General features: G+C 40.7%; 11 protein-coding genes across 16 annotated transcripts in view; 10 read left to right on the top strand and 1 right to left on the bottom strand.

Moving 5' to 3' along the window:
• Positions 1 to 302: 302 nt before the first annotated feature.
• On the top strand, positions 303 to 3,300 carry nkx2.3 (NK2 homeobox 3). The gene is made up of 2 exons (XM_068327646.1): positions 303 to 1,040; positions 1,945 to 3,300. The coding sequence occupies exons 1-2, from the start codon at positions 482 to 484 to the stop codon at positions 2,595 to 2,597; spliced, it is 1,212 nt and encodes a 403-aa protein (XP_068183747.1). The 5' UTR covers positions 303 to 481; the 3' UTR covers positions 2,598 to 3,300.
• A 2,669-nt stretch (positions 3,301 to 5,969) lies between these two features.
• nkx3.3 (NK3 homeobox 3) lies at positions 5,970 to 8,225 on the top strand. The gene is made up of 2 exons (XM_068327892.1): positions 5,970 to 6,571; positions 7,151 to 8,225. The coding sequence occupies exons 1-2, from the start codon at positions 6,298 to 6,300 to the stop codon at positions 7,675 to 7,677; spliced, it is 801 nt and encodes a 266-aa protein (XP_068183993.1). The 5' UTR covers positions 5,970 to 6,297; the 3' UTR covers positions 7,678 to 8,225.
• Positions 8,226 to 21,841: 13,616 nt separating this feature from the next.
• On the bottom strand, positions 21,842 to 27,321 carry slc25a28 (solute carrier family 25 member 28). The gene is made up of 4 exons (XM_068327736.1): positions 26,797 to 27,321; positions 24,705 to 24,933; positions 23,925 to 23,981; positions 21,842 to 23,508 (listed from the first exon to the last, which is right to left on the bottom strand). The coding sequence occupies exons 1-4, from the start codon at positions 27,136 to 27,138 to the stop codon at positions 22,958 to 22,960; spliced, it is 1,179 nt and encodes a 392-aa protein (XP_068183837.1). The 5' UTR covers positions 27,139 to 27,321; the 3' UTR covers positions 21,842 to 22,957.
• A 2,656-nt stretch (positions 27,322 to 29,977) lies between these two features.
• Positions 29,978 to 38,394, top strand: LOC137603897 (pyridine nucleotide-disulfide oxidoreductase domain-containing protein 2-like). The gene is made up of 16 exons (XM_068327735.1): positions 29,978 to 30,098; positions 30,974 to 30,993; positions 31,090 to 31,183; positions 33,581 to 33,654; positions 33,767 to 33,922; positions 34,488 to 34,641; positions 34,766 to 34,827; positions 34,904 to 35,001; positions 35,106 to 35,241; positions 35,726 to 35,860; positions 35,938 to 36,010; positions 36,210 to 36,363; positions 37,056 to 37,207; positions 37,536 to 37,642; positions 37,942 to 38,062; positions 38,324 to 38,394. Exons 1-16 carry the CDS (start codon positions 29,978 to 29,980, stop codon positions 38,392 to 38,394), a joined length of 1,728 nt encoding a protein of 575 aa, XP_068183836.1.
• Positions 38,395 to 39,334: 940 nt separating this feature from the next.
• Positions 39,335 to 53,703, top strand: LOC137603564 (pyridine nucleotide-disulfide oxidoreductase domain-containing protein 2-like). The gene is made up of 16 exons (XM_068327149.1): positions 39,335 to 39,458; positions 40,312 to 40,331; positions 40,782 to 40,875; positions 41,244 to 41,317; positions 43,102 to 43,257; positions 43,470 to 43,623; positions 43,731 to 43,792; positions 43,874 to 43,971; positions 44,068 to 44,209; positions 47,824 to 47,958; positions 48,041 to 48,113; positions 48,622 to 48,775; positions 51,263 to 51,414; positions 51,977 to 52,083; positions 53,289 to 53,409; positions 53,633 to 53,703. Exons 1-16 carry the CDS (start codon positions 39,335 to 39,337, stop codon positions 53,701 to 53,703), a joined length of 1,737 nt encoding a protein of 578 aa, XP_068183250.1.
• A 386-nt stretch (positions 53,704 to 54,089) lies between these two features.
• On the top strand, positions 54,090 to 64,804 carry LOC137603563 (pyridine nucleotide-disulfide oxidoreductase domain-containing protein 2-like). 2 transcript variants are annotated; one of them, XR_011037296.1, is made up of 17 exons: positions 54,090 to 54,213; positions 54,609 to 54,628; positions 54,781 to 54,874; positions 55,872 to 55,945; positions 56,043 to 56,198; positions 56,402 to 56,555; positions 56,664 to 56,725; positions 56,843 to 56,940; positions 57,037 to 57,178; positions 57,329 to 57,463; positions 57,541 to 57,613; positions 58,167 to 58,320; positions 60,228 to 60,379; positions 62,459 to 62,565; positions 63,981 to 64,101; positions 64,264 to 64,575; positions 64,705 to 64,787. XR_011037296.1 is itself a non-coding variant. In XM_068327147.1 (16 exons), exons 1-16 carry the CDS (start codon positions 54,093 to 54,095, stop codon positions 64,332 to 64,334), a joined length of 1,734 nt encoding a protein of 577 aa, XP_068183248.1. In that variant the 5' UTR covers positions 54,090 to 54,092; the 3' UTR covers positions 64,335 to 64,804. The 2 variants fall into 2 exon arrangements, 1 of the variants encoding a protein (XP_068183248.1); XM_068327147.1 differs by having other exon boundaries at positions 64,264 to 64,804.
• A 1,607-nt stretch (positions 64,805 to 66,411) lies between these two features.
• Positions 66,412 to 79,614, top strand: LOC137603652 (pyridine nucleotide-disulfide oxidoreductase domain-containing protein 2-like). The gene is made up of 16 exons (XM_068327311.1): positions 66,412 to 66,535; positions 68,875 to 68,894; positions 69,072 to 69,165; positions 70,409 to 70,482; positions 70,593 to 70,748; positions 70,951 to 71,104; positions 71,221 to 71,282; positions 71,364 to 71,461; positions 73,813 to 73,948; positions 74,100 to 74,234; positions 74,309 to 74,381; positions 75,964 to 76,117; positions 77,539 to 77,690; positions 78,639 to 78,745; positions 79,052 to 79,172; positions 79,431 to 79,614. The coding sequence occupies exons 1-16, from the start codon at positions 66,412 to 66,414 to the stop codon at positions 79,499 to 79,501; spliced, it is 1,731 nt and encodes a 576-aa protein (XP_068183412.1). The 3' UTR covers positions 79,502 to 79,614.
• A 149-nt stretch (positions 79,615 to 79,763) lies between these two features.
• LOC137603653 (pyridine nucleotide-disulfide oxidoreductase domain-containing protein 2-like) lies at positions 79,764 to 92,795 on the top strand. Its single transcript, XM_068327312.1, has 16 exons — positions 79,764 to 80,413; positions 82,015 to 82,034; positions 82,154 to 82,247; positions 83,835 to 83,908; positions 84,019 to 84,174; positions 84,377 to 84,530; positions 84,647 to 84,708; positions 84,790 to 84,887; positions 87,559 to 87,694; positions 87,841 to 87,975; positions 88,051 to 88,123; positions 89,743 to 89,896; positions 90,949 to 91,100; positions 92,001 to 92,107; positions 92,348 to 92,468; positions 92,725 to 92,795. Exons 1-16 carry the CDS (start codon positions 80,293 to 80,295, stop codon positions 92,793 to 92,795), a joined length of 1,728 nt encoding a protein of 575 aa, XP_068183413.1. The 5' UTR covers positions 79,764 to 80,292.
• Positions 92,796 to 95,581: 2,786 nt separating this feature from the next.
• On the top strand, positions 95,582 to 104,511 carry zgc:123010 (uncharacterized protein LOC641500 homolog). 4 transcript variants are annotated; one of them, XM_068327063.1, is made up of 16 exons: positions 95,582 to 95,879; positions 98,640 to 98,722; positions 98,811 to 98,891; positions 98,982 to 99,038; positions 99,130 to 99,336; positions 99,551 to 99,664; positions 99,948 to 99,993; positions 100,183 to 100,273; positions 100,366 to 100,507; positions 100,610 to 100,714; positions 101,316 to 101,409; positions 101,540 to 101,573; positions 101,757 to 101,831; positions 102,017 to 102,119; positions 102,210 to 102,319; positions 102,426 to 104,511. In XM_068327063.1, the coding sequence occupies exons 1-16, from the start codon at positions 95,822 to 95,824 to the stop codon at positions 102,559 to 102,561; spliced, it is 1,536 nt and encodes a 511-aa protein (XP_068183164.1). In that variant the 5' UTR covers positions 95,582 to 95,821; the 3' UTR covers positions 102,562 to 104,511. The 4 variants fall into 4 exon arrangements, with proteins under 4 accessions (XP_068183164.1, XP_068183162.1, XP_068183161.1 ...); XM_068327061.1 differs by having other exon boundaries at positions 95,585 to 95,879; positions 101,754 to 101,831; XM_068327060.1 differs by having other exon boundaries at positions 95,586 to 95,879; positions 100,180 to 100,273.
• A 2,921-nt stretch (positions 104,512 to 107,432) lies between these two features.
• On the top strand, positions 107,433 to 129,920 carry loxl4 (lysyl oxidase-like 4). 2 transcript variants are annotated; one of them, XM_068328217.1, is made up of 15 exons: positions 107,433 to 107,574; positions 108,559 to 108,873; positions 109,999 to 110,300; positions 110,383 to 110,597; positions 115,969 to 116,007; positions 116,307 to 116,520; positions 116,601 to 116,778; positions 121,622 to 121,776; positions 122,244 to 122,411; positions 122,883 to 123,045; positions 123,141 to 123,384; positions 124,302 to 124,417; positions 124,693 to 124,829; positions 127,087 to 127,198; positions 127,290 to 129,920. In XM_068328217.1, the coding sequence occupies exons 2-15, from the start codon at positions 108,564 to 108,566 to the stop codon at positions 127,358 to 127,360; spliced, it is 2,424 nt and encodes an 807-aa protein (XP_068184318.1). In that variant the 5' UTR covers positions 107,433 to 107,574; positions 108,559 to 108,563; the 3' UTR covers positions 127,361 to 129,920. The 2 variants fall into 2 exon arrangements, with proteins under 2 accessions (XP_068184318.1, XP_068184319.1); XM_068328218.1 differs by having other exon boundaries at positions 107,549 to 107,630.
• Positions 129,921 to 140,865: 10,945 nt separating this feature from the next.
• Positions 140,866 to 141,901, top strand: part of crtac1b (cartilage acidic protein 1b) — a 32,263-nt gene continuing 31,227 nt past the window's right edge. Inside the window, exon 1 of the mRNA XM_068328316.1 lies at positions 140,866 to 140,977. The gene's annotated coding sequence lies outside the window, so the exon portion shown is untranslated. The remainder of the gene's footprint in view (positions 140,978 to 141,901) is intronic.

Genomic DNA, 141,901 nt, shown 5'->3' with positions numbered 1-141,901 from the left:
ATGATGGGGGACTATTCAGCAGAGACAAGGAGATAATAAATGCTCTCGGAGTTGTCGGATCAAATCAGTATACAGTTTAAGGTGTTACTCCAAATGAATGGTGTTGCTACATAAACTTCTTATTCATTAAAATTAAAACTGGTTTTTTTTTTGTCTTCAAAACAAACATAATAAAATGTCCTTACCTTTAATGCCTTAAGATGAGGGCAACAGTTATCGTTGGTATCACTTCATAAATTAGGCCTTTATGTCCTCCTGACATACACCATACAGAGAGAGAGAGAGAGAGAAAGAGGGGGGGGGCTCTGTCAATCCCTCCCCCGCCCTAGGACGTCACTGAAAGGGAGAGGACAGCATCTTGGCTGACCCAAATCCTTATAGATAACTGCTTTCAGCCAACCGAATAGGATCGACCTCTCTCCTTTCCTCTGAGTCGTCACGCCAGCGACACACAGCCAAATGAAAGGGATGTCACGGCTGAATGAACGCCAGTCCTCATCGGTCTCCATGTAAAACAAGCAGCTCAAGAATATTCATCACGTTTGCGCACCGGGGAATTTACTTTTTTTCTTTACGCACGATCCGGGGACAAGTCGGCCCGATTTTGCGCCTTGCTGGCTGTTTGTTATCTGTCATCTCTCTGGTTACCATGCTTCCCAGCCCGCTCATAACTTCTTCTACCACACCCTTTTCTGTGAAGGATATTCTCAAATTAGAGTTGCAGCAACAATCTCAGCAGCACCAGCTCCAGTTTATCTCCTGCCTCGGTCTCTCTGGCGCGCTCTCTCAGTCCGGAGCTTTTTCAAACAAACCTTTCAGCTCTTATTCGCCACCTTCGTGTATGTTGGCTGGCAGGGACAGTCCGAGTCCCATCAGCTCCGGTGTCTCGGAGACCGAGGAGAGGATGTCCTACCTGAACTCCATGACGGTGCAGGAGCGACTGGCGGAGACCGGGCTGCCGGCGGAGATGTTCGGCCATTCGGCGCAGAACCATTCAGCAGATCTCCGACTGGAGACCGAGCAAGAGGACCAGGAGAGCAGTGAGTATATCAACAAATATGTCCAACCAGTTTGATTTGTTCCTATTTGAGTTAACAAAGACAGAAAAGACAAAGGCGCAAAGCAGAATCTGTATTGTGTAATATAAGATAATTAAAGAAATCTAAATTGGCATGAAAATATATCGCCAATAAAATAATTATGCGAACCAACATATGATTCATGTGTAGATGAGAATTAACCCTTCACTAAATAAGGACGCTTCACTGGGCTGAATTTCTCTAATTATCAGGCTTCCTTTTCCCTGTGGTTATAATAATTATAATAATCATTATATTGCGAGACATTTTGATGAAGACAAGAAAAGATAATGATACTTCTTGCATATTCAGTAAATGTCATCTGCTAATTCCTGTTACAGATACTTATGTATGTCTTTTATATGCATTTATGTCTAAATATCTAACCGAAACTTACACAACGACACATTTAATGACGGGGGCTCGGTTGTTCTAATTAACGTACATACTTATTGTAAAACAGAAAAATGTCAATAATTGTTTAAATATTGGTTTTGTTTAAAAGTTCAGGGTAAAGAAATCGTTTATAAAAATTTCTTCCACATTTACTCATTCAACAATACTTCTTTGAAAGCAAACTCTGGTTAAGAAACTATTAAATAGGTACTTCAAAATGTCATATTCAGCACATTTTAAATTGCATGTTTAGCTAATGGATAATATTTATTCAATAGATAATATTGTGGTGGAAAGCAAGGATTTAAATAAAACTAATTTATTTGCTAAGCGCAAAATCAGTATCAGCGCTGTAGAGTAAAGGTGAAATGAGATTTGGAAATAAATCAGTTAATGTGGATAAAATATACTATGCAATGGTCACATCTTGCTTTAGTTGTCCTGAATAGTTAAACCTTCTCCTCCTCAGAGAACTGCGGGGTGTTGCGCGGTGAGTGTGAGGATCCTGACGCGGAGAAACCCGCCACCAAGCAGCAGAGGACCAGAAGGAAACCCCGCGTCCTCTTCTCCCAGGCCCAGGTGTTCGAGCTGGAGCGCCGCTTCAAGCAGCAGCGCTACCTGTCCGCCCCGGAGAGAGAGCACCTGGCGAGCTCCCTGAAACTCACCTCCACGCAAGTCAAGATCTGGTTCCAGAACAGGAGGTATAAATGCAAGAGGCAACGGCAAGACAAAACTCTGGAGATGGCAGGTCATCACCATCACCACCACCACCACCACCCGCCGCCACCTCCACCCAGGAGGGTTGCTGTGCCGGTGTTGGTCCGGGATGGGAGGCCTTGTCTCACCGGATCTCAGAACTATAACACTTCTTACGCCGTCGGCTCTCCAAATCCGTACAGCTACAACGGCTATCCTGCCTACACTTACAACAACACGATGTACACTAACACTTACTCCTGTACCTATTCTAGTTTACCTGCTCTACCGCCCAGCAACACCACTACCAATGCTTTTATGAACATGAATTTGGGAAACATTGGAACACAGATGCAAAGCCAGGCGCACCAAGGACCGGTGGTCACACCCTGCCAAGGAACTCTACAGGGCATCCGTGCGTGGTAACGGAGTTTTACGCACAGCTGGGAGAGACTTTTGACTGAATGGATGAGCATGTCATCCAAACCCACAAATGCAATGAAAGCACAATTTGAAGCTGGCGGTCAGTTTTGCTGTTCTATAAGGGCAGGACTGAGAGGAAACACACTGATCCTGACGCCAGGACTGAAACCCGCTGATGTTTACTTGATTCATGAAAGTTGCTCGTCAAAGACAGCGCATCACGTTGCCTTATGTGGTTCAACAAAAATAAAGATCAACTTTGCTGACTTTTTCATATAAACACACGTTTTATGTTCTATGTTTATGTCAAAGTCTTCTAACCCCGAATAAATCTATTGTCTTGATAAGGTTACGGATATAAAACCTGTTAGAAGTAAGTGACAATACGGGCCCCCAACAGCTAAATAGAACAAAATTATAAAGCCTTTTACTTTTTCTTTCAACAGTCTGAATTGTTTGATCTGTGATCTGAATAAAACTTCTCTTGCCTGATAAACCGCTCCAGCTATACGAAAATGACCACTGATGTGTGTGTGTGTGTGTGTGTGTGTGTGTGTGTGTGTGTGTGTGTGTGTGTGTGTGTGTGTGTGTGTAAATGTTGTTAATGTGGTTTGTTGGCTTATTAAAACATTCTGAAACTAAACAAATTCAGTTGATTGATGTATACCTCAGAATGTTTCATTCCCATGCAGGACAACTCTTTGGAAATACGTATTATGTCATTTAAAATATTCTGGGTAGGAACCTCTAATAAACTGATGTTAAGTTTGTCTACTTGTAGTTTCTCATCGTTTCAAATCGTTTCTCACGCACAGTGAAGTTTTTTTAAATTATTTTTTTCCTGTGAGAAAGCATGTGGTGGACTTTGGTCTGAGACGAGAACCAGAAACAGGGAGAATTTAGAGGCGAGCTAATGTCCGGCCAGGATTCAGAGATGGACATAAACCAGACAACCGGCATCCTCCGGGCAGAGCGAGGAAACATGAAGAGCTTTCAGTGAGAAATGTTTCTCTCTCAAAATATACGATCACAAAATTAAAAAAAAGTGCTTTTATGACCCAGATATCACAACTAAAATACTATTTCTTATAATAATAATAATAATAATAATTATTATTATTATTATAATAATAATAATAATAATAATAATAATAATAATACAAGTGTTCCTCACAGGCGCGCACTCATTGGCCGTTGATTGAGTTTGGACTTAAACAGCTTCACCTTTAAGGCATCGAATGCACAGACACTGTTAATGGAGAAGACTGGCAACGTAAACAGAGTGTTTGTCTCCTCTGATGGCCCCACCGGCCACTTCCCCTGACTACCACACTGCCGGTAGGACATACCTGGTGTCAGCACTAAGTGCTGCATCACTAGTGTAAATAGAACTGGCGACAGGACGGCGATGCCTGAGGACGCGGCCTGGACACTGCTGCTCTGACAAGTGCTACGATCGTTATCTTGTGCTTCCAAAGATAGCTGCTCGGCTCATCGCTGCGCTATAGGCGTAGAAGTTTCCCAAAACAAAGTTTCCAATGGCAACCATTCAAGGAGCTCTCACGAGAAGCATCGCAAGAGTTTAGAGAAGAAGTAAACGCTCAGAAGAGCTGGACTGAAGGATTTCAAGGCGCCGAATTATAATTCGGCGCCTTGAAATCCTTCAATCTGACGCCTTTTGAAGGGCGTCAGATTGCTTTATGATAGTCTGGTAAAATATGTCCGGATTAACCCAAACCTTATTTCTCATTCCAATACTATACTATGCAAGGATTAAAATGGATATGCTGTGTTTTATGGACAATTCGCATGTTCTGAAGACCCGAGACAAAATTGTGGTTTTGCGTAATTTTAATACATTTGACTTTACATGATGGTTAAATTCTTTTGAAATGTCGCCTAACCATGATTATTATGAGAAGATAGAAAAATTGTTTGACACAGTTCATCAATAAACCACGTAAAACGATTTCAGAAATTAAATGGGATTATAAACTGATGGAGCATGCTACAGTTCATGAAAAACATGTGGACATAAAGAATGAAATGTTCGAGCGTTTCGAGGCCTAAAGAAGGAACTCCTGAATTCAGCCTTTTTCAGCTGTAGTCAAAAACCTTAACGTTAATCAATATACCATAAATATTAGAAAGCAATGAGACACTTGTCCCTCCTAAATACACTACTGATTGCCCCTGAATGTTTTTGTTAATTATTTAAGAAACTTAAATTTATTGCATATAGTTTATAATTCTATTGACGATAAAATTCAGAACTGAAGCATCTTTATTTTACTCTGACAGATCGTTCTATCATTTCCACGTCTCAAAAAATCTTCTAAATTTTTTTAAAGAACGTAAAAGTTTAATTGAGAGCCATGATCAACACTCCGGTGAGCGAGAGGAGAACAGAAACATTGGTTCGTTAAAACACATCTTATTAAATTTGCTGTCAGTCATCATTAAGAACAATTTATGCTCAGAGTCACTTTGAATTAAGCCTTTTCACGTTTTGGCCGTGGTGTTGACAAGTCGCTGTCTGAACTCATCTGAGTGTGTCAGAGGTTCGATGCCTCCCATCGGGACACGTTTTGACAGCCTGGAGCTGCGATTTCTGGCTGTCTGGGAGATTTCTCTGTTTGGTCAGAGGAAGAAAACAAAACAGCACAGAGGAGGCAGATCACTGCATCTGTCATCACGGCTCATCAATGAAGGGCAGGCCTGCGTGTGCAAGATGATGGGGGTGGGCAGGTGTGTGCACTTCATTTTAAAATTTGGGAACAATGCATCATTACCACACGGCGGCGCTACTCACCTGTTTGAGCAACACTGCAAGACGTCCTATTTAAACTATTAGTGAAATTTTTTTACATTAATTATCCTCACACAATTGATGGTGTTTGAAAAACACACAAATCTCAACTAAGATTGGAAAATGTATAAAGAAAACGCACAATTGTAGCCAAAAAAGATACAAAAAATGTTTAATTTTGTTAAGAACTCATTGGATTGAACAGAATTTAACTCCTGTCTAAATATAAAATCAATAGAATTAAATTAAATAGAATTGTAGAATTTTTGAAACTGAGCCGCGTTTTAAGCACACTGCGAATTTTACCTACGAGATTTTCCAACTATATTTTAAATATGATTGATAATCGGTTGACACACAATGCCTTAGGTGTTCAAGAATAATCTACATCTACAACCGATTCTCTATACTTCGTGTGATATATGATTGAGATGTTCAAGAAGATGTAGATACCAATAATCTCCAAATAAAAAGTATTTAATATATAAGTACACGGAGCTCATTTTATGACGGAGTGTGAGCTAATAAAAAAAGAATCACATTTCTTGAGTTTTTTTTTTTTTTTTTAAGAAATCAGTGCTATTCGTCTAGAATCAGAAGGCAGCGCACTGGGAACAGCATGAAGCTGGGCGGTGCGAAGGAGGGACCAGCACTGACAACAACCCATTAAGTGGAGCTCCTGCTGCTACTGAGAATATCACAAAAGACTTTACAGTTCTTGATGCAGACAATTCATTGGCAAGACCAGACGTAGTTCACCACAATTTAATTACACCAATCAAAAGGGATCCAAGCAGTGAGGACTTCTGCTCTCCAGAGTCAAATCTCTCTCTTGATGCCTCCAAATACATCACACGCTGGAGTGGGGGGACGATCCGTGCGAATATTCTAATCATGACATTACATTTTTCGTCCTTCTCTATCAATGACATTCTCACCAGACGTGATACTCAGGGAAACCACGGTGCCAGGAGGACAGAGGAGCTCTGCGCAACAAACCGCTACATCCCCACCCGAGGTGGGGGCACTGGAGGCACTGACCTGTGCCACAGAGACGCCGATGAGAACTGTTTTCACATGGAGAGACTTCCAGCCGGTCCCGGTCTGCGCGCAACAGACGCCCGATCTGAGGAGCAGATCCCAGCAGAGGAGACCGAGGACAGAGAAGGTGAGCAGGTAGAGAACGAACTGAACTACTTCGGTTGACCTTGTCGAACACACAGATGCATCTTTTATGTGGAGACATTAGTCAGCTGACGGAGAAATAACATATACTAAAAAAAAAAAAAATGCATCGGAAACAATTAATTTGTCTTTTGAACAGACTCACAACAAAACCACGGGTGTGCGTTCTTTTATTCTATGTAATTCCTTCTAAATGGATGCAGTGATTTTTGGAACCTATTTGGTGAATTTTGTTAATTAAATTAATGGTTATTAATGTAATGACAAAAGCACATTAAAAAAAATCAGTACTCACTGCATTCTGACTATGCAGAAAACAAAACTACAAACGCATACCTTTTGATCATAAACATCTGTTTTTGTAAAATATTTATTATATTTAAATATCTATTATTATCGTTAATGAATTTCATCTGTCTTACGTTGACTTACCGAGTGAGAAGGATACAAACTGAAAGCATCATTGGAGAAACTCAGAACCTCGTAGAAGTGGATTTGTTTTTGACAATATCAATCAATCAATCAAAAATCAATCACTTTTTTCTTCTTCTTGGCGCTGCAGACCCGCAGTCACACTTTGAGGAGCGGGGAGATCGAGAGAAGAAGGAGGCGAGTGAGGAAGAGGAGGAGGAGGATGGATGTAACCACTCTGACGAGACGGTCAGTTCAACCGATGAGCAGCACTTGAGCTCCGGTACCAAGAAGCGCTCCAGAGCGGCCTTCTCTCACGCTCAGGTCCACGAGTTGGAGCGCCGCTTCTCCAGACAGCGTTACCTCTCAGGTCCTGAACGGGCCGATCTGGCGGACGCTCTGAAACTCACAGAAACCCAGGTGAAAATCTGGTTCCAAAACAGGAGGTATAAATCCAAACGGCGTCAAATGACGACCGAGCTGGTTGCATGCAGCCCACCCAAAAAAGTAGCAGTGAAAGTGCTGGTGAGGGACAATCAAGTGCAGCGCCGTCAGAGCAGTGACGAACGCCTTCCTGTGACTTTGCCCCTGTACCAGGTCTACCAGTACTATCCCTATCTGCACCACTGCTGCCATACATGGAGCATGAACAACAGGTTTTGTGGAGCGTTGCTCTGAGGTCTCCTTACTAAGAGAGAAAGCATGACTTCAATAAGTGTCAACGCAAGGTGCTGGCAGCTTGTTTGTAAGGACACCCCATTGAGGAGAGTTGGAACCTACAGGTATATCTTGTCTAACTGAAAATATTCAGATTTATCTCCCATAATTGATTTTTGCCTTGTGTTGTTACCATGAGCATAAAAGCAGGACATACTGCATCAAACTTCAAAGATTTTATGAAATACAAATGAGCATTACCGTCTCAATTGGAGATAAGCCCTTTCAGGCAAGTATGAAAACTGTCATGCAGTGAATGGTGTGGATGCACTGAAATTAGATCACAAAGCTTCAACTGATTCTTCATGACTGTATGAAAAGCTGAAGACCTGATGACAACGTTAAAAATGCTTTGGACTTGTTGGTTTTTCTGTCAGCCTGCTTTTCTGTCATCCACCAACCAGTAATTCATTTTCTACTTCATGCACAAACCAAATATAAAAAATGGCAAAGGGATGACAGATAAATAAGAGTTACAACAAGAACAATTACTATTATTATTATTTTTGTTGTTATTTTGTTCTGAAACAGAATGGGTGATAAGTGGTGCAGCTGCTTGTGGTGTCTGAATTGTTCACCTTTTAATCATAATAAAACAAAATGCATGTTTGTAATAAATGTGTTTGTTGTTTAAAACATACTTAAAATCCCAGGTCGATCGCTTTTTACCATTTCGATATTCTAACAAAAAGGAGGATATCAGCACATTGCATGCTTTGTAATTCCTCACAGAATTAACCTTAATATGTTATTTTTACACAATTCAAACAATGTTGAAATAACACTGAGCATACTTTTAAAGACTAGTTTCACCTTTTCAAGTGATATTTTAGAAATTGTTCAAACATGAATTTAATAATGTAAATAGAAATACTGTAGATAAATCAGTTTGTAGTTGACAGCCCCTTCATGTTTGAACATGAACCCATATGATCTAGGTGTTGTTTTTCCCCCCCTCATTGACTGCCAGGAGCAGCCCATTTTAAGCAATAGAGAGAGCAGAAAGGAATCCTGAATTTATACAGAACCAACGAGAGAAAATGGCTTATCTCAGTGTGCAAGATGCATGAAGACACCCTGACAGTTTTAGTAGGTATTTATTTTCTTTATGGGACATCTTTATTGAACGTGAAACTCAACATAACACCTGCAGGAGCACATTCTTTATGTGAGGTTTATGGGTCTTTCGTGAGTGTGTCCAACAGATTAAGAAGCAGTTAGCAGGGGCACAGACAGCATGAAAATATAACTTACTGTATGCTTTTTAAGACAGTGTTTTTTGCAGAAGTACATGCAACACCAATTTAATTCCATTATGAAATGCAGACAGTTTTATGATAACAAAAATGACAATTGCTGTGTGTTTTACATTTTTGCAAAAGAAGTCATGTAGGTCTGTTGGTACATGAGTCAGAGACGGTCAATAGACCGTGGAGATGTTTCACCATCTTGCAAAAGGCGTCACATATTAATCACGCCTTACTCACTGTACCCTCATCACGAACATCATGGACACACTCCACAGAAAAATAAAAGCATAACTCCTAAATGTTTTGACACATATAGAGATAAAAGACGTGGCCAGAAATGTAGAATAAACATATTTATGAAGCATGTTCAGTGACACCACAACAGAGAGGCACCAGCCTCACTGTATTAAATATGATGTAACAATAAATACTTGTGAGGTAAACTAGCTGCTTCCGGTTCACCTTATGCTTTGGCACAGAGAATCACTGTGTGACACACTCTGGTATAAGCCCGAATCTCATTTATCTCTCATATCACAACAACACTTCAGGATATTTTAAGTGGTTGAGAGTAAAGAATAACATATCTCCTTCAGGCTGTCTGCCTGCAAGCTGCCGGGGCATCATTAATGTATCTTTACTCACACTAAGTGAATCTGAAGACTTAGATGCCTCAAACTATGCAACAGTGAAGGTCACAGTGTTGGATTGTTGATCTGAGGCATGCCAGCTTGTGTGTGCTCTGATTATTGACATTGTGCTGGTGAATAGCTCTTCAGTTGTTGCTGCTAACCGCAACCAGATAAGATCTATCTGCAGACAGTTTGTGATGCCATGCTGATGTAAATTCCCACTGAGAACATGTGGCACACTAAAATGTATAAGAATAGACTCAAAAGTAGTATTTCTTTAACTTTAAACTTTTCTGCATCTTGCATTCACTTCCATATAGGACAGGCTAAACTTATGCTGTCTTTAAATGTGGCATAATCGTCGGATATGTTTCTTCTATGCTTCTACAGATTCTTTTATATTGCTTTTAAGTTTCTCCTATGTTTTTACTAAGTCTCTTCTGTGTTTTTCTAAGTGTCCTTTATGTTTCTTCAATGTTTCTTCTAGATTTCTCCTAAGTTTCTTCTGTGTTTTCATCACACAACTGCAGTGCATTCTCAGATCTTGGAAATTGTGTTGTTCCAGGCGGTTCCCTATCAAGACGTGGAGCATGTCCACATGTACAAATATGTGAATCCGGAGTATGTAAACATTATGAGACACGCTGTATTAGCATGCCTTCCTCTGGAAGATAGAGATAGAGGGAGCCAGGCAGGAGAACAGAGAAAAAGGTTAATTTGACTCTTCAAATCAGCCACACAACAAAGCATTAAGTGAGACTCACACATGTGAATGGAAAAGGTAATTCCCTTGTCGTCTTGCGTCGCTGCAGATTTTTCAGCTGTGAGGAATGTGCAGGGTGGGGTTGAGGAGTAGAAGAAAGACCGTCTTCACCTAATCTATGCTTGGATGCATTTTTAAGATACAGATCTACTGTTGGAAAATTCTCACAGGCCTGCTTAGCACTAATTACACCTGGATTTCTGATGTGGTTATTATTCCATCATTTATTTCCTCAAGGGCATTGTTAGTTAAAGGGGTCCTATTCTGAAAAACACATTTTTTCAGGTCTCTACATATACGTAATGATCCTCCCTAACCCTACCAAATCTTAGAATCCGAGAAACAAACACTTCATGCATCAGTAAATATTTGGAATCTTTGGTTATTTTTGCCTGGACAGCATCATAATGATCCATTTGGTCACAGCTCCCGTCTTGATATAACAACGGGAGTGATCGACAGAGTGGGCCTGAGCCACACTGATTGATTGACATGTCCTCTTCCCGGATAAGGACATGGTCATCCCCAAGGTGGAGTTTGTGTTCAGGCTAAAGTGGAAATTACCTGGCTCAGAGCTACACACTGAAAGTTCCTCACAAGCTGTTGAAGTCAGCTAGCATTTGGCTAACTAGTTATGTCTGCTTCAGACAGCTGTATGAGTGTGTGTATTCAAACACAGTGTGTTTTTCTCTACAAGTCGTCCTCAATGTTTACCGCCCGGTCTCAGTTCGATCGGCCATCTTGTGTTTACACAATGGAGCCACGGAGTCATGTTCAGCTGACTGAAAAAGTAGCTCCATGCATTCTGCAGAAAAATTAGATAATGAAAAACAAGAGCGAAAAACATTTTAAAAAATAAGAGGGAAATACGCAGTAATGAAGTTACTGAAGTTTAAACACAGGAAGTTAAGTGGATAGTAGTGCGTGTTCTCGTGACGTATGTAAACACGGGGGCCAGGGGGCTGGTGTTGACAAAGGGAGCCCGCCCATTTGAACGTGGCGTCTGGAACGGAAGTGATTGTATCAATACTCAATCAAAGATATTGAGGACCACGGATCAGTTTGGAACAAGATATTTCAAATACAATGTAGTTGGACATCTGGCTGCTGAATGACATGAATTTACAAAAAGCATAATATGGGACCTTTAAATCAACATCACCTTCACATAATTGCCAACGGAGCTGAAACTGCCAGAGGAACCAGAATTAGAACTCCCATGACAAAAAGAACAGGGAGACGCAACATGATTCATGTAAAGACAATTGTTGATTATACAACCAAAACAAATTACAACAACTAGTAAATGTTTTGTTTGGGGAAATCCATGGAGCGGCGGTTTGTGTGTCTGTGTTCTGTTAATGCGTTGGCCCTCGGCACTCATAGGGCAAGACTCAGGAAGGAGAGGGGTCACTGTCAATACTTCTGTTTAAGGCAGATCTTTTTCCCTTTGACCTGGCATATCTCTCTCTCTGTCTCACTACCTCACACACACACACACACACACACACACACACACACACACACACACACACACACACACACACACACACACACACACACACACACACACACACACACACACACACACACACACATGGCTGATAATCCCACCCAGAGGACTCTTCAGGCTAGTTCCAGAAACTATTAGCAGATAGCATCAGTGCATTTAGGAATGTAAACATTTACAGTGAAGCCATAAGACATGAACTCCCCCGGGAGAAGATGCATCCATCAAACTGCATCACTCAGATGTCCCCCAGGCTTCAGGAGAAGTTGGACAACACACCTTTCTGAATGGATCAAATTGATTCTGTGGTATCAGATGTCATTGTACTGTTGGCAAATGCATTGCTGACAGACGACGGGTAAGAGTTAGTGTTAGGGGTTAGGGTTAGAGTTAGTGGTAGGACTAGGGGGTAGAGTTAGTGTTAGGATTAGGGTTAGAGCTAGGGTTAGGGGTTAGAGTTCAGGTTAGGGGTTATGGTTATGGTTATGTTTATGGTTAGGGTTTGGGTTAGTGTTAAGGTTGGACTAGGGTTACAGTTATGCTTAAATTTACGGTTAAGGATTATGGTTTAGGGTTCGGGGTTAAGATTATGGTTAGAGTAGGGTTAGGGATTAGGGTTTAGGTTAGGTTTAGGGGTTAGGGTTAAGGTTAGGGTGAGAGTCAATGTCAGAGTCAGGGTTAGGGCTCAGGTAGGGTTAGGCTATGGTTGCAGTTAGGGTTAGATAAGAGATATATCATATCTCCTCTGAGAAACATCAGTTTCGTGTTCTTCTCTGCATTTGTTTACACACTTTACAGCGTTTTGGTACAATTCCTAGATTCTATTCAGTAAAAAATGGTTTTAGCACATACAAAGTCAGTCCATCAGTTGTTGAGGATGAGCTTGTGTCCATAGATGGACAATAAGTCTTCCAAGCAGTTGTGCTTCCTTCCTTCAACTGTGCTCTACTCTCATGTCTCCCACACACATGCTCAGACAGACACACACTCCTCCAGAGCGAGCCAGAGGAATCCAAATGTTTTAATTAGCTGTGATAAGCAGAGACAAGGGGAGCATTAAGCAGCTCCGACACATAGACGTCTCCTATCAGCGGGCTGATAAAGGAACTACTCCATCCCACTTACGGCCTCTCAAACCTCCCTCCTCCATCTCTTCTTCCTGGTCTCCCTCCACACCTATAATGAGAGTGTGTCTCATCCCTGCCGTGTGAAAGAGACAATCCAAAGTATCCTAAAGCGTTCGGTGGCCTGACTGTTGTCACCTGCTTGCAGGTTGACTTAACTTAGAAGAAGAGTTAGGGTGCAGACCTGGAGAAATAACCAAGCCCCACCACCAACACTACACACACGCACGCACGCACGCACGCACACACACAAACACACACACACACTTTTTTTTGTGGCATACTAAGTGGACAGACACTCTCTGAAGTCATGGGAAAAACAGGTTTGGGCATGTGTTAAGATTAAATTATCATTTATCACCTGGACTTTGATTTTACAAAGAAAGGCAGAAAGAGTTTCAGATAAGAAATTAAAACAAGAAAAGTCAACATATAAATTGCTGTTGATAAAATCTGTCATTTTCAAGTGTGTAATGATCAGTTTTTGGTGTGAATAAATGACAGGTCCATCAGTTTCATTAGATCTTTTTTTTTTTTTTTTTTTTAGCTGGAAGGCAGGAGTTCCGCTCCTGCCATTTGACAGGAGCGGAACAGCTTTCTTTTCCAGATCAAGTTCAAAGGGCAGGAGGAATGTTCCTTCCTCGGTGTCCCTGACTGCACCTGTGTTGCTTTGGCACTCACATGTGCACTTGTAAGAAAAATCGCCTGTCTCACTGACAGACAACTTCAGTTGGTCTCAGGTTGTATGTGTGACTTGCAAGTGACTTTGTTCTTGCCCACGTGCTTGGATGTGCACCCGAGGGTGTGTGTGTTTGTGTGTGTGTTTGTGTGTGTGTTTGTGTGTGTGTGTGTCTGAAGGGTGTGTCAGAAGATTTTATGACCTCCTTTACCTTTGGGAGGAATTTGTCACAACATTAAGACAGGGAAGGAGAGACGAGAGAAAGTGCTGGACACCTGCAGTCTTCCATAACAATGTTGTAGTTCATCAAACCCTTCCAAGGTTTCACTCCCAAAGGCCCAGGGGATGATAAGTGAGTGAGTGAGTGTGTGTGTGTGTGTGTGTGTGTGTGTGTATCCTCAAAGTGTTTTGAACACGAGTGTTGGTGAGGGTCCCTCTAAGTTGTAACAAAGGCAGTTGAAAATATCACTTTTCACAAAATCAGATTTTTCCCCCAAAAGATGCTTAATACATATTTTCTTTTCTTTATCAATTAATTCTCACCTTTTGGCTCTGTGCTCACATGACAAAATCAGTTTCTCTGCTACTGGAGCGTTCCTCCTCCTCCTTACCTCCCTGCTTCTGCCCACATCTTCAGCAATGACATTTTCCTATAAACACTTAGATTTATTGCAGAGCCTGCTATTCAATGCAAATCTTGCATGTTATTCTTTTATGGGGCAGGAAGCGAGCAAGATCCTGTTGCGAATCACACTCACACTGGAACCACGTCACATCGCATCACGTCACGTCGTGTTACGTCGCGTCACGTCACGTCACGTCACGTCACGTCACGTCACGTCACGTCACGTCATGCAACATCAAATCTCACATACTCAAATATTTGGTTTCTGTGTTTTTCCCAAGTTAAATCAGATACATGTAAATGTCCAGAAATTTTTGGTTCAGTGAAGCGCTGTAAGATTCACCAGCCCAGCTGCTTACGGATGATAGCATGAAGTCTCCCCCACTCCAGATAGCCATGTTGCAGGGTGTCCGGCTGCTCAATGACTGAGGGGGGATGTTTCAGTGGGGAAGTGACATCTCTACATACTGTTAAGCAGTTCCTTCATGCGCATCACTGACGGTACATGAAGTCCCACCACTACCACCTCAGCATCCACCAGGAGGTTCCAGGTGAGGGAATCGAGATGTTTGCTCTTCATTCCGCTCTATAAACAAATTTGCGGGGAGTGAAGAGGTCAGAGTCTAGATTCCAAACTTTAAATCTCCTCTTCCACCGCAGTGAACATTAAATAATTATGAGCTTTCTGGCTGAATGGAAACAGCTGCTTCCTCTTCTGCTTCAGCTTTGACCTGCAATGTGCATTCATACTTGTATGTGTTTGTGCATTAGTTATCATTTGTGTCCTCTGTGGTGGTTGGGGGAGGAATTTCCCTTCCCCAATTCATTCTCTTAAGTGATGACATGAGCTGTTCCTCCCACGCATCCAAAGTCTCTGCAGCACAGCACTGGGAGAAATTCAATCCATAACTGAGACAGTAAGATGATAATCTGTTATTTTGACAGATTGAATCTTATCTCCAATTCATATTTTTCCATGCTTCATATATCAGCCTGAGTCACGTTACATTTAACAGTTAACAAGGTGATCAAGAAATACTGTACATCTAAAAAACTGTCACTTGAAATATATTTTTCACACGTGTGCTCAAAAACAATTTTGACATAGGCATAGTCACAAATGAAGACTAGTTAACCCAAAATTAAAGAGTAAAAAGAAAATATTACTTTAACGCTAGTAATTAATACAGCAACCTCAGAATATAATTTTGCAGGGTTCTTTTTTTTTTTTTTTACATACCCTTCCTTTGCATTTTAACCTTTTTCTTAAGCCCGGGCTTGTGGAGAAATCCATGTTGCACTTGTCCTTCAGTATTTGAAATCATCCAATTTTTATCTTAAGACTTGTGTTTAATCAATTTCTGACCAAACGTAATAAGTCATGGCTGGGTGTCACAGCCCATTTCCTCCACATTTATTCATGGTAATGATTTTACCCTAAAGCTCTGAACTTGTGTTGACATTTGGCCATTTATTACTCGACAATGATATTTTTGGACACTGAACCCTTTAAAGTCGATGTAATCTTTGCCAGCTTAATGTTGCTGGTTGAACAATTAAAAAGTAGCTGCTTTTATGATGATGACAAAACCTAGATTGATGACCTGTTAAGGTTACAGCTTAATTGATGTACATGGACAGAATACTAAACAGAAAACAACAGCAGGTATGGTTCGTGCTGTAGATTCTATCAGTATAAATTTGCTTAGCAAATAAAGGATTTGATTCAATGGTGTTGCACTTGGAACACTACACTGCCCTCTAATGCTGTGGCATGCATACTACAGCATTTCCAATCATTTCAGTGGCACCTTTTGTTAATATTCATTCATTTATCTTCTAAGCTCGCTTCATCCACTGTCGCAGGTTGCGGGGAGCTGGAGCCTATCCCACCCGACTATGGGCGTGAGGCAGGGGAAACTCCGGGTGCGACGCCAGTGCACCACATATATACTATACACACAGACAAACACTGCACACAGACACTCACACCTTTGGGACCAGCCAATCGTCCTGAAGCGCATGTTTTTAGAGGCGGGAGGAAGCCGGAGAACCCAGAGGGAACCCATGCAGACACGGGGAGCTCATGCAAACTCCACACAGACCAGGACTTGAATCCGGAACCGCCTTTCTGCAGCGCTACCTACTGTACCAAACATTCTTAAACTAATTTGTGTTTAGTACTTTGCTAAATTGAATGGTCTAAAAAGCTAATCTACTGCTCAGGACTGGAACCTCCTGCTTTAGACTCTGGTCTCTCCTCATTATCCCCTCCCAAATGCTCCGTATCTTCCCAGAGTGGGAGAGACTGCAGCCAAAGGGATTAGAACAACAGCTCCTTTGTCCAGCAGCAGCCCCAAGGAGCGTGAGATCACAACTGTGTACATCGAAGTGAGTTACACGATGAGCCTGCGATCACACCTCATCCATTAGCTGCTTGCTCGGATGGAATAAGGTGGGCATTATGGCTTAATCCTTTTTCACTCTGTAATTCATGCTGTGTGGCACAGTCATGATTTGGTTTAATATACGGAGAGAGATCTGACATGAGAAGCAACACAAAGGTCTTCAAGGGAGAGCTGTTCAAAAGGACCTCAGTCCTTCAGGCGCTCACATTCCTAAGTACCCTTCAAATGTGTTTGTCTGCATGTGTGTATATGTGCAATTCACCTTTCCACAGGTGCTTGCTGTAAGGGGCTTTGACTGGAGGCTTGAGTTTCCAAAACACCAGATCTACACCAGACCAGACATAAGACAAGCTGTGGCCAGCGGGCCACATCCAGCCCCTTGTGTGTCCCTGTCTTGCCCACGTGAGACCAATCATTAAATGCGTACGCACAAAGTACATAAATTAAACACCACAATTACAAATAGCCTAATATAAATATATTACAGAGTGTTTTATTTTTATCTGTACCAGTTGTTCAAAATATTTAAATTTAGTGCATTCTACAATGGAAGGAAGTTGGGCAGAATTAAGTTCAAGTTATTGTTGGTGTGGTCCTCTGACACAATTCAGGTTTCTCGTGGCCCCTTGTAAAAATTAATTGCCCACCCTTGCCCTATATCAACACACAAGGGAGTGCTAGCTGTTAGTTAGTAGCTTCATAAAGTCATATATAGGTATGTTCCACAAGATAAAGATGTATGCAGCGTGTGCATGTCCAAATAGTTACACACAACCGCTTTAACCTAGTGATAATACTGTAGTAGGTTAAGACGAAAAACAGATCGAAATTTGTCTGATCCACACACAAGCACACACACACATGCACGCACGGACACACACGGAGACATACACACACATACACCACTGTATACCACTGGACCCAGCAGTTATGAAGTTTCAGAGAGAAGAAACACTATATGGTATATGGTGTGCCCTCGTTCTTTGTGGTAACACACGTGTTTAATGAATTCCGCGATAGAGCTGTGAACTATTTATCTTACTATTTACAGCAATTAAAAAATTTATTACCCTCCCCATACTGATATTAAAGGACCTTCTATCTATATAACCTTTTCCCACGCTCTTATTGACTGTTTAAAAGCACTTTTGTGTCTCACGTAAGTCAAAGACTCATGGAACCGAGCGCACTTCTGGATGCCGTCAGCCAATAGAATGCGCATACAGTATCAGTACAGCTTTGATGCGCGAATGTGCGAAGGCGCATGGTATAGTGTTATTATAATGGCAGACCCAAATGGTACGGTGGAGCAGTATATAATACTGTTGCCTCACAGCAAGGTTACAGGTTTGATTCCTTTCTGTGTGGAGTTTGTGAGTTCCAGTGACCCTGGAGAGCAATAACGTCGGGAGCTTGCTCCTGGTAGGGTCATCCATGGCAGGTCGGTCTCCAGGGTAGGTTCCAGACAAACAAAGACCCCAGCGTGTGGGCATGCTGTGAGGTGGCAGCCCCACCAGCCGACTATCCTGCGGATGGCTAACAACCCACCCAGGAGAAACCCTTTGTTATGAAACTGACCAGAAAAAGAAGCCGGACCAGAGAGACTTCCCAGCGACTGGACCAGAGGAGTCATTCTACCCTTCTGGAAGTGTAAGGGTGACAGGCAAGTCTGCAGTAACCACAGAGGCATTACACTTCTCTCCTTCCCCGGCAAGCTCTTCACCAGGATCTTGCTCACCCATGCTCTCCCAGCCATTAGAAGTTGCAGCCGTCTCCAGCAGGCTGACTTCAAGCCTAACCGCTCCACTACTGACCACACCTCCGCCATTCGCCTGCTCATAGAGAAGACCTATGAATTACGCAAAGATCGGCAGCTATACATTGGGTTCATCCATTTGAAGGCTACCTTTGACACCGTCTGCCATGCCTCGCTCTGGAGTATCCTACAGACCCTTGGAGCACCACCTAAGATTGTCGCCCTGCTCAAGCTGCTCTACAGCAATGCAGAGAGCTGTGTCCGTATCAACGGCAGAGACTCCGAGTGGTTTCCCATCTCCAGTAGTGTTCGCCAGGACTGCGTGGCCGCTCCTGACCTTTTTAACTGAATCATTGACCATGACAGACATTGACCATCACAGACCCAGGGTCTGTGAGCGAGTACCCGGGGTGTCCCTCAACAACTACCACCTGACTGACCTGGAGTGTACTGACATGCTGACACCATCCTGAGAGACAACCTGGGAATATATAGAGAAGAGGCACCTCCCCTGAAACTCGGTGATGACACTGTGGAGCCTGTCAAGAGTTTTGTGTATCTGGGGTCCATAGTGACAGACAATGGGGAACTTAAGCCAGAGATTCTTCACAGAAGAGCAGCATCAGCTATGCAGTCTTTCTGAAAGCCACTCTGGCAGCATCAGACCATCTCGCGCAGAACAAAGCTCCGAATGTACAACTCTGCCATACTCTCCATCCCGCTCTATGGCTCGGAGACTTGGACCTTAAACAAGACCCTGGCTGCCAGTATAGATGGCTTTGATAGTAGGGCTCTCAGAACCATCGGATATATCAAGTGGCTCCAGCGGGTTTCCAACAAAATGCTTAGAGCCTGCACTTGCCAGCCCAGAGCATCTTGCCAGGATGCGCAACATCACATCTGCTGGTTTGGTCATGTCCTCCACCATCTCCCTGATCACCCAACAAGAGCCATTCTCCAGTTTGACCCAGTTTGACGACCTTGAGGCAAGCTCCGCACCCGATGGCTCGACGTCATCGCAGCGAACTCCGACAACAGGGAGTCGCTGTGGAGGATGCAGAGCAGCTGGTACAAGACCGCCAGCGTTGGAGAAAACTGGCTTATCTGGTTGGCTCAACGCACAGGGAAGGGACACCTCCCCCCTCACAAGAGCCCTACTGACTGATTGACTGGTCTTGTACAGCCACATAGAGGATGCTCTCACCACACTGCATGACTACAGTGTCAACGCTCTATAAAAACAGGGGACATATCAGTAGGAGAGGATCCTATACACTCTATCCTCGTAGTTGAAGACAAACCACATTGTCCCAAAATATGGAGGGCAGAGCATCAAGCAGAACATCCTATTGGCAAGGATAAGAGGTTTGGGATCCATAGGCCAAAAACTAAAATTGCGGTTGTATTGCATAGCTTCACAGAACAGGATTCCAAAACTCCTGTGTCTTATCTCAATGTATTCATGAGCACTGGGGTACTTTGGGTCAGCAGTGACAAAACTGTGAGAAATCAAACATACAGGTAAATTAGGAGAAAGACTTTTGAGACTTGAATGCTAAATAATGTCTTTCAGTTACCAGATTTTTTAACAATATTGGATTTGTAATATGCATTATTATGAAGGATACATCAAACTTAATATACAAAGGAAGATGAATAACTTTGCTTTCAACTGCAGCATGTAAGTAGAGAAGAGAGGTAAGGAGAGGTCTTTCCTACTGCATATTAGCATTTTAGTCAGACTACACGCACAGACACACACACACACACACGCACCCAGACTAAATTGTTTACTCCTCTCAGACTGCAAAGCTCTGGAGGAGACATGTTCCGTCATTCTCTCCCACACAGACCGAAGGCAGGAAGACACCCAGTGTGGACTGACGTCTCTATATCCTACTACAGCTCATGTACCATTTCACCCCATAACATTCCAGTTGGAATAAACGTCAGTCAACATTCATCCACATATACTTTGTGGGCAAGCTGTAGCTGGCTGAGCAGCAGTCCGGTGAGGAGAGACACAGAAACGCTACGTTCTGTTAGCAAACTATGGCAGGCCACACATACTGTACACACATATGAAGAGACAGTAGGAGAGAGCGCGACAGAGACGCTTCACTGACACTCCCTGTTTGAACAGGTGTATGTCTGACAAGTGTGGGTGTGTGTGATTCTGTGTGAGGCCATCATTCCTCCAATGTGTAAAAACCTGCTAACTGAAACATTTTGATTTTTCTTTCCAGTCTGTTCACCATTATCCCAACTAATATGAGGCAGTAAATTCAATTTGTTCACCAGTGTAATAAAAAAAAAAGTTCATGATCTGGAATTTATGAAAGGGGGTTATTAAGACAGTCAACTATCTGCAAAGACTGAGGGAAGGAAAAGATATTTGATTGCAGCTCAAATGTGAATGCAAGTTTCTAGGACCTGCTGTTAACCGAAAGCATCACTATTGTCAGCTGGACTACACAATAACTACTGAACTGGTTTCCATGACAAGTGGAGCGATTGGCCCCATTTTTCAGGTTGGTATGTATGAGTGCATACAATTTGCTGTGGATCCAAATAAAAATCCAGATCCTCCAGATTTCAATAGTTGGTTGCTACAAAGGTGGTAACATGCAATTATGGTTAGAATTTTGATTTAGGGTACAGCTTCATTGAATTAAAAGTTGGCTTAACTCAGAAAGGAGAGAGATTTGCATCAAGTTTCAGAGATGGCCATTGTTGATTGGGTTGGAATATTGTGTGAGGAGAGAAGGGACGCATTGGATGGAGTGCTATCAGAGGTTTGAGGTCTCTGAACGCTCGTAGAGAAATTTCCATTACAAGGTCATTTTCCCTTATCATGCAAAATGGATCATGTCTGGTGGAGGAGACGGGGGGGTGAAGCATGGGTCAGAAAAGATAAACGAGGAGGGGTGTTTGGCCTTCATGGATATGCTCCACTGAGTGCTATTTGTCTTTCTTTTAACATTGTTCTACATTTGTCCTGACTGCTGCTTGTTACCTGCTATAGTTGGATTTTGTTGACACAGATTCATACAAAGTAGTTCGGCTGAATCACAAAGCACAACGGCTTGCATGTAGACCATGTGCACGCAAGTCTTGAGGGTCAAAGTTGAGATATACACCTGTGTTCAAGACAAAACTATGGTACCTGCCTCAAACTAAAAAACAAAACAAAACCTGAAAACACACATGGAAATTGTCCCTGTGGTTCTAACAGTAGAGCTCTGGGAAGAAACTGCTTTCCATTCATTAAATCCTTGTTTCTCTTCATCAATGAAACAAAGTAATCGCTTTCCCACAAAAAATATTCTAAATGTATTCTGCTGACACTGCAATGAGAAACAGTTCAAGGAGAGCCAGTATCATTTGAGCAACAGGTGGAAACCTGCTGGTCTGTTTTTATTCAACACGTGCAATTCAGTGTTGGAAACAATCAGACATCAATCAGTAAGAACGACAGCTTCAATTTGTGTGTACTCACAGTCAGCATAGAAACATATCCTGCATCTTAAGGACATCCATGATATTCTAAGACAAGTTCTTCTTTTGGGCATGACTATTGATAACCTTTGGTGTTGACCACAATTATCAATCCTTGGTAAAGAAAAAAAAAAACCTAAATGGTAAGAGTGACCGAGGAGATGTCATCTCCCCGTTCTGCTATGCAAAACATATTCACAAGGCAGTAATGGTGAATGTTTGAATTACAACAGTTGATTTAACACATGATCAAGAGCAAAAGGGAAATTTATAATTAATATATTGACAATAAAATACTATTTATGGAATCACAATTAACAAAAATAAAGATATGCGTTGATCTTTGAAAAGAATATTTACACCATTACTCATCAATAACCAAACAAGTTAGTTGGATTAGCAATAATTGTTTTTTCTGGTCAATTTCCTTTTCACTGTTCCTTTTTTAAAATACTTTCAATTTAATTACAGTACATTTTCCTTGAGTACTTAATGCTTGTGGTACTGGAACGTAAAGATAATTTATGAATAAAAGCTATAGGGATTAATGAGAATTCACTTGAACATTATTTCTAAACTTAAAATTTAGTTGGCTGAAAGTTAAACACAAATACTGACAAAATTTCTGAGACTATGTCCTGGTGAAGAGTAACAGTACTGCCCTCTGCTGACTACACCTCCAAATCAAAACTTTGACGTTCACATTTAATGGCAGATTCAGCAATCATAGCAGTCAGCAGGCTTAATACGACCAGGTGAACTAGTTCTATTGATGCAGTTTCACTCCAGAGCTTCACCCACAACTACTCTCAACAGAGGTTAGCAGAAATAAAACCACACAAGGTGTCTTTGAAGATGTTTTTCTTAGATGCTGTGTCTGATAGTGATGGGACAACTGAGGTGTACTTTAGATTCTATGTGCGTATCGACTTTGTCTTCCTCTTGTAGGAGGGAAGAGCAATATTTGACCATATTTAACTGAGGAGACATCTTTAGCTAAGCCTCCATGTGCGCTGGTCTTCTCTTATCATGCTGGTGCTTGGTGAGCCCGTACTTGAAGAACTCGTAGACGGACCAGCTGATGGCTGTGGAGGGCATCTGGTAGATGATCCTCGCCTGGACTCCCTTGAAGAACCCCCGCAGGCCGCCCAGCCTGTAAACCGTCCGAAAGGCATGGGCCAAGCCTGAGATGTGTCTGTGGGCTCCTTGGCCTTTGCCAGAGGAAAGGGAGCTGATGATTAGAGACTCCTGGGTGTTGAGCAGGGTCTTGCAGACGTCGAGAGGCGTGGTGGCAGCGGCCGCGATGGCCCCGGCCAAAGCCCCGGACACCATGTGGGACGAGGGGTTGTATTGTCTATGGGGGTTGAGGAGCTCTTGCAGGTACTCATAGGTCATGAAGTGGAGCGCCTGGAAGGGTATGTTCATGGTGAGCTGGGTAGTGTAGCTGCGGTAAAACGCAGCGAGTCCCTCTTTCCGACACACAGCGTGTACACAGTCCAACACCCCACGGTAGGGTGAATTATACATCTGCATGCGCTGCTTCACAACTAGGGCGATGTGGGTGGATGTGATGGTGGAGGAAAGTTCCAAATATGTCCAGAGATGCCATTATCAAAGTAAGAAAATAAAAGAAATTAGTTACACTGTCTACAATAAACTCTCCTATAAACACATTTAGTTAGAATACATTTAAAGATAGTCATGCCAGCATAGTCTGCTCAGACAGCTGCGTCCTATCTGACAGTTGCATATACGCGCTGACCACAACCTTCTACTGACATGTCCTAGCAGGTGAAAAGTGGCAGCTGTTAATGTCAGGAAGTGACAAGGTTGGGGTCAATATATGACTAGAGTTGGACCGCATGAAGCACCTGCTAGTTTCTTCACTGACATGTGTACTTTAAAAAACATTTTTCTGGTGATATTCTTCCTCTGGTTTTGCTAGACTAAATGCTGCCCTTACCTTCAGCGGGGTTCATGATTGCGTCATGAAGCAGTGTGGCCATGCAACCAGCTATTCCTGCAAACAAACAAGCAAGAAAAGTAGAAGACACTGCAGGAATGAGGCAAGAGACTGAAAAAAAGAAAACATTCAACTTCTAATCTGCCTTCACTGACTCAATCCTAAAAGCTGTGTTGTGCTGAAAATGATATGTCACAACAAAATCAGTGAACATTCTAGATTGCCTGGGCTTCAACAAGCGATTACTCCTGCCCAATCTCGGGAGACCGAGCCTGAGCAAAGAGAGACCCCTAGTGGACAAAGCAGTTCGCTGCTCTCTTCTATGAGACCAAACCAAAAGCAACAGCTTGAACAGACTGGAGGTGAGAGCAGGTAAGACGGGAGAAAGAGGACTTACCGGGCCTCCCACTAAACTGGAAAACAAGGAGGAGAGAAAGTGAGGAGAACAAGGAGTAAGGAAATGCTTAAAAGTTAAGAGCAAAATTTCAAATTTCTGTTTTGTGTACGGTGACTGTCTCAAGACAAATCTGTTCACTGTTCTGAACCTGGTGCTTCCTTAAAATGTACAGCAGTATATATGAAATGCCAATTACATGGACTACCAGGCATTTCAGTTCTGCTCAAGGAGTATCTGTGCTGAATCACACTCGTGCTGCTCAGTATGAGGGTTGAAGGCGGGTCAACCTACGTTACAACCTCAAAGTTAAAACATCCATGCATCACCTGTACAGGTACAAGATATGTCACTGTTTATGTATGTTAACGCATGTTTCCTGGTACCATTAGCCAAATGACTGTTAGCCCCTGGGTGAATGACATCACTTAGAGTCTTTTTGAGTTTCTCATAGCAGGCAAAGTAGAGCGCATGGGCAGGCCCTGCCCCGACTGCCGTTGCATTCAGCCCTCTCATTGGTCGCCAGACGCCTTCTGTGGCTATGATCCGGCAAAGAGCATCCATCACATTCCTGTAACGGGCTGCAGGGTTGGGCTGGAGGCTCTGCATTCGTGTCTGGTTGAGAGGAAGAGGTTGAATGTATCACAGTTCAAGTCAACAAGGCTTTGTTTTTGTTGTATGGCCGATGAATTTGGTTTAAAAATAGAATGTCATGTATCATTAACATCCAGTATGTCTGGTCAGTACAGCGACGAGTCTTTCACACACACACACACACACACACACACACACACACACACACACACACAACACACTAAATAAGGGAAATGAGGTGTTTGTGTACATGCATAATAGAATAGACGGAAGTCTGAAGTTACATGCTCCAAGGTCACAAGAGGACATAAGCCGACTTCCTGTAAGCCTCTTTTCCCACTGACCCTGAAGCACACCTTAACCTCTTCACATGCCAACAGAGGTAAATGACAGATTACATAAACATAATTTAAAATGACAAGTGTACGAGATCGGTGGTTAAGTCAACTGCCAATAGTATTTTTACATGAACACAGTCAGGTGGGGTTGGAGAGTGGGCCTATCTCTAAGGACACATAATCTCCGAAGACCACACATACAGGTGAAAGGTTAAATTTACAACCCGGTGTGTGCATGTAGGCCAGAAACTGCTTCATAGCAGTCTTCACTGCAGCAGTGGAACAAGGAGCTTAACAGCAGTGCAAGTATACGCTTCATGTAACTTCACGTCTACTATGAAAACCCAATGCTTGGCTTCTGACATGATAGAGAAAATAGATTGAAATCTGATATTATTTTTATGAATGGACATTCCATAAAAATGCATGTGCTGCTATTTTGCATTTCTCGTGCAAACATAACCCCCAATGTGTTTATCTTCAGAATGTTTGCATTCAGAAATCAACGACCTTTGTTCTTAACACGAACACTGCTTCATCTGCTTCGTCGTTTTCTTCTAGCTCAGTTACCTTTATGGCCTGTGCCATTTAAAAAACTTACAAATGCGATTTACATTTTTAAAAATCCTTAACCACATCACATAAATCTTTTTTTTTTTTTTTTTTACACAAAAAACTCTAAAGGTGTTAAGAGACATGAGAGAAGCATCGGCTTATGACAGCTTTTCATTGTGACACGGACAGCTGACTATACTAAGCTCATTGTCCCCATCTATTTAACTCTGTGTGTTTGTGTATGTTATACAATAATCACAACTGTAAGGTCATTCTTAACTGAACCTACAGGGGAAACGGATCAGTAGTGGGACAATAAACTAAGACATACAGAAGAAAAAATAAGAGCACATGATAGCAAGAGGCTCAGGAATGAATGACTCACATGTGATCAGGAGACTTTTCACACTGACAGATTTGGTGCATGAGATTGGATGAAACAGTCCCGTTGCTTTGAATTACAAACTGTGTGTTGAAAAGCAGCAACAGATGCTGATGGGGATATATTAATTTCTTCTTTTTTTAAAAAATCAGAATGTCACACTTGAGTTACTTGAAACCACATTCACATCCTTGTAACATGACTTTTGTGCAACGATTGAATTAAGGTTTGGCTACAACACAATTAATTGTGTCGCACCAGATCCGTTTGATGACGCTTTCCAACTAGTGGAACCACAGGAACTTTTGTGCATGATGCTGATAAAAGTTGGAATAGCGCAAAAAGCGACTGACATTGATTGCACTGAACTTAGAATGGCAAGCTAACAAGTTAGCTTGTAAGAATATGGGACGCTAACTTAGCCGACTGACCTTGTCACACATCCTTAAGCCTGGCAGTGTTTGGGTTAGCCAGAGAGGCTAACAGGCTTTGCTGACAAACATGTTTGCTTCTAGAATTTATAGCACACAACACAGACCGTGCTGTGAGAGCACACAACATTCGTGCAAAGCTAATTGGGGCAGCGTGTTAGCCACTGAGCTATGCTACCTTGACGCAATCGATCGGGAACATGAGGCAGTGCTCCATGATCCCGGCCACGGCTCCAGCCAACATGTGGGTGCGAGTGGAGGCTCCCCGGGGCAAACCCTCGTAGTCCGGTTCACAGTCCTCTGTTTGTGCATCTTGTACGTTGCGGTTAAAATCAACAGTCTTTAGCTCAGTTTCCCCTCCAATCCGGGTTGTCAGGGTCCCCACGATACTTTCCGAAACTCCCCAGAACCTTCCTCCCAACCATCGAACTTCTGTCCCAGCAGACGCACCAGCAACACCGGGATCACTGCCTGGAGTCTCTGTCATCCGATGCCTCCTCACAAATCCATCTACTGCCATGAAAAAAAACAGGTAAAGTCTGAAGTGTGGGGGTAAGCAAGCAACTGAACCCACAAAGTTTCACATTCCCCAAAGGGGGGGTTTCACGGGTTCCTGCCAGCAATACTTCCCTGCCCGCCTCTATATTTTCCAGTCAGACGCACGCAACGAAGGCCATGGCGGACGAACACACACGGAGCCCCGCCACAGGCCACGATACGGAAGTGACATCTGATTGGCTACTGAGGCCACGTCCTTCTCACCTCATTGGATAATCGATGTGTCACTCATACCTGATGCGGAAGAGTGCTGTGGCGACCCATGAGTTCCTTATGCTGCTTCGTGAGAGCATCTGTGAAAGCTATCAAAAGACAAACGGGTTACTGCAGGTCATCCTAAAAGATGTCTGAAATGACTGGGATGGAAATGAAAGCGCACAATCCTTGAGTAAATATTGTCCATTCAATTTAGTGTTTTGTACAGGAGTCAAGTTATCACATAAAGGCCTCACTGTCAGGTTGAAAACTTAAGGCTTGTATCTTATGTGATTTATGTGCATTCAGTCAAAGACGTGTTCACAGTCAGAGATGAGATGTTCATCACAAACTGGGACATTTATGAATAACAATGGCATACTGTGCTGTTAATTTATGTATATTGACACTTGCGACTGCCAATATTTGCAGGTATGCTGTTTAATAAATAAATGTGCAGGATAATTATGTGCAGGATAAGGAAAATAAGCTAATTAACTTCTATCAAAGTAGTTAATCAAGATATTCATCTTCTTATCAACTTCTTCCCCCTTGCGCATCACAGGGGTTGCTGGAGCCTGCATGTTTTTGGAGGTTTTGAGGGAGCCGGATTTATCAAGATATATAATTTACATGTCTTTTAGTTCCATTTACACTTGGTAAAATGAAATCTATGTTTGTTAAATTTATTTTACATTTAAAACCAATTCAAATTTCATGAAATGTAAACCCAGACCTACTATGGGAGATTTTCAGTAATACAGTATATTTTTTTACTGACCTGTAGAAAAATTTATGAGTTGCAATGGGACAACTTGCAGTTTATTTGAAATAATGTTTCATAATGAAATATAAGCTACCTTACAACTAAAAGTAACGCTCAGAGCTGTCAGACATATTTCTCTAGGCCTACCATCTTCACCAATCAGCCTTTGCCTGGAGGAAAAGAAGCAATTTTTCCAGAAAATTAGGTAATTGTGTTTTGGTGCGGCACTATAACATAATTGATTTTACTCCTTTATTGCCTGAGAGAGCCTTCAAGGGCTGCAGTGTTGAATTTCTGCCGACCAAGGGCAATGAAGTGTTAATTTCTGCTTACAAGAACAAAATCTCCTGCTTCTGATCTAGTTAAGGTTGATGGCTCATGTCAACAGACACTCCTTAAAGGAAAACCAAGCAGACAGCATATCAGGATAATTTTTCTTCCCTGAAACTAATGCTGCGCTAATACACCAGGGGAGACGTATGTTAGGTCTAGCTGGAAACTCTAGATCACCATCACACATCATTTCATTTCCTTTCCAAAGAGAGTGCACATATATTATCTGCAGGAATTATTTTACACTGTCTAAGCAGAAACATAGTCAAAATCTGCCTTATATAGACAAGATGAGAAGATAACTTGGTTAGATTCTGCTGTGTTTTGTTGTTTTTGAATCAATCAACACCCTTCCATGCTTTAATCTACATAGACCTGGGCAGCTTGAGGCTCACTAATGATCTATGACCTCTTATTTTATTAATGTATGGTAAGTGAACCAGAGGGCCGATGCGACATCTTCAACAGCAGCACTAAGAATCTAGTCCGTCTGAGAGCTCATTAAAACTCTTAAAGTGGATCCTTTCATGAGATGACTGGAAAACACACCCAAATGAGATCAAACAGCATGCTGAAGTTTTTGATTATTAATGACGTTATATGTGTTCTGTGGAACATTTTGTTTTTCCACATATAAACAAGTTGGTCAAATTGTATTCTGACATTATGTGAAAAAATTTACATGGCCTATTTATAAATACTCACCATATATATATATATATATATATATATATATATATATATATATATATATATATATATATATATATATATATATATATATATATATATATATATATATATATATATATAATGTAAACATGAAATTCATAGTCATCAATAAATATGTTGATAAATCTGTAAACCATATTTTAATCCTACTGCTTTTAAGCTGTTATATTAGTGGTTCAGACAAAATAAATCCATTCTCTGGAATAAATAAATTACTACTGTATTGTGATCCTAGAGTTGATGATGTGCCTTTGAGGAAAGTGAAACCATGATGAGTCTGAAGTAAATGGGACAACTGTTCCACCGTGTGGACAGACGGAGGACATCCACACGGACTTATGACTTGGTGTCTGTACGAGGTCCTGTTACTAGTGAGCTAGTAAGGTCCAGAGAGTCTCCAGCTGATCCACAATGTTGATGCATGTGTGTCGACCAGGAACGGCGGGCATCAACAAATATATAACATCTTGTAGCATTGCTTTGCAATGACTCCCCCCCCCCTTCTCCACCTCACTTGGGTCACATTTCCATGAGGTGTGGAGTGGTGGAGCTCTTTTTGGAATAAAACTTTTAATTTCATTCATTGCATGATGCTTCACCCAGGGACCTCTCAAGTAAACAATTGCATCAGTTACATACAATATCTAATTAATTCCATTGATCAGACTTGATCAGACAGAGTCTGCTCCCTGTCGTCAATGATCGGGGGGACCCCGGACCTATTTTAAGCGTTTCTAAATGAGAGGATGGGTTGACCGAACCTCAAACTGCTGCCATGGCTTCACCGGTGTGGACGGAAGGACGGAGGGCTCTGACTGCTCTGGGGCCATTGATTCGATTCTCTTCCAGCTGCAGCGGAATAAAACCTCAGTATGATGCACTGGTGATAGGAGGAGGTGAGTTGCGAGGAGTGTTTTAGGAGAAAAAACAGTGGGAATAACACAATACATGGAATAACAACCTGAACGTTGCCACGGGTTAGTTAAATTTCTGAAAAAATACTACAGTGGTGACATTCTGTTTCAATTCATATGTTCCCTCCTTTGTGGACGTGGCTTTGTGTCTGTTTTATAAAATGTTCTCTTAATTACACTGTTTGATGTCACAGCTTGGGCCTCCTTCAGCTAATTTGAGCTGGTTAACCCTGACATGCACAGAGATCACCACAGTGGGCAGCTGCTGGAAAGCTGTTTTTTTGTAAATTGATGAGTTTTCATAGTATGGTTGCAAAATAATGTTAAGAAAAAAAAGTGAAAGCAAGAGGGCTGACAGACAGGTGAAACCATTAAGTTGCTCATGCAATTAATACTTTTTTCCCAGTATTGATTTTATATTGGGAGGAAATTATGATAACTGATGAACTGTAACTGTACATCACTGTACATGTACATGAATGTATCACTGGCTTTATTTCAACTACAATTAATAGGATGCTGTCAATTCATGTCCAAGGTTTTTTCGGGGTGATGGAAACCATCTGGTTTTTTGAATGTAACTGAAAGATTTCTATTTTGAGAAATGCATAAAATTTGGATTGAATCATATTTTCTTCCAAAGCTTTTTAAAAAAAAATTCCCTAAAGATGTGTAAAAACACTTACCTGGAAAAAAATCCCATTTGAAGGTATCATAATTCCTGGATGAAAGGCCAGTGTGAAATTGTTATAGAATGATGTCTGCATGAATTTATAATTGAGAGTTTATATTTAATTTTATTTATATTTGGAATGAAACTAACATACAATAATTGTTTTTAAATTATTTCATTACAGGGCACAATGGGCTGGTGGCAGTAAGTTCATACATGTTGTAGCACACGCATGAAAATTCTTATGGTTCAGTGAAAGTGCAAAGGTCTGTGTGTGTGTGCGTGGGTGTGTATTTTTAGGCAGCCTATCTTCAGAAAGGAGGACTGAAGACAGCAGTGCTGGAGCGCAGACATGTCCTGGGAGGAGCAGCTGTGACAGAGGAGATCTTCCCGGGTAGGATGAACTCTGACTGAAACATAATACTGACAGAATTCTAAACTCAACCAAAGAAAGTTCCAACCTGCCTGGCAGTTCAAAAACTCAGCATCCTTCAACCAATGTATTCACATGCATATATTTAATACTGGAACTTGGTGAAAAAGTAGGAATAGGTTATCTACAACATAAAAGCACAAGTGATTTGGATAGTTGAAAAACCACTAGGTTGGATAAATTGACTTCAGTGTTGAAGGACAATGAAAGCATCCATCCATCCATCTTCATCCGCTTATCCGGGGCCTAATCCCGGAGGCAACAGTCTCAGCAGGGATGCCCATACTTCCCTCTCCCCAGACACCTCCTTCAGGTCCTCTGGGGGGAGCCCAAGGCGTTCCCTGGCCAGCCGAGAGACATAGTCCCTCCAGCGTGTCCTAGGTCTTCTTCGAGGTCTTCTCCCGGTAGGACATGCCTGGAACACCTCCCCAGTCATGACCCAAACCTCGTGACCATAGGTGAGAGTAAGAACATAGATTGACATGTAAATTGAGAGCTTCGTCCTGCGACTCAGCTCCTTCTTCACCACGACAGACCTATGCAGCGACTGCATCACTGCAGAAGCTGCTCCGATCCGTCTGTCAATCTCATGTTCCATCTTTCCCTCACTCATGAACAAGACCCCAAGATGCTTAAACTCCTCCACTTGGGGCAAAGACTCTCCACCGACCTGAAGAGGGCACACCGCCCTTTTCCGGTCAGCTGCCTCCAGAGTCCCACAACTCAACAAGATTTGATAGGACGCCTTCAGCTTGACAGCATCCCATACTTCCGGTGTCCACCACTGGGTTCGGGGGTTACTGCCGCGACAGGCGCCAGAGACCTTGCGACCACAGCTACGAGCAGCCGCTTTGACAATGGAGTCGGAGAAAATGGTCCACTCTGACTCAATGTCCCCAGCCTCCTGCGGGACCTGGGAGAAGCTCTCCCGGAGGTGGGAGTTGAAGACCTCACTGACAGAGGGTTCTACCAGACGCTCCCAACAGACTCTCAAAACACGTTTGGGCCTGCCGAGTCTGTCCGGCCCCCTGCTCTGCCAGCAGATCCAGCTCACCACCAGGTGGTGATTGGTTGACAGGTCTGCCCCTCTCTTCACCCGAATGTCCAACACGCGCAGTTGGAGGTCTGATGATACGACAACAAAGTCGATCATCGACCTACGGCCTAGGGTGTTCTGGTGCCATGTGCACTTATGGACATCCCTGTGGTTGAACAAGGTGTTTGTTAAGGACAAAATGTGACTAGCACAGAAGTCCAATAACTGAACAGCACTCGTGTTCAGATAGGGGAGGCTGTTCATCCCAATCACCCCTTTCCAGGTCTCACTGTCATTGCCCACGTGAGCGTTTAAGTCCCCAAGGAGAACAATGGAGTCCCCAGTCGGAGCACTATTCAGTACCCCTCTCAGGGACTCCAAGAAGGCCGGGTATTCTGCACTGCCATTTGGCCCGGAGACCGAAAACGACAGTGAGACACCTGTCCCCAACCCAAAGGTGCAGGGACGTGACCCTTGTTCACTGGGGTGTACTCCAACATATGACGGCTGAGCTGTGGGGCTACAAGGAAGCTTACACCAACCTGCCGCCTCTCACCTTGGACAACACCAGAAAAGTGGAGAGTCCAGCCCTTCTCAAGGGTTTGGGTTCCAGAGCCCAACCTGTGGGTGGAGGTGAGCCCGACTATATCTAGTCGGTACCTCTCAATGTCCCTCACAAACTCTGGCTCCTTTCCCCCCAGTGAGGTGACATTCCATGTCCGTAGAGCTAGACTCTTTGTCTGGGGATTAGGTCGTCGAGCCCCAGGATGACAACTGCCACCCAATCCACACTACACCCGTCCCCTACGGTTTCCTCGGCAGGTGGTGAGTCCACCGGAGTTTGGGCCCACGTCGTCCTTTTGGGCTGAGCCTGGCCGGGCCCCGCGGGCAGAGGCCTGGCCACCAGGCGCTCACATACGAGCCCCAACCCCGGGCCTGGCTCCAGGGTGGGGCCCCAGTTGCGCCATACAGGGCGACGTGTTTTTCTTACCATAGAGGCTTTTGTATTTCTCTTTGTCCGGCCCATCACTCAGGACCTGTTTGCCAAGGAGCGTAAGGCCCCTGACATCATAGCTCCTGGGTCATTCGGGCACTCAAACTCCCCAACCACGATAAGGTGGCAGCTCTCGGAGGACCCCAATGAAAGCAAGTGTTATATAATGAATTGAATAAATATGAAATCTATATTATTAGTAGAGGTTGGACAACAATGAGTAAAATATGATTTTTTTTTTAGAAATTTATAGCTTTGTTGATGAATGTTATTAAGTCAAAATGAAAACATCACCCATGTACTGTAAGAGTAACAAAACTCTGTGCAGGTTTCCACTTCTCCAGATGTTCTTATGTGCTCAGTTTATTGAGACCACACATTTATGCAGACTTGGAACTCAAGGTAAAGAAAGAAAAATTGTGAAATATATTAAGAGACATGTTAATATTTTTTTTACAAGAAATAAAGTCATAAATCTTGTTTGAAGGAATTAAGGTTTTGTGTATGTCCTCAGAAACATGGATTGAAGGTATATACGAGGGACCCCCATGCTTTCAACCCTATGTTGGAGGAGGGGGTGAGAGGTGCCCCACCCAGGTCTCTCACCTTGGGCTCAGACCAGTCCATGAACCAGATGGAGATTGGCAAGTTTTCACAAAAGGATGCTAAGGTAATTGAAGCATATGATAGCATGAGTAAATGTTTGTTGTATTGACCAGTAGTGGTCCCAAATCCCCAAGCTGTGAACTGCTACTGGTTCCTGGGTAAATTTGTACCAGGCTACACAGAAAGAGTACATAACTCAAGTTATTTTTGATTTATTTATTGTTTCTGAACAATGTTTTGCTTTGGAAAACTACTGGATTCTTTTCATCACACCTGTCTATGAGTCACTCTTGAGGTGCTTGCCTCTGTCACAAGCCTACCCTCTTAAAGGGTAGGCTTGTGCGTTACCAGTTGCTCTGGTCGAATACATGATAGAATACATGATAGCTAAATTGAAACTACCTACCCTGAAAGTATGTCATGATAAAATTTTGAAATCAGGGGTGTTGCGGGATGTTGCAATTTCTAACTGCCTTCTTCAAAAGTTATTGCAGAAGTACGAAGTGAAGCTGTTCTTCTACCTCTTTTAGTCTTTATTTCTCCACAAGTATAAATTCTGTCTTTTTTCCACACATTTCTACATCCCAATGGTCATCCTCACCTTCACCCAATCTTTGATTTGTACCCAGGCTTACCCAGTTTATATCGCACACCTTAAAAAGCTAGCAGAAGCAATCCATCCCCTTCTGGATGCTCCTCCTGTAGATGTTCCAGGTGTCACATCTGGATCATTGAGGAAGAGGATGGCTGCAGCTAAAACCCTGATGCCAATTGTCAGATGTGGTGCGTAAATGGTTTCAGGCTAAGAAAATAAAACATTTATATTTTTCTCTTTTGCACTGAAAAATGAATAAACATGCAACTGTCTTGTTTTTGTGTTACTTATGTTATGATTGGGAATTTGAAGGTCTGACTCTAGGCAGAAAAATTCCAGATTTTTACGAGATTCTAACGGCACCAATAATGAAGGTGTGTAATGACAAAAACTTTATTAATATCTGTTTCTATCAATGGAATTGTGACCAGCTTGTCTATTGTGTCATAGATCCTAAATCAGTGGTTTGATTCAGATCTCCTGAAAGCAACACTGGCTACTGATGCTGTGATTGGGACCATGACCAGTCCAAGTAATCCTGGCAGTGGGTGAGAAACACTGTGCAACATCAACATTCTGAATTATAGATCTGCCTCCACTGCATTAAATTCTGACTTCTCAGAAAAATTGTTTTCATGGTCTTGCCTTGAAGGTATGTGCTGTTGCACCATGTGATGGGATCAAAGGTGAAGGAAACGTGTGGTTATGTGGAGGGAGGAATGGGAGGCTTGTCTAAAGCTGTTGCTCAGTCTGCTCGATCCCATGGTGTAGACATTTTCACTGAGAAGGTAAGGTTTTCAATAATTACTGTGGTAATGCAATACAATGATTATGTTGATTTGTATCTGTTTTTGGGGGCAGCACAGTGGTGCACTGGGTAGCGCTGTTACCTCACAGCAAGAAAGTCCCGGGTTCAATTCTTTCTAGTCGGAGTTCGCATGTTCTCCCTGTGTCTGTGTGGGTTCACTCCATGTTGTCCGGCTTCCTCCCACATTCAAAAACATGAAACTTGGGTGGAGTGTTTGATCAAAATTGTCTGCATAGGTGTGTGTGTGAGCGTAAATGTTTGTTTAATGTGGCCATGCGATGAGCTGGCGTCTTGTACAGGGGGCCTGTTTCCAGCTGGAATGGGCTCCTGCATAAACCATGATCCGTCTGTTGAACCTGCTGAAGATGATAAAGATTCAAGAAAATGAATGAATATCTGCTTTAGTAATTAACAATAAATATTAACACTTTCACAAAACCTGTATTAATACCTATTCTCTGCAGGATGTGGGACAGGTCCTGGTTGATTCAGATGGTGCTGCAAATGGAGTGGTGCTGAAGGATGGCACAGAGATCCAGAGTAAAGTTGTATTATCAAATGCCACACCATATGTTACCTTCAAAAACCTCACTCCACAGGTAAAAACAGGAAGTAATGACTGTGATCTATGAGACCAGACTGTATTATTTAGTATGGCCTCCTGTTTTCATGGTAGGATGCCCTTTCTCCAGAGTTCATCAAAGCTGTAGATCAGATTGACTACACCTCACCTGTTACAAAGATCAATGGTAAATATCCTCTGATTCTGTCATGGTAAGTACAAATCATGATCTTAAATCATGATATTTAAAGTTTCATTTGTTTAATAAATCAAAGGATGATACTATCAATCATTTCCAAAGGTGCTGATAATGAAAATAATATAAAATACAGAACTGGAAGTGTTTTTGGTTATTGGCGTTGGGGGCAATTTTTTTTTTCTTCTAGTGGCTGTGGACAAGTTGCCAAATTTCCAGGCATGCCCTACGCCAGACGATAAGCCTGGACCCCACCATCAGTGCACTATTCATCTCAACTGTGACAGTGTGGAGGCACAGGAGACAGCATACAAAGAAGCCATAAATGGACATCCCTCTGCAAGGCACAGATCTTCAGATTTTTATTTATGTTGAACCAAACAAACTTAAAAATGCCAAAATTGATATTTGTCAATCTGAGTACAGTTTACATGTTGTCCTTGGTGACTGACCAGATTTGTTTTTTTTTTTTTCAATATGGATCAGTGATAAACGAATGACTCTTGTGTGTACCCTGCATCCTGCCCAAAGGCAGCCGGGATAGACTCCTGCTCCTCCATGAACATACAGTTATAGAAAATTAATGAGTGAAATTTGTAGATGACAAAACATTGGTTGGCTTGATTTATGACAACAATAATTTTTCCTATAGTGAAGATGTGCATCACTTGATGGCATGGCACACTGATAAAAATAGCCCTCAGTGCTGTGAGACCAAAGAGAGCATTGGACACCACACACATGCACACAGGCACACACTCTAGTGCCGTGAACTTCTGTAAATTGCAGTATACATGTATGTATATTCATTCCATTCTGTTTGTTATGCTATTGTTGAGTCTGTCCGTTCTGTAGTCAGTATTGTGATTTACATATAGTACTATTCTAACATAACCTTGTTCTTAAACACGTAACTGTGTGTTTTACTTCCATCTGCATTTTCGTTTAGATGCTGAACTGTAATTTAATTGTCTCAGGTTTGTTTCTCTGTACATGGAAAGTAAAGTAGAATCTATTCTAATGCAATCTACTGTAGACCCATGATAAGGATGCTCATCCCATCTGTCCTGGATCCCACTCTGGCGCCCCCTGGCTGCCATGTGGTGCTTCTTTTTGTGCAGTACACCCCTTACCATATCAACGGCAGGAAATGGACTGACCAAGACAAGGAGGCCTATGCAGACAATGGTAAACCAGAATGATCCAGTTAGTCTGTGTGAACTTTTATTACTCATGTACATAGCTTCTACCATTGACGAATCCTTATGAGAAAAGAAATGTTCTTCAGTTGTATCTTGTTCTAATTTATCTACTTGTGTCTCTTTTTTTACTTTGTTGTACTGCGGAATGACTGGACTAAAAAGCAGTTGTCCCTATGGGGGATTAATAAAGGATTCTGATTCTGATTCTGATTCTGAATGAGATATCCGCTATTTAGAAACCATCATGTTACTGTGGCATGAACTATCCTTTGAAAGTACTCAGATCATTAAATGCTGTTTTTGTCTCTCTTTAGTATTTGACTGGGTGGAACAATATGCCCCAGGGTTCAAACAGTCGGTTGTTGGGAGGGACATTCTGGCACCACCTGACCTGGAGAGGATCTTTGGGCTCACTGGAGGGGTACATACTGTACAGAATGGAACTGGGCATCATGTCAAATGTTAATCTCATTTAACACAAACAACTTTTCACCACTTGAGGTCATATGTGTCTCTGCTTTGTTTGATCTTTCTGTTGAATTGCATTTATAATGGTTATAAACATTTTTACCACCACACACCAGTCAAAATGACAGTTCACCAGCAGTGTTTACTGTCATGAGGTAGACATTAACCACATTAAAAGCTACATTTTTTCATCACAACACAATTCTATCAGGAACTAGGCACAAAATCTGATATTTTGATCTTATTTTATAGAATATCTTCCATGGATCCATGACTCTGGACCAGCTCTACCTTGCAAGACCTTTGCCCTGTGTGTCAGACTACCGCTCCCCAGTTAAAGGGCTGTACCTGTGTGGCAGCGGCTGCCATCCAGGTTTGCTATATATGCTGAACTGTCAGTCAAATATAGAATTGCAAATACGGATATTTGTTGTGCAATTGAGTAGCTTATGTCCAGTCATTCATGTCTCGTTGTCTGAAGTTAGAGGAGAATTAATGAAACTTTGAATTAATCTAACCTTCACAGCTGATGATTAAGATATGAAGTCACACGATGATGTCAGAATGAATTGTTTCTGATGGTTCCAAATGACTTACCGACTCCTGTATCTTTTGATGTGTCATGTATTTGTAGGTGGCGGTGTAATGGGTGCCCCTGGATGGAACGCAGCACTCACTGTCATGGCTGACCTGAAACGTCAATAAAAACAATCTGACAGCATCAGTTTGATCTGCTCACCAGTTTTCAATCTCCTTTGTCTGACTGGACATATTTGATCAGTCTAATTAGCAAGTGTTTTTTTTGTTTTTTTTACAGCAGATGGTTTCATTGTGGTAGGAAAGAATGAATCGGTAATACAGTAAATTGTAAGATTATAATTGAAGTATTTTAAGTGGAAAAAAATGAAGTTTAGGTAAATTGGACAAGCAGGAATAGGTAAGTAAATGTAGACTGAATGTTCCAGATTGTTGTCCAGAATAATGTCATCCAACAATATGACTTAGTTTCATGGCATTATTGTTAATATTGGACCAAATCTTACAAAAATTCACTGATATTTCACATTGCGAGCAAAAAGACAAATGGAAGTGGTGGGGGAAATTTTTTTTGCAGCAAATGTTGCTTGAAAAGTCTATTTTTAACATAAAGTAAACATTGCTTTAAGTTTTCTTTAATGCTTGAAAGGTGGTTTAGGCAAATTTCAAATTTTACATTAAAAAATGAATAGAAATTTAGCATTGATTTAGAATACATTTGTCTTTAAGAGAACCATGTGTTAATTGAGCTGTCTTAGTAACAGGCAGAGCTAGAAATTTAATAAAGCTATAAATTTACCTGAATATCCACTGAAGTTGGCGATTTTTAAGATATAATAATGGAATCACAACAAAGATAGTCATCTAAGAATACGGTATTTTATATTAAAGTTGTATTATTAAATTTTACAAAATAGTTTTTGGAAACATTAGTATATTTCTGCCTGTAGATGTTTGAACGTTTTTAAACGTTACACACAAGAACATCGGTAGGTAATTTTATACCTCCCGGCACCACGTGCAACCAGAAGAGCAAGTTAAAGCAGATCTACAAGCAGATCCTCCTTACCTGAGGAGGGAAGACTGAACCTACTTTTTATCTCCAAGCATGGCTGCAGCAGTTTGGACTAACCAAGGTTGGCGGGCTTTGACCGTTTTGAGGACTATGACCAGATCCACTTCCAGTCACACTGGTTTAAAATCCCAGTATGACGCAGTGGTGATCGGAGGAGGTGAGTTCTCCACCGTTCAGAGAGGGACAGGCAAAACCGGATACTTTTACCATATGGGATAAAGGCTATAATCATCTACTGTTTTGGCTAAATTTACAAAATGTCAATCAGGAAATAAATGAAAGATTAAAAGAAATCTGCTAATCTGAGGCTAGACAACAAGACATCGACTTTGATCTTCTGGGGCAATTAGGATGAGATTCTGGTGAATGATTGTGAACATGAGACAAACCAGGGAAATTAATTCAAATCACATTCTTCATTCTTCAACACTGTATTTAAAATTATATCATTACTATTGTAGCCTATTCAAGCAGCAATAGAAGCTACAAGTGGAAGAAATATTCTCCTGTCACATGGAAATGATTGATTGAACACTTAAGCATAAAGTTATGAATTCTTTGCACCTCGAATGGGGGCAGACTTTTCCATCATTCCACGCTTATGTCTCTGGAACATACCAAATAAAAAAGTGCACTCAGTTTTAGTTACTTGGATAATCTGAATTGCATCAAATCTTTGGAAACTGAAAGACATCTATTTCTTACATAACATGAAACAGCATCAGATTAAAAGATGCTGGCTAGGAATGCATGTGTTTATGTGTTTGTAGACATTGATGTGGTTTAAAATTAAGGGCTAAATATCTTTAAAAATTATTATTTCACTTTATTTTCAATTCTTTCTTGATCATGGAATTTTTGATTTTTTTGCTAATCTACAGTCAATGATGTTACAATATGTTCTATTTTAACAGCTCTTTTGCTTTATATCATATTCAAAAACAACATTTAAACTGTAATAAAAAACTTTTACTATTATATTTATACTACTTTATTTTATTTTATTACAGGACACAATGGACTGGTTGCAGTAAGTTAATACATTTGTTACTCAACACAGTATTACAGTAACATTTCTAAAAATATAACGCAGTTCATTAGGAATTAAGATATTTAATCTGGCTTCCATTTATGCCATTCCAGATAAACAAACTAGGACACTTGGCCCTTGTACCTACAGGAAACGTAATGTCCCAGTCTACATTCATGGAGTTTTTACTATGTTTGCAGCTTTAACAAGGGAGGGAGAGAGATAGAGAATGAGAGAAAAACAGACAGACAGATAGACAGACACATCAGGAACCAGGAACCAGACACATGTACTAACACACTGTTAAACAAATGAATCAACGTATGTACTGCGTGCGTGTGTGTGTGTGTGTGTGTGTGTGTGTGTGTGTGTGTGTGTGTGTGTGTGTGTGTGTGTGTGTGTGTGTGTGTGTGTGTGTGTGTGTGTGTGTGTGTGTGTGCGTGCGTTTAGGCAGCCTACCTTCAGAAGGGAGGACTGAAGACAGCAGTGCTGGAGCGCAGACATGTCCTGGGGGGAGCAGCTGTGACAGAAGAAATCTTCCCTGGTAGGATTTTCCATACAATACTATGTTCTAGAAATGTCTTTCTCCAAGTATATCACTTGGGGGACGTGACTGCAATGCAGATGTGTTGCAAATATTTGCAATTTTTTTTCAGGGCATGATACTGTATTATCGAAGAAAGTAATGAAATCAAATTTTCTGTTATTGCTGACCCTTGGTGCAGAAGAGCCATGGAATGAATGAATTACCTTCATCAGAAGGGTTGTATGTGGATTAGTAAATAAAGACTTTTACCATTTCTAAATTCATGTACTCAGTTGATTAGTTTTGTTGTTGAGTTAAGATTAAAATGATCATATTTAAATTATGTTAAAATTATCAATGTTTGAGTTACAAAACTTTGTGTGCAGGTTTTCACTTTTCCAGGTGTTCCTATTTGCTCAGTTTATTAAGACCTCACATTTATGCGGACTTGGAGCTCAAGGTAAACATTGAACTTTTATAAAATATACTGATTCCTTTCTTAATTATTTTATTTTAACTCTTCTTTTCTTTTATTTATACTTAAAAATTCAAAAAAGGCTGAAAAACAGAGCCCATCGAGACTGGTGGGAATTCAGGCATTTTGCTTGTTGCATGTATTCCAATTTTCTGTGATCAGTCCAAACCAGAAATGGAGGTAGTGCCCCCTCCAGCCAATGCCTCCACACTTCAAGAGCTATCTTCACAGCCAGAAGCTCGCAATCTCCCATATCATGCCTAGACTCTGTAGGACTCAAACAATGTGAGAAAAAGGCACATGGATGCAATATTCCAGAGAACAAAGTTGAGGATTGATTAGGTCTTGAAAAAAGCAACCAAAAACCAGAATGGAGGCATTAAATGGACACTGGTCTCAGTCCTTGCAAATGACCTTGCTCTGCTGTCACCCACTCACATGCATGAGGAACCATTCCATCTTGGTGACTTTGGTAAAAAAATTGGTTTAAAGATCAGCCTAAAAACCTGATCAGGGTAATAACCCTGAACATTTCAAATCCATCCTATACTAAGGTTTATGGAGAAAATCTCCCTCATACTCATGTCCTACATATCTGGGAAGTACTACCAGTTCTGATGGAGTATAATGTCATCTCAACAGAGCAAGAATTGCAATTCTCACACTGAATAACAACTCTGCTGTATGGATCAGAATGTTATAGAATGACAAAGAAATATTATTGCAAACTGTCAGCTCTTTATACCAAAAGTTAATGAAGAATTTTCCATATCATCTGGCCAAACACTATTAAATGAGAAATGGAAATAGATCGGACAAGTGCTGACAAAAAAAAATACTAATGACTTAAGACCACCAGTAGGACACTAGTAGGGAAAAGAAAACAAGGTCGAACTAAGATCACCTGACTGATAAGTGTCAGAAGACTTTCAAGAAAAGCATTTCAACAAAACATGGGACAGCATACAAAGAGCAGCCTGGGACCAAAGGAACTGGAGAGCTCTTGTTTCTGTCCAACATGCCAGGACTTGCATCAACGGCAGTACGTTTCTATTGTTATCCACCCGTAATGCTCAGATTGATGTCATAAATGCCATCCACAAGCTAATGGCTATAGCTTCAGGCACCTATGACTTGGTTATCCTGTTATAAAGTGTTGTGACACCATTACCAGACATTGTGGACAAATTGTGAGGTGCAAAAACAAAGACATTCTTCTTCTCCCAATCATGGTGAGCTCCTCTATATTTAGTCAGTATCTTTCCACCTACGGCACGGTTGCATGGTTATATTTCATGCAGCTCAAGTCAGCTTTAGTAGACGAGGATTGGTTGGCAAGGCCGCCAACTTTGTCTGTCAGACAAAGCACATTGTACTGGTCTCCCATGGTTTCTCCAATGGGTGTTGGGCCCACCAGAAGAAAAATCCATGTTGCACTTTTACGATGAACCTGACCAAGGTTCATCGTAAATGATGAACCCAATCAATGATGGCCCAATCAGCAGGCACTTGCCAACGACCCCATGCTCAAGCCTGTCTCCACAGCATGGAATGTGGAACCAACCTTAGTCTGGCTGTATCACGGACCTCTTATATATTTTGAGTGACACTTCCAGTAGGAAAATTGCTCCTGACATTATAGCTCCTAATATCGTTCAGTCCCTCAAACACCACAACAAAAATAAGGTGGCGAATGATTAAAAAAAATATTTTACTAAATTAAAGTGATAAACCTCCTTAATAGAATCAGTTATTGTGTATGTCCTTAGAAACATGGGCTGAAGGTATACAAGAGGGAACCAAATTCTTTCACTCCTATGTTGGAGGAGGGAGTGAGAGGTTCCCCACCCAGGTCTCTCACTTTGGGCTCAGACGAGTCCATGAACCAGGTGGAGATTGGCAAGTTTTCACAGAAGGATGCTAAGGTAACTATAGCATATGATAACATAAGTAAATGTTTGTTGTATTGACCAGTACAGACATAGGTCAAAAGTTGTCCAATAAGTATAAAGTGAAGCTGTTCTATCTGTTTTAGCCTCTATTTCTCCACCAGTTTGAACATAGTCTTTCTTTTTTCAGACAATCCCACATCCCAGTGCTCACCCTCACCATCACCCAATCTTTGATTTGTACCCAGGTTTATGAAGATTTTCTTGCACACTTAGAAAAGCTAGCAGAAGCTCTCATCCCTCTTCTGGATGCTCCTCCTGTAGATGTTCCAGGTATCACATCTAGATCATTGAGGAAGAAGATGGCTGCAGCTAAAACCCTGATGCCAATTGTCAGATGTGGTGCGTAAACGGATTCAGGCTCAGGAAATAAAACATTTATATGTTTCTCTATCACACTGAGAAATGTTTGAACATGTACCTTCTGTGTTGTGATTTTGAATTTGAAGGTCAGACTTTAGGCAGAAACATTCCAGACTTTTATGAGATTGTAACGGCACCAATAGCAAAGGTTTGTAACAGTTCAAAAACACGTTATTAAAAGTTGTTTTCTGTTGATTGTTTTGTTATCAACTGATGTTATATCCTGTAGATCCTCAACCAGTGGTTTGATTCAGATCTCCTGAAAGCAACACTAGCTACTGACTCTGTCGTTGGATTCATGAATAGTCCAAAGAATCCTGGTAGTGGGTGAGAAACACTGTCACATTAACATTCTGAACTGTACATCTGTCTCCATTAGTACTGATGTCTCAAAAATATTGATTTCATGGTCTTGCCTTGCAGTTATATGCTTTTGCACCATGTGATGGGAGAGATGGAAGAGGAGAAGGGAGCATGGGGTTATGTGGAAGGGGGAATGGGAGGCCTGTCTCAAGCTGTCGCTCAGTCTGCTCGATCCCATGGTGTAGACATTTTCACTGAGAAGGTAATGTAATCAATAATTTCTATAATAATACAATACAATGATTATGTTGATGTGTATCTATTTTTTTTACTGACAATAATTAATTTATTATTTTTATTTATATTTATTTAGTTATTCTTTCCGGGCATGTTATTATGGCAGACTTCAGAGAGTATATAAACTCACCTTCTGTCAAATTAAGTTTTGAGTGATGGCGTCATATAAATTTAATCGAAAAATAAAAAGTCCTGCTTCTTCCGGTGTATATCCTGCCTCTTCCGGTGACTGTCGACCTTTTCTATTGATCATATGATGATGATAAGATGAAAAAAATGTCAGTCTCTGTATGTAGGATGTGTAAAACCTATGAGTTTGTTAACATCCACATGAGAATAATAAGGTATGATGATAAACATATGAGTGTGCACATGGAGGAATGTGTGTTGACGTAATTATGTATAAGATATTGGAAGCGAGGGTCAAAATACACTTTTTCAGCCATTCTCAGCATTCAATGTTTCAGTACACTAAATACTAAAGTAATGCTGTAGGCTTTTTTTTAGCTGTGCAGATTACAGGGAGGAAAAAAGGATGACAGGAGGTGAGCAAAGATGAATAACTGATAGGATTTATTGATATGCAAATACATGTGAACAAAACATAATGCACAACATACAATGCGTGGTAAAGTATAATACACAATACACACGACTTACTCTAGTATAAAGCAGAATACAAAATACAATGCTCACTAAGGTATAATACAGAACAACCAGAGGGTAACCAGAGTCTTAACTTGTTTCTGTTTCAGGTAGGTGTAAATGTATTCTTTAAAGACTGTCAGATTCTTCTTCAAAATGCACATTTCATATGTTTCTGCCAGAATATATCCCTTTCTCTGTCCTTCCATGAGCTCAATACTTAACCATACCCCATCATCTTCATTGTGTTTACATTCAGATGTCTGATTGTTCATGAGTCCGCATAAATGGCATAGCGTGAAAATAAGCTTCCCTTTATCGTTTCTGCTGGGAAGTACAGGGAAACACAGTTTACTTGGGGGATAGACTTTGGCATGGATCAGATCAAAGTAATTTTCAACATCATCAAAATTGTTTATTATTTTTGGATGTACAATAGGAAACTTATAACTGGCTTGCACGTGTGGGTACAATGTTCAGAAGTCAGAATATGAAATTTTTGTAAGTTCCCCCGCAACATGACACAGCCAAATAGCAGCAGTGCACCCCCCATATAGAGGGGGTTCATGTTGTTTCAAGGTGCACAAAACTGTGGAGGTGTACAAAACTGTGGTGAGACCAGCAATGTTGTTTGGTCTAGAGACAGTGTCACTGAGGAAAAGACAGGAGACAGAGCTGGAGGTAGCAGAGATGAAGATGCTGAGGTTCTCTCTGGGAGTGACCAGGAAGGATAGGATCAGGAATGAGTACATCAGAGGGACAGCACATGTTAGAGGTTTTGGAGATAAAGTCAGAGAGGCCAGACTGAGATGGTTTGGACATGTCCAGAGGAGAGATCGTGAATATATTGCTAGAAAGAGGCTCAGTTTTGAACTGCCAGGCAGGAGGCCTAGAGGAAGACCAAAGAGGAGGTTTATGGATGTAGTGAAAGAGGACATGAAGGTAGTTGGTGTGAGAGAAGAGGATGCAGAAGACAGGGCTAGATGGAGGCAACTGATTCGCTGAGGTGACCCCTGAAGGAAAAAACTGAAAGGAAAAGAAAAATTGTTTTCATGATGTCTGAGTACATCTCGCTAAAACGTTCAACTGTGAGAGCAGATTTGTCATGTGGATTAAAACAGCAGTGGTGGGTCGTCAGGGCCTGCAAGGCCTTCTCTGCTGGCCTAAAAATATCTAAATCACAGACTGATGTTATTATATTTTGTCCATGAATACTTATTAAATAATTCCAAATTGTCCATCACCTTCCTTTCATTGCCTTTCCCCTGGTTGCGCTGCTTCCAGACGTGTGTTTTCATATTTATGCATTTAACCAATCACATCTCAGCAATTGTTGCCAGGTCAGAAATCTACCTGGACGCCTTCACAATCCAGTTCAGAGGGCGAGCAGCATAAAATAAGTGTCTGTACGGCTGTTGCTTTAACCAATCAGATTTAGAGTTGGTGCCACCAACGCCTTCTAGAAAGTGTACACAACGTCAGCGTTTTCACACCCTCTGATTGGATAGTGAGAGCGTGTACTAGCCAGAGCTAGAAAACGGCGTCTGTAGCGAGCTGCATAAGCAAATATATGTTGATATGTAGCGTTTTTTCAACCCACAATGGCTGAAGGAGGACAAGAAATGGATTTGTTTGCAGATTTACTGTCAAAGCCATTTTCAAGATGGACTTTTCAAGAAAAGCTAGATATTGTTAAGGAAGGTCGGGCAACTCCGAAGCTAGCAAGCATAACGCAACCGGGAAAAGGATTTGTCCGCCACTTTCAGCCCACTAACTAGGAGCAGTACCCCTGGCTCACAGGCTCCGAGGAACACTGCAAATTGTATTGCTGGGAGTGCTTGTTATTTGCCACTGATCGACATGGTGTTTGGAGCAACACTGGATTTGTAAATTTGACTTGCCTAACCAAGGCAGCAACGCGACACCAAAGCACTGCCGGACACTTACAAGCAGCGGTGGCTCCAAAATTTTTGAGGAAACCAGAGTGGAGCTACAGCTGAGCGAGCAAATGCGCAGGGAAACAGAGCTCCACAATGAAAAAGAGGAGAAAAATAGGGAAATCCGACTGATAGACTGTCATTTTTTTGGGCAAGCAGGAACTTCCATTTCGGGGACACGATGAAAGCGCGGCATCCACAAACAAAGGAAAGTATGTGCAACTTATTTCTCTCATTGCTGAGAGTAACACGGATTTACATTACCACCTGTCCACTAATAAAGTGTTTAGTGGGACGTTGGGCAAAATACAAAAAGACCTGATCACTGCTATTGCTGAAGTGATGGAGGAAGAGATCAGAAGAGAAGTAAATAAAGCACCGTTGGCTTCATTCATACACTGCTATGCGCATCGGCTCAATTTGGTCTTGACTCAGTGGGCCTCAAACCTTAAAGAATGCAAGATCTTTTTCTCCCACCTCAATTGCCTCACTGAATTTTTTTCTAGATCGCCTCAGCGCACGCAGCTACTGGACGAAATCTGCCGGCGGCGTCTCCCTCATGTGGCACCAACATGTGGCAGTACACGTCCAGACTGGTCAATACAATATTTGAGAAGAGAGATGCTCTAAAGGAACTGTTTGATCACATCCCGGAGCATCATGACGAATACGACGAGGAGTCTGTGCGCTGTGCTGATGGATTTAAAGCACGTCTGCATGATTTCGAGCATTCAGACGTGCTACTTTCAATACTACAGGACAAAAAACTGGATGTACAGTTTTGTCTGGCAAGGGGGAAGGTCTTTTGATTGAGAGAGGACCCGATACAAGGAAATCTACGCTGCCACTGAGCACAGCGCAGCGCTCTTTCTCTTGTCATTTTGCAAAGAGTAAGTGAGAGTCAGTATAAGCAACAGTATGAGTTAGAGAGACAGCCAAAACAGTAAGTTGATGTATTGTCTTATGCAAAACCTGTATTAATATCGATTTTCTGCAGGATGTGGGACAGGTCCTGGTTGGTTCAGATGGTATCACACAGGGAGTGGTATTGAAAGACGGCACAGAGATCCACAGTAAAGTTGTTTTGTCAAATGCCACTCCATATGTTACCTTCAAGAACCTCACTCCACAGGTAACAAGAGGAAAAACTCTCATAACAGTGATCTATGGGACCAGACTGTATGATTTACTTAGGCCTACTGTTTTTATTGTAGGGTGTCCTTTCTCCAGAGTTCATCAAAGCTGTAGATCAGATTGACTACACCTCACCTGTTACAAAGATCAATGGTAAAAAAAATTCAGATTTTGTCATGCCCTGCATGCCTACAGGCCCCCTTGTGTGTGTGTGCGTGTGCTACAGGGGCCTGTACAAAAACTAACATGTATGCATGCGATTGAAGTATTTCACTAACTACAGTGTACTCTTAATTTCCCTTTGGGGATCAGAATAGTATATTTTTTTTAAAAAAGTCTTTGGGTTTATTTGACATGAAGCTCAATCTTGAGCACTGAGCCTCACAACAAGTCTTTCTTTTATGATTCAAACAACTTCTTAAAAATACAATTTTTTTAATAAACAATGGTAATCTTAATTTGCAGTCAATCCGTCCATCCATTTTCTCAAAGATGGAACGTAATAGTCTGATGAATGAAAAGATGAATAAAAAAATCAAATGTACAGTATAGTGAACTGAAACTTAAGTTAACATGTTACTCTATCAAAAGTGAAAAACAAAGAAATGTAAATGATTTAAGAGCAAAACCTGATTCCATGCTAATTTATTTCTTTTTATAGTGGCATTGGACAAGCTACCAAATTTTCTGGCAGCTCCCACAGTGGATGGTAAACCTGGACCCCACCATCAGTGCTCCATTCACCTGAACTGTGAAAGTATGGAGCTTCTTGAGCTAGCATACAAAGAAGCCATGAATGGACGTCCCTCAAGAAGGTACATACTGTATCTCCACTCTCTTGTATGAGATAAGATAGGATAGATAAGTAAAGTAGAGTTGGCTTGAACTGACACGACTTAGGATAAGACAGTCCTTTATTAGTCCCACCATGGGGAAATTCATATGAGTGAGTTTGAGAGAAATGTTTGTATTAGAATTTTGGGAGACAGTGTGCCTGTTGGAAATAATTAGTCATTTACAACAGCTCGAGCTGGAGGGTTATTCTTATAATAAGGGGGAGGTTACCAACTCTAGAAGCCATTTTTCAGGAGGTAGTAAAGATAAGAAGAAGATTTTTTGATTTTTGCTTAAACACTTTAATCGCACTTAAACATTTTACAATTTTACATTGGATGAAAACCAAAAAGAAGAAATACATATAAAAATCAGTGCATTATTATCAGGAAATTTGCAAGAGTGAGTTGATCATCAACTAAAGAGCATAGGACATTTTTGTAACACCAGATGTTCCTAAAGTTATTCAGGTCTTTTGTCATTTTGTAAAATCCAAATTCTAGTTTTAAGTGACATCTGATATTACAGCAAAAAACAGTAGCTGTAGCCAGTACAAGTTTAAACTAACAATTTTTATTTAAACTTCAGTGAGAAAGGAAGCCAACATAACAAAATAGAATCGAAATTAACCCTTACCTTCCCACTGAAAAGTAATAGTAATTACATGACAAGACAGGGTACACTCTAGATGTACAAACATCAAGACAACTCCTACTGCCTACTCACGGACACACTCACACTTACAGACATTTAGAGTGACCATCCAACCATCCATCCATTTTCACAGAACTGGATGCGTCACCAGTGCATTGCAAATCCAAATGAAATACAGACAACAACTCACTCCCACCTCAAACATTATGTTTGAGGTGGGAGGAAGCCGAAGAACCCAGAGACAACCCATGCAGCCACAGGGAGAACATACAAAACTCACACAGAAAGGTGTCAACCTTCTGTGTGGAACCTGGAACCTTCTTGTTGTGTTGTCAACTGTGCACCATGCCACCTTCTCAATCGATCGAAACAAATACAGGTAGTCCTCAAATACGAACACAATTGGTTCCGCGAGGTTTTCCATAAGTTGAATTGTTTGTAAGTTATTTATTAAATTTCAATCTATTTTATTTCCCCCGAGGATCAATAAAGTATGTGTCAATGTAGCACTTTACTCATACCCATAAGCAACTATACATAAGATAAAAACATGCCGTGTGTGTGTATTTGGTATAACGCTGAGGACACACCAAACGCATACACGGTCGTACACACATAGGCCATTTCCACAAACACAGATCAAAGTGTACCTAACTCCTTAGCCAAACACAAGCTGACTTTACTTATGGTCACAAGGACATGCAAATAATAGAAAAAAATGTGGTGTTTGTCGTGAGCGAGGACATTGTCACACACTGCTACCTTAGCCTGAATAGGAACTTCACCTGAGGGACAAACCCTACCCCTAACCCTTATCCTGGGGGAGGGGGGTGTTCTTGTGCAGACGGGCTTAGGATAAGTGAATCATTCCCGTTGTTACATCACAACGGGTGCTGATCTGAAACAAACCATTTTTTTGGACTTTTGGACAACTTTCAGCTGTACAGTTGATACAGGACCCATTTGTTTTACGGATTCTAGGAGTTGGTAGAGTTAGGGAGGACCACTATATCTATGTAGAGACAAAAAAAAAAGTTTTCCATAATATGACCCCTTTAAGCGCATTCAACGACAACACACAGAGCCAGCTGTTGATGTTGAACATCCACTGTACCATACATTAGCATGTAGCATGTAGCTTACCTTTAGAGTGAAGGAAGAGGAGGAGGTCTTTGCTTTATCATCCATGATAAACAGTAATGTATCCAAGGTACGAAACTGGGCGTTCTGAGATGCTCATAGAGATGACAACATATTAGGACAAGAGGGGAAAGAAGTGTTGGAGATGCACCTATGCAGTGGCAGAAAGGGAAACTGCAGCACAATAGTCAGATATTGCGGCACATGTTTGTTCGTATCTCTAAATGTTCGTAAGTCGAATGTCCCTTTTTTGAGGACTACCTGTGTAAGTCTTTATTTATTGATGGTGCTGGCCAACTTTAATCTCTGCTTATCATGTAAATGTAAGAATTATGTATTTTTTGTTGTTGTAAACATTGTTTAACCAATCTCAAGTCAAACACAGTGCATTAGGATGTCCACATTTTTTTCTTGTGGATAACACTTTTCCTGCTGAATGTGTTATGTATCTTAGTCTGTGCGTCCGACTGTTTGCAGACCTTGCAATCCTGAACCAAAAAAATCAGATGTAACTTGTGTGAAATCTTACTCCGTTTAATTCCTTAGCTTTCTTTATGTTATAAGACATAAAAATAACTATCACATATTTTATTTTTATCATCCTCATTATCTCAATTCCTTCATTCTTTTCACTCTCAGCAGTTTTGTCCCATCATGCCTCTGTGTTCTTTTAGACCCATGATGGAGATGACCATCCCCTCTGTGTTGGACCCTACTCTGGCTCCCCCTGGCTGCCACGTGGTTTCATTATACACCCAATTCACCCCCTACTATATAGAAGGAAGAGAATGGACTGACAAGGACAGGGAGGCCTATGCAGACAATGGTAAAACACAGTGACATAGTACTTTGTATAGTTTCACATTTCAAATTTTATAAGCAACTACTTTATTGTTTGTCACATAACTTGTAATATAGGCCAACAAGAAAGGAAAATGTTTATTCCTAGACGTCATATCCTCCTTTTGAAAACAGGAGTAAATTTATTCCAGTGCGCCCTTGTTCCTCGTGGTAATGCGTTCCAGGAACCACACGCGAATAACCAATAGAACGACAAACTATTTATCTTATTATCTTAATTTAAACATTTATGAATCCTCCCCATACTGATATTAAACCACCTTCTATCTGTATTACCTTTTCCCACACTCTTATCGACTGCTTTAAACACTTTTGTGTCTCACGTATGTCCGAGACTCACGGAACATAGCGCACTTCCGGATGCCGTCAGCCAATAGAATGCGTGTAACGGTATCACATGACTGCCTACCAAAAATCCGCGATGAGGTGAAGTCACGAGCGTTGATGCACCATTGCGCGAGGGCGCACTGTATAGTATAAACTGTCCTTTTGATTTGACACTAACTATGAAAAGTTTTTCTCTATAGTATTTGACTGGGTGGAACAATACGCCCCAGGCTTCAAACAATCTGTTGTGGGCAGGGACATCTTGACTCCACCTGACCTGGAGAGGATCTTTGGGCTCACTGGAGGGGTAAGTACTGTACACTGTAGAAATGATTATCATTTTGAAAATCAATAAAGACAGGATGTGGTTTTATTGGTGACAATCTGGATTAGATGACCGCGGTGCACTGGCGTTGCGCCCAGAGTGTCCCCCGCCTCACGCCCTATGTCAGCTGGGATAGGCTCTGGCTCCCCGTGACCCGCTACGGCGGATACAGCGGCAGTACATGACAATGAATGAATGAATGGATTAGATGGTATATGCTAATGGTTCTGTAAGACAGGCAAACAATTACCATATTGTGTACAATAAACAATAGCTTCAGACATGAAATTATTTAAATGCATGATTAAATTAAAATTAGTCAAACTCCAACTTAAATGCACACATCATACATGTAACCAGGTGGTAAAACTGTATTTAAAGATACTCAGGGAACAAAAACCAATGTCATTGTAATATACTGTATTGTCAGCTTTAGTAGTCCTGCTGTAGGAATTAACTTTGGACAGCAGGGAGCAGAGCGTCGGTCTCTGGGAGACGCGCGCTGTCTGGGAAAATACCGGAAGTAAACCGTATTGCGCCAGTTTTTTTAATGGAGTTGAGTCACCTGTGCCGACTGCGAGACGATTTTCGGACAATAACAGATGCCAAATCTAGGATTGCAGATGCTGTCGGATCACATTAACATGTGTGCTACCGAAGCTGAGTGTGCTTAAGCTAGCCAGATGAGCCACTGTCGTATTTTTTTATGTACTTTTATGTCCGTTAACGTATTTTTATATAAACAATTGTGGAAAACAGTACAAGAATAATTTTTATGCAAACAATATAATTGTTTTGGTAACTTGACAAATTGATTCAAAACAACCTTAAATTTCATTCATTATTCTTTCCAATATTCTATATTGATTTGGGGAACACAATAAAGACCCACAAAAATTGGATTTGAAGTCTGTGTGTTCCTTATCCCGGCTTCACATCACCAGCTTCCAGCAGCATGTGTTTGATGACAAAGAAGTCCTGCCTATTCATGCCTGTTTTTATAGGGGAGGCAATGATAGACGGACAACTTCCACCACCTTGTGGAGGGGGAATGTAGTCTATGGTTTTTTTTTGTCATTTCTAACAATGAGGCAGTCCTTAAACAAATTACAGTCTATTTTTATTAGAATAACACAATTCTATTTGGAAACAGCAAGGAAGCTAAATATTTTGGTATTGATTTTTAGAATGTCTTCCATGGGTCGATGACCCTGGACCAGCTCTACCTTGCACGACCTTTACCCTGTGTGTCAGACTACCGCTCCCCAGTTAAAGGCCTGTACCTATGTGGCAGTGGCTCTCATCCAGGTTTGCTATGAATACACTTTTGTCAGCTGAGTACTAAATTGCAAATGTGACTACTTGTTGTGTATTAGAGTAGCATATGTACAATCATTCACGTCATTAAATCTAGGCTTCACAGCTAATGATTAAGATATGAAGTCACTTGACGGTGTCAGAGTTAATTGTTTCTGATGGTTCCACAGGACTTACTTAATCCTGTATCTTTTGATGTGTCATGTATTTGTAGGTGGTGGTGTCATGGGTGCCCCTGGCTGGAACGCAGCCCTCACTGTCATGGCTGACCTGAAACGTCAATAAAAACAATCTGACCTCATCAGAGTGTGGTCCCCTCCTCAGTTTTCAATCTCCTTTGTCTAATTGGACAATTTTGATTAGTCTTATTATCAAGTTTTTCACAGCAGATGGTAGGAAATGGTAGGAAAGAATGAATTGATAATACAGTAAATTGTAAGATTATAATTACAGTATTTTCTGTGAAAAAAAAGAAAGAAATGTAGGTACATTGGACAAGCAGGAATAGGCAAGTGAATGTTTGAATCACCGGGATATTTTTTCCACGGTTTTAACTCCCGTCTATTCTGTTTTAACACGTGGAGGGGGGGGGGGGGGGGGGAAGAAAAAGTTTTTAAAACTTATACCAGGCTACGTGTGAGGAGGCGGGACTGATCGAAGCTCAAACTGCTGCCATGGCTTCACCGGTGTGGACGGACGGACGGAGGGCTCTGACTGCTCTGGGGGCAGCGATTCGATCCTCTTCCAGCTGCAGCGGAATAAAACCTCAGTATGACGCACTGGTGATAGGAGGAGGTGAGATCCGTGGAGTGTTTTAGGAGAAAACAGGAAAAAAAGAAACAAACAAACAAACAAACAACCCAATGGGAATAACACGATCTGTAGAAATACCCAACATCAGATAATTATGGAATTAAAAAATTGAGATACTTGGTTTCCCTGCGTCTCAACTCAGATTTAATCTGAATGAACGCGGTTTTGTGTCTCTGTTTATAAATGGTTCTGTTCATACAAGTGTTTGCTGTCACAGCTGTTGGACTTTGGCCGCATTCAGTTCATTTGAGCTGCTTAAACGAGCGCCTGAGTTGGATAGTAACACGACCAATGCATGAATTTATCAGTGAGAATTTACTTTTCAGAAAAGAAACTCGCTTGCAATAATTGTTGTTTTTATATTTATGTCATTACAGGACATAATGGACTGGTGGCAGTAAGTTCATTTATTTTCTACAACAGCACACAATATCAGATAATAGAAGGGTAAAGGTGTGTGCGTGTGTGTGTGTGTGTGCGTGCGTGCGTGCGTGCGTGCGTGCGTGCGTGTGTGTGTGTGTGTGTGTGTGTGTGTGTGTGTGTGTGAAGGCTGCCTATCTTCAGAAAGGAGGACTGAAGACAGCAGTGCTGGAGCGCAGACATGTCCTGGGAGGAGCAGCTGTGACAGAGGAGATTTTCCCTGGTAGGTGTTTTGAAGAAAAAACATGCAACCAAATAACCACTAAGATAAATAATAAAACATAAAAGTACAAGTTAATAGTTGAATCACCACTAATTTGGATAAATTGTTGAAAGACACTGAAAGCAAATGTTCTATAATGAATTTAACTACATCCTGCTTCAAAGCGGTGATGTACTGTAATTGTCAGTGTCCACTTTGACCTTGAGAAAACTAGGTCAAGGTTGAATTTCAACTTTTGTACACTCAGGAACTGGATAAGATAGAAAGATGAGGGAGAAGGCCAGTGTGAGTAAGACCATAGATCAAAGCTAGTGCTTTGATCAGTGACAGTAGGTGAGAGCACTAGCTTTGATCTTTGACCTATGTAAGTAGGTCAGGATAAAATTTTGAATTCAGGAGCGGAAGGTGGAGGATTTTAAGGGGTCAACAGTCCAGAGCAATGGAGAGTGTGGAAAAGAGGTGAAGAAGCGTGTACCGGCAGGATGGAATGGGTCGAAGAAAGTGTCAGGTGTGATGCGTGATAGAAGAGTTTCAGCTAAAATGAAAGGAAAGGTGTACAAAACTGTGGTGAGAACAACGATGTTGTTTTGTCCAGAGACAGGGTCAGATAGAAAGATCAAACAAAAAGCACATTACTCGGGCGGCAAAGGGGATGAAAATGAGATGATGAGGTCAAGGTGAAATTTCAACTTTTGTACACTCAGGAACTGGATACGATAGAAAGACGAGGGAGAAGGTAAGACCATAAATCTAAGGTAGTGCTTTGACCTATGCAAGTAGGTCAGGATAAAATTTTGAATTCAGGGGTGTCGCGGGCTGTTCCAGTCTGTGACTGCCTTGGGTCTTGTTAATGTTAAATTTACATTATAGGTTGGGATAGGACAACTGAATAAATATGACTCTTTCGAAGTTCATTACTTAATGCATTGTTGATGAATGTCATCAAGTCATTAAAATGAAAACATTATCCATGTAAAAGTAACAAAACTCTGTGCAGGTTTCCACTTCTCCAGATGTTCTTATTTGCTCAGTTTATTGAGACCACACATTTATTCAGACTTGGAACTCAAGGTAAACCCAGAAAGAATTGAACTCATACATTAATTACAAGAATTAAACTCATAAATCTTGTTTAGAAGGAATTAAGGTTTTGTGTATGCATGCTCAGAAACATGGGTTGAAGGTATACAGGAGGGACCCCCATGCTTTCACCCCTATGTTGGAGGAGGGGGTGAGAGGTGCCCCACCCAGGTCTCTCATCTTGGGCTTAGACGAGTCCATGAACCAGATGGAGATCGGCAAGTTTTCCCTGAAGGATGCTAAGGTAATTGAAGCACATGATACCTTAAGTAAATGTTTCTTGTGTTGACCAGTAGACATAATTCAAAAGTTATTCTAGAAGTATAAAGTGAAGCTGTTCTTCTATCTCTTTTAGCCTTTATTTCGCCACCAGTTTGAACATATCTTTTTTCCACACAATCCCACATCCCGATACTCATCCTCAACCACTCTTTGATTTCTGCCCAGGCTTACCCAGATTTTCTTGCACACCTTGAAAAGCTAGCAGAAGCTATCAACCCTCTTCTGGATGCCCCTCCTGTAGATGTTCCAGGTGTCACATCTGGATCATTGAGGAAGAGGATGGCTGCAGCTAAAACCCTGATGCCAATTGTCAGATGTGGTGCGTAAATGGATTCAGGCTTAGAAAATAAAACATTTATATTTTTCTCTATCACATTGAGAAATGTTTGAACATGTACCTTCTGTGTTATGATTTTCGAATTTGAAGGTCGGACTTTAGGCAGAAACATTCCAGACTTTTATGAGATTGTAACGGCACCAATAACGAAGGTTTGTAACAGTTTACAAAGTATTTGTAATATTGCAATAGTTATTAGTATTATTGTTTAATACTAATATCTGTTTTCTATTGATGGAATTGTGACCAGCTTGTGTTTTCTGTCATAGATCCTCAATCAATGGTTTGATTCAGAACCGTTGAAAGCAACACTGGCTACTGATGCTGTTATTGGAGCCATGACCAGTCCAAGTAATCCCGGCAGTGGGTGAGAAACACTGTGTCACATTAACATTCTGATAGATCTGTTTCCGCTGAATTAAATATGACCTGTCCAAAACATTGGTTTCATGATGCCTTGAAGGTATGTGCTCTTGCACCATGTGATGGGAGAGTTGGAAGAGGAGAAGGGAGCATGGGGTTATGTGGAGGGAGGGATGGGAGGCCTGTCTCAAGCTGTAGCTCATTCTGCTCGGTCCCATGGTGTGGACATTTTTACTGAGAAGGTAATATAATCAATAAATAATATAATAATGCAATACAACGATTATGTTGAATTGTATCTGTTGTTTAGGCAACAATAGCTGATTCATTAATTAAAGTTGCGTCGACATGTTATTTTGTGCAAAACCTGTATTAATACCTATTCTCTGCAGGATGTGGGACAGGTCCTGGTTGGTTCAGATGGTGCAGCAGAGGGAGTGGTGCTGAAGGATGGCACAGAAATCCAGAGTAAAGTTGTTTTATCAAATGCCACTCCATATGTTACCTTCAAAAACCTCACTCCACAGGTAAAAACAGAAAGTAATGACTGTGATCTATGGGACCAGACTGTATGATTTACTCAGGCCTCCTGTTTTCATGGTAGGATGCCCTTTCTCCAGAGTTCATCAAAGCTGTAGATCAGATTGACTACGCCTCGCCTGTTACTAAGATCAATGGTAAAAAAAAAAAAAAGTTTTTTCTCTTGTGATGATGAGTAGTCTAACCATAAAAATAAAGTACCTGTACTTCAGAAGTGGACGTTCGAATTGCGTTATCTTTGTGCACGTATGGTGCAAGCTGCAAAACCCAGCCAAAACTGTGTTTGTTTATATCAATCACAGCTTCCACACATTGTAAGCTGTGAAGAAGTGGGCAGGTATGAGATAATAAAGTCTCGGCAGAATGCAAGACTTAATTTATTGAATCAGGAGAGATTAACAGTTATTTTTTCACTACTGAGTGCTGCGTATTATTATACTGAAAGTTTTGGTCACACAAGTTTCGAGTTTGACAAAATCTTGTGAAGCAGACACAGCTAAGTTCTTCTGCTTCTTGTGTGATGACACTTGTCCCTTCTGCTTGTAAGTACAGTAGTGCCTCTTTAAGCCTTTATGAGGAGGTAGTCTTTACTCCTAAGTGGTCCTTTACATGCAATGCTGATAAATGGAAGTATTGTCAACTGAAAAGAGCAAAATAAATAAATAAATCTGTAATTGTTTCTTTTTATAGTGGCACTTGACAAACTTCCAAATTTTCTGGCGGCTCCCACACCCGATGGTAAGCCTGGACCCCACCATCAGTGCTCCATTCATCTCAACTGTGAGAGTGTGGAGGTACTGGAGACAGCATACAACGAGGCCATGAATGGACATCCCTCAACAAAGTACATGCCATCACACTTCTGCATGGATGAATGAGGCACATAACAGTTTATCATAATCCTTCATTTTCATTCAGCACACAAATAAATCCAGCGGTTTGCTGAGCAAGACATGGATGTAAACATTATTCTAGAGGTATTGATTCATGTTAAACTTTCGAGTCAGACTTAACGAACAGAGTAGGGTTAGGGTGCAGCGTACCACTTAACAGAGGCTTTTCCCTCTGGATATTCTCTTAGGCTCTTGCTGGAAACAGGCACATTCCATCTGAGACCTTGCAGGCTCTTTTAATGGTGTCTCCATACAGATGATTTGCATTGTTGGTTTTAACCCTTCACATTTGTAAGGCTCTATATATTTTATCTCATAATCCCCAAACCTTGCCCAAGTTGTCCTTAGGCTGAATTTCAACATGGGCCCACCTCAATCACATACTTAACTTCCTATCACTGTTGCATGCTGCCATTAGCAAACATCAAACTACTACCAAACACATCTGACAGCAGCCCTCTTTGTTAATTCTGTGTGAATGAGGTCAGTTGAGAAAAAGCAATTTTGAGGACAATGAAAGTGTGGCTAGATTTTGTACTACAGTAGTTTGAAAACAGAGTGTGTTTGTGTTTCTTAGCCATATCAAGGGCTACCTTAGCAGTGTCACCACCCACACAAGGGTTACAGCTTTCCCAAATAACAAGCTGTGAATGAAGAGACAGCTTTACTTACCGGTGACAGCACCTACCAGTTTCAGATTAGCCTGAACAAATATGAATAATAGAGGAGAGACTCATTTCTGACTTCATGTAATCAACATTTTTCGTCTGCTATTTTGTAATTACAGTATATTAACTATAATCCCATCAGTATATTGGCAGGCACATTCCGATGAATTCAGAGTTCTTTACTATCTTCCACAACACTAAACCTGATGTGGTATGTCAAAACGGTCAAACATAGCTTTAAACTGTGGATTTAGACATTCACCCATCCATTTTCTACCGTTTTATGCGCTGTTGCGGGTCACGGGGAGCTGGAGCCTATCCCAGCTGGCTTATGGTGTGAGGCGGGGGTAACTCCAGGCGCGACGCCAGTGCCAGTGGAGCCACACAGAGACACAAACACGCACGCACACACTCATCCACAGCCGATTTACCTGAAGCGCATTTTTTTGGAGGTGGGAGGAAGCCAGAGAACGGGGAGAACCCGCTTTCACTAAATTTGTGCTTCCAAGCAGTCAGTAACATCTGCTTCCTAGATTAAATGAGTGGATTTAATTCATGTTTTGACAGGGGCAGCCATGAAATGACACACAAGGCTGTGGATCCTGTAGACCACCACCCCTTAGACTGTCCCCGACCGATTTGATAGCTTCACTCAGTAACAACAAAGATCATTAGGCCCCGGTCCCAAATGACACCCATGAAGACAGACACAGGTCGAGACCTCTGTGATAGACAGCTGACTGAGGTCCTGACATCAGCAGTCAGGAGCAACTTCAAATTACTAAGCAACTGTCTCCACATCGTGTAAAACCACCTCCATCAAGCAAGTACCCAAAAGCACCACAGTATAAACACAACTGCTCTGTATTGGATGATGCAGCAGAAGGTAATCAAAACAGCCCAAGACATCATCTGTGAGGCACTGATTGAACTCATCCTGTACATATCTCAGTTCAATCATTCTATTCATGTTTTAATGCTACTGTTAATGTAGTCCTTGTAAATACTGTAGAAGAGTGCCCCTCATTATTTACATATCCCATTGTAACCTTGTTCTTATAACATTCACCTAACACTTTTTTTTAAGTGCTGTCTGTATTTCTGTTTAGATGCTGAACTGTATTTTATTGTGTCAGGTCTATTTCTCTGTACATGGACAGTAAAGTGGAATCTATCCTAATGTGATCTAGACCCATGATAGAGATGACCATCCCATCCGTGCTGGATCCTACTCTGGCTCCCCCTGGCTGCCATGTGGTGTCATTTTTCACCCAATTCACCCCCTACCTCATAGAAGGCAAGGAATGGACTGACCAGGACAGAGAGTCCTATGCAGACAATGGTAAAACACAGTGACCCAGTGTTTCCTGTTGTATCACATGTGCTACAGTGTTAATCTGATGTTATTGGTCAGGCACACGTCTTGTAACACATCTTGTGGATCGCTTCAATGGTAAAGCAGGTCATCTTTGTAAATGACAACTGGTTCTGAACTGACCTACCTGGTTGAATTAAGGTAAAAAAACCAACAATCTGAGCAGCAAGAAAATAAAATGTTTATTCTTAAAACGGATACCCAACTTTTGAAAACAGGAGTATATTTATAAAAATCTTTGCAATAAACTGTTCTTTGAAATTATAGAAGGTTACATATTGTGCTTTTTAAATTCATGTCATTCAGCTACCAAATAAACTCCACTGTATTTGAAATGTCTCGCCCCAAAGTTATCCGTTGTCTTCAATATCTCTGATTGAATATGGTTAAAATCACTTCCATTCTGAAACGCTCTGTGTTAATGGGCGTGGCTCCGAGCCCCCTCTATCAACACCTCTCTCCCCCCTCGCGTTCACCTGTTTACATGCGCTACATAAACGCGCTCACTCCCGCTACCGATCATCCATTGTCTGAAACTTTTTTTTAACTCCCAGTAACTTTCTCATGACATACTGTAAGTCGCTCTTCTTCTCGTGTTTTGCGCTCTTGTTTACCATGTTATAACTGTTGATGCTTTTTCAGTCTGCTAAACGTAACTTGTGGCTCATTGTGTAAACACAATGAGAACGGTTGGGGATTGCGGAGATTTTTTGGGAGAAAAACACAGTATTAGCACATGGGATAGAAATCAGTGGAGACCAGAGATGATTACAAACAGGATGTAATAAAAGCTGTCTTTCCCAACAATCGTCACGGACAATGAGAGATGCTTGTTAACAACAGCGGGGTGCTAAGCGAACACAGTATAGCTAAGTGAAGCATATTGAACTGTTGGCTGTGCCCTACCTTATTTCCATTCACTAACCTACGTCGTAGTGATGATGATGAGGAATGTATCAAAATAGCAGTTTACTCATACTCATAAGCAACTGTAAATAACACAAAAACGAGCTCGCTTGTTCTCTCTCACTCTCTCTCTCTATCTCTGTCTCTCTCTCACTGTGTGTGTGTGTGTGTGTGTGTGTGTGTGTGTGTGTGTGTGTGTGTGTGTGTGTGTGTGTGTGTGTGCTTTCGTATCCGCCTCCACCCTTTGTCTCTCACAAGGCTGGGAAAGAATGATAATGAGTGATTTCTGTCTGGATTATTTCTCATGCAGGGTTTAGGTCAGTTGAACGTAACCCTTGACTAGTTAGGCTGTAAATAAAGGCTGAGGCTGTTTGTTAATGGGTGGTGTAGTCGGTGTGGATACATAGAAGAGATAAAGCTGCTGTCATTCACCAAAAAAACAGACAATTGTTCTGAATTAGTAATTAATGTCTGGTAATGTGTTTTCTACACATGTCCACGGACAGACGAACACACACACACACACACACACACACACACACACACACACACACACACACACACACACCTGACTGAAGCAGCACTAACTAGTCAGCCAAACGCTAGCTGACTTCAACAGCCTGTGAGAAACTTAGTGTGTAGCTCTGAGCCAGGTCATTACCAAACACTGCTACCGTAGCCTGAACACGAACCATGCACGCACACACACGGACACACATACACACACACGCACATGCGGCTGAAGTGGACCTAACTAGTTAGTCAAATGCTAGCTGACTTCAACAGCTTGTGAGGAACTTTCAGTGTGTAGCTCTGAGCGAGGCCGTTACCACACACCGTTACTGTAGCCTGAACTAACCCCCCCTCGGGGGATGACCACGCCCGTATCCAGTTGGACAATCAAATATGACTAAGATAAGTCAATTTACTCTATCAATCACCCCGGACATGACGTAGGGTTCGGCGCTGTGGTCAATCTGATCATTTTTGATTCTACATATCTATTGATGCAGGAAGCATTTGTTTTCCACATTCTACGATTTGGTCGCGTGAGGGAGGCCCACTATTTATATGTAGAGAACTGAAAAATGTGTTTTTCATAATAAGACTTCTTTAAATTATGTCTTTGTCTGTCTTTAGTATTTGACTGCGTGGAACAATATGCCCCGGGGTTCAAACAGTCGGTTGTGGGCAGGGACATCTTGGCACCACCTGACCTGGAGAGGATCTTTGGACTCACTGGAGGGGTACATACTGTACACTGTTTAGTAGGACTATAGTAAACTGATTATTCTATTCGTTATTCTAATGATCAAAAAACTGAAAGAGACATATTATATGCTCAGCAACAGTAAGAGAAAAATGTGAAAATGAGACATGACTCTTAAATGAATAAGTAATTGTTTTCTTTTTTGGAGAAGAAACAGTTAAATAAGAATTTTACTGACACTAACAGCAAATTTAATGACACATACCGTATTGGCCCGAATATAAGACGGTGTTTTTTGCATTGAAATAAGACTGAAAAAGTGGGGGGTCGTCTTACATTCTGGGACATTATACCCATTCACAACGCTAGATGGCGCCAGATATCATTAAATCGAATGTTGAATTTCATTCCCCTGGCCAAAGCGAACCCGTCACGAAGAAGAAAAATAAAACTAGCGGTAGCATGTAGAAGAAAAATAAAAAATAGCTGTAAGAAAGAAAAGAGAAGAAAATAGGAGAAGAGATAAACAGAAAATGGAGAAACGTAGCGACAATCTGGAGTTAATATTCTGACATGACAGATCTCAGCTACTCTCAAGTTTAAACCAGTTTGCATTATTTTATTGCAATGTTTTTCCTTATTCATAATTGTTTCAAGACAACAGTTACAGTTAGACTTCACTTTAATGGTTTATGCAGTTATTGCAAATGTACAAATGTAATTGCACTTTAGTTTACATATTTAAATGTTCAGATAATAAGATGTGATAGACAGTTTTTGCATGATTTGAATGAGGCAAAATAACATGCTTTTTCTCTCGAATATATTCTTCTAATCATTTGTTTCAGATGTATTGTAATTATTTTCTATATAAAAATTAAATTTGGTGTTCAAAAAGTCTTTTTTCAAACTTGAGTCTTGAAAAAGATGGGTTAGTCTTATATTCAGGGTTGTCTTATATACAGATTTTCTTAACCACTAACTATATTATAATAATTATATTAACATAATTACCATGCATTCTTTACTAGCCTTGATCTCAACTAGATAGCTCATTAACCTGTATGGAATGACACCTATTATTAAATCTGTCTCAATGATTTTTTTGTAATCTAGGTACTGAAATTATTCAAGAATTATTTCAGTCCTACTATAGAACTGAGCGTTATTTTAAAACACTGATACACATCTGAACATACTGGTTAGAATAAAGTTTTTATGAATGTCTCTGCAGTGTTTGTTTTTTATGTGTTCAGATACAGAACTGCTATACAGTAATTGATGGTTACAAGCATTTTTAGTCAACAAAAGAATATGAATCAAAGTTCATCAGCTGTGTACAGTGGCACCAACTCCATGAATATGTACTTCTGTTTTTAACATCATGAGGTAATCAACATTATTCTCTTAGGAACCAGGCACAAAAGCAGATATTTTGATCCTGTTTTCTAGAATATCTTCCATGGATCGATGACCCTGGACCAGCTCTACCTTGCACGACCTTTGCCCTGTGTGTCAGACTACCGCTCCCCAGTTAAAGGGCTGTACCTGTGTGGCAGTGGCTCTCATCCAGGTTTGCTTTTAATATTCCACTGTACACTCTGCATATTATATAATAATTATAACATAAAAATAAGAATATAATCATAATGATAAAGATGATGAGTCAAGTGTTTTTGGTGGTTACACAGAACTTACCCACTCCTGTGTCTTTTGATGATTCACGTATTTGTAGGTGGTGGTGTCATGGGGGCCCCTGGATGGAACGCAGCACTCACTGTCATGGCTGATTTAAAACGTCGCTGAAAACATCTGACAGCGTGGTCTTCAAGTCTCTTTTGTCTAATTTATGTAAATAAGACAGATTTCCAACCACACAGTCTAACACTGACTGTCTAACAGGCCTTATAGCTTGTTTGCAAAGGAAATATGTCTTTTATTTCATAAAACAAACTTAGAAGACATCTTAAAGACAGGAAAAGCTGGAGAAGTTGTTCAAAATCTGTACTTTCAAGCCACAGAGGAGCATTAAGTCAGTTCACCGGGGGTAGGTGTCAGTCATGAATACAAACATCCATGTTATCCATACATTTTTGCAAGGAAATTCTCTTTCATTTCCACTCAGCCGCTTTAACCCTTGGATGCACAAGTTACCAATACATCCACTCTTCCACAGGTGAAGTCAAACATGACCCCAGAGATTGCTTTTCTTCGACAGTTTCAAAATCAAAAGCAATACATTCATATTCCAGGTATTCCTAATAAAACATGTTTGTGACATGAAACCATTTGCATTACTTATTTGTTTTTTCGTTAACTATAAGAATTTGCAGTTTTGGTACACACACTGACATTCACACAAAAAACAGATCTCCTCTCGCTGTGGGCATCTGACACGAACTACTTGCTTCTGGCTGTGACGGTTGCACACAGAAGTACTGCATTTGACACAGCAATCAGCGGTTTTCTGATCTTTCTTGGACACAACCTATACCTCTTCCGCTGGCGACATGTGTCTATTCCCTGTGGCCGGATTGCAGCAGTCTTTGTCACTCCAACCCTTTCCATTGTTGCTGCAGTGTAGGTTGGTAGGTTTGGGGTACCTTCATCTACCTTCATTCATACTTTCATACAAGCTCCATTGAGAGCTCTGTGAGTAAGTGTCATTGTCCATTGGCGATGCCTGTGTAGACTTCAGGGTGCTGAGCCCTGAAAAGTGTATAGGTATTCAGAGTGGCAAAGTCAATCATTTACACCAGAGCACCATGGGCCATCTCTGGCTCTGGCGTTTGCAGGTGTAGTTCCCAACCATCTGGTCCATTACATCCACTTTCGTCTGATTGTAGAAGAGGATCACTTCTTGTTTTTTCTTTGTGCTGTTTTCATCCACTGTCCTGCTGTGGTGTGTTGTGCTAAGCAGCAGATCAGCCTTTCCTTTCTTTCTTACATCGCTTATCATGGTCATGTTGCCATTGAACCCAAATTCGGTCCTGTGGACCTCTCTGGACTTGGAAGCCTTCATGATTGGAGGAATGTCTGGCTTGTTCTGTCACAACGTTCCCACAATAGTCAGACCCTTCTCTAGGAGATTCTCTGTAAGACGCACCCTGATGAAGAAGTGAGGTGGGATATTTTGACCTGAGTGTCTGAATCCTCTGCACAACTGATGGACAATGTTTTCCCCCAGATTATTTTGGAAATTTTCCTCTGGCAGTCTCCCTAGTACAAAATGTTTTACACCTGTAGATTCTTTTTCTTTTAGAACATTCATCATGATGCTTTAAGTACCTGAGAATTATGGCTATTATGTGACAACCACAAGCATCACAAAAACTGTCAGAACTTAAAATCTTACAGCAACCAAAGCTTCCTCCCGAGTGCTTGATCTTCACTTTAACCCAAAAATGTTGAATGAATGAGGCACTCAGTTTGGAGCGAAAAGAAGCTCGTCATCCTGAAACTAGTGTCATGAAGATCGTCTTTAGAGCACCAAAACACTGACAGGATTAAAATGAATATATTTTAATTACAGTAGGAGACAAACAAGCCTAAGCGCAACTGGGCTTTAAGCCAAAGACATTTGGATAAATATTGACAAATTTGACAAAACTTGTTATATGAGTATTTTTTTCAGAAACTTGATTTCAAAAATATACTCATACTCACTTTAATTATGTTTCTGTTTTTCAGTTTTGCCGATAGATATTTGGAAGCCAAGTGGCGTCACATCTTACGTTATTAAAGATATCACGCACAAATGCAAAACATTTATTGTGTAACTGATGATCATTACCTCCTGCCACCTCGTCCAACCAGCCAAGCAAGGTGACATGGAGTTCTTTAACCTGGCTCCAGGTATGAGGTGACACGCTTAGTTTTAGCCATGACTGCAGCGGTTTGGACTCACCGAGGACAGTGGTCTGTGAGTGTTTTGAGGACAATATCTAGATACGCTTCCAGTCAGACTAGTTTAAAATCCCAGTATGAAGCAGTGGTGATTGGAGGAGGTGAGTTCTGTAGATTGTATTTACAACTTATGATACAGGATTGCAACCATCCTTACCTATTGTTTTTGCAAAAATGCCCATCAGTTATTGAATGAAATTCTAGCAGGAATATAACTCTGTCTCCCGCTGTGTGTGAACACTATTCCCACGACAGCTGTTTATCAGCTGTTTATGTAATGTTCTGCTTAAGAAGCTTTTCATTCAGTTCATGTGATACAGCTATACTCCAATGATAAAAAATAGTGTAAATCTCATAATCAAGCACTCTTGTAAGGTTTCCAAAGTGTCCAGTGTATTATATTTTATACAGCATTATGGTTCAGTGTATGGATAAAATATTCTAGAAATGGCAGTGAGATAAAGAAAGAGACACTGTTGGTGATCCTTATTAAAAAATATTTCTGTAGGAAAGTCAAAGACACAGATGGTGTCTCTCCACAAATAACCAAGATAATAGATATCAGTATGGAATTATCAATAATTTGTTTTTACATGGAAATAATATTTGTAACATAGCAGAGCACACGTCCTGGAACCCATATTATGGGGTATACCATGGTGATCATGTCAATGTACGTATGTAATGTATTATAAAGGTATTCAGCTGCAAAGTCTGCCTGAGGTATGATGACTGCATATCGTAAAATAGTAATAAAAGCAAACTGACAATAAATGACTACATTTGGTGAATATACTATGAATTGTCATAATGAGCAGATACACATCCTAGAAATGTATAATCTCTTACATGGAATTGATTGGATGAGCAATCTTGCAAAAAGTTCTGAAATTGTAGGTACATCAGTGAGACGAACTCAGTATCTCCATACTTGCATCTTCTGGTGGATGAAACACCAAATGTGATAAAAAGTACACTCTCAATTTGGATTTTTTTGGATAATCTGAATATCTGGAAGATAATGATGAGTGAAATAGCATCATGTGAGATGATGCTGGATCGGGCAGCAACAAAAGGATAAACCACAAATGTAAGATAGAGCTGCGTGTACATGTGCATGTGTTTATGTGTAGATACTAGGGATGAGCGAGTACACCTCTATCTGTATCTGTATCTGTTCAACCAACTAGATTATCTGTATTCGTATCGGTACTCAGAATGGGCGGGGCTTAAACCGGAAGTTCGTGTGGTTTGACCGGAAATGGGTGGGGCTTAAATCGCGACATTATTTTAAGTCTAAATTGATATGGATTGATCACAAGTTGCTATATTTATTGTTTATTTTAAAACCATTTACAGAACAGCCTCGAAATTGAGATTCAAGTCAATTTTTTGTTCGAAAAGTTAGACAACTATTTACAGAACAAGTTTTTTATGGAACTGAGTCAGAACATGAATATTCTTAAGTCTATGAATGACTATTTACCCAAGAGCCTCAGAATTGAGACTCAACGCTTCTGATCACTTTAGTAAAGGAACTATAAAAAGAGCGAGTAAACACAAAATGTATTAATGAATTGCATGCAATAGGAAATTATCAACTACGAAGTATGCATGAACAAGAATTGTCATACTTAACAAAACTTCTAATTTTTTTCTTCTTTTTCAGTGTAACTTTTTTTTAACAATTATTTATTTTTAGCACCTAATATTCTTGCCTTTTTTTTCCACATAAAGTTAAACAATGTTGATTTCTTGAGTGAGTGAGTGAGTGTGTGTGTGTGTGTGTGTGTGTGTGTGTGTGTGTGTGTGTGTGTGTGTGTGTGTGTGTGTGTGTGTGTGTGTGTGTGTGTGTGTGTGAGTGTGTGTGTGTGTGTGTGTGTCTGTGTGTGTGTGTGTGTGTGTGTGTGTATGCGCGCTATGTCTCAGTTAAAATATTTATTTAGAATTATTAATTTGAACAGTTTAGAACAAACAAGTAAAAAAGAAGACGAGTGGAGGCGGTGGTTAAATGTAAGTGCAACAAAAATACAACAACAAGAAAGTTCACCAGGTAACTAAACACCGAAATAGAGGCAAGCTGAATTGTATTCGTCAAAAATGCGTTATCCGTACCACCCTAGTAGATACACATGATATTTTTTATTTTTCAATACAATTCAGTTTGTGGAACTTTTTTTTATGTTCACCTCTTAAATGGTCAATGAAATAATATTTTTACTAATCTGTAATTCCACTGTCTTACATATTTATATATGCAATGTATCAGAACTATACATCAACTATACAAACAGTAAATTTTGGAATCAGTCAACTTGACTCAAGCAGCTTTAAAAAATTTAACATGGTTGAATTTTAAAAATATTATTAATACCTATGGATACATTTCATTTTGATGAAAGAAATGAAATGAAAATGATATCATTCTATATTTTTGCAGGACACAATGGACTGGTGGCTGTGAGTTTGTATATTTGTTCCCAAACACACTATGGAATAAAATATATGCTTCAGACAAAGGAGAACAATGTGTGTGTATGTGTATGTGTGTGTGAGTGTGTATATGTGTGTGCGTGTGTGTGTGTGTGTGTGTGTGTGTGTGTGTGTGTGTGTGTGTGTTCTTGTGTGTGTGTTTAGGCTGCCTATCTTCAGAAGGGAGGACTGAAGACAGCAGTGCTGGAGCGCAGACATGTCCTGGGAGGAGCAGCTGTGACAGAGGAGATCTTTCCTGGTACGATGGCGACTGGCTGACCATATCATAAGTCATGATGGTGGTTTAAGCCATCGTCACAAAATGTTATATTATGTTATATTTATGTTATAATTTGTACACTGTGGAAAACTAAGATGCTTGTGTGTGGGGCTACCAATTTTCTTTGTGCTGTGAGTCTTCAATTATAGCCAATGATATTCAAAAGTCCTTGCAATTCCATCTGGCATTGCATTTAGGGGGTACCCTGCCTTTCGCCTGTATCCAGCTGGGAGAGGTAACAGTAACACTTGTTATACACAAAGCAGAAAAACCAGGTGGCGGCACAGTAATGCAGTGGGTAGCTCTGTTGCCTGACGGCAGGAAGGTTCCCCGGTTCAGTTCCCTTCTGTTTAGAGTTTGTATGTACTCCCCGTGTCTGCATGGGGTCACTCCGGGTTTGCCGGGTTCTCTGGCTTCCTCCTATCTCCAAAAGCATGAGGTGAATTGAAAACATCAAGTTGACCGTAGACGTTGGTAGTTACTTGTCTTTTATGCGACCCCTTAATGTGTTGGCGACGTACCCAGGATGCACTCCGCTTCTCACTTGTATCAAGCTGGGAGAGACCCCAACAACAAACGTGACTGCAAGTTGAAAAGACAGCTGAAGGCGAAGCACTTAAAGTCATCTTGTCTTCAAGAAAATGGATGGATGTGTTAACATATAGTGCTCCCTTACTCTGTTCTCTACGATAAAGAGTTGTAGCCCTTGACCCAGGAACACATGCGCAGTGTGATTATTGGCTGTTGGATATTGTGATGGCAGCGATGGTGTGCTCATGTTGGGAGAAAATGAAGTTGTACTACTACAAGTACTAGTGTAGGAGAACACGTCAGCTTCACAAAGGATGCTAACTAAAACAATATCCATGATATTCATTCATTCATCGTCAACCGCTTCATTCGCTGTGGCGGGTCGCGGGGGGCTGGAGCCTATCCCAGCTGACGAGGGGCGTGAGGCGAGGGAAACGCCAGTGTACCACAGAGAGACAAACAAACACACACTTATACCTAAGGTCAATTTGGAACTGGTCAATTCATCTGAAGCACATATTTTTGGAAGTGGGAAAAAGTTGGAGAGCCTGGAGAGAACCCACGCAGACATGGGGATAACGTGCAGACTCCGCACAGAGTTGCGAACCCAGAACCGTCTTGTGGCGACAGTGCTACCCACTGTGCAACCACGCCACCCATATCATTGTTCGCGTAACAAAATTCTGTGCAGGTTTCCACTTCTCCAGGTGTTCCGCTGTACTGAGTTTACTAAGACCCCACATTTATTCAGACTTGGAGCTTAAGGTAAACAAAATTGTGAATTACATAAATTAAATTAATGAAAGCATTGGTAGAAGAATTAAAGTGATAAATCTCGTTTTTTTAAAACTATGGTTTTCCATATAAATGTTTAGAAACATGGGTTAAAGGTATACATGAGGGACCCCCATACTTTCAGCCCTCTGTTGGAGGAGGGGGTCAGAGGTGCCCCACCCAGATCTCTCACCTTGGGCTCAGACCAGTCCATGAACCAGATGGAGATTGGCAAGTTTTCACTGAAGGATGCTAAGGTAATTGAAGCATATGATAGGCTGAGCAAATGTTTGTTGTATTGACCAAAGCAGATAAAATTCCAAAGTTGTTCCAGAAGTATAAAGTGAAGCTGCTCTGTCTCTTTTAGCCTGTATTTATCCACTTATTCAGTCTTTTTTCACACAATGCCACACCCCAATTCTCATCTTTGCCTTCACCCAAACTTTGATTTGTACCCAGGCTTACCCAAATTATGTCGCACACCTTGAAAAGCTATCAGAAGGAATCCACCCTCTTCTGGACGCTCCTCCTGTAGATGTTGCAGGTATCACATCTGGATCATTGAGGAAGAGGATGGCTGCTGTCAAAACCCTGATGCCAATTGTCAGATGTGGTGGGTAAATGAATTCAGGCTTAGGAAATAAAATATTCATATTTTTCTCCATCACACTGAGAAATGATTGAACATGTACCAATCTTGTTTCTGTTACTGTGATTTTGAATTTGAAGGTCTGACTTTAGGCAAAAAAATTCCAGACTTTTATGAGATTGTAACGGCACCAATAATGAAGGTTTGTAATAGTTTTCTAAAACTTCATTGATATATGTTTTCTATTTATGGAATTGTGATTGGCTTGTGTTTTCTGCCATAGATCCTCAATCAGTGGTTTGATTCCGATTTCCTGAAAGCAACACTGGCAACTGATGCTGTTATTGGAGCCATGACCAGTCCAAGTAATCCTGGCAGTGGGTGAGAAACACTGTGCAACATTAACATTCTGAACTATAAATCTGCTGTGCACATTTCAACACAAGGTAATTCAAAGTGCTTTATATAACAATAAAAAACAATTGATTAAAAAAGTGAACACAAATAAAAAAATAAAACCAGAACAAAGTAGTAATGCACTGAGAGGGAGAAAAAGAAAAAGAAGTGAAAGTTAATGTAAAATCAAGAATAATAAATAAGAACAGGAATAAAATTACGGTGTTGTAGTGTAATGTGAGTCATTAAATGCCATTTAGTTTCTTGAAGCTCCCCTGGATTCCATAGAGGTTTGCACAACTGATTTATCGGACAGGTTTCCCTTTCTGATGAATCTAGCAGTGTCACCCTTAAGGCAGAAGAATCTCAAACTCAGCCCCTACATCTGAACTCACCACAAAACGTTACAGTACATTGTCATTAAATTAAGAAAACAATGAAAAAGAGAAAAGTAGTATGGTTAAAAATATAAAAACTGATGACAATAGAATACAGGAAGTAGGTGTTTAATTACATCCCACGAAGCGGTGATGTATTGTAATTGTCAGTGTTTGTGTGTTTGTCCCTCCGTCCATCTGTTCGTCCACCAAATATCTTCACAACCGTTGCAGATAGGAAGATGAAACAAAAAACACATTACTCGGGCAGCAAAGGGGATGAAAATGAGAGGATGACTTTGACCTTGAGAAAACTAGGTCAAGGTCAAATTTCAACTTTTGCACACTCAGGAACCGGATAAGATAGAAAGACGAGGGAGAAGGCCAGTGTAAGACCAAAGATCAAAGCTAGTGCTTTGATCTATGAAAATACTGTCAGTCACGGTAAAATTTTGAATTCAGAGTGTTGTGGGATGTTTAAGTCCCTGACTGCGTTGGTTCTAGTCTATCCTGAGTATTTTTGCACATATCTCAAGAACCCTATAAGATATAAAGATGAAACAAAAGGCATTATATTCAGGGAGGCAAGGGGATGAACATTAGATCACAACTTTGACCTTGAAAAACTAGGTCAAGGTCACATTTTTACTTTTATATCTTTTTAGGTACACATCTCTGAAACGTCATGATAAATAATATACACCAGTTACATGTTGGATCATGGGTCTTTTATTAAATGACCCTGACCTATGACAGTAGGTCAGGGTAAAATTTTGAATTCAGGGGTGGCGCGGGATGTTGCAGTCTCTGATTGCAATGGTTTTAAAAGTATGCTTCAGTAAACAGTAATGTTTTATCCCTGATTTAAAGATCAGCTCTACAGGAAGTCTGTTAACTGAATGCTGCCTCACCTTGTTTGGTTCTTGTTCTTGGAACACACAACGATCCAGTTACAGATTACCTAGGGGTCTGGATGATTCACCTGGGACCATTCAGAGTTTTGTAGACCAGCAGTAAAATATTGTATATCCCTTTACAAACAGGAAATCCATTTATGAATATTTATGATTTAATGGCTGTTGTAATGTAGACCAATTTCTTCGTGGTTGTAAGGCAGCATCATTATGAATAAGCTGCAGCTGCCTGACTGATTTTTTGTTTAGACCTATAAGACGCCGTTGCAATAATCAAATGTACTAAAAATGAATGCATGAATTCTTGTTTAGACAAGCCCTTTAATTCTATTTATTTTTTATTTTTTATATTTTTTTCAGCTGGTAATAGATAGATTTAGTGATTTGTCTATTAATTAACAACTAATCACTTGAGAATTTTGTTTAAGTTCAGGTCTGCATCAATAATTACACCTAGGTTTCTGGCTTGATTTGAAGCTGTAAGTGACAAAGCTGATATTTGCGCTTTCATTTTAGAGCTAAAAATGATTGCATCTGTTTTTTCTGCATTTAGCTGGAGAAAATTCTGGCACTTGCACTTATTGATTTGATAAATACAGTTACTCAATGAGAGTAAGGAACAATAATCAAAACATGACACTGACATATAGAGTTGACTGTCATCGGCTTTTAGTATGATCTAAGATGTTGTGATGTTACATAATCTGAGCTAGGTAAAGCATAAAGGTGTTGAATAGAAATGGTCCAAGAATGGATCCTTGAGGGACCCAACATGTGATCTTAGTTCACTCGGATTCATGTTTTCCAATTGACACAAAAAAGTCCCCATCTTGTGAGTCAAATTTGACCCAATGCAGCAGAGTGCATTGGTTCAAAGTAAGTCACACCCACTCTTCCAATCTGCTGGATAGTATGTTATGATTAACTTTGTCAAATAGAACACTGAGATCCAGATACCAGAACAGAGGATTTTTATACATCCGTGTTCAGATGACCATCATTTATGACTTTGAGTACAGTGATTAAATTCTGGCTTGTCTTGAAGGTATGTTCTCTTGCATCATGTGATGGGATCAAAGGTGAAGGAAACACGTGGTTATGTGGAGGGAGGAATGGGAGGCCTGTCTCAAGCTCTTGCTCAGTCTGCTCGATCCCATGGTGTAGATATTTTCACTGAGAAGGTAATATAATCAATAAATAATATATAATTCAACACAATAATTGTGTTGATTTGGTCATTGTTATGTTCATCCATACTAACTAACTGACTAACTTACTGACTGAGTAACGGAGGGACAAGCGCAATTATAATATACGGTAGATTCTCTGCAGGATGTGGGACAGGTCCTGGTTGATTCAGATGGTGCAGCAGAGGGAGTGGTGCTGAAGGATGGCACAGAGATCCAGAGTAAAGTTGTTTTATCAAATGCCACACCATATGTTACCTTCAAGAACCTCACTCCACAGGTAAAAACAGAAAGTAATGACTGTGATCTATGGGACAGACTACGATTTACTCAGTCCTCCTGTTTTCATGGTAGGGTGTCCTTTCTCCAGAGTTCATCAAAGCTGTAGATCAGATTGACTACACCTCACCATTCACAAAGATAAATGGTAAATATCCTCTATCTGTCATTTTAAGCACCAGTTTGTAGATTGGAAAGATCATTTCCTCTATAGGGGACAGTAAAGTAAAGATAGTTTCATTTCATTTCAAATCATGATCCTAAATCATGATAGTTATGGTTTCATTTATTGGATAAGTCACTACACTCTCTAGTTTTGGGGCATATTCTGTGCATACCCATGGTGTAACTCCAACCCAGTTCTATACGAAGCTGAAACCTCGTTGAAAAGACATTATGTGGTGTTGAATACATTGTAGTTGAATACATATGCAATTTGGAATGGAATATGTGTTTTTGAAGGAAATGTATACCTTGTGCTATAACATTTTTAAGGTTGATACTGTTTTAAAATCTGGTGCTATACTGATTTCAAATCTTGTACTACAGTATACGGTTTATATATCTCGTACTATAAGAATTTCTAATCTGGTACTATATGGTTTTTGATTCGAGTAATGTTTTTGGGTGCCATTCCATTTTTAAATGCCATTAGATTGCTTTTCTACCCTGGAAATAAAGGAATTTTTTCCGGAAGATGGTACTTTGTTAAATTCTGCTGGTTACGGTTTTCAAATCTGACAGAATACACTTTGGAATAGGCATTTAATTTCCATTTCATACATAAAATGAGCGAGGGTCCTCTGCTCTGTAGACTCTTTCAGAGTGACGTACGACACAGCATCTGGACACTGGACCCATTCTAAGTCGCCAGACTATGTGAGTCATCTTTGTTGGGGAGTTGTGCCATGGGTAGATGGTATTGATTATACTCACTTTTCTCTACAAAAAAAAAGGCAAAACACAAACCCCTCCCCCACTGGTGTTCTCCCCAAGTCAATATTAGCGATAATTGACAAAATTACAGTCACCATAACTGCCACTGGCCAATATCTAGTCCAAGTGTCTACAGATTTATTATCTACTCGTGGCATGCATTAATATTGCCATGTATGACCAAGGGTGAACAAAATTTACCTACAAAGATGGGTCACATAGCCTGTGCCCTTGGTACGGGTCCACTATGCTACAGTACAGTAGTCAGATAAGGCGGCACACAGTTGTTTGTATCTACGAATGTTCGTAAGTCAGAAATCCACATCTTGAGGATCTCCTGTACCAAATTATAAATCCGTATAGTACCTGATTTCAAAACCTTTTTGTAACAGATTTTAAAACAGTACTACCTTTAAAAATTGTATACCATTTATGGTATATGATGTCTACATGAGTTCCCGCCGGGGTCTCCCTCCTTCTCCCACCTCAAGAACATGCATTTTCAGTGAACCAGTTCTAAATTGACAGTAGATGTGAATCCAGTGAAAATAGTTGTTTTTCTTTCAATATGTTGACCTTAAATGGACCTGTTGCCAAACTGCAGCTGGCTATCAGCAACCCCCCACCCCCACCCCAAAACTCTGCACAGGAGTAACGGTTACAGAAACTAAATAAATAATTGATACATAAGTGAGAAGACAGTATAAACTGATTATAAGATACTTTCTTTCTTAATATAAGGTAAGGTATACATTTAATGTTGCCCTCTGGTTATAATTCAATTATTTTTCTAGTGGCTGTGGACAAGTTGCCAAATTTCCTGGCATGTCCTACATCAGACGATAAACCTGGACCCCACCATCAGTGCACTATTCATCTTAACTCTGACAGTGTGGAGGTACAGGAGACAGCATACAAAGAAGCCGTGAATGGGTATCCCTCTGCAAGGTACAGATCTTCACAGATTTTATCTACGTTGCACATGAATAAGTCAAACTAGCTTTGTGTACAGAAAAAAAAAATCAAAATTGAAAATGCCAAAACTGATATTTGTTACTGTAAGAAAAGTTTCAAAGTCTCACCACGTGATACCTGTGTGTTTCCTCATAAGTCCTGAATGGCTTGTAGTCATGATGCTAACTACTGCTAACACTAATCTTTCTGTTTTCACCAAATGTGGACTTCTCCATATTTTGTTAGTCCACATTTGGTGGGATATCTCTCTGTTTTGTCCTCAGTTTTTTCTCAGGTGTTCCAAACTGCTGGGTATTTCTGTGGGTCTGAAAGCTAGACGTTAACGGCTAGCACTAGTGAAATGAATGGAGCTGAAATGTTACACTGCTATTGGTAGAATTAGTCCAGCTGGAAAGTTATTCATGACTTCTATTGGCAAAAACAATACACCAAGCTACCCTCCACCACAGCCACTTCTTTTCAGCTTGACAAGGACAGCTTCAAGTTATTGAGACGCACTCGAACAGCTCAGAATCATAAAGCCACCTCTGTCAAGCAAGTGTCCGAATAAGTCACAATGCCCACCTGACAATCATGAAGTGCTGAAGTAGCTAGACCTATTTCATTTAAAAACCTAATATCTATCCACATTGGACCTGTTCCAGACAACATTACCCTCTCTCTCACCTGAACGACAACAACATATTTGTGAGAATTCTGTTAACCGACTTGAGGCCAGTCTTCACCTATATTGTCCGCTCCAAATGAATCATAACTAGATAGTGGACCCTTTGGCCAACAGACTCTAGTCTGTTAGGTAAGACAGCCACAGTATTTAGCAGTCACTCTGGAAAATATCTCAAAAACAGAGTTGTGTGCTGAGCCTTCTGCAGAACTCCCTCCTTACTCACAATGTATCAGCATGATTTCAGTATCATTAGTAAATTTGAAAATGGACAGCACAGTGGCATGGTGGGTCGTGGTCAGGATGTGAACCTGTTCACTGCCAGTTAACACTCCAAACTTTGGACCACACTTTTTAGCCTACAAATAAAAATGCACGTCAACATGAGACCAAGGAGGGCATTGCAGAGTTCACAAGGACCAAATTTGACACACTTCTGTAAATTGCAGTATACAGTACATATGGTGCACTTATACCAGCTGTTTGTCCTATAAATGTCTTTTTTCTTCTTATGTTTCTCATACTACTGTTTGTGCTGAGGCTACTGTTGAGCCTGTCCATGTAGTCAGTGTTGTAGCACATTCAGACCTCTCTCTGTGATTCACACAACCCATTCTAACATAACATTGTTCCCTGGAATTCTGTTTTATGCTGGACTGTAATTTAATTGTCTCAGGTTTGTTTCTCTGTACATGGACAGTAAAGTAGAATCTCTTCTAATGTAATCTAGACCCATGATAAGGATGATCATCCCATCTGTCCTGGATCCTACTCTGGCCCCCCCCGGCAGCCATGTGGTGATTCTTTCTGTCCAGTACACCCCTTACCTTATCAATGGCGAGAAATGGACGGACCAGGACAAGGAGGCCTATTCAGACAATGGTATACCAGAATGATCCAGTCCTTATGTGTCAACTTTTATTACTCATGCAAATAACTTCCTACAATTGAAGAATCCTTGTGTGAACCAAAAATGTTTTACTTGAAGGTCTCATAGTATACTGATACTGGTCCTGAATGTAAGCTGTATAAAAGTCATTGAAATGAGTTCTTCAGAGAACAGGCTTTGAATGCTGTTACACACCCCTGTCACAGAGAGGATGTGGCTACGGTAACTTAGTGTAATGTTTACGGTGGATGTATCACTGTGGCTCGCTATGACACCGAGGACAACCGGACACAAACACACGCACATACACACATAAGCAGGCTACACAGACACACAGCTGAGGGGCAAACGCGCTTTTTGACCCTCACTTTATTGACATGAAACTCGCTTGAAATGCCTCTGCAAAGTGGACTGAAGCAGAACTAACAAGTTAGCCAAACACAAGCAGACTTCACCATACTCATAGGTAACAACAAGACTTACCTGTGGGCCGGATGCAGTTGCTGGCTCCCCTATGGTTGGGAGTTATTTACTTTTGTGCTGACCTACATTGCTGAACCAAGCTGAAATTATGAGGTTCACACAAAAAAAAAACTTGCAGGATAGAAGTAGTTAGTACCTTGATTTATAAAACCAACAACTGAGCAACTTGTGTGTCTAGCTCTGAGCGACAACATTGTGACATGCTGCCACCTTACCGCTGGACACACCGAACTTCTGTCCCTGATCCAGGGACAGGGGAATGTTCTCTCACAGACGGGGCCAGGCTATGGACATCACTTCTTTCTTTGCATCATGAGAGGACCTGAATATGATCAGCATGTTTTAGCAGTGTTTTCACACATTTACAGTCAATAGAAACACATTTAGAAACCATCATACTAATGAGGGGTGAACTATTAAATGATGTTTTTATTAACTGCTGTTTTGTCTCTCTTAAGTATTTGACTGGGTGGAACAATACGCCCCAGGGTTCAAACAGTCGGTTGTGGGCAGGGACATTCTGGCACCACCTGACCTGGAGAGGATCTATGGGCTCACTGGAGGGGTACATACTGTACAGAGTAGAACTGAGCATCATTTCAAATGTTAATCACACTTGATACAACCAACTTTTTATTACTTGAAGCAATATGCGTCTATGCTGTGTTTGCTCTTCATCCCTTTAAATAAATAGCTGTTTGATAGCATTTAATGGCTACAAACATTTTTACCATCACGCATGATTTGAAATCAAAGCTCATCAGCTATATTCAGTGTCATGAGGTAGACATTCAACAAATTAAAGGCTACTTTTTTCATCACAACACAATTCTATTAAGAACCAGCCAAAAATACAGATATTTGTTTCTAGAATATCTTCCATGGATCGATGACTCTGGACCAGCTCTACCTTGGAAGACCTTTGCCCTGTGTGTCAGACTACCGCTCCCCAGTTAAAGGGCTGTACCTGTGTGGCAGCGGCTGCCATCCAGGTTTGCTATTTATGCTGAACTGTCAGTTAAATATAGAATAGCAAATATGGATATTTGTTGTGTAGATTAGCATATGTACTATCATTCATGTCATGTTGTCTGAAGTTAGAGAATAATTAATGAACCTTTTAACTAAATTTAGTCTTCACCTCTGATGATAAAGATATGAAGTCACTGATGATGTCAGAATGAATTGTTTCTGATGGTTCCAAAGGACTTACCCACTCCTGTATCTTTTGATGTGTCATGTATTTGTAGGTGGTGGTGTCATGGGTGCCCCTGGATGGAACGCAGCACTCACTGTCATGGCTGACCTGAAACGTCGCTGAAACATCTGACAGCGTGGTCTTTGAGTGTCTCTTGTCTAATTTATGTACATGAATGGTTTTAACCACACATTCCAACACTGTTTGTTTAGCAGGTATTAATAGCTTGTTTTCAAAGGAATTTTGTCTTTTTTTTTCATTAAAAAAACTTACATGGGATCTTAAAGACAAGAAACTGCAGAAGTTGTTCAAAATCTGTCCATATCAAAATTCTACTTTCAAGCCACAGAGGAGCATTCAGTCAGGTCACCAGTGGGGATGTCAACCATGAATATGAACCATTCATGTTATCAATATATTTTTGCAAAGAAATTCTCTTTAATTTCCACTCATCCACTTTAAGTAAAAACTTTGTGTGTTATCAGGTAACTGAAGACTCCGAAAGAAGCATAGAATCCAACTAAAAAAAAAAAAAAATCCAATTATTTATTTTTTACACCTCAAGATTCCTTTTCTTTTGGTACATTCATCACTTAAAATGATTTTAAGATCTAATAATGGAAATAGGAGAACAAAGATAGCCATCTAAGAATACAGCATTTTATATTAAAAAAGTTGTATTACATGAGTTTTATACGTGCTTATTAAATTTTACAAAATTATTTTTGGAAACAGTAGTATATTTCTGCCTGTAGCTATTTAAACGCTTTTAAATATTCTACCCAAGAACAGCAATTGTTAATTTTATACCTCCCAACACATTGTCCAACCCGAAGAGCGAGTTAATGCAGATCTACATGACACATTTCCTTACCTGAGGAGGTTAGACGGAACCTACCTTTCAAAGCACAACCATGCCAGCGGTTTGGACTCACAGAGGATGGTGGTCTGTGGCTGTTTTGAGGATAATGACTAGATCTGCTTCCAGTCAAACTAGTTTAAAATCTCAGTATGATGCAGTAGTGATCGGTGGAGGTGAGTTCTGTAGATTGTATATACAACTTATTATATGGGATAGCAACTATCATTACCTATTGTTTTAGCTAAATTTCTATCAGGGATTAAATGAAATTCTAGCAGGAGTATGACTATGTCTCCCACTGTGTGTGAACTTGTTACTGCTATGATAGCTATTTATCATATGAGATGTTCAGTTTAAGCATTTCATCCTGTTGATGTAATACAGCTATACTCAAATGATAAAAATAGATTAAATCTTATAATTAAGCTGTCTTGTGATGTTTTCAAAGTGTCTAGTGTTTTATATTACATAGACAGCATCATGGTTCAATGTATGGATAAAATATTATGGAAATGGCGGTGATATAAAGAAATAGACAGTGATCCTTATTAAAAAAATGTATTTCTGTAGGAAGGTCAAAGACACAGATGGTGTCTTTCCACAAATGACCAAGAAAATAGACATCAATATAAATTCATCAATGTTTTGCATTTACATGGAAATAATATATGTAACAAATAACAGAGCAAACATCCTAGAACCCATACTATGGGGTATAAGATGGTGATTGTCAGGTTCAAACAACCTGGAAGATTGAAAACACACACACAAAGAGGAGAAGACAACAGTTGAATTTTTAACTCGCGAGGAGAACGGACAGAGAAATGCTCAGTCACAGATCTCCAACCCGCTCTGAGCATATCCCAGCCAAACCCCTTGTTTTTATTGCCTTAGGGGGTTCTCTGTTTACAATGTGTATTCTTAAAGGTTGTGGGGTAGAAAACAGCAGTATTGCACCACGTGTGGCATGATATCATAACAGAGTAACGGCTTCTTCCTGTTATGGTATTCTCTCCTTACAAACAGGAGGCATGCAAAATCCTTCAGGTGTTCAAGGTTCACGTCTTGATCGAGTCGCCAGCTGGAATCTCTCCGACATTTCCATCGTTAATTTCATCTGCCTGAGACATAACTCAATGCATAGCAAGACACCCACACACACGTACACATTTATATGGTCATGGTATGCAGTACCAAGAATAAAAGAATGTAAATGAGTAAATATGGGATAACTTATGTACATTATTCTAACAGTGATCATGTTATAGCAATAAAGGCATTCAGCTGCAAAGTCTGCCTGAGTTATGATGTCTGCATAAGGTTAAACAGTTTTCCTCTGTTCCTTTCGGCTTTTCCCTTCAGGGGTCGCCACAGCAAATCTTTTGCCTTCATCTAACCCTGTCCTTTGCATCCTCTTCTCTCACACCAACTACCTTCATGTCTTCCCTCATTACATCCATAAACCTCCTCTTTGGTCTTCCTCTAGGCCTCCTGCCTGGCAGTTCAAAACTCAGCATCCTTCTACCAATATATTCACTATCTCTCCTCTGGACATGTCCAAACCATCTCAGTCTGGCCTCTCTGACTTTATCTCCAAAACCTCCACTGTCTTACATATTTGTATATGCCAAACAAATTTTGGAATCAGTCAACTTGACTCAAGCAGCTTTAAAAATTTTAACAGGATTGAATTTTAAAAATTATTATACCTATGGAGACATTTCATTTTGATGAAAGAAATGGCACGTAATGATTTCATTCTATATTTTTGCAGGGCACAATGGACTGGTGGCTGTGAGTTTGTATACCAAACACAGTATGGATAAAATATATGCTTCAGACAAGAACAATGTATAGGTATGTGTGTGTGTGTGTGCGTGTGTGTGTGCGTGTGTGTGTGTGTGTGTGTTTAGGCTGCCTATCTTCAGAAGGGAGGACTGAAGACAGCAGTGCTGGAGCGCAGACATGTCCTGGGGGGAGCAGCTGTGACAGAGGAGATCTTTCCTGGTACGATGGCGACTGGCTGACCACAAGTCATAATGGTGGTTTAAGCCATCGTCACAAACTTTTATGTTATAATTTGTGTTTGTACACTGTTGATGCAAAATATGTCCAAAACTAATATGCTACAGTATGTGGGGCTACCAATTTACTTTGTGCTGTGAGTCTTTAATTATAGCCATTGATATTGAATGCGTCTGGCAGTGTATTTAGAGTGTACCCTGCCTTTCGCCTGTAGCCAGCTGGGAGAGGTAACAGTAACACTTGTGATCCACAAAGCAGAAAAACAAGGAGGCGGCACAGTAACGCAGTGGGTAGCTCTGTCACCTCACAGCAGAAAGGTTCTGTTTGGAGTTTGTATGTTCTCCCCGCATCTGCATGGGGTCACTCTGGGTTTGCTGGGTTCTCTGGCTTCCTCCCATGTACCCAGGATGTACTCCGCCTCTCACCTGTAACAAGCTGGGGTGAGTGTAAAAGGTGAGTGCTGAGCGGGAGTTGAGAGGAGTTCTGGATTGTTACTTGTTAAGGCTGGACGCTGAAAATTAAGCTTGCCAAAAGAAGTCTGTGGTTGTCATCCTTGCCCACATTACACAACACCGGGGGTGTCATGGTATTAGCTAGTTAACGACTGGAAACAAACGGGCAGCAACACATCCACTCACCAAACCAAAGTAAAAAAGAAATGTGTGGGGGTTTTTTTAAGATGGAATGGCTATCAGAGAACATGTAGCTGCAAATAAAAGAACAAGCTGTGAAGCTGTGAGATTTTTTTCTTTTTGAGAAACTTCAAAGGAAGAAGCAGACAAAGCCATTAACCTGGACAAAGTGTACAACCACGTGAAAAATAAGGTACAATTTAAGATTTGTACATATTCTAATGACATTTTTTACCTATGGATATTAATCATTACATAATGTTACTACTGGATAATTTTGGGTTGTAGAAATGCGAATAAAAATGGAGTAATTAGATATTTTAGTTGTAGACATTTACAATGTATCTCAAGCAACAGCACACATCATTAAGCAAAATGTGAATGTTTTAATTGTGAACAAAATGTTATGTCTGGAAGGTGTATACATGTAATTTCTTCCAGAACAGGAGGTGAAGCCAGGCCACAACTCGACCTCACCTTGGCCAAAGCAGCTCTCTTCCCATTGCCAAAACAGGACCCTAACATATAACATACTACACATCTCATGAAGAACAAGATTTTCGTCTTTTTCATTTCAAGTGGGCCAAATGACTTATATTAAAAGTAAAGTAATAAAAATTGCTACTGTAGTTTGATTCTTTTAATAAGCCATGTAACTTGCTATGATTAACGGTTTTGAACAAGTGTGAAACTAGTGTGTGGCTATAGTGTGCGCATCTGATGTTGCTGACAGTGGTTCTCAGTGCGCTCAAGAAGCTTGTGTGTCTGCCCGGACACGTGAAAAATTGGATCGAACATTGGGTGGGAGGAAACCGGAAAACCTGTAGAGAACCCACGCAGACATGGAGAACATGCAAACTCCGCACAGAGCAGGACGCTCAAACCCAGAACAACCGTGCCACCCATATCCATGTTAACGTAACAAAATTCTATGCAGGTTTCCACTTCTCCAGGTGTTCCGCTGTACTGAGTTTACTAAGACCCCACATTTATTCAGACTTGGAGCTTAAGGTAAACAAAATTGTGAATTACATAAATTAAATTAATGAAAGCATTGGTAGAAGAATTAAAGTGATAAATCTTGTTTTTTAAAAAGTATGGTTTTCCATATAAATGTTTAGAAACATGGGTTAAAGGTATACATGAGGGACCCCCATACTTTCAGCCCTCTGTTGGAGGAGGGGGTCAGAGGTGCCCCACCCAGATCTCTCACCTTGGGCTCAGACCAGTCCATGAACCAGATGGAGATTGGCAAGTTTTCACTGAAGGATGCTAAGGTAATTGAAGCATATGATAGGCTGAGCAAATGTTTGTTGTATTGACCAAAGCAGACAAAATTCAAAAGTTGTTCCAGAAGTATAAAGTGAAGCTGCTCTGTCTCTTTTAGCCTGTATTTATCCACTTATTCAGTCTTTTTTCACAAAATGCCACACCCTAATTCTCATCTTTGCCTTCACCCAAACTTTGATTTGTACCCAGGCTTACCCAAATTATGTCGCACACCTTGAAAAGCTAGCAGAAGGAATCCACCCTCTTCTGGATGCTCCTCCTGTAGATGTTGCAGGTATCACATCTGGATCATTGAGGAAGAGGATGGCTGCTGTCAAAACCCTGATGCCAATTGTCAGATGTGGTGGGTAAATGAATTCAGGCTTAGGAAATAAAATATTCATATTTTTCTCCATCACACTGACAAATGATTGAACATGTACCAATCTTGTTTCTGTTACTGTGATTTTGAATTTGAAGGTCTGACTTTAGGCAAAAAAATTCCAGACTTTTATGAGATTGTAACGGCACCAATAATGAAGGTTTGTAATAGTTTTCTAAAACTTCATTGATATATGTTTTCTATTTATGGAATTGTGATTGGCTTGTGTTTTCTGCCATAGATCCTCAATCAGTGGTTTGATTCCGATTTCCTGAAAGCAACACTGGCAACTGATGCTGTTATTGGAGCCATGACCAGTCCAAGTAATCCTGGCAGTGGGTGAGAAACACTGTGCAACATTAACATTCTGAACTATAAATCTGCTGAACACATTTCAACACAAGGTAATTCAAAGTGTTTTATATGAACTTTAAAAGCAGCACAACACAATTGAGAACAATAAAAAACAATTGATTAAAAAGGGGAACATAAATTCAAAAAATAAAACCAGAACAGAGTATTAATGCAGTGAGAGGGAGAAAAAGAAAAAGAAGTGAAAGGTAATATAAAATCAAGAATAATAAATAAGAGCAGGAATACAATTACAGCATTGTAGTGCAATGTGAGTCACGCCATGCTATATACCTAGGTCATTGAAGCTCCCCTGGATTCCACAGCGGTTTCCAAAACCTACCTTGTCTGATACATCTAGCAGTGTCACCCTTAAGGCAGAAGAATCTCAAACCCAGCCCCTACATTTGAACTCAACACAAAACGTTACAGTGCAGTGTCATTAAATTAAGAAAACAATGATATAGAGAAAAGAGGTAAAATAATTCGCAGTAAAAAGCACCATTTTATAGTTAAAGATGTAAATACTAATGGCAATAGAATATAGGAAGTAGGTTACTGTAAACAATGTTTGTAGCCCTGATTTAAAGATCAGATCTACAGGAAGTCTGTTAACTGAATGCTGCCTCACCTTGTTTGGTTCCTGTTATTGGAACACACAGCAATCCAGTTACAGATGACCTAAGGGGTCTGGATGATTCACCTGGAGACCATTCAGAGTTTTGTAGACCAGCAGTAAAATATATCCTTTTACTAATAGGAAGCCCATTTATAAGTATTTATGATTTAATGGCTGGTGTAATGTACACCAATTTCCTTGTGTTTGTAAGGCAGCATCATTTGAATCAGCTGCAGCTACCTGACTGATTGCGAGAGGTCCCCCCCCTACCTAAAAATCGGTCATTTACCCCCTAGCGTAAATGTGCGATTCAATGTGCTCTGGATAGGGTATCATCAATTACATTTTAAAGCCCTTTCTTATAACAAATCTCTACATTGAAGTCTTGAAGCAATAATGACCAGTGCATCAAGCGTTGGTTACTGTTCTGCATCCGGGTCAAAAACACGAGTGGGTTATTGTCAGAATACACGCCTAGACCTGGGGCATAACATTGTTTAGACCTATAAGACGCCATTGCAATAATCAAATGTACTAAATATGAATGCATGTTCATGAGGGGCTCAGAGTAGAGCCACTGCTCCGTCACGTGGAAAGGAGTCAGTTGAGATGGTTTGGGCATCTGGTGCGGATGCCTCCGGGGCGCCTCCCTAGAAAGGTGTTTCTGGCACGTCCAGCTGGGAGGAGACCTCGGGGCAGACCCAGGACCAGGTGGAAGGATTACATCTCATCACTGGCCTGGGAACGCCTTGGGATCCCCCAGTCAGAGCTGGTGGATGTGGCTGGGGAAAGGGCAGTGGCTCAGTGGTAGAGCGTGCGGTAGAAATGATCTGACATCGGCGGTTCGATTCCCGCTCCAGTCCAAAACACCCGGAGGTGAGCTGACAGTGGGAGGTGTCAGCTCACCTCCGGAGCACTGCCGAGGTGCCTTTGAGCGAGGTGCCTTTGAGCAAGGCGCCGTCCCCCTTACAAGTTGCTCATTTGGGGCGCACCAAGCAGGAGCTGCCCGCCACTCTACCTCCTCTGCATGAGTACAGGCCACCTGTGTGTGTGTGTGTGTGTGTTCAGGGCCTGTACGCACTAACTAACATGCATGCGATTTGATTTGGACTAACTAGAGTGTGCCACTAATTTCCCTTCGGGGATTACACAAGTATATAAAATAAAATTTAAAAAAAAAAAAAAATTTTTTAGGATGGTCGAAGATGTTGCACTTATTGATTTGATAAATACAGTCACTCAATGAGAGTAAGGAACAATAATCAAAACATGACACTGACATATAGAGTTGACTGCAGCGCTGCTGCCTCACAACACGGCGGACCCGGGTTCGAGTCCCGCTCTGTGCGGAGTTCGCATGCTCTCCCCGTGTCTGCGTGGGTTCTCTCCGGGTTCTCCGGCTTCCTCCCACCTCCAAAAGCATGCGCTTCAGGTTGATTGGCTGGTCCCAAATTGACCATAGGAGTGTGTGTGTGACTGAGTGTTTGTTTCTATGTGGCTCCGCGGTACACTGGCGTCGTGCCCGGAGTGTCCCCCGCCTCACGCCCTGAGACTGCCAGGATGGGCGCTGGCTACCCCACGACCTGCGTTAGTGGATTAAGCGGGTTGGAAGATAAATGAATGGATGAATGTCATCGGCTTTTAGTATGATCGAAGATGTTGTGATGTTACATAATCTGAGCTAGGTAAAACATAGAGGTGTTGAATAGAAATGGTCCAAGAATGGATCCTTGAGGGACCCAACATGTGATCTTAGTTCACTCGGATTCATGTTTTCCAAAAAAAGTCCCCATCTTGTGAGTCAGATTTGACCCAATGCAGCAGAGTGCATTGGTTAAAAGTAAGTCACACCCACTCTTCCAATCTGCTGGATAGTATGTTATGATTAACTTTGTCAAATAGAACACTGAGATCAAGTAATACCAGAACAGAGGATTTGCATATATCCATGTTCAGATGACTATCATTTATGACTTTGATAAGTATAGCGATTAAATTCTGGCTTCTATGAAACATTGGTTTCATGGTGTTGTCTTAAAGGTATGTGCTCTTGCATCATGTGATGGGATCAAAGGTGAAGGAAACATGTGGTTATGTGGAGGGAGGAATGGGAGGCCTGTCTCAAGCTCTTGCTCAGTCTGCTCGATCCCATGGTGTAAACATTTTCACTGAGAAGGTAATATAATCAATAAATAATATATAATTCAACACAATAATTGTGTTGATTTGGTCATTGTTATGTTCATCCATACTAACTAACTGACTAACTTACTGATTGAGTAACGGAGGGACAAGCACAATTATAATATAGATTCTCTGCAGGATGTGGGACAGGTCCTGGTTGGTTCAGATGGTGCAGCAGAGGGAGTGGTGCTGAAGGATGGCACAGAGATCCAGAGTAAAGTTGTTTTATCAAATGCCACACCATATGTTACCTTCAAGAACCTCACTCCACAGGTAAAAACAGAAAGTAATGACTGTGATCTATGGGACCAGACTATGATTTACTCTGGCCTCCTGTTTTCATGGTAGGGTGTCCTTTCTCCAGAGTTCATCAAAGCTGTAGATCAGATTGACTACACCTCACCATTCACAAAGATAAATGGTAAATATCCTCTGTCTGTCATTTTAAGCACCAGTTTGTAGATTGGAAAGATCATTTCCTCTATAGGGGACAGTAAAGTAAAGATCATTTCATTTCAAATCATGATCCTAAATCATGATAGTTATGGTTTCATTTATTGGATAAGTCACTACACTCTCTAGTTTTGGGGCATATTCTGTGCATATCCATGGTGTAACTCCAACCCAGTTCTATACGAAGCTGAAACCTCGTCAAAAAAAGCGTTTTTGAAGGGAATATACATCTGGTGCTATAACATTTTTAAAGTTGATACTGTTTTAAAATCTGGTGCTATACAGTACTGATTTCAAATCTTGTACTATACGGTTTTTGATTCTAGTATTGTCTTTGAGTGCCATTCCATTTCTAAATGCCGCTAAATTGCTTTTCTACCCTGGAAATGAAGACATTCTGTTCCGGAAGATGGTACTGTGTTAAATTCTGCTGGTTAACGGTTTTCAAATCTGGCACAACACAATTTGGAAGACGCATTCAATTTCCGTTTCATACATAAAATGAGTGAGGGTCCTCTGCTCTGTAGACTCTTTCAGAGTGACATGCAAATTGCACAGAGAAAAATCCCAGGTCTGCAAGTAGATTTGAACACAGGTCCACCTTCCTGTGAGACAAAACCACTATCCACCATGCCTCTGTGCTGTTCATCTTCAAATTTACTCTCCGCACTTAATGATTGTCAGGTGGTCACTGTGACTTGTTCGGACCCTAGCTTGAGGGAGGTGGCTTTATGATAATGAGCTATTCAAGTGTGTCTCTATCCTTAACTTGAAGCTGTGCTTGTCAAGCTGAAAATAAAGCATCTGGACACTGGACCCATTCTTATTCACCAGACAATGTGAGTCATCTTTGTTGGGGAGTTGTGCCACGGGTAGATTGTATTGATTATAGTCACTTTTTTCTACACAAAAACACGGCAAAACACACCGCCCCTTCCCCCACTGATGTTCTTCCCAAGGCAATGTTAGCTATAATTGACAAAATTACGGTCACTATAACTGCAACTGGCCGATATCTAGTCAAAGTGTCTACAACAATATTATCTACTCGTGGCATGCATTAATATTGGCGTATATGACCAAGGGTGACCAAAATTTAACAACAAATATGGGTCACATAGCCTCTGCACTTGGTACGGGTACACTATGCTACAGTACAGTAGTCAGATATGGTGGTGCACAGTTGTTTGTATCTACAAATGTTCGTAAGTCAAAGGTCCACATCTTGAGGACCGCCTGTACCAGATTATAAATCCATATAGTACCTGATTTTAAAACCTTTTTGCAACAGATTTTTAAAACAGTACTACCTTTAAAAACTGTATACCACTTGTCGTATATGATGTCTACATGAGTTCCCGCTGGGGTCTCCCACCTCAAGAACATGCATTTTCGGTGAACCAGTTCTAGTAGAACCAGTTTGACAGTAGATGTGAATCCAGTGAAAATGGTTGTTTTTCTTTCTGTGTTGACCTTAAATGGACCTGTTGCCAAGTGAGAAGAGAGTATAAACTAATTATAAGATACTTTCTTTCTTAATATAAGGTAAGGTGTACATTTAATGTTATAATTCAATTATTTTTCTAGTGGCTGTGGACAAGTTGCCAAATTTCCTGGCATGTCCTACACCAGATGATAAACCTGGACCCCACCATCAGTGCACTATTCATCTTAACTCTGACAGTGTGGAGGTACAGGAGACAGCATACAAAGAAGCCGTGAATGGGTATCCCTCTGCGAGGTACAGATCTTCACAGATTTTATTTACGTTGCACATGAATAAGTCAAACTAGCTTTGTGTACAGAAAAAAAAAATCAAAATTGAAAATGCCAAAACTGATATTTGTTACTGTAAGAAAAGTTTCAAAGTCTCACCACGTGATACCTGTGTGTTTCCTCATAAGTCCTGACTGGCTTGTAGTCATGATGCTAACTACTGCTAACACTGATCTTACTGTTTTCACCAAAGTTGGAGTTCTCCATATTTTGTTCATCCATATTTGGTGGGATATCTCTCTGTTCTATCCTCAGCCACTTATATTAAGCTTGACAAGCACAGCTTCAAGTTAAGGATAGAGACGCACTTGAAGAGCTCATTATCATAAAGCCACCTCCCTCAAGCTAGTGTCTGAACAACTCACAGTGACCACCTGACAATCATTAAGTGCTGAGAGTAAATTTGAAGATGAACAGCACAGAGGCATGGTGGATAGTGGTTTTGTCTCACAGGAAGGTGGACCTCTGTTCAAATCTACCTGCAGACCTGGGATGTTTTTTTGTGTGCAATTTGCATGTTCTCTGGGCTGTCCGTGGTGATTCAACAGAAGAAGAAGAACTCACACTCCAAACTTTGGACCACACTTTTTGGCCTACATATAAAAATGCACATCAACATGAGACCAATGAAGACATTGCAGAGTTCACAAGGACCAAATATGACACATGCTCACACACACACTCCAGTGCTATGATCTTCTGTAAATTGCAGTATACATATTGTGCACTTATACCAGCTGTTTGTCCTATAAATGTCTTTTTTATATTATGTTTCTCATGCTACTGTTGCCGCCAAGGCTACGGTTAAGGTTTTCCATGTAGTCAGTGTTGTAGCACATTCAGACCTCTCTCTGTGATTTACACAACCCATTCTAACATAGCCTTGTTCTTAAACACGTACCTGTGTGTTTTACTGCTGTCTGCATTTCTATTTCATGCTGAACTGTAATTTAACTGTCTCAGGTTTGTTTCTCTGTACATGGACAGTAAAGTAGAATGTATTCTAATGTAATCTAGACCCATGATAAGGATGATCATCCCGTCTGTCCTGGATCCTACTCTGGCCCTCCCCGGCAGCCATGTGGTGATTCTTGCTGTCCAGTACACCCCTTACCTTATCAATGGCAGCGAATGGACTGACCAGGACAAGGAGGCCTATTCAGACAATGGTATACCAAAATGATCCAGTCCTTCTGTGACAACTTTCATTGAAGGTCTCGTATTATACTGATACTGGTCCTGAATGTAAGCTGTTTAAAAGGTGGTGAAATTAGGTCTACAACGAATAGGCTGTTTCTTTTGAATAGTGTTACACACCCCTGACATAGAGAGGATGTGGCTATGATAGCATGGTGTAATGTTTACGGTGGATTTATCACTATGGCTCGCTATGACCCCGAGAACACACCAGACACAAACACACGCACATACACACATAGGCAGGCTACACAGACACACAGCTGAGGGGCAAACACGCTTTTTGACCCTCACTTTATTAACATGGAACTCGCTTTAAATGCCTCTGCAGAGTGGACTGAAGCAGAACTAACAAGTTAGCCAAACACAAGCAGACTTCACCATACTCATAGGTAACAACAAGACTTATTTGTGGCCCGGATGCAGTTGATGGCTCCGCTATGGTTGGGAGTTATTTACTTTTGTACTGACCTACATTGCTGAAGCAATCTGAAGTAATGAGGTTCACACACACACAAAAAACTTGCAGGATAGAAGCATTTACGTTGGTTTGTACAACAAACTGAGCAACTTGTGTGTCTAGCTCTGAGCGACGACATTCTGACATGCTGCCACCTTACCGCTGGACACACCGAACTTCTGTCCCTGATCCAGGGACAGGGGAATGTTCTCTCACAGACGGGGCCGGGCTATGGACATCACTTCTTTCTTTGCATCATGAGAGGACCTGGATATGATCGGCATGTTTTAGCACTGTTTCACACATTTATGGTTCTGAACAGTCAATAAAAATGCATTTAGAAACTATCATACTACTGAGGCGTGAATTATTAAATGATGTTTTTATTAACTGCTGTTTTGTCTCTCTTTAGTATTTGACTGGGTGGAACAATACGCCCCAGGGTTCAAACATTCGGTTGTGGGCAGGGACATTCTGGCACCACCTGACCTGGAGAGGATCTATGGGCTCACTGGAGGGGTAAGCATAATTTCAAACGTTAATCTCACTTGATGCAACCAACTTTTCATCCATTCAAATAAATAGCATTTAATGGTTAAAAACGTTTTTACTACAACACATGACTTGAAATCAAAGTTCATCAGCTGTGTTCAGTCTCATGAGGTAGACATTCAACAAATTAAAGGCTACTTTTTTCATCACAACACAATTCTATTAAGAACCAGCCAAAAATACAGATATTTTGATCCTGTTTTCTAGAATATCTTCCATGGATCGATGACTCTGGACCAGCTCTACCTTGGAAGACCTTTGCCCTGTGTGTCAGACTACCGCTCCCCAGTTAAAGGGCTGTACCTGTGTGGCAGCGGCTGCCATCCAGGTTTGCTATATATGCTGAACTGTCAGTTAAATATAGAATTGCAAATATGGATATTTGTTGTGTAAATTAGCATATGTACAATCATTCATGTCATGTCTGAAGTTAAGGAAGGATTAATGAACCTTTGAATTAAATCTAGCCTTCACCGCTGATGATGAAGATAAGAAGTCACTTGATGATGTCAGAATGAATTGTTTCTGATGGTTCCAAAGGACTTACCCACTCCTGTATTTTTTGATGTGTCATGTATTTGTAGGTGGTGGTGTCATGGGTGCCCCTGGCTGGAACTCAGCACTCACTGTCATGGCTGATCTGAAACGTCAATAAAAACAGTCTGACAGCATCAGGCTGTGGTCTTCTCACCAGTTTTCTTTTTCTCTTTGGGCAATTTTGAATATCTTGAAAATTTTGTTAAGCAGGTTTTGTCACAGAAGATGTTTAGTTTTATTTATGATAGGAAACAGGAGTTACTAATACTGTACCTGAAGTTGCTAATACAAAGATGGAGATGACCATCCTCTTCTCTGGCGTCCCCTGGCTGCCACGTGATTTCATTGTACTTTCCCTAGGAGGTAGGGAATTGACTGACCAGGACAGATAGTGCCTTCGCAGACAATGTCCAAAGCCATTCCACCTCTCATTCAGGAGGCTTCTTCTTGAATGAGAGGTGAAACGTCTTCAAGGAACTTTCTACAAGTCCAGCAGATTGATTAACATACTTTTGTACAGCCATGACCTGGATGAATGAGGACCTTCACAGACATTTCGCAGACAATGGTAAAACACAATAATATAGTACTTTATATAGTTTCACATGTTTCAAATTTTAAAATCAACTGCTTTTATTGCTGTTCCACACAATTTGTAATATAACCCAACATGACAAGAAAATTTTTATTCCTGAATGGCCTATTCTCCATGAAAACAGGAGTAAAATTATTGTAGTATAAACTGTCATTTTAATATGACAGTAATTATGAAAAAAACATTTTTATCTCTCTTTAGTATTTGACTGGGTGGAATAATACGCCCAGGGTTCAAACAATCCGTTTTGGCAGGGACATCTTGACACCATCTGACCTGGAGAGGATCTTTGGGTTCAATGAGGGGAAGATTCTGTACACTGTAGAAATGGTCATCATTTGGAACACTGATACAAACATGATGAAGTAAATTTTTGGTATTTGAGGGAGTAATTTCTGTCTTTGCAGTGTTTTCTGTTCTCTGTTCTACCAGGTACTGACCTTTCGAAAAACAGTTAATGGTTATGGACATCTTTTCTTCAACAGACGGGTCAGAATTAAAGTTCATCAGTTGTTCAGAATGACATCAGCTCACTGAATGTGTGCCTCCATTTTTAATGTTGTGAGTCAGTCCCTAAACAAATTACTGAACAGTCTATTTTTACAACAACACAATTCTATTTGGAAACAACAAAAAAAGTAAAAACTTTGTTCTCAATTTCTGAGAATTTCTTCCATGGATCATTGACCCTGGATCAGCTCGACCTTGCACGACCTTTGCCCTGTGTGTCAGACTATCGCTCACCAGTTCTCTTAACTGTACCTGTGTGGCAGTGGCTCTCATCCAGGTTTGCTACTAATACGCTTTTGTCAGCTGAGTTTTGAATTGCAAATGTGGCTACTTGTTGTGTATTAGAATAGCATATGTACAATCATGTCTTTTTTGTCTGAAGTTACAGAAGTTAATGAACCTATGGATTAAATCTAGCCTTCACAGCTTATGATAAGGACGTGAATTCACTTGATGATTTCAGGGTTTGTCATTTCTGATGGCTCATTTTTAGGTGTGGTGCCACGGGCTGTAACTCATTGTTCACTGTCATGGCTGACCTGAAACGTCATTGAAACATCTGACAGCATCAGAATGAGGTCTGCTTATCAGCTGTCAGTATTAGGCCATACATTCCAAACCTGACTGGTTGCATATTTAATCACACGTTACCTCATCATGTTGTACATCTCGCTTGTAAACCAGCTCACATGGGATGTCAGAGAGAGAGAGAAAGTCGTAGTATAGTAACAGAGGCCCTTAGGCCACTTAAAACCTGTTCAGGTCAAATTTCCAACACCAAAAAACTGGGTTTGACTCCAGACATCTAAAACAAATGTGCAACTGTCACACAAAGTTGTGTGGTGTGACCACGAATGAAAGCAGAATATTTTTTTAATAATGACGTCTCATGTAGTTTTTGAGTACCATGTACTTAACTTTGCTAAATTAACACCAAATGTTGGTGTAATGATGATGTATTTTCGGATTTTTTTTGTAAATAAATTGGAATTAAGTGAACATATCTCATTTTCTTTAACCTATGAAAGCTATTAGATTGATTTGACATGTTCAAATGACAGACGAGCCTTTCACAGCAGACATTTTGTATACATTCAATCCATTATCTGTACCTTCTAAGCTGTTGTAATAAATTCTGTGACCATGTGTAAAAACTCCGGTTGGATTTTCAGACTCCTCTGCTGTTATAACCTGCTGCCAACATGAGACATAATCAGGGAGCAGCTTCTGGCAGTGTTTCAGCAGAATCTTAGCCCATTCCTTGTAAGCGAAAGCCTCCAAATGTGGAATATTATTGGGCTTACATGTAGTCACAGCTTTCTTAAGATTCCACCAGATATTTATGTGGTATTAGTGTCAGGCCACTCTGATAAAAACTACAAAATGTAGACATGGAAATGTACTGTTTTCTTTCATCATTCTAGAGAACAACATTTCAATCCGTCAATGGATTATTAAGATAGTTCTGAGGTTACTGGAGCCAACTTCGCTGTGCTTTTTGGTCAGCAGTCATATACTTCTAATTTTGCGTCCAGCTGTTTTTCTGAATATAACCTTGTTAAAAATTCTTTACAGTCAAAATAACAATTTACTCAACATCCTAAGTTTTTTTTTTTTCTAAAACTCAAGAGACAAAATGAGAAACTGGCAGATGAACTTTGAAAATTCTTTACTAAAGTGTTGTTTAAAACTGCATTCTCAAGCATGTGCTTGTGTGATTTCTCAAAATGTCCACAAAGATGTTTGTCACTTAGAAATAAATGTCACAATGATAATAAATATCACCATGACTATCAATAACTACCCCGCTCTAATCGGTCAGGTGTCCTGCGCCTTTAAGACGCCGCTCAGGGTGGATCCGGTGTTCGCGTTTTGACGCTCAGGAAGTGGATTAAACCGCTACGGGTTCCCGCAGATTCGCTCCCGTTTGCTTTGATGTTTTTAAACTTGTTCACGCTGACGTAAAAAACAAACAAAACAAAAAAAAAAAACAGTCGTTCAAATAATCTTTTGAGTGATATTCGAGACGATAATGCTGGATGGTTGCGCTCATGAAATTCACCAGAGATATCTGCAGGCTGCTGGGACTCGCCAGCGGTAAGACAAGTCCCGATGTTCAAAACTTTGTAGTTAAACAAAGTTTAAAGTGGATCTGGAACTACAAAGGAAACCTGCGTTACATGTGGATTGTGGATAAGGGCGATCACTTGAGTTATTCGGCTATATATAAATGCGTGTGTATATAAATGATTGCGTTTCTTACGTGTCTTTGTCGTACAGCTGAACTCTTGGTTTAACAATGAAATTCCCTGCTGTCAGTTCCACCCTGTTCGGCTGCTGGGAGCTCCAGCGACGCGCAGCTTGTAATCGAAGAAGTCCAAAAAGAAAAGTGCAGAATTCTATATTCTGTGGTAAAAGATGTGCTGTTAATTCTGTTAGATTTAACAGATTAATGATGCAGTCTCCACTATGTGTGGGCATGATAACAATGCTTCAAATAGGTGTTAAAAACTCTGCGCCCTAGAACGTGTCTGGGGCAGTTTTCTGAGCGTCAGGGTAAATGTTGTCCGTTCTGATTGACTCTGGTTGTGTGGAGATGGTTCGTTTGATGGTATTTATGATCATCTGCCTCTTAACATTACATATCTACAAACAGAACAATGGTTCTGGACTAGCTCCCTGAGTGGATGAGTGTTTAGTGTCATTTGACTTCCTTCCATCAGCAACAGTTAGATCTGACAGCCATGCTGATGCAATGGCATGTGGACCAATCAGTGATCAATAAAACAATAAACATGTTTATAATAGTTACATTATTTAATAATTAGTCCTACAAAAATGCCTCAACGCAGACTTGGTGGTAAAATACGTAACTTCCCATTGATAGTTGATGGGATATCAATTTGATTGGGGACATTTGGATACATTTAATTCAATCACAGAAACATCTCATAAATATATCCTCGCCATTTATTTGCAAAATCGATTTACCACTTGAAAAATGAAAGGGCATTGATATTTTCATTTTCTGACAAGTAATTTGATCCAGCATTTGCCCAAACTAAAATAAAACTTCTTCTTTTTTGTCTAAAAGTAGTTGAAAATAATTATTTTAGTCCTTTGGTTTAGAAAGTTCTAGGGTGTTCTAAGGTTAATGTTTTTGCCCTTTCATCATGTCTACATTACTCAGGATTTTACATGTTAATATTTAATGTAATGACATAAATATTTTGTCATGAATACTATGGATTATGGACTGAGTTTCTTCACCTCATCCTGCCATCATTTAAGCTAAATGATTTTTTTGAATACATTTCCAAGGTTACATGATATTTTACCGATCAGATAATTCATCCAGAAAAGAAAGGATGGAATAATTAATACAAAAATGTATTATTTGCTTCCATGTGTGCAATTATGTTGATGTTGTACAAACACACTCTATTTCATCTATGTTGACAAGGTTATGATTTCTGTCTCTCTACTTGAATAAATATATAAAATTCCAATTTGAGAAACAGTCAAGATAAAGAGGCGTGAATCTGATTTTATTTTTTTATTTTTTAGTTATTTTGCATTCCTGGGGATTTAACTCGCCTAATAAGTTGATAACCAGTTTTAGCAGTCTCCTTGAAGCAGAGCCAGACACTGGTGGATTTCGTCCACAGACCTTGTATATTTTTTGTGTGAAGAGAATCCAATATAGATAACATTTTCTCTCTTTTTTTTTTTCAACCTGACTCAGTTCATGGAATTAAACTGAGTCAGGTGGTCATTAAGTGACATTTGAGAAGTGACTCAGACATGGACAGCTGAAATTCCTTTCACTTTCTATTCACTAACTATGTGAGAATGTTGACTGGTGGTTTTTATGTACTGACTCATAGCCAGTGAGTCTTTGTGGTTGAATGCGCATTGATGGAAGGTGGTGGGGTTACATGGAGACTTTATAAAGTGAATCAGAATGACCTAAATGTAGAATGTAGAGCATACCCAGGAGATCCTTTCTGAGTAAATGGTGACATGAACCAAAAAGAGATCACCGACTAGATGGTGGTTTGTTGTCCCTTCATCAGCGAAAGGGTTCTGATATTATCTAATATACTGTGCATTCCTCGACACACATATCTCACATCTAGGATACAAATTGTTTTCTGCTGTATTTCCATCCTAGTATCTGCGCAAATAGTGTGTTTTCAAACAGCAGATGCAGCAAACTTTGGATCGAACGTCTGTCTGTCTGAATTAAAAAGAAACGACCAGTTCTGCAAATTCTGTTCAGCATGTTCTTTAGTCTCAGGTCCAATCTTTTAAAGAATGTATTACATCAGATTTCCTGTCTCCACCCAGTGCCACAAAGAATTTGAGATAGTATTATTAAAGTTTGCAGCGGTTACGCTTGAAATTTGGAGGAAGGAGGAACATATTTGTTCGAAATCCAGACAGTGTTTTTACTGGTTGTTCTCAAGAGAAGTACAGCCAGCTGATGTGTTCAAGTGCATGTTGTACAAAGGAAAAGTGTGTTGTGAGGCAACTTGTAATTACAGTAGTACCTCGAGATACAAGTTTAATTTGTTCTGTGACTGAGCTCTTCACTCAAACAACTCATAAATCAAACATTTTCCCATTTCAAATAGCTAAAATCATTTTAATCCATTTCAGCCTCGTAAAACCCCCCCCCCCTCTAAATTATGGTAAAAAACATTTTTTTATCAACTGTTGTAGTGAATGAAATTACAAAGTATCAGCGAAGAGGTGGACAGATGCCAAGTCTAATAGGATTTCCAAACTGCTACAAATGAAAACAGCAGAAGATGGTGTTAACCGGTTCTGAATACGTGTTTCATCTCCAAATAGGCCCCCCTGTCCAGCAGCAAGAGGAGCAGATGGACTTTGGGGCCGCGATGTCCGACCCACGAGCTGGAGCCGCTTTGTTACAGGTAAATAAACGGTGTCAGACTGACAGGGCCTCGCCAGTCACCGCTGAGGTAAAGGTGCATTGTGCAATGTTCACCTCTGTTTGTTTAGGACTCGTTTAGTAAGGAGGAGAATTTGAGTGAGGAGGAGAAACTCAGAAGGAGGGCAGACCGACGCAAAGCCAAGAGAAACGTGAGTAAGCAAATCCTTACACCCCTTCAGGATCCTAGGTGCTATACTTCTAATAGCTTTATTGTGCTTCAAATACTGCATCCATTTCAGCGTCGTCGAAAACGCAAGAAACAGGAGCAGATTAAGCAGAATGAGAATACCGAGCGGGTAGGGATTTCCTCTAAGAGTGAACTTCTCACTTCCCCTTCCCTCTGTGTTACTGTGGAAAATTGTTAAATGTAAAATCCTGCATTGTTAGGATGATGACGAAGAGGAGGGAGGTGCAGAGTCAGAGCTGGATGAGAGTGACTCAGAAGCAGAAGTTGGTGCTGAAGAGGAGAAACGAGTATTACAAAAAGAGGAAGAAGATGAGGTGACTGGCTCATGCAAGGTCGACATCACTCCAGTCACGACTTCTTCAGGAATCAAAGGGCGTCAGAGGACCCAAGCCAAATCCAGCGAAGAGGTGGGGGCTTCATGCTTTAGTTTCATGTGTGTATTTAATTATAATGAAATAATATAATAATAATGGTAATAATGAAAACAATAATAATAAAATAATAATAAAATAATAATAATAAAGATAATGAAAGTTTTATGTCAGCAGGTTTTGCGTCATCTGTTTAAATATAAAAGCTTCACACCCTGATGACACATGACCGTCTTTCTGTCTGCCGTAGGAGCCAGAGTGGGATGTGAGTAGTGCCTTCTTTGCTAATGCTGCTAGCCATATCAGACCCAAAGCATCAAGTCGCAAGTCCAAAGAAAACAAAGAGAATGAGGCCAGGAGAGAGGTGAGTAAATGTTCATAGATTATATAAGATGAGTTGGTACAGCAAGAGCTCACTTCTTTTGACGGAAGTTCCAAAGTCCAGTCATGAAACTCTAGTTTTGTGTGTGTGTGTGTGTGTGAGTTCAGTTTGTAGAAGGAAGTTCTGACTGTTGTGTGTGTCATGAATTGGGTTCGTCATTTGTTTTCTTAGCTATAAACTTGAACGTTTCCTGTTGAGAGTTCAATGATCAGCTTCTGTTTTGAATAATGGAGTGATTTTGCACTGACTAATCTTTTACTTGCAGACAAATGGAGCTGAGACCACGACCAAGAAAAGTGCATCATTGACAGGTACATAAACTACAAATTATAAAATAAAAACTATATAATCAGCCCACGGTTATAGTTTGTAAAAAAAATGTATTCTTTTTTGAGGACACTTGCCATTTATAGGAACGTATCTGTTTGCAGCCTGACATCAGACGTCTGGTAACTGGCTGACCAGAGAATAATTTCTGAGTATTTTTTTTTTTCTAGCAGAAAAAGGGATAAAGTTGGTGCAAGCGGGGCACTACACACAAGCAGTCTTGATGTTTACAGAAGCCATTAAATGTGATCCAAAGGACAACAGGTACATCGTCAGTCAAGTGTATCCTAATGAATTTACTTGCAAATTGATTGTAGAGCTTTAGATTAAAAATGCATTTCCAACGATGTCCTTAGGTTCTTTGGAAACCGTTCTTATTGTTATTACTGCTTGGAGCTGTATCCTCAGGCCCTGGCAGATGCCGAACGCTCCATTCAACTTGCCCCAGATTGGCCCAAAGGACACTTTCGCCAGGGTAGTGCCCTAATGGGCATGAAGGTGGGTGAAGGCGACTCTGGTTATGAAATATCTGCTGAATAGATTCACGCTAAGACTTGGCGATGAGATGAGTCTTCCGCTAACAGTTGTTCTGTGTTTTAGCGGTACGGTGAGGCGGAGAAAGCTATGGAGCAGGTTGTGAAACTGGACAGAGACTGTGAGGAGGCCGTTATTGAGCTTTTTAACTGCAAAGTGCTGCAGTTGATGGTAAATACAAGCAAAGAAGCAAACGTGTTCTGCGTGAATCCTGTGGTCTGTCAATGAGAATAACCAGAGCTCACTTTAAACTTGCCACTAATAAATGCAAATGTGTTCCTGCCTCTGCCAAAGAGTTTGTGATGTCACCCATTTCTGTTTGTTTGTTAGGAGTACACAAACAAGGCCCCACAAATTTCCATGAAACTGTGTAAGGATGGATGATCGGCCAGGAAAACCATAAATGTGTTGAGGCAGATCCAGAAACTGTTGTATAACTTTGTCAGCCTTATTATTATTAAGACCCAATCTCTAAAATGATCCATAAATCACATTGTTAAAAAAAAATGTTTACAATATTTATGAATGAGCATGTATAGTGTGGTGCAGATCAGGGAAATCTGATGAATCAAAGTGTGTGTGTGTCTGTGTCTGTGTGTGTGTCTTTTTCTAAACACCAGAGAGGCATGTTGGATTGGTCAGCCTTGGCAGAAGTGTGCCTACTGAGTCCCATTTTGTTCTAACTAACCATCATAAAACCACCTAACACTGAATTCCTTCGCTTTTTATTTCCCTCACTAGCTTTTGGGTTTTTTTTTTTCTCTCTCTTCAGGAGCTTGGTTTTGAAGAAGGGCAAAGCATCCTGCTGCTGGAGAAATTCTTAACTGTGCAGGCTGTCCTGGCAGCTTGTTCTGATGCTGATAAAGGTAATGATTCCATACTAACCTGTGTCTACGTCACCTTTCTAACACAGGGAGTAGTGATATATGCAGTCTTGCCAATGTTTAATCTGCACACAATCTATATTGTTTATTGATTAAACTTCTTGTTTTGCAGCTGGAAGTCAAGATCCATCGGTCGTGCAGCCAGGGTATGCGACCACTCTTTAGCGTTAGGAAGGGTTGAGGTTTCTCTTGGTTGATTTTTGTTCCATTTTTGTTTACGTTTGCCTACATAGGATGTTAAAATGTTAATGTTTGGAGAAGTTAAAAATATACTGTATATATATACTCTTGTTGTTTTCATTCATCACATTTGTTTTTTTCCCCAGAAGCCCCTGTCCATCACTTTGGGTGGGAAATGTGACGACTGAGCTCACGGAGAAACACCTATGGGACCTTTTCAAAGCGTACGATCCTCACCCCGCCAAGTGTTTGCTATAATGAGCAAATAAGTTCACGTATTCACAACAGTCCTATTTCTAAATCAATACTTGTAAACAGAATCTTCAAAGCGTTTTTTGTGCTTCTACCTCTTTGAATTCATATTAATATTTGACAAACCTAGTTTCTGTCTGTTTGCTTTGTGTTGTAGGCATGGAGAGATAGAGAGCATCCGTGTGCTGCACGAGAGATTCTGCGCCTTTGTCAACTTCAGGAATGCAAACATGGCTGCTCGTGCAATGGAGAAACTAAACGTGAGGATTTAGTTTCTCCCTCCATCTGGCATCTGTTTTTAAAGCAGTGCTGCTGGGTTCTCACTGTCGCGTGTTTGCTTCCTCTTGTAGGGTTGTTGTATCGAGAACACACGTTTAGTGGTGCGCTATCCTGACCGTCGTGCTCAGAGGGTACTTCCTGTTCCTCTTAAGACCTGCCCCCCTATCACACAGCAAGCTGGGTGAGAAATGCACATGTCTCTCTGTTTGAATTATTTTAACGTAGTGAAATTATAATGTAGCCTGTCTTTTTTTTGTTTTTTTTTAAATGTCTGCATTTTTGCATAGACCGCGACGACGTGGCCCAGTGAACGGAGATGAGTGTTACTTCTGGAGAACAACTGGTTGTCATTTTGGGGACAAATGCCGCTACAAACACATTCCTGAGCAGAGGGGCAAGGACAGAAAGCCCTGGCAGCCTTGAACTCAGCACCAGTACTGTGCAGGAAACCTTGATGCACAGACCAAGCCAAAAGGAGCAGACGCTTACTGGACCCGTTTCCTGGACTATAAATCTTTCTGTGGCAGAATGAACCAGGATATTCAAATGATCAGAGTCACCATTAAGGCTCGTAGGCAGGAGTGATCTTGTGTGCACACACGAGACACAAAAACCCGAGGAGAGCAGCAGATCTGGTGTAGATTGTGTGTTAACACCTTCATGTTCACAGTGCCTCAGTCCCTCTGAGGAGATGCACAGGCTTACAACAGTACAAGGAAGTCTGACTGACTTGGTCCACTATATTTTTTGGGGGGGACGTGGGGGGGATGTGACGGTTACATACAGAAGTAATCAACCGTTACATTCCTCAACACAATTTATGAACTTTTTACGGCCAAGTTTCCTCAGTGACAATCTTGGGGACTTCACCACAAAGGAATATTTCCCAGCTTCTGTCTTGACTATTACTTTATGACCTTGCAGTGTGTGAAGTCCACAGTTCATCACACCAGCCTGACTTTCATATCGGGGATCCATTTCACACTCGTCATTACTGTGGTAATGTCTGCATGTAGTCCAATTTATCAAAGACTGGAAAAACACAAACCTGACGTTTCCTTTTTGAAGGGTTTCTTCAATCCAGTGAGCTGCAGTGACCAGAGGAGAGCCCCTGACTGTCGTTTAAACTGTTATTAACATCATATGTTACTTAATTAACTCGAGACCTACAGTAATATATTTAATGTGGGATAGTAAATTGAAGGAGATTGCATAATTGTATGCATTAATGCATAGATTGAGTGCAAATTTCACTTCATTTCTCTTTTAGAGAATATGCTGTTTCAATTTTCCTTCACATTTAGCTGGCAGTGGGAGAACTGGTTGCAGCACTGGTCTGTGGATCCAATATGCATGAACCGGCTTTGTAAATCTTTATCTTAGCTTGAGGGTTTAAATTGCTTTCCAGAGACGTTTGCATAGAAAACGTTGGAACTCGACATCAAAGATAAACGGCCAACTTCATTTGTTAATTCCGCTGCAGACCTGCACACACCAAACACCTCCGGTTTTGTCAGTCGCTGTTTTACAGATACGGTGAAGCAAGTCAGACGACAAGACGGTGCCTTTTTTAAGAATTCTTGGCCAGCCACAACACCCAAACACACACGTACATTCATTTCTATTTGTACTTTCTATTTGTAATTTTTGTACCTTGAGAAGCAGTGTTTTGTTATTTAATAACTAAAGGGGGGGTTACTTTACAGTATTTCAGTGAACCAAAGAATGCTCTGACTGACGGCTCTGTGACAATAATGGCTTTATGCTTTCCTGAGTTACAACACTAGACAACAGGACCTGCTGACCTGTCTGTGATTTTTCTCGATAAAAAAATGTATCACTGCAAATCCCACTACATACATTGGTAATCCATGCGCAGTATAACAATTGTATTTATTTCACTATTTATATGTTTTCTCTTTTTCTTTATTTTACAAACGAGTCTTGTCCATTCTCTTCATTTTTGGCTTCAATAAATTAGCAGTAAGAACAATTTTTTTGCACACAATTGCATGCTGTACTTCATTTAAATGAAATCGGACACATTCACAGAATTTAACCTGATTTCACTTGTTTTAACAAACTTTTTTTTTTTCATCAGTTGTCTGGTGCTGTTTACTCTGGTTGTACATGGATGTCTAATTTTTGCAGACGAATAAAAATGGGTCGTATGTTACTGTTTGTAAGTTCGGATGTTGTGCTTCTCTCTGTTAGAGGGATGCAGACTTTTCTTTAAGTTTAATTTCGTTGATTTAGCATGTTAGTGTTTACTCTGTTTCCAGAGAACTGCAACCCTAATAATCTTCCAAATATTTTGTTATTGTTACTGCACTGCAAGAAAGTATTTTGTATTTAATAAATATATTTGACACATACCTGCATCTGTTCATTAGTAACTACACAACCACGGAGAAGTCTTCAGGGTTGCACTTTTCCCTAGATGACATGGGAAGTTGTTCTTATACTTGCCACAGGGTGGCAGTGCTGCACATGAAAGGTTGACACTAAAGCATATTGACCTGACCCCCCCCCCACCCCATACAGGACATACTAGACATCCTCATATTATACTACATGGGATTAGGACGTTTTAGGGATGGGAAACCCTTTCGTCACTAGAATGAGACACTTTAATCACCCTGACTGATGGAGGATGGACACATGACTAACAGCACTGAGAATGGAAAAGAAACTGTAATGCCACTTGACATTCTGTGTTGAGAGGAACTGAAGGCTGATGAGGACAGTATGGTGGACAGCACTGTCACCTCCAGTTTCCAGTCCTGACCTAAGGCCTTTGTGTGTGGTTGAATGTTCTCCGTGATACCGCCTCGTCTCCCTCTGCGATCCAAAAACACGAGTTATACCTGAACCGGAGACTGTGCATTGCCATTCAGTACAGATGTGAGACTCAGCATCCGCCCTGTGATGAATGAACAACCTGTCCAGGTTGAATTCCGTGTCTCTCACCCAATGTCAGCTGAGATTGGCTCCATCTCTCGATGACCCTGCAAGGATCAGCAGTTGAAGGAAAAGGATACGGATGAAGGCTGATGCTACCTGGGGAGGCCAGCATAGTTTAAACAATGGAGAAAGCAGGATCCTGCAAAGTCAGAGAGGGATGCTAAAGAGATTAGTTTAGTGCATTAAAGTTGAATTTGTCATGGTGGGTAAAACAGTATTTTTTTTCTTCTTAAACTTTAAATAAGTTAAGAGAAAGTCTGGGTTAAAGCCAACAGTTGTGTGGTTTGAAAAGAAAAACTTGGAAACTTTATTAACATTAGAAATCAAGACATATCAGTTTGTGTGGTTTAGAGTTTTACCCCTGATGATGTGAAAGCGCTCACTGAAAACTGCATGCAGACATTTACAGTTACTGTGTCATATATTTAGGTTCAGGTGGGTGTACAAAGGTCTGCCCTGCTAAGTTTTAAATATTTTTACCTCATTGTCCAACATCTGTCTACATATAGCGCTGCTCTGTGCACTCTGAGCGCTAATGCCTACATGCTCCTCTGACCAGTATGAAAGTAAAAGCGTTATGAATGCCTGGTGAGACAGCAGCGGGGGTGAGCAGGAGGAGGTGCAGCCATTTGAAAAAGGCACTTGTTTATTGTTGGAGAGCATGCATTTATTTCATGCCTACACAGATTGTGGGTAAGGGCAGAGCCGCCTCAGCCGGCGTAATTAGAGAGGTGGAGAGAGCCCTGCCATGGAGCACTGCTTTGCTTAAATACGCTTAGCCCCATGAGCCCTCTGAAATCTCCTAACACACTCTCGCTGGCACACGTGACTACTGGGCTGTTACATATTGGCACACAAGCAGACACCTGTCTAGTCTAGTTTAATTTGTCTGCCAAGCAACAGAGCACGACACGTTATGACACACTGATAGTCGCATTTTTCAAACTCCCTTTTCCCTTTTTTAAAAGATCTGTCATTCCCCTTCCTGTCTGCCCTGGGGATCCCTCTGATTTGGCCCCGCTAATAGGGGGCCTGCTCTTCCTGTTCGGGTTTACCATGTAGGGAGGGACCACCTTCTTTGCCACCCAGTCACACCATCACACGCAAACACCTCAATTATAGCCTCAAAGTTGTGTGTGCGCAAACAAATAAAGTATTTAATGTATAATATCCAGTTTAAAAAAAATTTTTTTTACAAGCAGCAGGACATGATCTATGAGTGTTTTCACAGTTGTGGTTGATGTTTCAGTTCCTACCCCCTCCCCTGTCATGACAGCATTTTTTCATATATATGAATAAACCTTGTCGTCTAAAAAAGGTGTCCAATGCGGTTTTTCTTGAAAACTCAAATACATCAGCGAGGCCATAAAAAACTATGTGTTGCTAAATTTGTTCCAAATTTTCCTGAAATGACTAAAAACAAAATAAATAAACAAAATTTCAAATATGGAGAGAGGCCTCCTGGAGCAAACCAGATCAAGACTGAGCCCTAACGTGACCCCGGGTAGAGAGCCGTAAAAGATTCTTAAAAAAAAAAAATCTTGATTACACTAATTAGACAAATCTTCATGCTTTCTGTACCATGATAACAGGTTGGACTGTAGTAACATAATCCCAGGCTGGGGTGGTAGAACGTCTTCTCATCAGCCGTGTTCACAAGGCTACGGTAAGCCTGGGTCTATTTTAGAGGCGGTGGTTTGTGGCCATCGCAACAAGGAAATATCTACCCTGTGGTCCATGGAGCTTCTTTAAGACACTTACAACTTGATGTTTGAACCTATTCTGGAACTAGAGTCTTTCCTGTTGGTCACATTTACACACGTTCACCAGAAGGTTTAGAAACAGTTGAGAAATTCACGTATAAAGCAGTATGAGAGGAGAGACGTCTATAAGATTTGATTTAATACTGAACAAGGCCATCATAATGTAAAACATCCATTTTACAGCGCTAAACATCCTATCTTGAAACTGATGAGTCCCACGGTTCCTGAGGACTAATTTCTCAAGCCTTTACTGTCAGATTCATTTATCTGTGAAGCCCAGCTAGCCCATATTTCATCCCAGAGTTCATTTAGCAACATTTAAATTATTTATACACCTTTCTAAAAACTGGCAACAGAGAATGCCCTGAATGAGTAAAAGGACAAATCCTCCATCAACTGAGAGAAACCACCTTCAAACGTTTTTTTTTTTAATTTTATGGATGCAGCGTTTGCCTATCATTATCACAATCAGGTTGCAATCTAATAAAACAGCTTCACATTTTAGCGTTTTAAGTTAACATTGCAATAATGATACCAGGAGGGAATTTGAACTCATGAGGAGGGAGGATGGGAGTGAGGGAGGCAGGGATATATGGAGAAGGAGGGAAGAAGGGAGGATTAAGTAAGGAGAGCTTTTAGTAGACACTCCTTCACTCAGTCACTCTCCCCCAACCAGTGACGTCCACAACGGCATTTACTTCTTGACCAGGTGAGTGAACTCTCACCTTCTCCATGAATATTTCTGGGTGAAGAATATCATTTTTAGTGAGTGTGATTTCTCACTTTTGTGTATTTATGACTGTATAGATAGCAGGCTTGCATTTGACTGTGTGTAACAGGTGTAGTTAGGATTGATATGCTTTTTTCTGAAATGGATTCTTGATTTAAATGAAAAAAGAAAAAAAAATGCTACGAAAGATCAGGAAAAATTAAAAAAAAAGACCTTTAACTGAATTAACTCAGGAAAAACTTTATATTTTTTAATTAGTATTTATTTCTGACACCAGCCTGTGTTCTTTTTGCCGGTTAGATTCTCTGTGTTCTTTTCCAGTGTTGTTCTTGTGGCCTGCAGTGGCTTCACGTTTCCATATGTCTCCACTGAGACGTATGTTAGCCTGCAGGTATAACCTGCCTCCTCGACCTGTCTGGTTCCTCAGACTGGAGGAATGTTAATTCACTTGCATCTCTTTAATTACACTAGGGCCCATGATTTGACACAAGTGGAAAGCCTTTATTTTAACTGACTGGCTTCTCCTTCCTTCAAGATAAAGCAGGGACTAAAACCAAACACTGGAGCTTTAAGTTGCGTGTGATTGGGACCAGATGAGCAGACTCTCCATTCATATCTTTGTAGTGAATGAAACGCACAGCAGTGTCGTGATGACCTGAACCACTTTGTCCAGAGGATGTCACCGTTGGGCCGTTTAATGTTCAGGCCTCATCGGTTCATCATAATTGTCAGTAGTGTGAATCTCCTGATGTCGGTCTGTCCAACACGATCATAGGTGTGTCTCATTGGAAAGAAATTGACGGCAGCTCAAAACTTCGTGCGTAATTGAGCAGATAATTCCACAGACATCTGAAACATGACCAAATTAACGCACAACAACAACAACAACAACAACAACAACGTTGAACTAAACGAACTAAAGTGGGACAAACTGAATGACGCTCAAACCCCCTCTCCTCTCAGTCACGATGACCCGCAGCCCCCGCCTGAGCCTCCTCCTCGTCGTTCTGTCCCTCTCCTGTCTCGCACGTGCTGAACCTCGACGGACTACGTCACCTGAGCGCAGGACGGCTCGTGCGCCAGCGGCCAAGGTGCGCCTGGCGGGCAATTACGCGCGGGAAGCGCACGAAGGGCGCGTGGAGGTGCTGCACAACAACACCTGGGGGACCGTGTGCGATGATGAAGTGGACATCAAACTGGCCAACGTGGTGTGCCGTGAGCTGGGCTACCAGTCCGGGATCACGTGGGCACACAGCGCAAAGTATGGAGAAGGAAACGGTGAGCGCGCCATACACCCGAGTCACGCCTACTGATCCGAACCTGGCTGAAGAAAGACTAAATGCCACTTTTATTTGGGTGTTATTGGTGATGGAAGTCTTCACATTGTGACATGGAAAAACAGAGAAACAACTAGTGTCATTATTAACTTTAATAAGTTCACTTAAGTTGACCTAATTTAGACTGTACTCAGGTTTTTCTAGTTCCACAACCCAGAATCATGATAAAAGAGACGTTATGTATTATCCTTCACCTGTGGTTCATGTATGCCCTACAAAACACCTATTATTGAAGTTATTTCATACATTAATGATGCCTTGTATCAATGGCAACTGGTTTCTTATAGGCCTCACAAAATGTGACTTTATGAAAAGCCCACCAAGACATTATAAATCAGCAGATAACCTGAATGCCTTTGTCACTACAGTTGGAAAGGCTAAAGCAAAACCCTTCAAGAATCCATTCGTTGTTGTACCTGAATATATATTTCAATCCAGATCCAGATCCGAGTAAGATATGGATCTGGATCCAACTAGACATCAGTTACCCACGCCTGGATATTTTTTAAATTTTGATATCATATTTTTTTGTTTTTGCTTTATCACTAAATTTTACCAGATCTATCTCACAGTGTTGACAAGTGAAAAAAATGTCCCAGAATCCACATCCCTATGCAAATCCACCCTAAAATGTAATTAACACTTCCCTCGTCCAAGTTTCAACCCATTCACAGCTTTTTTTAGATACTGTGTGCACAAACAAACAAACAAACAAACTAAACAGACAAACACACAACCTCTTCCCAATTTTTTGACAGTGGTCGTAAATAAAGTGACAGTGACAACTTGTCTTTAACAACATTAAGATATCTTGGAAGGCTGACAGATATTTTGGGTCACGGACGACCATTGGAAAACATTTTGTTACTAAAGTTATGCATTCTTTAAAATGAAAATGAAAGAGAAGGTTGGTTGATTCAAGAAGTATAATCTGTAGCCTCTACTAAATATGCATCTGAGTTTCACCTACAATATATGTAAATAAAAACCATGTAGATGAATTACCAGCATGTTGAACGGTGAAAATTGAATGAATGAAATAATGATTGGTTTACCTTCTCACCAGGTCCAATATGGATGGATAATGTTCGCTGCGATGGCTCAGAAAGGTCCTTAAAGGACTGCAAACACAACGGTTGGGGTGTGAATGACTGTAAACACTCTGAAGACTTGGGGGTGGTGTGCAGCACTGAGCGCAGGCTGGACCAGACAGCCAGCAGGGGCCACACTACTATTGCCAGGCCTAACGGCAGCTCTGCACCTCAGTGGCAGGGCCTTGTGTCGTCCCGTGGGCATCCAGGGTACGGCTACTACGGAAACAGACACCCACATGAAATCCCCAGGTTCCAAAGACCCCCCCACCACCAGGTACACCAGCTCACCTCTGACACCTTCTATGCTCTCCTTACAGTGATACAACACAGTAGATGTGATGTACGTCTTCCCACAGGGTCACAGCAAGGTGCAAATCGAAGAGGTCCGCCTCCGCCCTATCTTCATGGCTACCAAAAACAAGAACCTTATCACAGAGGGTGTGGTGGAAGTGAAGCATGCTGGGCGATGGAGGCAGGTTTGCGACCTCGGCTGGAGTCTTAACAGCAGTCAGGTTGTGTGTGGGATGCTTGGGTTTCCAGAGGCTACGAAACACAACGTCAAAACGTACAAGTGAGTATGAATATTTCCATCTAACACACTATGAGCAGCACGACTTAAATTAAATTGTCAAGGTAATTACAAACATCAGGGTGTAACTCCAAAGAGCGATATGCTGCACCATTCTTCCCACTGTTAGGTGAATAAAAAGCATCCTGACAAATACAAAAGCAGCAATGCCATCCAGTGTAGAGAGGATTTGAGTTAAGACTTTTTTTTTTCTGGGCTTATCGTCTTCCTCCAGCAACTTCTCCCTCGAATTCCCTTTCACTCTCCCCCATCCCCTCCACAGCCCCAGGATGATGATAAAGGGATTCCTGTCCCTTCTCTATTGCCCTTTCTCTTCACTCCTCTCTAAGAAAATCACCTCTGCTCTCCTAATTACCTCTCTCCCACCTTTTCTGATGCTATCTTCTGTTCACAGCTCTCAGACAAACAGCGCCACTCTAACTTTTAGATTCCCCTGCCGAGGTGTAATATCACTGCTGATTGTGGTTTAACTCTGCCATCAATTCCATGCGTGAGACAGTAGCTATTGGGGCACGGGATGAGGCTCTTTGTGAAACAACTCGTCTTATCGGCAGCACAGAGGCTTGATTTGTGTCTGTTGTTGTGATTCTGTTACTAATACAATACTTTAGTCTTGGAAGCAATACGAAAAAACCACTTCTTTCAAGACATCATTTCAGGAGACCTATGAATTGATTCAAGGTGTTTTCAGTAATATCAGCCAATGTCCTTCGTTCACAATGTTTAAGTAATCTGATGACAAAGTCATCAATAAAATTGTGCTTTATGGACAAACATTCATGCAGGCCTGAGCACATTTACATAATCATTACATGCTAACTCACTACGAACATTCGACTATTAACATATATTCGTAAAAAATTGGGATGATGTGTAATACTCAGTTCTTACATGTTAACCTGGTCATCATGCAAACGCTGCTCCGATGAGACATGCACTTAAATCATTATAATGAAATGTCTCTATTTGACACTTTGACACAGATCTTCACTTGTATTGCTGAAAAAAACTCCTCTTACTGTGGTTTTTTGGGAAAGCTTTGCTCTTAAACTACGGTAGGACCACACATTAGCAGACAATTACTGTATTGCTATTTTAAGAACAAATATAGTCTGACCGTTTGCTGTTTCTTAGTAGAAGGGCTGCCCTGCTCTTGGTGATTCACAGTTAAGCTATTCCTTCCCTGTCTTGGCCAGAGTTATTCTGACTCAACTTGTAATAGACCGCAACATCTGCTACCGCAAGTCAAAGGCTGTAACTGATGATGGAGCAACTTATTTGTTTTACTCACTCCTCTAACTTTTAATTGACTTTACATCGAGCGTTTTGTTGCGTTGCCTTTGAATGAAAGACTTTGTTTAACCCGGGAACACGTTAATGCTGCAACCAGTTCTGTTGGAGGATGCTGTCGTCTACACATTAGGATCAGGATCATTTATATAAGCAAGGTTCATCCGTGTTTCAAGTGTGATGATTTTTATGCCTCTTTTATTTGTCATCGCAGCACAGATTTCACACCTAAAGCAGAGAATTGGAATTTACAATCTCTGCAGAGTTTTCATGTTCTTCCAGTGTCGCGTGGGTTCTGTCCGAGTTCTTCCTCCCTCCTCCAAAAACATGCACTTCGGATGAATTGGCCAGTCCTAAATTGTCCGTAGGTGTGAGTGTGTGTGTGTGTGTGTATGTGTTTGTCTACCTCACACCTCCAGTCTGCTGGGATAGGCTCCAGCAACCCCTGTGACCCGCGACAGCGGAAGTAATATAAAAATGTGTTTATCCACCAAATCACTGCTTTAATTCAAAGGCTCTGGCAGGGAAGTTGTTGTGCTGGTCTGTCTGTCCTCAGTGGATCCAGTGTTTTGCTCTACTCCAGAAGCTATAGTTGTCTGAACCACAATGATGTGTTTCTTTACAGTTCTGCATCTTTTTTTTAATCTCTACATCTGGGCATTTGTTCCCTTTCAGCATGTGTTTTTAAATTTTAAAGCGGCTTTACATGTAGAGGAAGTAATTATTTACACAATTATGTTTCTAAAATTGCAACGAAACCCTTCATATACAGTACATTCGTACTGGGACGTTCAGTTGGTTGTTATGACCAGAAAAACACTTGAACTCAGGTCATTTTTATGAGAGCCAGTTGCGTTTGACACAATACAACATTCTGTTTTCATGAACCATTTTCCTCTTTTAATGGTTGCCAGAGAAGCCTAGGATTTTATTGCATGGGTTGAAAAAAAATTAATTCAATGACATTACTCTGGATTCTCCTATCCTGGACTGCACCCGTGTGTCTCAGCTCTGTGTGTCTTGGATGGAACGCTGAAGATGCTGTAATTACAGGTTGGTCAGAACCAGGGCTCTCTGGGGTTTCTGCTGACAGTGAAAAAACACCCCCAATTATAGCTGTGTGTATGAGGGAGAGTAAGACAGAGCTGGAGATGGAGAATGAGGAGAGAAACAAGAGAAAGAGGAGATGGAGAGAAGGAACACAAGCAGCAGCCAGACGAGCCATATTTTTGCTTGCTGGTGTGAAATATGTCCAATTACAGCTGCAGTTTGCAGCGCGGCCTGCTGTGTCAGCAGCTGCCTGTCTTCCTCTGTCACTGGAGTGATGTGGGGACTTCACTGGATTATTATATCTAATTATGTTTCAGCTTAACTTCTCGAACTATGAGGGTATCATTTTTAAGGCTTTTCCGGCGACACTGTGGGACATAGTCTGCATCCTGTCTGATGCCGAGACAATCTTCCTCACTTCCTACACTGTAATTTAGTTCACTATCTTTTCTTTTTCCTTTCTTTTCCTTTATCTTTTCTTTTCTTTTCTTTAGTTTTATTTTCATTTTGAATTCTGGCGGCTACTTTTGAATAGAAGTCATCCTACAAAACTCATCGAATTCCATTTTGGGACACTCACTGATCAGGATGGAAATAACGAGCACATATCTGACTAGTATGAATGAATTACTGGTATAATAACACTAGACAACCATTTTAATGTTTTCCAAGAACCCAAAAGTTGTGTTTTATAGTGCAATGAGATACTAATCCAACACCATTCAAACATGGTCTTCTTGTGGCTACAATAGTCCAGAATTTTCCTTCTTCATAGCTAAGAGAAGGAGCTATCGCGCTATAGAAAAATGGCTTGTAGCAACATCATTTAGCATTAGCTAGCATCATTGTACTCTAGTCAAATTAAAGGTCGGGAGGGATAATTTTTAGCCCGACCAGCAGTGCTGTTGATTACCAAGGAGGAAAAATGGTTAGTTGATTGTTCTGCGGTGAGATCACACACAAGTCACAGACATGTTTGTCTCATGGGAAAATGTGAGTATGTATTTGCTGCTCAGTGTCTAACCCCATTGACCTGCTGCTGTCATATGGCAGACACATATAAGATGTTTTACAAGTAGAATTCAAAACACTGTAAAGAATGAGTGTTAAGTTTGAAACAATGTGGCACAATTTAAAGCAGCTCTCATGACAGCAAACGGGGCTTTATTCAGAACTGTACACATGATTTTAAATTCTGGGATTTTTTTTCCTACATTAAATGAATTGTTTGATTAAACTTTGAGGCAATATTCAATGAGATTTCATTGAATTCTGTCCATAAATTTAGCAAGTTATTTAGCTCTTTAATGTTGGAATTGGATATCAGATGAGTTGGAGGAATAATTGAGGGTTATTTTATAATAATATCTGCAATTTGCATTTTCACCTATAATTGCTAAATTATTGCTGCAATCAAAGTCATAACCTTGCTCCTTGTACAAATTGCTAATATTTTGGATGGGAGTTCTCCACGGGCACACTGACTTTTTACAAAATAAGAAAGCTGTTTTTTTTAATGTGGATTTTGGAAAGTGTTAGTTGAGACGTTCATGAGTTCACACGGCTATTTACACATCGTGTCACTGACATCTCCAGCTTGTTTTGGAAGAGGTTTTTTTTTTTTCTTTCCCTTCACGGAAATGTCAAGAGTTCTTGTCAGCAAAGCAAATATTGACTCTTGTGTGTTTTAATATAAATATCTTTAGTGGTGTTTGGTTATTTAAAGGAGAATGCCACTGACGCTGCAATTTATTTTAAATTTTCAAGGTTTCTTTTTTATTTGACTGTTATTGAGTGGATGGACCGTATGTCAGTATAAAAGAGGGCTGTCGGCTTTTGGATGAATGTAATGTCAGATTAGATCTGCCTGATACAACTTCACAGACTTCTTCACAAAGACAGAACTCAACCAACATATAATATGCAAACTAACTTAATCGTCAGAACATCAGTCAGTCTGAGTGTTTTCGTGTAATTAATGTGAACGTCATTGATGGTGCATGCACTTTGCAGTGGTTTGTGGATGCCCTGGCGTAGCCTGTGTGGCTTGTCTGCTCTTCTTGCCTGCCAAAGATCAGACGGCGTTCCTCTGCGCTGCTCTTTCAAGCACGCCAGTTTGCTCGCTGCAGAAAAAAGCTTCGTTTGGACCTGGCATTTCTCGTACGGGCAGCACAGTGTAGTGCCAGACTTTCTGTTTGTGTATCACGCTCGGTCAGCCCCGTTTTCCTAGAAATGTTCTATGCCATTCATCATGAGTGGCATGATTTGGACGGGATTGACATTGGAGGTTTGTGGCATAGTTAAAAATAAATTGTTTGTAATCCCTGCGTAGTTTTTACATCCCCTACTCATGAGCAAACATCTCTCAGTGCAATAATAACATTGTAGATTTAAATGGTGGATGCTCATTTAAAGAACATTTTACAGAGTTACAGATGGGTCATTTGGTTTGGTAGTACTAGGCCTTGTGAGGATACCAGGAAGTTATGTTGTCTTATACTGTAGTTGAGGAACAGACTGAAGTGATCACCACTGTGAACATAAACACTGTGAATACAAAGAAACCCACAATCCAGATATAAATATCATTTTTGCCGCTGAACCTATAAAACAAGAAAGGGAATGAGAAGTTACTGAAAGAGAACAAGAACAGTGCTTTCTTAAACCAGCTGTCAATATATCCACCAATATGATCTTCTTCTTATTTTGTACACAGAAGTTCTATTTAGAGCTATAGGGTTAATTTTGTAGATAAAGCCAGCATTTGAGCTGTACCTATTTTAGGCTTAACTGCCATGATTGTGCAGCTACCTGTTGCAGAAATCCCTTCTGTGTGGTTTGGTTACATTTTAGACATACAGCAGATGAGATGCTGCTGTATATCCTACAACTACTACCGCTTTCTATATGAGGCTGGTCATCCTGACCACCTTGCAGTGTGATATATGTATCGGTAACCACACTAAATGTACAGATCTGATAGAATTAACCTCCTCCTCTCTGATTTTTATAGGAAAATATGGGATACCAAGGTTGCAGATCCTTCAACAAGGTAATGAAAAGACAAATCTTCATTATTAAAGGCTTGTTTATTTAACATTGCAGATTTGTAAATTTTGAATCCTCCTTTCCTTCTGATTTAGAGTGGGTAGACCTCTGTTTAGCGTTGTCACACGTGTTCTTGCATCACTCAGATTTTTGCAGCATTTTAATCTATGATTGAATTTGTGTGTTTGTCTTCTAATTTTGCCGAAGCTTTAATTCTAATGAACAGATGAGCATTGAGCTCAACAAGATGTGCTGCTAAGCTTCAGTCGTAGCAAATTACGTAAAGCTCGCTCCTCTTTCTAGACTGAGCGTCATGTCGAAGAAGAAAGGATTCTGGGTGGAAAAGGTTCACTGTCTTGGCACCGAGAACGCCTTATCAGAGTGCCACGCTCAGCTGTCCATCCCTCGTAGTTCTGCCCCCTGTAGAAATGGGAGACATGCAGTGGTCAAGTGTGTGCCAGGACCTCAGTTTTCTCGGATCTCCTCAGGAAGACCCCAGGCCCCTTATCCAGTTGTGGTAAGAAAAAGTTCAATCTGCATGGGCACACATGTAGTGTGTTTATGAACTGCACTCAAACTATGGTAATTTCCCATCAGCCTGTGCGTCTGAAGGCTGGCCCCAGGCTGGGGGAGGGTCGCGTGGAGGTGCTTCGGGATGGAAAATGGGGTACCATCGTGGACCACATGTGGGACAGAACTGCAGCCAGCGTTGTGTGCAGAGAACTGGGCTTTGGTACTGCCAAGGATGCTCTTCACGGAGCCTTCATGGGTCAAGGTAAAGGGAATATCTGTCACTTAGAACAAAGTTCTTCTCACATCATAGGCCGGGACGTCTGGAAAACTCCATATTTAATCTAATTTAAGCAATTTGGCTGCTTTGTTTATTGTGCCTTATGGTTTTATGGGGATAGCAGGAAGACTATTTTCTTCTTATCATTTGTGTATGGTATACACAACGGCAGTAAGCCCCAGCCAATCACTTAATGTCTAGTCTTTTGTTTGTCAGTCTTTCAGTGTACGTTACCTTGTGAAGCTGTGAATGTGTTGATTGCAATATGTCCAGCTGTTAATACACGAGGCCTGTGCCAGGCCTGCTCAGAAGCCACGCATATTGAAGCCACAGACACACTCACACACAAAATTGTAATACTCTAAGCCACTGTGGTTAACGGTGGCATTTGGTAACTAAATCCACAAAATCTTGCTGGCTTCAAGCTTTTCATTCACTTCTCGAGTGCTGTGGTCTTTTCCTTCGATTTTGAGCTTCCAGTTTTGTGGATGCATAAGTTCAGCGAGTATCCAGCTGTACCACTGGTGTCCCCACCCTTACGGGAATTGAGAATGGCTTCCCCATGCCTCATGCTAGTATGAGGTCTCTAATCATGTTGATTGAGATTGGATGACAGTCTGTTGGTAAAGTTAATCATAAAAAAGATATTTTTCATGTGGATTGGTCATTTTAGTTTTTTTTTACCTCATAAATTTGATCTGGAGACTTTGTCTTTTTTACTGTCTTTCCTTTAGATGAGTCCAACAGAAATGAAATGTATTTCCCCTTTAAGGCGGCATATCATACCAGGCTTTGTCGGTGGGTCCTTTTTCAGGTTCACTGTGGTTAAAGTAGTCTGAGGCAGAGGTGTTTAACTGTCAGGAGGGGCTAAAAAAGCTTTCAATTTACCAAAAATAGGGTCCTCTTGATCTTACCACAAAGCTACATTTATGTGTGTGTGTGCGTGCGTGTGCGTGTGTGTCATTAAGGAGTCTTGGAACTATAACATGTAGCTCTCTTTGGTCAGCCAAATGACAGGTTTACCCTCTGCTTTTATATTACTTCTGTCTCACTCCAGGAAATGCAGGTTTCCTACACTGTGTTCTTTAAGATGACCCAATGTGATGTTTTAGACTTCTGGTGGAAAAGCAACTTACATGTTGTTCTAAGAATGAATAGCTTAGAAAAAGGCTGTCTCTGGTTCTCTGGTGCCCCTCTCCCAATAAGCCAGTGGCGTCAGTACAAAATATGGCACCAGGTTTTTGCATTTCCAAAGCAAGCAGTCTCTTGACCACGAAAACTGGTGGAGCGGAAATGTTACTGGTATAGAAACAGGTGGCCACATTAAAGCAAAACAAGATATCATAGTATATCAGACGTATGACTATGAACTTGATGACTAAACATCAACAGTCAGATGAGCGTCTAGCGTTGTGGTGACAGTGTACAAGAAATCACATAATGATGTGACTTTAGAGCCTTTTCTGTGGAAAGCCAAACTGCTTCTTAGAGGGTTTGCTTATTGATCCAACTCTAAACTGTAGTAGTCTGGAACAGACAACGTACATACGTGAAACAAACACATAGAAACAAGGCAGTAATGCTGAACATATACTTTTAACAACTTGAACCTAACTCTGACACAACCAATATGTGGATTTAAATCGGATCAAGAATTGTTGGAGTTTGCTTGTATATTTGTCAACCCTTGTATTTAGAACTTTGTATACAAATGACACCAGACAGTTCCAGAACGACCACACACACCTCAACACACATGAAACTGATGGTACTATGTGTGACTTGTTGGTTTACAAGATGCAATTAAACCAGTGTCTCTTTTCTAATATTATAAGTTCAGATATTTGTATTGTATTTTTCAAATGTATTCCAAAATACATTACTGCTTTTCTCACTTTAAGTTTAGTATATTTTAAAAGAAAAATAAGAAATCCATGACATAGCAATCGTACAAGCTATTTCACTGAACCATTTAACCAAATGTTGAGAAATCCACATACTCCACCATCAACCATCTGTGTCTTCCAGATAAAAATCTGATTTCTGTTGAAAAGTTTCTCTATTAAGTTTTGCATGGCCTGCCGTCCTGTTCCGTACTAAAGACGGCTTCCATGACTTCCCACTAACATCAGTGTGCTATTTCCTACATTACAGTAAATAGGTTTAGAACTCAAATGTTTTTGAAAGCCACAGTGGAGATAACTCGGGCGGCTGAGACGAGCTCAAGATGGTTGTGGCTGACAAGAGTGCACAGTTGGAACCCTTCTGCAAGAAAAGGCTAATTTAGTCATTGGCAGCATAGTCACGCTTTACAGGTTAAATGCTTGTGATACCTTCTGATGATACTGATGGGTTCCTAACAATGCAAATGTTCTTTTCCAGCTATGCTCCAAAAAATGTCATCAAGAGACTTGCAAAAACATTTTAAAGTAAAGTAGCTTCTGTGGTTTCAGCTTGTTTTTCTCCTTAACATAAATGCATCACAATTTTATTTGTTAGACAGCCATGAGAACACAATGGAGCCGACGACAGTCGTGGGGTGCTACTGCTGGAAGTGCACATCCAGCACTTGCAAATATTATATTTGCAGAATGATATTTACTTTCATTACTCCCCAAAGGCTGATGTTACTGTGTCTACTGTAATGTGTGAAAGACGTCCTGTGTTGCGTGTCATGTTGTGTTTTATTGCACGATTTCTATATGGCACCATCATTTACAAATCTTTAATCAAATAAATAAAGGCACACAAACACACACACACTTGCTACTGGAAAAAGTCTTGATTTGACTTTTTTGGGATGTCTCTCTCAGTAAAAGGGTTGTTAAAGGCTAAGGGTTTGATTTGTACATGTTGACAATTTATCGTTTAAGATGCATTGTTTTACAAGACATCAACATTTTGACGTGATAGTTACGCATTCTTACATTCTTAAAGACTACATGGAACTCAGGTACAATTGCTTTCTGTCAGCATGTGGAAAAAAAAAATTCTTGAATGCTATCTCTTGCAGTCTGACACGTCTGGACCACACAGGAGAGTGAGGGAATACTTGATTATAATGATTATCAAATATGATTCTGTGATAAAGTGACTTACTTTTTGGTTGGAGATGGTGGTAGACACTCTGCCAGTCATAGATTCTAGCTTCAAATGTTTCCTTTCTGACACCTTTTTATATTGCTATAAAATTCTGTTGACAAAGGAATAATGACTTTAAGAAAGTTTGGATTCTACCATCTAGACGCCCAGATGCAAAGAGATCTATTTGCAAACATGATTTTAGCATTTGGCTTCAGAAACAGATGGATTTGATGAAAGATTTTGTCAGAGGCATCGAAAAAGACGCTCCGTGGAAAGAAAAACACACACTCACTACATTAATGTGCCTAAAACGGAGAATAATTTCAGAGGGGGAAAGAACGGTAACCACTAACCAACTATTTGTGCTATTCTCAACAAGAATGTGACTGATGTTACCCATGTTTCCATCCCCTGAAACATTTTTTTGTATATGCTTAATATACGCTTCCACATTTGTATTATGCCTCTCTCATTGCTATATATTCCATCACTCATTAACGTTTGAAGTAGAGGTTCATGCAAGCCAAGTAAAGAAAACTAGATTGGCACTCAGTAGAGTACATACCTCAGCCAAGGCTGAACAACAAGTCTTACAAACACCAGATCTGTGTTCTAACCAAAAATGGTAAAATAAGTTATGCTTTTGAAAAATGCAGCTTTTTTTTGGCTTGGTTTTAATTTTTGGGTCCAATGGACCAATTCTGTTCTAAAATTATTGTTGTTCAACCTCTCTCTTCTAATTCGCTGTGTGTCTGTGTGTGAAGCAGTGGGGTGTTTCAGGTTTCTGTGGAGTCTCTTCATGTTTAAATTCAGCATGTCACCATTCATTTTGTTGTTCCCACAAGTCGGCCCCGTGTTTGTCTTGAGGACTGAAGCAGTGGGAGTTTGGTGACTATTTTGTGGCCTTAACCATTCAGATGAATTTGGACATTGTTTGGATTTATCTTTTCCATACATGTGAACCACTGTGGAGGCAGATCTGCCATCTATACCAGAACCAACACAGAGAGGGATTGGGATTGCTTGATATTGGGTTGCTACCATTTAGGTCAGCTTACTTTTTGCCATTCTTTTTTTCCTCATCACTCTATGTGGGTTTAGTTACATTTATTTCAATGCAATTAATTTCCAAATATGCATTTGTGGCCATCAATTGTACTAAGTAACCAAAACCATCATTTCTCCTTCTTGCCATAGTTATGGTAGTAGCTTTTGCCTTCACATCTTTTTGTGTTGTTCTGAGATTATCCGGTTTTCAACAACAAATAGAAACTATGTGTTTGCACACCCAGAGTGGGAGACTATGCACGATTTTTCTGTTGTGCCTGAAGCAGCAGAATGGTGGTAATGAGGTGTGACAGATCCCCAAAGTAGATGTTGCCGGTTCTTCTGCTTGGCTTGCTGGAGCATTATGTCATGACGACATTTCAAATTTGGTTTGAAGATAAAGCAAAAAAAAAAAGAAAAAAGGCAAATTTAAAAAGAAATAGAGAACCTTGTATGTGTGTGTGTGTGTGTATGTGTGTGCGTATGTGTGTGCGTATGTGTGTGCGTGTGTTTGTGTGTGTGTGGTCCTTTTCTTTGATGAGGTATGCTAATCTCATTGTGTCTACGTTTGAGGGGGAGAGGGGTGAACAAGAAATATTACCCTGCTGCATGCCCTTTTACGCATCAGTTTTCTTTTTTCTGATTTGTTTTTTGTCAGCATGGTCTTTAAATTTACCATGTCCCCCCCTCTTTACAGGCACTGGACCCATTCATATGAACAGTGTCCAGTGTATGGGCTCAGAGCGCTCCATCCTAGACTGCTATTTCCAGGAAGTTCAACCTTGGACATTCAAACATAGCCAGGATGCCTCAGTTCGCTGTAATGTTCCAAAGACTGGGACTGAAAAGACGGTATGTAAGCTGCACAATCACAACATGCACTTTTTAAGATGATAAGTACCTTTATCCATCCTCTCACAAGGAAATTCAATGTGATGCAGCAATGCAAAGGGAGACGTATTATCATGAACTACCAATAAAAATACAGTAAAATAAAAAATAGATTGTTGCAGAAAGATAAATAAGATTACACACCTTATACATTGCTGCCTAAGCGAATCAGCCAAAGGATAGGAGAAAAAAGGCCTGCCGGTATAATCAAATAAACTGTCATGCTTCTGTGTGATAAAAACCCCAAAACAAAACACTGTGTGAAATAGGTAGATACAGTAGAAAGTAAATTTTAAATTTATTTTTAATTTTTAATTTAATAAAAGGCATATTTAAAAGGAAAAAAGAAGGAGGTGCTGTATCAGGCTGGATCTCATGGGACAGCAAAAGAAGATGATAGTAAATCACTCATCCAGTCCTTTTTATAGGTGCGGCTGGCTGGTGGTAGAGTCCACTCAGAAGGCCGTGTGGAGGTGTTGATGGAGGTTGGGGGTCGAAAGCGCTGGGGTGCCGTCTGCAGTGAGAACTGGGGCATCAATGAGGCCATGGTGGTATGCCGACAGCTGGGCTTAGGCTTTGCTGCCAGCGCTCACCAGGTAAGAATCCCTCTTCCAGGCTCAACATCAATATCTGACAGGGTGGCAGCAAGCCTGTCATTTTGATCTCTGGCTGTGGTGCCACCCCCTTAACTTTCATCATTTTCAACATGACAGAACGTACCATCTTGAAACCAATACCAATGACACACCTACCAACTTCTCATATTGTTAGTGTCTAAAATTATAGACACGATTCCTCGATTGAATAAACAGCATGTCACCCCTCTAAAACTAATTAGCGTAACTTTAAAAGTGTCAAACAGTTTTCGGTGGCATCGTTTGTCCAAGATTTGTCAAGATCCATCAACAGTAGTATCTGTGTTAAACGATGTTTAAACAAATAAACAGATTGAGGCCAATCCATAGTCATCTTCTGTGTGTTCAGAATGCTGGAAATGAGCTATGATGCTGCTCATATATAGTAAACCCAATGCCCTTTAACCCCACACCCACACTCCCCTCTGACAGGAGACATGGTACTGGTCTGGTGATCCAAATGCATCTGATGTGGTTCTCAGTGGAACTCACTGTGTGGGCACAGAGCTGTCAATACAGCAGTGTCGTCGTAACAGCTATGTTCACTGTCCCAGAGGAGGTGGTAACAAGGCAGCAGGGGTCAGCTGCTCGGAGAGTAAGTTCAGATATCTTCCATTAGCTCCATATTTCTCTTCTGCTTCTAAATCTTTCTGAATCATAACACGACCCCTCATTTCTAATCTGCTTTAGCGGCACCTGACCTTGTTGTGGATGCACAACTAGTCCAGGAAACAGCCTACCTCGAAGATCGGCCCCTCCACCTGCTGACTTGTGCCAATGAGGAGAACTGTCTGTCTTCATCAGCTGCCAGGATGAACTGGCCTTACGGACACCGACGCCTGCTGCGCTTCTCCTCCCGCATCATGAACCTCGGTCGCTCTGATTTCAGACCCAAGGCCTCCAAAGAGAGCTGGACATGGCATCAGTGTCACAGGTAGAGTCGGTTCAAGGAGGTGTTACATAGCTTGGTTCTGCAGGTTGATACAGTGGATATAACTGTCTAAACAGTCACTATTTGTGTGTGTTTTTTTTGGGGGGTGGAGGGGTGGGGGTTGGTGGTTGCAGTGTCCTGAACACAAGGTAAGCTGTGGCTTTTAGAGAATGTCGAAAATATTCGGACACAGACACCTGTTCCTCTTGCAAAATTGCTCATACGTGCATGTTGAGCAATTTGGGTTATATTTAATTTAATTGCACACAATTGCTACCAGGAAAGAAAACATTTTGTAAGTGTGATCGCTGTGCTTGCAATATGACCATTAAGCATAAGAGACTTGGTGTGTGACTGGGCCTTGTGTATAAATGAACTGTCATTGAATCTGTACTTAATACATCCCACTCTTCCTCTCAGTTTGCTCTCACTCAGTAAGTTCAGGTCAGTCATCATGAGAGAGAGTTGTTTGAAGCGCACATATGGCTGCTGTGAGACTGGCCCCACTGAGACACGGGTGGCCTGAAACAGTGTCGTCATCGCCTCACATTCACCCAGCAGCACGTGTTTGAGAAAATGACGGCTGTACCGATTACAGTTTGACCAGATCAGGTGTAATACAAAGTACAGGGTAGCCCAATGCATGGCCAGCTCCACCACAGTTTGTTCAGAAACACACCAGAGCTGTGGGTGTGTGTGTTTCAAAGCCCTCCATTCAGTCAGAATGGGTAAACAGCTGGCACTAAAACAAGCTTCTGTGAGAGGTGTTAAGGTGACACCCACACTCATGTTCAAGCAGTGAGGTCATTGGGCTACAAACCATAGGGAACCACTGTTCACTTAGCATAAATGCACACATACATGTAAGAAACACGCACACATGCACAGTCTGACCTGGACTTTCCCTTCTGTTGTCCCAGACACTATCACAGCATCGAGGTGTTCACACATTATGACCTGTTGACTCTGAATGGCACGAGGATTGCAGAGGGACACAAGGCCAGTTTCTGTCTGGAGGACACCTACTGCCCTGATGGTAAGTTCACTGTTCACGTGTCCCGGTGAAACACTCCCCCTTCCCCAGTGTCACCTGCATCTATTTAGAATTCTAATTTGTGGTTGATGTATTTGTGGATTGTTCACTCTTCGGACTTGTTCTCCCATGGATGAAACAATGAATGATAAAACAGTATTTATTTGTAGTCTAACACAATTCAGCAAGCTAAAGGCTCTTTAAATGGCAAGGGAGCGGCAGGCATTAAATGAGCGTTAATGTTATTGATGGTGATTGTGTCCATGTTTGTGTTCCAGGTCTGCAGAAACGGTTCTCTTGTTATAACATGGGTGATCAGGGCATCTCGGTGGGCTGCTGGGACACATACCGGCACGACATCGATTGTCAGTGGATCGACGTGACGGACGTGCGTCCAGGGGATTACGTTTTTCAGGTCAGAAGTCATTTAAAGTTCCTCATCTCTTCTTTTGTACTGTATGTTGGTGTGCATTCATTCATCCAGATCGAGTGTTTTTTATTTTTTTGTTCAACCTTAATTTCACCTGGTGAGAACCAATTCTCAATCATAATGACAATCTGGGTATATCCCGTGTTTAAAGACGGCAGATCCACTCTCACCCTCATTCACAGCTGAGGTCAACTTAGAGTCTCCAACACACCTATGTTTGATTCTCTTTCCGTTGTTTGGATCCTTTCAAAGTACCTTTTTTATGTCATATAAATCAAACACCGTCCACGTTATATTTAAAGAAACAAGTGGACTTTTCCAGAAGTTGTCAAGGTGGTCTACTTCATTATTCAATGGGGTTTCAGCGTATTTCAGTAAAACCCAACCTACCTCATCATTTTCATCACCTTAACCATTATTCTGTCTCTTATTACTTTGACCCAGGTCAGTCATTCGAGTCATTGTGGGTAGCTGCTACACTAAAACACATCAAGGACTCCATTATATTCTATTTCCTGTTCAGACTACTGATCCCGCCATGGCGTGCAGCAGCTCTCAGATCTCATGCTGCCAACTTTGGAAGATTGGCTGCAGTGAAAACTCACCGTCTGCTGTTACCCAGCCGGAGAGGTCACTCAATCTTTGTAATTACACTTCTCTGCTCACTGCAGAAGAAGAATTTATTTCATTTACATCTGAAAGATGGTGCAACAAAACATACACGCGCCAGCTGGACAAATTTTAAGCATACTTTTTTATTATCATCATACATAGCCATCACGCAATGGCAATACAGAAAAAAAAGGATGAATGATAGAGGGCTAGAAATGGAGAACTGGAAGAACTATAGTTGAAAAGGTCAGGGTCATTTGAGGAGACCAAGCGTTTGGAGAGACATAAAAAGATTTAAGGGAGGAGAGAAAGAGAAAAATAAACAACACAATCTAAATAGTGGACTGGTTATTTATGAAGGCTGCAGAAACATACACATTGGTTTCCTCTACTGTGTTCTCTCCTTTATCTAGCTAAGTGTAGATGATGTCTGACTTTCTGATCCTGACAGCTGAATCTAGACAGGTTCAGCTGTCTTGGCCTTGAACCACCCACTGCTAATGAAACATGCTGATTACACTATCACCTCTCTTTACTCAAACAGCAACTAGTCCCCCCTTCCATTAGGAAGGGCTAATTTGCCACCAAGGAATTCTTCCTGCCCTGTTTTTATTTTTATTGCCACTTTCTCACTGAGCAACACATTTCTGCCAGTGAAGCAGCAACTATGCTAAAGCCTCATGCGCTCCTGCTCAAGACTGTAATTTACCCTGAAAAATTAAGAGAGACGAGGTTTTGTGCATTCACTTTTTTTTTTTAGTGTAGTGTGCCTTCTTTTTGCCTGTAGCTGTTTGTAACATGTACTTAAAGTGGGTGTAGCAGTTTACAGAGCAGCTATTACAGTAAACTGCTTCTCAGTATTATCACCAGGCCAGATTAAGAGAATGGTTATATCAGCAGTTCTAGAGCTGCTCTGCAAATGACAGACTATTAGTACAGAGCATGGCAGCACACAGAATTAGACTGATCTCAGACACAGAAACATGCCTATGCATAACAAACTGTCAAAACCAACTAGAATTTCAGACTACGTCAAGTCCTTATTATTGCATACAAGTGTGAGTTTACATGCTGTCAAACCCTCAGGTCCAAAATGTCTTGTTTTCAGAAGTTATAAGGATTTTTTTTTTTTACCACAGACTTTCCGTCTGTATGAGACATATTCTAGAGAATATATGTTAAATGGTGCTACGTGTTGTTCAGTCCAGATGCTGAGCTTTGGAGGACAAACTGAACTCATTCTAACATCAAGTTCATGTATTTTGTCGTGTAATTACTCTTTCAAATACTGTATGGAAAAGTCATCCAGCTTTTTATAGATGAGAATAGAACTGACCATAAAAACAATAGCAACCATGCATGCTGTTTAATGACAGACCCTCAAACAATTTTACATGCAGCTGCTCTTTATTGAAATGGTTTCTTCAGTGTATGGAGAGGAGAGCTGCCCCTGCAGCTGGAGATACAGCATTAGTGTAGCTGAAAAACAAGAACAACAACGTGATAAACTGTCGCTCCTTCCTCATAAATGCTTCTTGCAATGATTAACTACACAACTGCAAGTCATCGCACCAGAGACATCTGGTTTTTAGATCTGAATCATTGCTTCTGTAATTGTTTCTTATTGCAGGTGGAGGTAAATCCCTCAATGGACATGGCAGAATCTGACTTCATGAACAACGTCATGAGATGTCGGTGTAAATACGACGGCCACAGAGCTTTCATGTATGGATGCCATGCAGGTGATAACTGAAGCCTCTTTTTTGTTTTTTTACCTATTTTCTCCACTCCTCCACCGCAAATAGTTTCTCTTCTTGTTTTTTTCTCTAACAGGTGATGCATACAGTGCAGAAGTTGAAGACCTGTTTGAGCACCAGCGACAAATCACCAATAACTTTGTGTAGCTCCTCCTAAGGCCAAATATGAAGGCCTTCCAGTGGGGGCCCAGAGACTACGCAGGGTGGGTTGAGGCCCCAGGACCACAATAACAGAAAAAACACAAAACGCTGCCAATTTTTCTCCAAGACAGGTGTTGATTGATGAAACATCTTAAAGTGCATCCTATCTTAGCAGCGAACACTGCAGAGGCTCCATTGACAACCAGAGTGGAACAAGTGCCGGACGGTTCAACGTATATTTTTTTAACTCGAGTTAAGTAAGATTATAATGGACTTTGTTTCAAACATATACTTATTTTTGTGAACATGGACAACTACGTAGTAACTTAAGTTAGTTAATCCAAACATATTCCGTCATGTTCCCATAACTATTCTATCACAAAGACAATGGGGAAGCCGGTCCCGTTGGGAAGCCTCATTCCCAAGCTATAAGATATGGAATCTGAGGAAAGGAAAATAATTTTTTCAGTTTGTTTGTCAGAAAAGTTGATTTAATGCACATGTAGCAAAAGTACTAAAGCTCACTGTGTTGGCATTATTTGAGCCAAGGTCTTCACTTATAGATCATTTGTATCTGTAAGCCTTTCAACGTTGGTGCTCTTTAACAATATAGTATGGCATTATATTAACCTCACTGTGCTTCGGGTTAATAGTGTTGTACCATGCATTTTAGGTGCTTTTGTTTTCGGTTAGTTTGATATTGTATTGGTTTTAATGGAAAAAAAAAGGGTAAAACTGTATTTGTACTTTAAAGTTTTACATCACAACAGAGTTGGTGAGAAGAAGCCACATGATTTCCTTTGAACAGAGCACTTTATCTTCAAACAACAGTATTCTGTTTTTCTCCCCCAAACGTTCTAAAATTAGCTAGAAATAGACTTTTTACAGTATTTGTCTCAAATACTCTGTGTTTTACCTTGTCAAAGTGAAATATAAGGTTTGTGTTCAGTATTCACATACATTGTTCTATTTATGCTGTAACTTTATTTATTCATAGACTTCACATATACACAACACACTCAGTGAAGTGCCCATAGTTAATAAGTTCTTTTTTTATGACATTAACCAGGGAGAAAAAAAAAAGATGTTGATTCTCCCATGACGTGAATGCTAAGGAATTGATTTATTTTATTTTATTTATTAAAATTAAAATAACTGTACAGTTTTCTCTTCCAGTCTCTCTGATGGGAGGGAAAACTTGCCAAAAAAACACAATATTGTGGTCGGTGAGCTGGCTGGGTTTTAGAGCGTATAAAAAGTCTTTTAATTACGTCTGTTTGTGTTAGGCTAGAGCTATAGCATGTGCTTTACAAGGATACTGCAGAATTATTGCTTATGGTATCAGGTAAGGAGGATGAATATGGGTCAGAAATTCCAACAAAAAAAGAGTTTGAAGAAGTCTTTGTGAAGGAAAATGGGATTTAAAGAAAAAATTAGAAAGTAATGCAGAAGGTACTAAAAAGATTACTAAGGCTAATGCCAGCGTACATTTTTACTACCAGAACTGCTTTTTTGTAGGCAACCACTCACAAGACCACAAACTGGCATTTTCAGCTCCCCAATGAGAACAACATGTTTGTCTGGGAGTAGAAAATAAACCCTACAATACCTGCTTTTACACATTTAACACTGGCCTTATTTTTATTATCTAAGCTGAGTCCTCCAAAATATTCTTTATCTTTATTCATTTTTCTTTTAGAAATTTTTAGCTCAACCCCCGGTAATAGATATCTGTGTTTTCTGTTCGACACAGGGCTTGTCTTGTTTTTCCCTCCCGGCCGTGTTTGATTGATTTATTGTCTGGTTGAACATGTTGAGGTTTTCTATTGGACAGTTTCTGGGACACTTTATGAAAAAAACACGTCCCTTTGGTGACTGCTTCTCCTTTCACTTTGGCTCTATGATATTGATTACATAAAAAATGGTTTCAAAAGAATTCCTAGCATTTTACAACAACATTGCTCAAAAAAATGTTGGAAATTTGGCCCTGTCTAAACTGACTGCTTGCTGAGATGCTTCTTTGCTATTTTGTGCTTGTGTTAAGTTGACATTGACATATTATCATGGTCTGTTCTTTACGTTATACAAAATTATATATATATACCAATATTTTAAATTAGCTCACATTCACCACATTACTGTATTTGTGCCTGTTGGGACATTGTTTTCCATGGCCAGTTATACTTTTATTTATCTAAAAGCTGAGAGTGTGAGCTATACCTGGTGCTTATCTACAGTCATATTCATACAAAGCTGTGCTCTCAGGGACTTTGATCTCAGCTGAAGAGTCAAAATAACATTTCATGTGATTTAGATTGCTTTTAGCTGTGATGCATACATGTTGACACCAAATGGAATTTTTCTTTTTTTTTTTTGTCAGTCCTAGAAAATGTTTTCCGTAGCTATTTGTTGACATCACAGGTAAAACATTGAAGGTAGGATGACGATGAATTTCAATTTTTGCCTCGGGGAAAAAAAAGTACATGTGGATAGACACAAGCAAATTTCACTCACAGAACCAATCATAAGCCATTCATTCATCATTACTGTGAATCAATAAAAACTTCATCACATATTACGGTGTCCTCTGCTTCCTGCCTCGTCCTTACTGTTAATTCATGGTGTTGCAGAATGATTGCTCATGACAAAGTGCCTCGAACTGCTCTGCTCTCGCTGCATCAACAAGCAGCAATGGCCTTCCAGCTGCTGTGACACACGTTAGTCATTCTGAGGGCAGATTTAGTCCATTCAAACTAGTTCCTGAAACACTCTGGGTTCTTGGTTCCTGGAAAAGGGATTTGATTGAAGTATACGAAGTTTGGTCAAAGTGGGCAGAGTAATGAGTAGGGTCTTGAAAGGAACTAACAAAAAATTGGATTTGATTCCATCTGACGTGCCGACCCAGAAAGAAAGCAGAAGGGCTGTGAAGTGGTCAGTCGATGAAACAGCTGCTGGACAAACAGGAAAGGAACACTTGAGAGCAGCGCACCTGAGTTCATGGAGGCTACTCACACATTCTTTAATGTTTATTTTTAAGCATTCCAGGCACACATGTACGGTAATCCATGTGTAACTACAGTGGACTTCTCAGATTAACTTTATTTTTAGTCTTGAATTCTTTTCTTTAATTCCTTCTGGAACCTTTGAAATAAAATGAAAGAAAATCCGCCAGTTTAACTGGAAACATGTCACTGCTGTAGAAAGAGCTCAAATTATCTCATCACGCTGACAGATGCTAGACACCAGCGTCTGGACCTTTCTTCAGGAGAATATGATTTTGTAATCCGCAGCTTGATTATATCTCCAGAAAGCCTCAGCCATCTGCGGCGTGGACATGTGTGGACCGATGCATTCAAACACAAGCAAACTGAATCACCTCATCAAGATCAATCAGAAAAGGAGAAAGCAAGCAATTGGAGATCAAAGAAAAGCGCTGAGGGAATATGACCAAACTCCATTCATAAACATTCGGCCATGCACTTCTCATTTTATCCTTACAGACCCATTTCCTGTTTGCAGCACGTGTTTTTATTCGGGAGGCCCTATGCTACTCCGCCCCTGGCCTGATGGGGACCACAGACGGCTCCACAATGGAGACTGTGTGTGCTCTCTGAATGATAGACCTGTCCATACAAGCTACAAGGCACCCCCGACTTCCCCGCCCTTACCCCATCATCATACACACACGCACACTAAACAGGTTTTCTATTTTGAATCCCGTGTTCCATGGTTTAGGTGGAAGACAGACAGGACTTAAGCGATCAAACTTGAGATTATTGAGCAGGAACGTCTACCGTCAATGCCGAATAATAGAACCTGTCTGGTTTCATGACAATGTGCTTTTTTAATCATGTTCAGGGTGATGAGCTGCTGCCGTATAATCCAGGAGGCTGATGAAACACATTATTAGTGCCTCCTTTTACTTCCAATTGATTTACCTGTTTTCATTATTTTCTTTGTAAGTGTGTTTCCTTGTGCTCATGGATCATAAGCAGACCAGCCTAACCTGGGTATGTTAATATTTACTGATAAGGAGTATGCTTTCCTGAAATATGAATGCATTTTTATAATTGTCCCATCTGGATGAATACAAAAACACATTAAGAGACACACATTCAATTATCGAGTCTGGCCCACTGACAGAGTAAATGAATAGGCAGTGAAATATAATGACTTACAGAAGCAAACAATGCACTTGTAAATTAATACAGTCTTTTCTCAGGCACTTGTGTAGTTTTATCAACTTCACTAGTGCTCACTGCATCAGTTGAGCCTTGTGTCTAAGTGGATTTATCTGTGCAAGTGCTTATGTGCATGTACATATGCACGCACACACACCCATACACACATCTCTCCATTACCAAAGTTATTGCAAAGCAGCACTGTGAGAGAGGACATATGCTCTGCCCAGTCTCTGCACTGCACCCTGACAATTACTGCTATATATACCACCCCAAATGAGAGCCATGAACTAGTGTGATTACAGGGTGGAGCAGAGGCGAGGAGGGAGATGGGGTAGCGAAAGACTGAGGCGAGCTGACAGAGAAGGGGAGAGAGGGATAAAGAAAGAGAGAAGGACGACAGGCAATGTAAGTGGAAGTGATTGAAGTCTGCTGTAAATAGTAGTGCACATCTTTCATAAATCAGTGTGTGAGACAAACTATGTTTTAGGCAGGAAAGTTTTTTTTTTTTTAAAGAAGTGAAGATGAGAATAAAGAGATGATAAGCATGCAGGGAATGAGCAGCAGAAGTCAAAATGATGACCTCTGTCTGTATACCTCTCAATTTTGCTCATCTATAGGAGAGATTATGTTTGGTAAAGAAGTGCTGCCCTCTTCTGGAAATGAGGAAAAACCAAATACTGTACATTAATTATGAATGAGAATTTGAAACTAGTTTGAAAATTCAGAGGAGAGATTCCCCCTTCGAATGGTCAAATTAAATAATTCTGCAGGTGTATTTCTTATATGAAGTGTCTGAAGTACAAATAGAGAGAGGTTCTGGAAGTATGACAAAAAAAAAAGCAACAACAAAAAATGTCATTTAACCAATGTGGATGCTGAAGCAGCTCACTTGGGCTGTGAACAGTCTTCATCTCCATCCATCTCTCTCTGCCCCGGCGGTTGTCTAACACTAAGCTCAACATGTCAGCAGACTGACAGCCTGCTGTCAGTCACAGGGCTGCTCCAACTGTACGCCACCTCCACCTGCCTATCAGGAGACATCAGGCTGCTGAGAAAGAGGCATTTAAAGAAAGATTTATAACACAGGAACTGATGTCACAGCAAAAATCCCCACATGTGATGTATGGAACTGCTGGATGTAATAGATTTAAGTTGTTGCAAGGCTCAGACCCCGGTGATGAACCACATGCTAAGTAGATATCCCTGCCTTATGCGGTCATGAAACTAAAGGGAAAGTAGTGAACTGAGTTCAATTGAGAAAAGGCTGTTCTTTTAATCCTCCCTCCATGAGCAGAATCCATCCCTGTAGGGGGGGGAAAGCAGCAGGATCACATTACCCATGTACCGGTTTTCATTGCACAGGAGCCCACGCTCTGCCTCACTCCAGCGATTCGCATAATTGAAAGCATCTTGGCATGAAGATAGAGTCAAGGTGGCATATCAATGGGCGCATACTCCAAGGGCATACAGATAAGAATGGCCTGCTTCTCTTAACAGGTCGTTTCCATGATGAGGTCACTGGCCCGCCCTAAAAAAGACAGCAGGCTGGGTGTTGACTCACATACAAATGGCTCCAACTGATCAGTGGAGTGGAGAATATTACAACTCACTCCCAGTGGTACTCATCCTTAACTCCAACACCAAATTCTTTTGTTTTCGAGTCTTGTCTCATTATGTTTGCATGTAAAGCAGCTGAAGATAAGGGAGAACAAACACATCATGACAAAAAATTTTTTTTTTTACATACAATATGTTACTCTGTAATTTTACTTATTTTTGTGCGATGGTCCTCCGCCTGCTACTCCAAATCTAGCACAAAGCTGATATGTTTTCTTAAGTGAAATAACACACTTTTGGATTCAGGATCACAATAATGATTCACAGTAAGCATCTATAAAATATGAAGTTTTTGAGAGATTTCAGGGCAGATTTTAAAAAAACTGTCAATTGTTAAGGCAACTAAACAAGTATATCCCCTCTGTTGGTTTTGTGGTATGAGGGCTCAACATCCTACAATTTTATCCTATTAGTTGAATGCCAGGAGACTGACAAAATTCTAATGATGAACTTTTGAGGACAAAATTAATCTTTGCTAATTGTTCTACCCATTTAGGACCTTGATTATTGTTTAATACTTTCTGAAACAATATAAAAGGAAACATGCAGTTCAGCTGTACGGATAAGGTGTGTGTTACATTTTTGAAGTGGAAATGGCCAGTTCATTTTTCCCCTGCACTCCTTCTGGCTCAGCTAAAGATCCCCGTCATGCCGCCGCCTCTCGACCTGCTACAGTATCCACTCTGCTGTATTCCCCTCTGAGGGCTTAGGGGAGCAGGACTTCACCACCTTCAAACAAATAAAAGTGTGTGCCAACCTGCTTTAATGCTGCATCCTTATCGCTATCCTGACTTGAGAATTTAATGAGCAGCAGTCATCAGCTGCCTCAGGAACTGACAACAAGAAAGGCATGCTTTATGCACCGATGCATCACTGTTTAATAGACACCATTATCATTTATCGGCTTGTACACTAAAGGTTACAGTTTGGACTTCAATTTATAGCATCCGGGTATATAATTTATACGTATACATTATGTATATATAGTTTCAAAAGCAGTTGCTGCGGTAAGGCAGGTGGAACTCAACATAGATGTGGTAGCAAATAAAAACAGTTTGAGGTAACCAACCTGCTGTGACCTCTGACACCAGCTCAAACCAGCTCTCTGTACACTTTTAAAATTTCTGCCCACACAAACAGTGACCACACTGACCCTTCCTGTTTCTGCTCCAGGCATTTACGCTTACTGAGGAGAAAATATCTCATTGCTGTGTCTGGAATTTGTGTTACTTCCACAAAAATCAAAATTAAAGTGCAAAATAATGTAAGATATATAATTTTAGAACAGTGGAGTCTTGCATAAATGGTCATCATGCTCTGTCTGAATGAATTTAATTTATCCTGCTTTCTGTTATTCAGTTTAGCCTGAATCAACATTTCAGACACATCATCCTCGACTAAAATATTAGTTTATGCAAAGCCTCCTAATCATTCTGTGGCTTTGGCTCCTCGTGGTTACTTTAGCAGTGACTTAATTCTGCTCCACTAATCATAATAATTACAGATATTAAAGTAGTTTAGGTAATTACTGTCGTGCACTGACTCCTATCCTTTAATGGATGCTTAAACAAACAGATTCCGGATAAGTTTGGGAAGAAAACTTATTCATGGCCTCCGAGGGGGAGATCAATCAGGTGATGAGGTTGGAGGGGTGTAATAGGGTGGGTATCGGTAATTAATACAGAATGCAGTAAAAGATGGAACCTGGCTCTTCCTTTTTTATCAATTCTGCGTCCCTTTCGTGCTTATCCCTCCTTCTCTCAGAGTCTGTGCCACATTATTTATCTCTGCTGTCACACCATTGTTGTGATTATGGATGTCATGCAGCTGTAAAGCGTTCCAGGATCAATAGCCCTGAAATTAAACCAAAAATGAATTTCCGCAGTGTTGGCCACATGCTCTCCTGAGCAAAAATTGCCTTGCAGGGGAACGGCTGATTACCCCACTGAGGAGACGGCAGTAGAAACACAGGAGGAGGGATAGTGCTGGACTGTCAGCGATGGCATTTAGTGCAGAGACAGTTTTACTACTGTGTGTTGTTTACAGCTACAGAACCCATGGCATTCTGTTAAACTAAGCTTCAGATGCTAATTTTAAAGTTTAACATCAGATATGTGACATTGACACACACAGACACACACACACATATATACACACACACACACACACACACACACACCTTTCATGTTTTGTGGATATTTTGTGTGCTCATACGCTGCTGTAACATCCAGATTTCTCCATGTGGAAAGAACAAAATAAATATCTTATCTTGTAAGAAGCAACTGATCTGAGCCTGATTTGTTATCTTGCTAATATCAGCTGGTTTTTTTTTACCAAGAAAAAGTTCAGATATTCTGTGTAGCATTTCTAGCTAGACGTCTCTACAGGTTACCAATAACCAGGTTGTTCATGATGACATGGTGCAACTAAGGAGGTGATGTAATCATTTCTCCCAGGCTGAAATCAGGCGTGATGAGATGAAGAAGCGGCCATCACTTTTTATCGCAGGGTAATTTAGTGAAGGGTGCAATAACACAACCTTCACTGATGAAAAGCATATTATTAAATAAAAATGTGAAGTTTGGGAGAAAGATTGTGAGAATAAAAATGTAGGCAAGTTGTAAGGGTGCAACAAATGAAGTGTTATAGTCAGATTTTGCAGTGTTTTTGTGTGGTTTCCAGTCAAAGAGCTGGAGACACAAGACAGGCAAATGAGGGGAAATGCTACCATGTGAAGCTCCTTTAACCAGCTTGTGCTCCAGTTCCTTCATCTGCTCACATCCCTTCACCGGAGATGGACGCATCCTTTTGGTACTTGCTTGTTTCCCTTGTCCCTCATTTAAAATCGATTTGCTATTAATGCCAGAGCATCAGAAAGGGAGGGTGACAAAGGGGTTGAGGGAGCTCCAGCTGCTTGACAGGCTTCTTCATCTCCAAACAGGAAATTTGGTTTACATCAGCCATGGGGCGGGAAATGTCATCAAGAGACCTCAGGGCTAATATGTTAGATTTATGCCCTCCTCTCCTCCTCACAGAGTGGATCAGGTAAGAAAAGGCTGAAGTCACTGGTGTCGAGTATTTTTTTAGTGTTTGCGTCTATAAGTTTTCTCTATTGGAACCTGGAAATCTTAAATTTATGCACAGTAATTTCAATGCATTCACATAACATGGTCAAAAATTTCTCCTTGAGTCATTTGTTTCTCTCCCTTAACCTGACATGTCAAGACAAATTTAAGTCATCGCTCCAGGAGGCCTGATGCAGGGCATTAACTACAGTTTGGTTTTCAAATCAATTTGACAAATCATTTGAGACTTTTAAAACAGTCTTAGAGCAAATAAAGGCCTGACACTCTGCATTAGCAGGAAGGATATGAGTCAAGTCTGACTTCTTACCATGTGGCTGCTGGGTCTGCGAAGGAACGCCGTGTTCTGTCCCCTATGACGTGGTTTTAGGTCAACCAAGGTCAGCATTTTGAACAGAAGAGAAGTGTGGCAACAGCCCGTATTTCATTGTTAAAATCTAAGGACAAAAGTTAATTCTAGTCATTTTTTCTCTCTGTGCTGATGACTGGATAAACTGTACCACCATACATTTGACAATATGTATATGATAACTGACCACTCAGCTTTTCCCTCAACTGTTTTCTATTCTTGTTCACTCTATCTAACTCTCCGTCTCATCCCTCGTGAGCATCACAGTGACTGAACTCATTCTCAACAATTTATTTGCTTTATTTCCTGAGATCAGCTATAAAGAACAAACACTATTAAGAAGCCAATCAATAAGGGAACATCAGCACTGTCAACCCCTCCCTTCTCTCGGCAAAATGGATTAATCTCTTCAGCCCGAGAAACATAAATCACATATTTATACATTAAATTAAAAATATGATTGATAGCAACACAGAACGTGTACAAAACCCCGTAATGTAAAAAAAAAAAAAAAAAGTAAAGAAATTCAGGGACAGCAGAGGAAGAGAAGAAAATCAAAATTTTTTTTAACAATTCTTCACTGGCTGAGTGAAACCTGGATCAGTTGCAGCAAAAGGTAATTGATGTTTTTTTTTAAACCGAGGAAGCAGTCCGTGTAAAAAATAAAATAAAAAAATGGGTGGGGGGAGGCTTAAAATGTGAACTGAAATGTCAACTCATTGTTGAACAGTTTTAAGTAGCTTTAAAAGATTGACTCGAGGTCCAGGAGGCGTTTATCTTGACTTTAAAGGGGGTGGGCGACCATCTGTGTCCATCCTCTGCGTGTCATCCTGCTGGGCAAACTGTGCTAAGATGAACAGATTAATTCACAAAGCGATAGCTAATGGGATACATACAGATTGTGTCATGCATTACAGGACGCAGTGGTTATGGGCACGTTCTAAAGGAGAGAAGCAGAGAAATATGGCAGCATCCATCAGAAGCCGGGCCAAAGAGAAAAAGATGCAGGGACAGAGAGGGAACAAGAGCTGGAGGTTGGGGGCCTGCCAAGGACATTTAAGAGAGCTGTCAGGGGAGGCTGATCTATGAAGGACCCTGTTGGCGAAACCTATACTCCCGCATGCATGTATGTGCGTGTGACTGTGTGTGTATTGCGGAATGATGTGGGTGTAGTCACACCAACGTATGCAGCAGCACATGTGCTCACACGCTGGAGGCTGACGTATCAGTGCACAGGCTCAAAGATCAGAGCTGGAGTTCATCCACACAGAAAATCAAATGTTTATTTTGAGCGTGAAGTGAAACAGAGAATTAAAAAAAAAAAACAGTAGGAGGGTAAAGAGAGATGATCTGCTTAACGGCAAAAAGAGTGTATGGAATAAAAAAAAGTTGTGGTTTCATTTTAAGGCACCTTTTGAAACAAGCTGAGATAGAAAAGGGGATTCAGTTTCTATTGAATTTAATTTTCTGCCAAGAAATATCATTGAAATTGAGACACAATGAAATTGATATTTCTTAAAATGGTTCCTCTATATTTTCATGCAACATTTCACACAGTTTGGGACCATACCTAAAAGAGAACTTTATGTTGATTTCCATACAGTGTGCGTGTGCTTGTATCTAAAATTTTGTTAAATCAATTGCTTGCAGAATTTATTTTGATCTATATCAAGGCCTATTTTAAAATTTTATTTACTCATATATTTACGTTAAATTGACGAAAATAATACATAATAAATAGTTAAATAGTATCTAGTTTTATATTAATGTTTCATGATTTGGGGTCATCGCTTCACTTCACAACTCTTACTAGTTTGTACAGTTAGCGAAGAGCAACGACCAGAAACACGAGATAACAATTTAAACCCATGATGATTTTGCTGTGAGGCAACAACACTTCCCTGGTGAAAGGGTCTGCACATCCACAGATAGGAAGGTTTATGGAAAATGAATGTGGCCATTATTCTCTTTTTATATTTTGAATAGAGATAAAGTTGCTGGTTTTAATTTAATATTAAAGCAAGAATTGTTGATATTTTAAGATGCACTAAAATTAGACAGATTGAAACATGCAAATCTTTTTTTTTTTTTGTGGAAATGTTTTGTGTGTGTGTGTGTCTGTGTGTACGTACGTGTGTGTGTGTGTGTGTGTGTGTGTGTGTGTGTGTGTGTGTGTGTGTGTGTGTGTGTGTGTGTGTGTGTGTACATGTAGGGATGTTCTACAAGCAGAACAAAAATGTTATATAAATCAAAATCACTTGCTACTAATCAAATCCTAGAACCACTCATTGGGATGATAGGAAGTGATTTTAATTGTGTTTATATGTTTTAAATGTGTGTTTTCTAAAAAGAACAAAACAAAATTAAATTGAGACACATTCTGGATCTGTCAGCTCTGCTAAGCATCGCTCCAGGAAGCTCACTCTTTCTCAGCCGTATCTGGGACTGCCCAGCAGCAGCGGCAGTAAAGCAGCGTGAATGTGTAGCCAGAGGATCGAGCGCCAGGCCATCCTCCCAGAGGGGATGCGGCACTGGGACTAATACTAAAGTTTAACGATATGAGAAGTGTTCTCCTGGCCACCGTGGAGGGAATTCATCATGTTGGTGTAGCACTAGACATCTTTCAAGAGCCCTTAAAGGAGAATGGGGACATTTCTTCATGCTGTAGTAAAAACCCCTCCCTTGCCTCATTCTTCCTTTGAGCTTTCAGCTTCACTAAAAGAAACTCTTTTTTTTCAGATCATTGCATCTAAGGAGGGAGCACGACCTTGACGACTTCTGAGGATGAAGTAAGGTGTCAAGATGCGTTTGATGTGTGTGTAGCTGATTGAGAAGCAAAGTCACAAGCCACAAAGTCTGGGATATGTCCTGGTGCGCCCCAGGGATAGAAATACTGTTCACTCTCCACCTCAAAGTCACACTCTACACTGTCACTGGCTTCAGCTTAGTGCTGATAGATGTGTCTCTGTCCCCTCATAAATAAAAACACACTGGTTTCTCCTGCGAGAGACTGTAGATCATGGAGTAAATAGCTGAAGGTATCGTGCTCCGCAGTACGTCAAGCCTGGAGGATTTTCTCTGTCTCCTAGCCCTTCACAATTTGCAACCATGCCAGAGAACTCTGCAACCTGAAAATCAAATGAGGCAGATAAACTGCAACACAAGAGCAATCAAAATAAGTAACAGCATTGTTGACTCTGGGTCTTTAACTTAATTTTATGGCCTGGATCCCATGCAATAATGACAGCATGGAAAAACAGAACGTTTCCATCCTGGTATTTGCATTGTTTGAGTCACAGCCACCTGCCTGCAGATGTGCACCAGTAGATCACAGACAATAACAGTAAAGACAGAAGTGCACTGGTTTATGACTTCAGCACTTTCAGTTTGAAGTCTTCCAGCTCCAGTAAGTTTAAATTATGGTGGGAGACGTCCTTGAAATGTGAACATCTCATTTCATAGGGCTGTACGCAACCACACACACACAATCGAGCACAGGCATCACACCTATACACACATCTCATTTCACTGGGGGTCTCTAGGAGGCTGAATTCAGTGGAGCATGACTTAAGAATTATACATCTGGCAGCAGTAAACCTGCAAACTCACTCTCTCTCACACACACACACACGTGTGACTCTATGGATCACTAAGTTTTTGGTCATTGCTCTGGGAAAGAATAACTTGTTTTTGAAAACTATTGCTAGTGAAGCTATTGTGTTACTGCTCTGTGCAAAAGTGACACTGTGGTGTTACTCCAAAGTGAGCCGAAACAACTAGCTTTGAATTTTCAGGGAGAACAAATCGTAAAATTTAATATCTTATGCTTTGTTGTTGTTGTTATTATTATTATTATTATTATTATTATTATTATTATTATTATTAATAATTAATTCATTTTCCTACCCGCTTCATCCGCTTGCGCGGGTCACGGGGAGCCTATCCCAGCTGGCTTATTGTTGTTATTATTAGTATTATTATTATGATTATTATGATTACTGTTATTTTTTTTATTAATTCTTTTTATAAACTAAAATAAAAATAGTATTTATGGCGCGTGGATCAGAACATCCCATGCGGGATGAGGAAGCTCTGCATCCTTCATCCCAGCTGCGCCTCACTACCGTTTCATAATGAACACCTAGGGACACGCCCACCCACTGCTGTCCAGCTCTATCATTGGTTACATGTTTAAATATCTCTCCTGCTGTCTGACGATTGGCTAAAATGTCACACAGGCGATTTCATAAAGCAAATCTTTTTGAAGTTGTGTAAAGGGGATAAGTGGGGGGGAAACGCATGAGAACTGCTGCGTCCAGGTCGCAATTAGCCGTCATTTATCGTCGCTTGTTTACCACTGGAGGATTTTACGCGGAGCGTCTCTGCCTCTGTGAGTACCTGAGTTTGCCGCTCATGCCGCCTCCCTCCGGGTTCAGGGCGGCTGTCAGCGCTCCGCTGGGAGCCGCCGTAGGGGGAGCTGATAAAAAGTTCGCGTCCGCCGGGGTTTGAACGCAACTTTGTACTCGGAGCACATCTTGAGTCAGACGCTTGTTTTCAGTCAGGCTGCTCGGAATGACGTGAATTACCACGGATAGGTACCGCCGCGGATTAAGAGCAGCTTTACAGAAAGTAGACCCCCTCCCCATCTAAAAAATAAAATAAAATACTGGAATTATTATTGGAATAGTGCCGTGGTTATCTTTGTTCACACGACTGGATTTTTAAATATGTATTTTCTTTTAAATGATTTTATAGCTGTTTTACTCCAATTAATGCTGTGCACATTATTTGATGTCAGCGTTTAAATATAAAGAAGAATGGATGCTGTGGCAAAAATATCATATAGCATCACCACTAGTGATGGATTCAACACAGCACTCAACAAAACTGTGTTTATTGTGAAGTTTTGTTGATGACTCCTAAAACATTTTTGAACTGTACTGTTTATGTTGAGAGGAAGATTCGTTATTGTGATGACATGACAGATGGAGCGGAGCCTAACAGCTGGTTATCAATGAGCACGACTTAAATTTGTAAACACAGTGTGTGTTTGTGTGTGTGTGTGTGTGTGTGTGTGTGTGTCCTTCACAGCGTCTTATTGAAGTGCATATTGGAAAGTGAAGATGTTGCGCCTTGAACGCTCCGGAAAGCACATGCTGATGTTGCACACTGTGATAATGACCTCTCACTGCCAACATAAATAACCACATCGAAAACATTTCAGTGTTTCAGACAACATTTCAGCCTCTTTCATGCTCTTTGACTGTTTTACTACATATTACTTTATTTGAAGCTTCCTTACTGGATTTCTGAT

This window comes from Antennarius striatus, chromosome 11 (assembly GCF_040054535.1).
Source record: "Antennarius striatus isolate MH-2024 chromosome 11, ASM4005453v1, whole genome shotgun sequence".
Lineage (NCBI taxonomy): Eukaryota > Metazoa > Chordata > Actinopteri > Lophiiformes > Antennariidae > Antennarius > Antennarius striatus.
This window is presented reverse-complemented; position numbering and strand designations above follow the sequence as displayed.

Bases quoted from the DNA above. Each gene is read 5' to 3' on its own strand.
- nkx2.3 (XM_068327646.1), top strand. From the start codon at position 482: ATGAACGCCAGTCCTCATCGGTCTCCATGTAAAACAAGCAGCTCAAGA. The intron at 1,041-1,944 runs GTGAGTATATCA...TCTCCTCCTCAG, and splicing joins GCAAGAGGACCAGGAGAGCA to AGAACTGCGGGGTGTTGCGC.
- nkx3.3 (XM_068327892.1), top strand. From the start codon at position 6,298: ATGACATTACATTTTTCGTCCTTCTCTATCAATGACATTCTCACCAGA. The intron at 6,572-7,150 runs GTGAGCAGGTAG...TTGGCGCTGCAG, and splicing joins GGAGACCGAGGACAGAGAAG to ACCCGCAGTCACACTTTGAG.
- slc25a28 (XM_068327736.1), bottom strand. From the start codon at position 27,138: ATGGCAGTAGATGGATTTGTGAGGAGGCATCGGATGACAGAGACTCCA. The intron at 24,934-26,796 runs GTAGCATAGCTC...CCTCTCAACCAG, and splicing joins TCCCGATCGATTGCGTCAAG to ACACGAATGCAGAGCCTCCA. The intron at 23,509-23,924 runs GTAAGGGCAGCA...ACATCGCCCTAG, and splicing joins AATCATGAACCCCGCTGAAG to TTGTGAAGCAGCGCATGCAG.
- LOC137603897 (XM_068327735.1), top strand. From the start codon at position 29,978: ATGGCTTCACCGGTGTGGACGGAAGGACGGAGGGCTCTGACTGCTCTG. The intron at 35,002-35,105 runs GTGAGAAACACT...CTTGCCTTGAAG, and splicing joins CCAAGTAATCCTGGCAGTGG to GTATGTGCTGTTGCACCATG. The intron at 35,242-35,725 runs GTAAGGTTTTCA...TATTCTCTGCAG, and splicing joins TAGACATTTTCACTGAGAAG to GATGTGGGACAGGTCCTGGT.
- LOC137603564 (XM_068327149.1), top strand. From the start codon at position 39,335: ATGGCTGCAGCAGTTTGGACTAACCAAGGTTGGCGGGCTTTGACCGTT. The intron at 44,210-47,823 runs GTAATGTAATCA...GATTTTCTGCAG, and splicing joins TAGACATTTTCACTGAGAAG to GATGTGGGACAGGTCCTGGT. The intron at 47,959-48,040 runs GTAACAAGAGGA...TTTTTATTGTAG, and splicing joins TCAAGAACCTCACTCCACAG to GGTGTCCTTTCTCCAGAGTT.
- LOC137603563 (XM_068327147.1), top strand. From the start codon at position 54,093: ATGGCTTCACCGGTGTGGACGGACGGACGGAGGGCTCTGACTGCTCTG. The intron at 54,875-55,871 runs GTAGGTGTTTTG...AACTCTGTGCAG, and splicing joins GACAGAGGAGATTTTCCCTG to GTTTCCACTTCTCCAGATGT. The intron at 56,726-56,842 runs GTTTGTAACAGT...TTTCTGTCATAG, and splicing joins TAACGGCACCAATAACGAAG to ATCCTCAATCAATGGTTTGA.
- LOC137603652 (XM_068327311.1), top strand. From the start codon at position 66,412: ATGACTGCAGCGGTTTGGACTCACCGAGGACAGTGGTCTGTGAGTGTT. The intron at 66,536-68,874 runs GTGAGTTCTGTA...ATATTTTTGCAG, and splicing joins AGCAGTGGTGATTGGAGGAG to GACACAATGGACTGGTGGCT. The intron at 68,895-69,071 runs GTGAGTTTGTAT...GTGTGTGTTTAG, and splicing joins GACACAATGGACTGGTGGCT to GCTGCCTATCTTCAGAAGGG.
- LOC137603653 (XM_068327312.1), top strand. From the start codon at position 80,293: ATGCCAGCGGTTTGGACTCACAGAGGATGGTGGTCTGTGGCTGTTTTG. The intron at 88,124-89,742 runs GTAAATATCCTC...TTATTTTTCTAG, and splicing joins ACCATTCACAAAGATAAATG to TGGCTGTGGACAAGTTGCCA. The intron at 91,101-92,000 runs GTATACCAAAAT...GTCTCTCTTTAG, and splicing joins GGAGGCCTATTCAGACAATG to TATTTGACTGGGTGGAACAA.
- zgc:123010 (XM_068327059.1), top strand. From the start codon at position 95,822: ATGGTTGCGCTCATGAAATTCACCAGAGATATCTGCAGGCTGCTGGGA. The intron at 99,994-100,179 runs GTACATAAACTA...TTTTTTTTCTAG, and splicing joins GAAAAGTGCATCATTGACAG to CAGAAAAAGGGATAAAGTTG. The intron at 101,410-101,539 runs GTAATGATTCCA...CTTGTTTTGCAG, and splicing joins TTGTTCTGATGCTGATAAAG to CTGGAAGTCAAGATCCATCG.
- loxl4 (XM_068328217.1), top strand. From the start codon at position 108,564: ATGACCCGCAGCCCCCGCCTGAGCCTCCTCCTCGTCGTTCTGTCCCTC. The intron at 121,777-122,243 runs GTATGTAAGCTG...TCCTTTTTATAG, and splicing joins AGACTGGGACTGAAAAGACG to GTGCGGCTGGCTGGTGGTAG. The intron at 123,385-124,301 runs GTAGAGTCGGTT...CTGTTGTCCCAG, and splicing joins ACATGGCATCAGTGTCACAG to ACACTATCACAGCATCGAGG.